The sequence below is a fragment of the Triturus cristatus genome, chromosome 2_1 (genome assembly GCF_964204655.1).
Source record: "Triturus cristatus chromosome 2_1, aTriCri1.1, whole genome shotgun sequence".
NCBI lineage: Eukaryota > Metazoa > Chordata > Amphibia > Caudata > Salamandridae > Triturus > Triturus cristatus.
In genome coordinates, this window is record NC_140581.1 from 1,037,293,653 (window position 1) to 1,037,437,831 (window position 144,179).

Consider the following 144,179-nt stretch of genomic DNA (forward strand, 5'->3'; position numbering starts at 1 on the left):
CTATTTCTAGACTGTACAAAGTCTGACTATTATCACAAACAGTTGTCACAGTACATGCCTTTTTATATTTAAACAGGCGCGCTCGTGCACATCGGTCACACACTGCCGAGCACCGGGTGCTGCTGTGTGTGCTGAGGAGCTAGACATTGGTTGACAGGGCGGCCCCCCATTTTTGCTCATATGTGCGGACATTTGCTCACTCGTTGCTCATTTACACTTGCTCAGTCTCTGTCCCCTTTTACGACCTGGTGGGCAAAGCAGGGTCTCCATTTTGTGTGGGCGCTCTGGAAGCATCCTCAGTTCAACTTCCTCAAAACGGCAGCCATAACAATTAAATTGGGAACCCACTCCAATGCAGAGAAAGAGACATAGGACTTCCCTACAAGACACATCTCAAAAACTGAAAGGAAGGACCAACCACTGCACTTCACTCCATGGAAAGGGACAGAGGACTACATCCCAGAGAGCTTAGTTACAGCGAAAGAGCTATAGGACTATACACCAGTTCACTCACTTGCTAAAAAAAAAGTCATCTTGGAACGGCATCCACATCAGCTAATTAACCCACGTTTTTTTGTGGTTTTTTTCTCTCTCTCACCCCCCAATCACCCTAGACTCCCCTACAGTCTCCCTCCACCAATTAGCCTTCCCCGAAGCCCAACATTTCTGGACCAATAACTACCCCTTCCCGACCTTTTCGCCCTACCCATTAGGATTACTATTTGCCTATTTGCCTATTCAAGAACCACCTGTTAAACAAAAATACCCTCACCTCTGTGCACTCTTTCGCGGGGCCCCCTTCGTCTCTAGGACACTCTATCAGAATGATGATCAGTCCCGACCCCTTAGGATACAATGCCCTCACTATCAACTAACCGTCTAACCTCTCCAAAAATGCAGCCAAAAAACACAAACATCGCATACTCAAAGACAGACCGGATACATTATTCTCAGACATCTACTTCTGTACACACAAGCGTAATATAGTTAATGACCTCATCTTATATACCAGAAATCGAGCATGCTGGCAGAATGCGATATATTCCATGCTTCGTAAATCAGGCACTCGGAAAACACCTCATGGTCTCAAATTAACAACATCGACCTCGCTCACCTTTAATGGTAATGCCACTATTACCCTCTACAACAATGGTATCATCCTTATCCAAGCATCTAATGCTAATCTAGCCATGATGGCCAACATCTTCCCTACATTCAAGAAGGTGATCTCGGTTAAATCCAATGACCCCTATCCACAACCTATCACCACCCTGGACCTACCCAGTCCTCCCCCGCCACATCTGGGAGGTCCACACTTGCCCGGAATCATCCCCCACCTTTTGATGATCTCGGAACCTCTCTGCCCCATGTCAGACTGACCCAACACACTAGACCTCTGGTTCATAGGCCGGGCGAGCCTACTGGTTCCCTCCTTTTGCCATTTTCCAGTCCAATGCAGGTTGACTCTCGAGCGCTGAGTCCCCCTCTCACCCTATCACCATCGCACTCATCGAAAGTCCACCCATCACGCATCCCTCCTCTAACACCACCTGCTAGGTCGGAGCCTTGGCAATTGCCCTGCACGGACTGTGCGTCGCCAAACCCACTCAATCCTCACTTGACCGTCCCTGACTCACAGGGCAATGGCCCTCCCACCCTCCTACTCCTACCAACACTGCTATCCCTACATAATGGAACACGGCAAGTCTGCGCGGACCAACTCCTCCCTATGGAACCTCAAAATACTGCCTTAGACCTCTCTGGTACACATCAAGACCCTTCCTCTCGGCCAGAACTCCCCATTCAACATTTACTCCTCTCACAGCATTCAGACTTGATGGCACGCCTGGACGATTTATTTCTCCAGTTGCACCTTCTCACCGTCGAACTTCATGATCTGAAATCCTTCTCGATTGAACACCCCCCCTGATCAGTTCCCTCGTCTCCAATGCAAAGTTGCCCAGAGCACCGGCTAGTGACAGAACTCGCTTTGGTCAGCCTCCCCCGCTCCTTCTCCAAAACCATACCCCTGCCTAACGCTCCCTCCCGCCCCAGAAGAGCTAAGGCCTATCTAGCGGCTAACGATATCAATGACTTACTCATTTCTTACTCACTTACCTCAGACACCAACAAGATTACGGAGGGTCAAATTCAAACTATTCAGGCTAACCCTTACAGAGAACCCCCTCACAACCATAGAGGCTTAAATACTGACAACCTTATGAGAGTGAACATCATACAGTCTCCTCCCCCCATATACTGGTCCAACTTAAATGCGTACTACTCAACTGCAGGTAAGCCAGCAAACACGCCTCTGACATAGTCGACCTCATTCAACACAATGATATAGACATCATCATCCTCACTAAAACTTGGCTCAATCCCACTTCCACTCCCTTCCTAGACCTCTTAGTGTCTCCTACCCATGTCATAATCCGTCTAGACAGAGCTTTGAAGACGGGTGGTGGCCTAGCTTGTATACATCGGAGCTCGCCATCGATCTCCCACTCAGAGTCCTCTACCCCATCCTCATGCAAATACCTTTGTCTCAATATCTTTAGTCACGACCTTCCGGTTTGCAAACTACACACATTTTCCACCCACCTGGGCACAACCTCCCCTTCATCGAGCAATTAATTGAAATCATCTCTGGCAATGTTGATTCCGCTATGGCCCAAATCTTCCTTGGGGACTTCAACCTGCACTGGTCCAACCTCCATGACTAAGCTTTTACATGCCTCAAATTATTATTAAATGATCATGAGCTGATCCAACACTGTGACCAGCCAACCCATGATAAAGGAGAAATTCTGGACCTCATCATCTCCAAAGGTCACACCATCACACTGGACACCATTTCTCCATGCGATTGGTCCGATCATCACAGCATCTTCTTTTTTATCAACTTGGAAGTCTCTCTGAGGAAGGCTCAACCAGTGAAATCGAAGATTTGGAAAGGGGACCTCAGAAATATCAATACAGCCGATCTAGCAACCCACTGTTATCTGCCCTCTCTCCACAATCTGACATGACCGAGGTACATGCACTCACCAACTTCTACAACTCTACTATTACTAGCATCATGGATTCCATTGCTCCACTCCAACCAAAAAAACGCCTCAACTAAAATCTCCAAACCTTGGTTCAATGACAACTTAAACCCGGAGCGCAGCCACCTTAGGGCAGTTGAATGTTCCTGTAAATCGAATCCATCCTCGGACCAACTAATTATCCTCAGAAAGATAAGGAGCTCCCATAACAAACAAATCAAGATCGCTAAGTCCGACTACTTCAGATCCCAACTTAATCAAGCCGCTAATCACCCCAAGAAACTGTTTGAGCTGGTGAAACAACAATCGGTGGAAACACCAAACCGCTCTGTCTCTGAGGTCAACCCACCTTCATGCGATGATCTGGCCCCCTTCTTTACTGAGAAATCCAGACTCATCAATCTTGATCTTGACTCCAGGAAGGCGCTTTTGCTAGCTGGGGGTGTCTGCGCCCCCCTCGACCTTATCAGAGAAGTTCGAACCGACCAGCCTGAGCACAAAGAACAATGCCTCTTCGGGCACCTTCACCCCCCTCAGCGAAAGATACACCAACAAGATTCTTCAGAGTATCAACCCATCTAATCATTTTAGCGACCCGTTACCACCGTCCATCTTCAAAGAACTGAAGGAGGTCATCACCCCCATCTGGACAAAGATTGTCAATGCATCTCTCTCACAAGATACGATACCGGACTGTCTAAAAGCTGCGCAGGTAACATCTATCCTAAAAAAGCCTACAGCAGATAGTTCGGACCTTAACAACTTCCGTCCTATCTCTAACATCCCCACCCTTGCCAAACTCCTAGAAAAATGTGTCCAATCTCAACTCTGTGCTCACATCGAGAATTTCCATCTCCTGGACCAACACCAATCTGGCTTCCAGAGTGGGCACAGCCCCAATTTGGCTCTCACACACGTTATGGATGACATTTTAAAAATGCTCGACCAAAATGAATCATGACTTCTTATACTCCTGGATCTTTCCTCAGCGTTTGACACTGTTAATCACAACAACCTCCTATCCATTTTGAAGCACAGGATGGGCCTTTCTGGTCCGGTGCTTCAATGGTTCTTGTCCTTCCTCCACCACAGATACCAAAGAGTTAAGGCCAACCACTCTCTCTCCCAGCCATCACCAGTATCCATGGGGGTGCCCCAAGGGTCCGCCCTATCCCCCATACTCTTCAATTTATTCTTGGAACCTTTAGCTAATGCTTTAAACTCCGCTGACATTCTTTTCCATATGTATGCGGATGATACGCAACTCTATCTGAAAATCTCCTCCCCGAATAACCTCATAGCACTCAACTCTACCCTAATAAATACTCAAAACTGGTTAACTGAGAACCACCTCTTACTCAACACTCCCAAAACAGAATTCTTTCTCATTTCTCCCCTGAATCACATCCACAAGATAGACCTCTGGAGGAACCAACTCACTGCCTTCAACTGCTCCCCCCTCATTGTTGACTCAGCCAAATCTCTCGGACTCACCCTAGACAAGCATCTGAACATGAAAACTCATATCAGCAATGTGTGTAAGGGAGTGAATCACCTTATGAGTATACTCAGGAATCTCAAACCTTTCCTCCCACAAGCTGACTTCAAGCAAGTGGTCCAAGCGCTTGTTTTGCCGAGGCTGGACTATGGCAGTGCTACACTCTGTGGCCTCCCCAAATATACCTTGAACCCACTAAGGGCTTCACTTAATGTGGCAGCCAGACTAGTCACGGGGACTAACAGAAATGAGCACATCTCCCCAGTCTTAAAATCCCTAAATTGGTTGCCCTATGAAGCAAGAATTCAGCTAAAGATTGCCTGTCTATCCCACAAAGCCCTCCATTACAAAACCTCCAGTTATCTAGCGCAAAAGCTAGAATTATCCGGAGGGGGCAGACCTTCTCGGCGTGCTAAATCTCTCCTCCTGAAACCACAGATCTTTCGCAAAAAGAGAATGTGTCACTGAGCTTTCTCAGGCTCTGCGCCACAGATCTGGAACTCTCTCCCACCGCAAATACGCAGAATCTCCTCCAAGGTTGCCTTCAAATTGGAAGTAAAAAGATTCCTCATGAACAAGTTCCTAACTTAAAAGGATCTATTATCCTCTGCTCTAATGCCTTGGACCTACACCCTAAGTCCTGTGTTTGGTGTTATTCTGCTTTACTAGTCACTGGATCCCCTCCCAGTTCGTTATGTTCCAGTTTTTATCCTACCCTTTATAGTCCCTTTCGTTTGAAACCTTGTTTGATATGCATATGTAATTTGTTTAGGTGATACCCCTTCTGACGATTGTACTGCTACTTTCAGCTTCCTTTCCTTCAAATTGTAAAGCGCTCTGATATCCTTCGGGATCATGTTCGCGCTATATAAAACTTTATAAATAAATAAATAAAAATAAAATAAATAAATATTACAAATGCATGTACTTCTCGCACATATAGACCCAGATATTCAAACATTTTACGTCTGCATCACTTTTGTGGCACAACCCTGGCACAAAATCAATGTTATCATTTACTAAGCTGTGCAAATGTATTTTTGCATTCTTTATTAAATCCAAAGTAATGCAGTGTGACCCATCACATTTTTGCTCTCTCTCTTTTTTTTTCTTGCAGTTTTATACAGCACAAACTCGACCCGAAGGTATTGGAGCGCTTTTACAGGATCACCGGTTAGGTTACACAAGGACACATTCATTTATTATTGTTATTTTTTTAAACACATTCATTCATTTTTATTATTTTTTTTTTTTTTGGTAGGCACAGGGATATTAAGTGATTTGCCCAGAATCACAGGATGTGGATGCGACCCGAGGCTCGAGCCTTGGTTTCCCAGCTCCAAAGTCGGAAATCTAGCCGTCAGACCACATCCTCTCCTCCACCCCACCATCTTTCACGCAATGCGGCACAGAAACTTCCCCTGCTAACCTGCGTTGCGTGAATGAAAAGTAAACGTGCCCATAATGTGAAGATGTTAATGGCCAAGTAGCATTGGGAGAGAAAATATCAGTGGAATCCACTCCAAACAAGGATCACTGAGTGCTTCAAAGTCTTAATTTTGCCCGTTTCAAGTTATTTTCCTGCATAACATGCTGAGGGATACACTAAGTAACCCAACCAGTGCAAAACAGTTTAAAAATAATAATTATAAGGCATCACTATAATACTTAAAAAAAAATATCAAGTGGATGTCACAAACAAATTGAAGGTGAGAATAAGAGGAAACATATTCATACTCCCTCAACTGTAAAATACAATAGTCTTAGCTGTCCAACAGGGGTTAGGGTTATAATGTAAATAGTTTACCTAATGGGCTTGCTAAAGTTTATGGTATTTGGCACTAAAAATTACACTTCAACTGAAATCTTTAAGAGATTAAGGTTCTAGACTGAATGCGACCAAGTTGGCATGTGAAAGTAGTTTGAACCTCCTCCGAAAAGTTATTTTCGTGCTAAATCGGTCAGGTAGGTGGGTGCCAAAAGTCACGGGGATGCCACAGAATTCCTACCATGGTTCCTTGTTCTTAATTGACTCTAAAAGTGCTTGCAGAGATGAATTCTCATCACTAGAACTTCTTAGACTGTTGTGGTTTGGCTTTCTGGAGGCAGTAGGATGCTAACACGTGTGCTGCATGCATCAGTTATGAAAGCTTTGGCTAGAATATCAGACTCTTCACCTGTCACTGGAAGTAAAGATGATGTCACAACATGTCATTGTCTTGTGTTTGATTTGTGGTAGTGGCGATACCCGCTCTTCTCTTTTTCCAAATCAGTGACTGAGTATATTGGTAAATAGTTAGAAGAATGTTGATCAACATCTTTCAATGTGTCCTTTGAACTTTGACAGTTACATTTTAAATCACCATTTGTTGAAAAGGTCTGGAGAACAGCGTTGATCAAACATTGATCCACATAGCTTCTAGGAACAAGGATGGCTGATGACAGATCAGTTTCACAGCTTCAGCAAAGATACACAGGGTTCACACTGTTTACTGTTACCAGTGGCAGTCTTGGCAACATGCCTAAAACATGTGTTCTGCTTTGCGTATAGGTTACTAGGTATCCAAGGTTCTCGACATATGGAAACCCAGGAATGGAAACTGAATCCACATTCAAAGAACTGTTACTCTGCTTTGATTTTTTGAGTTTTCACTGTACTTCTTGTAAATGTCAATTTTCATGTATGTAACTTGTTTTCGAATAAGAGCCCACTCAACAGTTTTAAACTTCTGATAGCCAGATCCCCATGCTGGAAGGATCAGTCACTGGCCTACAAACACATGATGAGGAGTAGGAACAATTTCCTAAATTTGTCTTCTTCACAAACTGAAAATTATATATACATGAAAAGCAACATATACATGAAGTAGAGAGAAAAAAAAAAAACCAAGCAATCCTTGGAATGTGGACCCAGTTTCCCTTAATGGGATTCCACACGTTGAGAACCTTGGACACCTAGTAAACTATACGAGGCTCAAAAAAGATACAAGGTCCTAAAAGCTAACCCCCAACCTAACCGCCATTTTGTGAGGTATCATACTAGATCGTACTGAAGAAGGTGGAGTTTTCTACACACTAGCCACCAAAACAACCATGGACCGGACTATACCAGATTCTGACCCACAAATTACAAGGGCAGGGAAAACTGTCACTTCCCCATTGCTTTACATAAAGATAAAACGTAGTGGTTGGAATAAGCAAAAAATGGCCGAAATGAGGGAATGAATGTGTGTGAGTTTGAGGAATGAGAGTTGCTTGAGTGGTGGTGAAATAGTATTCAAAATATGTGGTTTGAGGTGGTTAAGTTCAGCTCCGATGAGCACAAAATCTCGCTCTTTGCGGACGATGTCCTGCTACCCATCACTGACCCGAAGGTCTCACTGCCGGATTTACAGGCCGAACTCAATCATTTCTAAAGAATAGCGGGATTCAAAGTTACTCTATCTAAATTCTTTCTACTTATCTTGACTCTGCCCCAAGAAATTATGGCAACTGTCAAGGGGACGTCTCCCTTCTGTTGTCTACGCAAAGAAATCACCTACCTGGGCAAACAAATCACCCCCAAACTAACAGTTCTCTATAAAGCTAACTTCCCCCGCTACTGCAGCAGCTCAAGTCTGACTTTAAAAAATGTGGGTCTGAATTTATTTCTGAATAGGCAGAATAAATGCAATCAAGATGAATGTCCCACCCCGCCTCCTTTACCTCTTTCAGGGTCTCCTGATCACAGTAGACAGAGAACTGTTCGCAGAACTAAAGAAGATGACCACCAAATTTGTCTGGCAGGGACAGAGGGCTTGTTTATCTCACCAACTATTAACTAGACCACGCCTGGGTGTGGGCTGTCCCTTCCTGATTTCTCTTTGTACTATAAAGCAGATAAGCTCTGGGCTCTGGCTGAGTGGTCCCTTAAAGCCTCTGATGAACACTGGCTCCATATGGATAGGCAGGTAGTGGGTAGAACCATATGGGACCTGCCATAGAGATAGAGGCAACACAGACCACCTAATGTATACATCAGCACCCCCACAGCCACAACTCTTCAAATATGGGATAATGTCACTAAGACAATGCCCTTAATGACCTTTCCATCTACCTACACCCCCATCCATTTTAATTCGGCCTTCCCCCCTGCACTACTAGAGGGTCCCTTTGATAAATGGAGGGACGGTGGATGCCTCATACTATCTGATCTCTTCAAGCGGGGAGACCTGCTTACCTTTGCGGAATGCGCAGCCCTCTTTAAGCTGCTACCCACGGAAGAATATAATTACTTTCAGTTAAAACATTGGGTGCAACAACCCCAGGAGCGGCTGGCCGCGACAAGGGACTTGCCCCCAATTGAAAAACGTGTGCAATCCTGCACTACGAGTAAGGGATGCATATCATTTCTGTACTGTCTTCTTTTAATGGTGGGTCCCCAGTCGGCTCCATGACACAGACAGTTCTGGGCCGCCCTGCTCCCCATCCCCATAGGGGGGAAACAGTGGGGGTCTTGGTACAAAGATATTGCCAAATACAACTGCTTTATGTTTCTAAGGGAAGCCCACTACAAAAGTATGTACAACTGATATCTACATCCCCAGGAATTACACACCATCTTCCCAAATACATCAGACAGATGTTGGCGGGCTGTGGACTTCTGGGAGACTTCTGCCATATTTGGTGGGACTGCCCCTCCATTCGACCCTTCTGGATACCCAATCCCGGATACTGTATAACACACTCTCATAGGGGTGCGGGACCCTAGTCTGAAGTACCGAACTCAAGGAGATCGCTGCATTATGTGGATATGTTTAGGGGCAACCAAAATACCAATTGCCGCAGCATGGAAGAAACTGGAGGCCCACTTCCTTACCCAATGGCATGCCCGACTATAGGGCTCTGGCCCTTGAACAGATGACATGTTTAGTCGAGGACTCCCGTAAGGGTTTCGAGTACATCTGGAGCCCCTTGGTGGGGTACCTTTCGGAGGGGTTACCCCAGTTTGCTTGTGAACCCAGATTGCGAGCCCTCCATCTCTTCCAGATATAACAGACATGGCTCAGCTATGACCTTCCTGGCAGTGGGGGTCCCCGAGTCCAACGATGCATCCCTCGAGAGTGGCCGCCCTCCTAGGATTGGCACGGGAGACCCTTAGGACCTTCGGGCCCTCAGGTAGGCCCGCCCTATATCATCCCCAGCCTCATTTGGAGCATTAGCACGAGACACCACGGAAATGTTTAATTGTATTTTTTCTTTTTTATGTTTCCTTCACAGTTATGTTTTTTCCTCTTATCTTTTTTCTCTTGTTGGCACTCGAGCACAGACTACAACCGCAACCTGCAAGCTGTATATCTGAAGCATCATAATGATGGGCTAATAATAACTCGGCTCTGTTTTAAAACAAAACTATGCTGAGAACTTGTGGACATGCTGTGTTTTCCTATCTAGATACCTGTACAACTTGGCATTTGAACTGTGCATGGTGGAGCTACAATTGTTCTGTGTTCTTGTAAAAACCAATAAAAAGATTTTGACCCCTCAAAAATATGTGGTTTTCTTTCAAAAAGAGTATATACATGGAAACAGTTTCTTGTGTCACAAAGATTGAGTAAAGTACACTTTGTATATAATTGATCAGTATTGTATATTTTGCTTCTATTCACTTTTATATAGTTTTCTATTGAGTAAAGTTCAATATGAAGAGAAATAAAACGAATAGAAGGAGATATTGTCAATAACTATAAAGGAATTACAATTAAATTGAGAAACAGAAACAAAGATTAATTCATCATTTGGTCAGCTCAGGGAGCCAATCTTGGCCCCATAAGAAGTAATACAGGTCGGCTGGGGCAACTTATTGTGTTATTGTTGGTTCTTCCCCTTTGCCCCAGACCTTACAAAGTAAATTTTTTAGGAGGCACCTTTAGATAGATAGACGTTTCATGGTGGTTCATCCTACATGAAAACCCTGGTGGAGAGGAAAAAAAGGGTCCTTACAGGGCCCCTTTGTGCCTCTGCACCCTGGGGTGCATGCAGGACGGGGGGCACAACATGTGCGCCAATGAATGCATGCAGGCCAGTTCCTGCAAGGCATGGACTTATCAGTCCATGCCGTGCAGGGACTGGTTTTGGTGTTCCCATTGTGGTGCCCATTTTCAGGGAACTGCTAAGGGAACATCAAAAACAAAGTCTGCCAGACAGGAGGAAACTCCTAATCTGGCGGGCGGACGGACCATGGCTTTGGGGGTGTGGTGGGGGGAGGCATACCCGGCACCGCACACCCAAAGTCGTAATCAAGCCCTAGTTCTTTTGTTTTTTGCAGTTTTATATACCACAGACTTGACCCAAAGAGATTGGAGTGCTTCACATGAGCATCAGTTACATTACACAAGGACACATTCATTTTGGTTTTAGGCATGGGGAGATTAAGTGTTTTGCCTAAAATCACAGGATGTCGAGCTGACACCAAAACACAAATCTGGTTCCCCAGTTGCAAAGGTCTGTGGCTCTGGCCGTAACACCACACCCCCACCCTTAAGTGTAACATATATTCAAGTGATCACCTGGATAGCAAATTATTTAAAAGTGCTTTACCGGTATTTGAGCACTCAGAAAATATGTCCTCATTTTAGTAGTTTAGAGCACTCACCATAATTTCTATGAGAATAAGACCTTCTCATGGAGGAGGGTGCAGAGGCAACAAGTTGACCGTGCTGGGCCAGTGGGAGGGGCAAAGGCAGCACAACAGACCATGAAGGGCAGGTGAAAGGGGGCAGGGACAACAAACCAACCATGCAGGACAGGCAAGAGAGCCTGTGTGTTGGACAGGCCACATGAAGGGCTTGCTCCCTCCCCGCATGACACGGCCCAAGCCCCGGCCCTCCAGGTGTGACCCACAGGACCAGCCCGCAACCCGTCTCCAGACGGAACTCCTGCCCCCGGACATCTGTGTATCATGGGGCCGACCCACTCCCGGCTCCCCGTCCGGACCAGCCGCCATCTTGGACACTGCACCACGAGGCCGCGTGGCCTCAGCTCGACCCTAACCCTGGGCCTGGCCAGGCCCCGCCATCCCGGCACCACCATCCACCCAGGAGGTGAACGGACCACTTGGCAGGTCGATGGGAGAAAGGGGTGTCGATGGCTCTCCCCCGCCAGGTGCCGATCGCCCTCCAGCTCCCCCGGGCGCTGGCTCCACCCCCCTGCTGGGTGTCTGGACTCCCTCATCCCGGACCTCCCGACCTCCAAGTGCGAGGGTCCGGACATCAAAGGGCGCCAGACCTATAACTAGGGCAGCTCCAGAACAGGGAGGTAGTTGTATCCTGGAGTCGAGAGACACCGCGAAGAACTCATCCTTGACGGACTACCGGCGCTGCCGTAGCCCTGCCTTGGGAACTACCGTCCTGCCTGCTGGCGCTGCCGCGGCCTTCTTCATCCTCCATCCTCGTCGGGACCTGCTGGCGCTGCCGCGGACCGTGTAACGACCATCTTCATCGGGACCTGCTGGCGCTGCCGCGGACCGTGTAACGACCATCTTCATCGGGACCTGCTGGCGCTGCTGCGGACCGTGTAACGACCATCTTCATCGGGACCTGCTGGCGCTGCCGCGGACCGTGTAATGACCATCTTCATCGGGACCTGCTGGCGCTGCCGCGGACCGTGTAACGACCATCTTCACCGGGACCTGCTGGCGCTGCCGCGGACCGTCCAAGCTAGAACACCAAGCTCGAGGATTGTGAGCTATCCATCATTTCATCTACCAGATTGGTAACCAGACTGTCCCGCTACCCCCTTTCCCAAACCCAGAGACTAAAATCGAGGGGACCCCGGAGTCCAGACCTCCTTGTACCATTTCATCGTACCTCAAGAAACTGCTTATAAAGAGCGTTAAAACCTATCCTTGTGTGGTGTGCATCTGTGGGGGGGAAGTTACTTGTCTGTACGATCGCTGGAGACGGCTCTCCCCGGAGACCTCTCCCCTTGTCCTCGGCCGACCCTCCCGGTCCGTCTAACATTGGGGTGGTGTAGTGGGCAAAAGAACGATGGATTTAACCCAGATCTCTTGACTGGGGGAGAATGTCTGCATTGTCAGCATTCCGTCCATCATTTGTTTGTTGTAACGCTTTTCGCCCTAAGTGGGATGGGTATTCCCAGACGTGGGACCCGTGCTCACTACGCGACTGGAGTCAAGCTATCCTGGCTGATGACGGCTGATAGCCAGAAACCGGTCCTAGGATGCTTGATTCCGGTCCAGCGAAGACATGGCTTGGCAGTTCGGGCTGGACTGTTCCCATGAGGCACAGGGTGAAGACTGATTTGCATATGGCCATGTCTAAACTGGGGTGGTGTAGTGGGCAAAAGAACGATGGATTTAACCCAGATCTCTTGACTGGGGGAGAATGTCTGCATTGTCAGCATTCCGTCCATCATTTGTTTGTTGTAACGCTTTTCGCCCTAAGTGGGATGGGTATTCACAGACGTGGAACCCGTGCTCACTACGCCACTGGAGTCAAGCTATCCTGGCTGATGATGGCTGATAGCCAGAAACCGGTCCTAGGATGCTTGATTCCGGTCCAGCGAAGACATGGCTTGGCAGTTCGGGCTGGACTGTTCCCATGAGGCACAGGGTCAAGACTGATTTGCATATGGCCATGTCTAAACTGTGGTGGTGTAGTGGGCAAAAGAACGATGGATTTAACCCAGATCTCTTGACTGGGGGAGAATGTCTGCATTGTCAGCATTCCGTCCATCATTTGTTTGTTGCAACGCTTTTCGCCCTAAGTGGGATGGGTATTCCCAGACGTGGGACCCGTGCTCACTACGCCACTGGAGTCAAGCTATCCTGGCTGATGACGGCTGATAGCCAGAAACCGGTCCTAGGATGCTTGATTCCGGTCCAGCGAAGACATGGCTTGGCAGTTCGGGCTGGACTGTTCCCATGAGGCACAGGGTCAAGACTGATTTGCATATGGCCATGTCTAAACTGGGGTGGTGTAGTGGGCAAAAGAACGATGGATTTAACCCAGATCTCTTGACTGGGGGAGAATGTCTGCATTGTCAGCATTCCGTCCATCATTTGTTTGTTGTAACGCTTTTCGCCCTAAGTGGGATGGGTATTCCCAGACGTGGGACCCGTGCTCACTACGCCACTGGAGTCAAGCTATCCTGGCTGATGACGGCTGATAGCCAGAAACCGGTCCTAGGATGCTTGATTCCGGTCCAGCGAAGACATGGCTTGGCAGTTCGGGCTGGACTGTTCCCATGAGGCACAGGGTCAAGACTGATTTGCATATGGCCATGTCTAAACTGGGGTGGTGTAGTGGGCAAAAGAACGATGGATTTAACCCAGATCTCTTGACTGGGGGAGAATGTCTGCATTGTCAGCATTCCGTCCATCATTTGTTTGTTGTAACATTGGTGGCCAGCGGCGCGATCCGAATCAACGCGTAATCGTAGAGAGAGTAGCTCACCCCACGACAAAACCACAATGTCAACCAAAGAGAGCGGATCTACCGAGAAATTCCAGATGGATAAATTGGAAGAGTACAGCCATCGTGAATTAAAACAATTCTGCATGGAACTAGGCATTGCTACCACCGGCCTAAGTACCAAAGACGATTTCAAGCACGCCATTGAGTCGTGGGCAGAAACCGGGGTCACCAGATCCCCAGACCGAAACATGGCCACATCAGAGAGGAACGCCACGGCTCCCGAGGAGCGAGGAACGAGCCTCTCGCAGGAAGAGATCCAAGAAAGAGAGAAAAACAGGCTACATGAGTTAGAAATGGCACGGCTCAAAATGGACGGTGAACTAAAATTAGCCGAGCAAAAACTGAACCTGGAACATCTGCGGCTCCGAGAAGAACGGGAAGAAAAACAGAGGCAGAGAGAGCTCGAAGAAAAAAGACTAGCGTACGAACACGAGCGCAAACTGGCAGAAATAGACCTACGGAAGCAGAACAAAGAACCGGAGGTGCCCGAGCGACCGCGCACCCCGGGAGCAACAGAAAAGAAAGTCCACATCCCCAAGGATGTCGTTCGAGAGTATGTCCGGGAGGACGACATACAGCAGTGGTTCAAGGCCTACGAGATCGCCATGACCTCCCACCGGATCGATCGAAGTGACTGGGGAGCCGGCCTATGGGGGAGGTTCGTCAACGAAGGCCGCGATGCCCTGCTACAGCTCCCAGACCATCAGATGTCATCCTATGACCACATGAAGGCTGCCCTCCTCACCCGATATGGGCTCACGCCCGAAATGTACCGCCAGAGGTTTCGAGACTGCACCCGGATCCCGGGTACAACTTGGGTGGAATATGTCAACTATTTCAGCCGAGCCTTCAAGGGTTGGATCAAGGGAAGCCACGTAACGACCTACGAGCAACTTTTTAATCTTATGGTATGGGAACACCTCTCTAACAACTGCTTCGTCGAGCTCAGGCAGCACCTCCTCGACAGTAAATTGACTGACCCCCGGCAACTCGCTGCCGAAGCTGACCGGTGGGAAAGCACCCGAGTGGGCCGGAGAGGGCCACACGAGCAGAACCGGAACCACCAAGGTCAGCACCGTCCCCGAGTAGGAGGAGGAGGCCAGGGGCGAGGGAGAGACACCGTCCCGGCCACTCCCGCTGCCAGCACCCCGCCCCCGGCCGGCCGGGGCAACCCCCCGATGCGCCCGGGGTTCCGAGCCAACGTCACGTGTCACCGATGCCAGCGAGTCGGCCACTACGCCAATGACCCGAACTGCCCGCAGAACCAAACGCCAAAACCCCGCCAGGTAGCTGCCGCCGCCCTGGGGGGAGAACAAATCTCCGAGGAACAAGAAGAATATGAGCAGGCACAACAAGAGTGGGAACCGGCCGCCATGGTTCTAGCGTGCCTAGGGGGAAGAGACATGGTCCCGCGGGCTCCCCTACCCGCCAACACCAGAAAATATAGCCAATGGGTGAACATTAATGGGCGCCGGGCCGAAGCACTACGTGACACAGGGGCCAGTGTGACGGCCGTCCGCTGTCACCTGGTAAAACCAGAGCAGATCCTGCCGAACATTCTCTGCCCCGTCCGTTCGGCCGACAATTCCGAAAGTCTATGTCGGATGGCCTGCGTCCCCTTTGAATGGGGAGGAGTGTCCGGCATGTTGAAGGTGACGGTCCGAGATGATGCCCCCGTGGACTGTCTCCTGGGGAATGATCTTGAGAGTTCCCCGTGGGCCGCCGTCGAAAGGAGAGAGCACTTGGGGATGTTGGGCCTCCCGGACTGGGCGTGCGTAACCACCCATTCCATGGCCGCCCGTACCATCCCCCGACCAGAAGAACCAGAGTGGCCAGCACCTCCTCCCCCGATCGCTCCAGTAGAGGACACCGACTATACCGACCCCCCAGAGCAAACCCCCGAAGGGGTCGCCCAGCCCCAGGACCTTCCCGACCTAGCTCAGTGGCGTCAAGAAGGGGGGCCCACCCAAGAACAGTTCCGTCAAGAGCAAAAGACCTGTCCCTCCCTCGAGGGACTACGCCAGCAAGCCCTCGCCCAAAGCGCAGGGGACACCACCGGAGCCCATTGGATCTATTGGGACAACGACCTACTATACAGTGAACAGAGAATCGCGGAGTTAGGGGCCAGCCGAGTGTTGGTCGTGCCCCTCCGTTTCAGAGACTTCCTGCTAAATTTGGCCCACGATGTCCCTCTGGCGGGACACCTGGGCCAGGACAAAACCTACAGTCGCCTGGTGACACACTTTTTTTGGCCGAAGATGAGAAACGACGTCCTCAACCACTGCCGGTCCTGCCCCACGTGCCAGGCCAGCGGGAAGAGCGGCCGCAAACTCAAAGCACCTCTGCAACCCTTCCCAGTTGTCACCACCCCGTTCGAGAGGGTGGGAATAGACATTGTGGGGCCCGTGGACCCCCGTACAGCACAAGGACATCGGTTCATCCTGGTACTGGTGGACCACGCCACCCGCTACCCCGAGGCTGTGCCCCTGCGAACGGTAACAGACCCGGTGGTCGGCCGGGCCTTAATGGGGATCTTCTCCCGGGTGGGCTTCCCCCGCGAAGTCGTCAGCGACAGAGGCACGAACTTTATCTCGAAATATATGAAGTCCCTCTGGCAACAGTGCGGGGTCACCTACTGATTCACGACCCCCTATCACCCTCAAGGAAACGGACTAGTTGAACGATTCAACCGCACGCTCAAGGGAATGATTGGGGGATTGGAAGAGCCCCTCCGTCGCCAGTGGGATGTACTACTTCCGTGCCTCCTCTTCGCCTATCGGGAAGTTCCCCAGAAGTCCCTCGGCTTTAGCCCGTTCGAACTCTTGTACGGGCACCCTGTGCGAGGGCCCCTCAGCCTAGTCAAAGAAGGTTGGGAGATGGCCCCCCTAAAGACCCCTCGAGACGTCTTCAAGTACCTCCTGACACTACGCAACCAGACTCGGCGGTTCAGGGAGATGGCCAAAGCAAACCTTGAGGCCAGTCAGGAGGACATGAAAAAATGGTACGACCGCAATGCCTCCTCCATCGAATTTGAACCAGGCCAGCAAGTGTGGGTGATGTCCCCCACCGAACCATGTGCCTTGCAGGACAAGTGGACAGGGCCCTTCAAAGTGGTCGAACGCAAAAGTCCCGTCACCTATCTCATCGATATGGAGTCTCCCCGGAACCCCCTCCGGGTCCTCCACGCCAACAGACTCAAGCCCCACTTTGTGCGCTCAGAGCTCAGCCTCCTGATGGCTACAGACAGTGGAGCAGAAGAAGACTCCGAGCCTCTCGCGGATCTCCTGACGACTCAGGAGAAGGATGGTTCCGTGGACGGGGTTCGGCTCTCCGACGCCCTCACCCCAGAACAGCGCCAAGGCTGCCGGGACCTCCTGCTGCAGTTTTCTACCTTGTTTTCCCTTACCCCAGGGGTCACCCCCTGGTGCTTGCACGACGTGGACACTGGGGACAGTCCCCCTGTCAGACACCGGGCCTACCGCGTACCAGATCGGGTGCGGGCCTGCATCCAGGAAGAGGTATCCAAGATGCTCACGCTCGGGGTCATCGAGCCCTCGGATAGCCCCTGGGCCAGCCCGGTCGTGCTGGTCCCCAAGGCTGCTGCCCCCGGCACCACTCCTGAACTCCGATTCTGCGTTGACTATCGGGGCTTGAATGCTGTCACCAGGACCGACGCCCATCCCATCCCCCGAGCGGATGAATTGATCGACCGCATGGGGGCTGCCCGCTACCTCAGCATCTTCGACCTGACAGCGGGCTACTGGCAGATCGGCCTCACACCCCGGGCCCAAGAACGTTCCGCCTTCTCTACCCCCGATGGCCACTACCACTTCAAGGTCATGCCCTTCGGCATGAAGAATGCTCCAGCTACTTTTCAGCGACTAGTGAACCAGGTATTGGCGGGGCTCGAAGAGTTCAGCGCCGCCTACCTGGACAATATCGCTGTGTACAGCCGCCACGGGTCCGACCACCTCCACCACCTCCGAGAGGTCCTGCAGGCCCTCCAGCGGGCCGGCCTCACAATCAAGGCCGGCAAGTGCCAAATTGGTCAGGGATCCGTGACCTACCTCGGACACCAGGTGGGGAGCGGTCTGGTGGCCCCTCTGCAACTCAAAATCGCTGCCATTCAGTCCTGGCAGCCCCCAGTCACTCAGACCGAGGTCCGAGCCTTCTTGGGGCTCACCGGCTACTACCGGCGGTTCGTGAAGGACTATGGCAGCATTGTGGGGCCCCTCACGGGACTCACCTCCAAAAACCAACCGAAGAAGGTTAACTGGACCCCCGACTGTCAAGCGGCCTTCGAGAAGCTGAAAGCCGCCATGTGCACTGCCCCTGTGCTCCTGGCCCCCGATTACAGTCGGGAATTCATTGTGCAAACGGATGCCTCCGACCATGGCATCGGGGCGGTCCTCTCCCAGCTGAACCCCGAGGGGCTGGACCACCCGGTGGCCTTCATTAGCAGACGCCTCCTGGCCCGAGAACAGCGCTGGAGCACAATCGAGAGGGAGGCCTTCGCAGTGGTGTGGGCCCTCAAAAAGCTCCGGCCCTATCTCTTCGGCACCCACTTCCGGGTGCAGACAGATCATCGACCCCTGCAGTGGCTAATGCAGATGCGGGGGGAGAACCCCAAACTATTGCGCTGGTCCATCTCCCTGCAGGGGATGGACTTCACTGTGGAACATCGGCCGGGCCAAGACCACGCCAACGCAGATGGCCTGTCATGCTCTTTCCGCCTCGACGAGGAAAGTCCCCAAGAGGATGGGTGACTCTCCCCGCCTTCAGCTGGGGGGGACGCATGTTGGACAGGCCACATGAAGGGCTTGCTCCCTCCCCGCATGACACGGCCCAAACCCCGGCCCTCCAGGTGTGACCCACAGGACCAGCCCGCAACCCGTCTCCAGACGGAACTCCTGCCCCCGGACATCTGTGTATCATGGGTCCGACCCACTCCCGGCTCCCCCGTCCGGACCAGCCGCCATCTTGGACACTGCACCACGAGGCCGCGTGGCCTCAGCTCGACCCTAACCCTGGGCCTGGCCAGGCCCCGCCATCCCGGCACCACCATCCACCCAGGAGGTGAACGGATCACTTGGCAGGTCGATGGGAGAAAGGAGTGTCGATGGCTCTCCCCCGCCAGGTGCCGATCGCCCTCCAGCTCCCCCGGGCGCTGGCTCCACCCCCTGCTGGGTGTCTGGACTCCCTCATCCCGGACCTCCCGACCTCCAAGTGCGAGGGTCCGGACATCAAAGGGCGCCAGACCTATAACTAGGGCAGCTCCAGAACAGGGAGGTAGTTGTATCCTGGAGTCGAGAGACACCGCGAAGAACTCATCCTTGACGGACTACCGGCGCTGCCGTAGCCCTGCCTTGTGAACTACCGTCCTGCCTGCTGGCGCTGCCGCGGCCTTCTTCATCCTCCATCCTCGTCGGGACCTGCTGGCGCTGCCGCAGACCGTGTAACGACCATCTTCATCGGGACCTGCTGGCGCTGCCGCGGACCGTGTAACGACCATCTTCATCGGGACCTGCTGGCGCTGCCGCGGACCGTGTAACGACCATCTTCATCGGGACCTGCTGGCGCTGCCGCGGACCGTGTAACGACCACCTTCATCGGGACCTGCTGGCGCTGCCGCGGACCGTGTAACGACCATCTTCACCGGGACCTGCTGGCGCTGCCGCGGACCGTCCAAGCTATAACACCAAGCTCGAGGATTGTGAGCTATCCATCATTGCATCTACCAGATTGGTAACCAGACTGTCCCGCTACCCCCTTTCCCAAACCCAGAGACTAAAATCGAGGGGACCCCGGAGTCCAGACCTCCTTGTACCATTTCATCGTACCTTAAGAAACTGCTTATAAAGAGCGTTAAAACCTATCCTTGTGTGGTGTACATCTGTGGGGGGGAAGTTACTTGTCTGTACGATCGCTGGAGACGGCTCTCCCCGGAGACCTCTCCCCTTGTCCTCGGCCGACCCTCCCGGTCCGTCTAACACTGTGGCAATATAAAATACCATTGAGGGAAGATGGATGAGGCAGCTGCAGTGCAACCATACATGCCAACAGACGAAAATTCTGGCAGAAGACTCCCGATGTTTTTAAGCACAAAATGGCTGCCTAAAATTTCCTTTTTCAATGTAAGTCAATGGGGAAATCAATTCCCCAGATTTTCTTTTCAAAATCTCCCTCTTACCCAGCTCAAAAGTTGCAGCATAATGGACCATGAAGGGCTGGAGGGGGAGCATGACAATGGACCAGACAAGGCTGGAGGAAGGGGATAGGGGCCTACACATTGTAAACAGAGGTTAGGGGGCAAAGGGGCATGACAGGAGCAGCAAGCTCACCATGGGCGGAAGGTGGGATGGCCACTGAAAGCACAGCACACCATGAAGGGCAACAGTGAGACTATAATGGCATACGTATATACAATGGAGGGAAGGTGGGAGGTGGTCAAGGGCAGCAAGCTGACCACAGAGGGAAGATTGGAGGGGCTGTGGCAGCACAGAAGACCAAGCATGTCAAGTGGAGGGGTCAGTGGCAGAACAATGGCCATGGTTGGCAAGAGGGAGAGGGCAGTGGTATGCACTAAGGAGAATGGAGGACCGAAGGGAGGGGTAGGGGTGGACACACACAAAAGATGGCAGGGCAAGGGGCTTCACAACAGATCATGGAGGACAGAAGGGAGAGGCAGCAAAATAGACCATGGAGGACAGGATGGTGGGGATAGGGGCATGGAACTTGGACAGGCAGGATAGAGGTGGCAGGGACAGGCGGCAGCCTTCTGACCATGCTAGGCAGGTGGGAGGGGCAGTGGCAGCTCAACAGAACACTCATGAGTAGATAGGTGGGGCAGTGGTAAGTCCATGCAACTTTGTCGGCAAAAAGGAGGGAGCAGGGTCATGCACACAGACATCGAAGGGCAAGGGATAGGAGAGTAGGAGCAGCAACCTAAGCACAGAGGCTAAGCAGGAGGGTAGTGATGGGCATGGAATTGAGCAAAGGAGGGCAGGAGGTGTGGGCAGGGACATCAATCTAAATAAAGGTCAGTGGCAGCACATTGGACCATGAAGGGCAGGAGGGAGGGGGCTGGTGCATGGACTTCAACAATAGCGAGTAGGGAGGAGGTGGATGGGGTAGCAAGTGAACTGTTTAGGGCAGGCGGGTAGGGCAGTGGTAGCACAATTTCCACACATGATGTTAATGAGGGAAGAGGGGCATAGACTTGGACATTGGATGGCAAGGAGGAAGGGGACAGGAGCAGCAAGCTTAGGTAGGGGCAGCACAATGTCAGGCCAGGCCCTGTGTCCAACCCCCCCACTATGCATTGCGATTGGCATCCTATTTGCCCTTCAAATAAACCTTGATATTCACAAAACAAAACACAGGTTACAGGACCGTTATAGTTAGGAAATAGAATTGAAAACATCTCAGAAAATCGATGAAAAAAAAGAAAGGTTACTGGGCCAGTTAGGCGCAGATTTCACTTATACAACCAGTAAAATTCAGCAGTTATAGTTACCTGAGCTAACTATAACGTATGTGCCCGCAATGCACTACGTATGACCTCACATATTACATCACTCCTCATGACATGGTCAGTGACATCACTCGTGACATCACTGTTGACATCTCAAATGACATCACTGATTACATTATCCACAGAACTACTCACACACCCACTCACACCTCTGTACATCTCATACGCCCACTCACACACCCATACAAACCAATTACATATCCATTCACAGAACTATACAAGTACTTACACACCACTCACTTATCCATAGATCCACTCACACACCCAGTCACTCACGCTTAGACCCTCATCATACACCCAGTCACTCACTCATACGGCCACTCACACAGCCACACAACCACCCATACAGCTACTGACAAACCCAGTTATATACCTATACAACCACTCACACACCCACTCACTCACATATACAGCCACTCAACAGACCTACTCACTCGCCCATACAATGACTCAGACACTTACTCACACACCCACACAACCACTTACATTCCCATTCACACATCAATACAACCACTCAGCCACTCACTCACCCATACAGCCAATCCAACAGACACTCACTCGTCCATACTGCTACTCACACAACAACTGACTTAATTAAACACTGACTCAAACAGCTACTCACTCACCCATACAGCCACTTACACACCCAGTCACTCACGTATACAGCCATTCAGACACCCACTCACTCACCCATATAGTCACTGACACACCTACTCACCCACCAACCCATACAGCCACTCACTTACCCACGCAAACAGCCACTGACACCCACTCACTCACTCACCAATACAGCCACTCACGTAGTCACTAAGTCAACCACACAGCTACTAAGACACCTATTTATAGGCCCATACAGCCACTCATACACCTGTATATTCACTCAGACACCCACTCACACATAGATACATAAACAAAATCACTCAGTAGTACACAAAGTATACTAAACTCTTGTTGTACCTTAGTATATACATTTAAAACACAAAAACTTTCAGAAAACACTCACAATCACTGGATGATGTCATCAGTAATGTCACTCATGAGTGATGTCATTTGAGATGTTATCACTGCTGCCACTGACCATATCATGAGTGATGTAATATGTGAGGTCATAAGCAGTGCTTTTAGGGGTGTGAGTTATAGTTAGCTCAGTTAAGTATAACTGCTGTATTTCAATGGTTTTGTGCATGTAAAATCTCAGCCTAACTATAACGTCCCTGTAACCTTTGTTTTTTTGGGTAAAAAAAAACAATATATATAAATGTAGTGTGGCCCAAATGCTATTTTAATCTGTGGGACTGAGCCTATGAGGAAGGAGGATTCCAAAACGCGTCAGGCTGCTCCTGCTGCGTGTGTGGTCTGCCGTGCACTGCTGCTGCCCGAGTGCTTCCTCAATTTGTGGGTAAACCTTGGAGCAACATATTTTCACGGCTGCCCAGCCATGAAGGGAGCACCACCGCTAGGGTTGGCAAAGCGGGCTGGGAGCTGGAAATATGCTCAGTTCCAGATGGGGAAAGCGGTGCCAGAAATTCAGACTCTGCACACAGTGGGGCCCATTGAAGGGTTACGCATGAAGGACCCAGAGGACACGGCACCCATTTGGGGGAGATTGCCGCACTACATGTCCCAGAATTCCAGAGGGCCCTGTGAACTAGTCATGTGGTGGCTTATTGAAGTAGCCTATCAGAAGGCAGCTTAGGCAATAAATGTAGTGTGGCCCAAACGCTGTTTTAATCTGTGGGACTGAGCCTATGAGGAAGGAGGTTTCGGAAACGCATCAGGCTGCTCCTGCTGCGTGTGTGGTCTGCTGTGCAATGCTGCTGCCAAAGTGCTTCCTCAATTTGTGGGTAACCCTTGGAGCAACATATTTTCACGGCTTCCCAGCCGTGGAGGGAGCACCACCGCTAGGATTGGTAAAGCGGTCTGGGAGCTGGAAATACGTCCAGTTCCACAAGGGGCAAGCAGCGCCAGGAATTCAGACTGCGCACACAGCAGGACCCATTGGAGGGTTAATCATGAAGGACCCAGAGGACACGGCACCCATTTGGGGGAGATTGCAGCACTACATGTCCCAGAATTCAAGAGGGACCTGTGAACTAATCCTCTTGTGGCTTATTGAAGCAGCATATCAGAAGGCAGTTTAGGCAATAAATATAGTGTGGCCCAAACGCTATTATCAACCTAGGTAGCGCTTAGGCCAAAGCACTGCCATGAGAGTGCTATGCCCCCTTTTAATTGTGAAAAACTTAGAGAGCTGTTGGGGCTTAAGTGGGTTAACAATCCTGTCCTCCAGGAATAGTTCCAACCGGGGGGCCCTCCGGACGGCCTGAGAAGCTCACGAAGAGTATGTTGTTCCCCCTGGAATGTACCTCATTATCTTCCAGGTACTCCTCCATATGCGTAGCACTACATTTAAGGCCAGTCACAGTAGGCTTAAACAACTTGATCTTCTTCTTGAGTATATCCATATCCTCCTCCACAGCTGTGGTTTGATTGGCAACGTTTTACAGGTCCAGGCCCAAGTGGTTCCTTTCAATGGCCATTGAGTCCATCTGGCCCTCCAGTGCAAATCACAGATATTTTATTATTGCTAAATACGTTTTGTCTCGTTCTCTCAAAAGTTAGAATCCTTCACTCTTTGACTTAAAGATCTAAAAGCTAAAAAAGGAACTGTGCATAACTCACCTTTCCTAGATCACGTCTCAGGTATTTGCGGTGTCTCTTAGGACTTTTCACCTCCCACATTTTTTTAAAAGAATAATAAAGCCCCGAGGGTGGTGATGGGTTATATGAATTAATACAGTTTGTGTTGGAGAGGAAAGTCCCCCAGATTTGTGCCTTCCTCTGCTGAACGCATTTTTCTGGCCCTGGGACTCTGTGTACTTTACACTTGCCAAACAAAGGTAAAGTGTTTGTGCTCTCTCTTCTACAGAGAGGTATATTGTGATACACCTAATTGGCACATCTGATTTACTTAACAGTCATTAGTATACGGTACTATGTGTACTGAGGGCCTGTAAATTAAATGATACAAGATGGCTGCAGCACTGATTGTGCCACCCATTACAGTAGTACTGTAAAACATACCTCCAAGCCTGTGACTGTAGCCTATGAGTCCAGTTTTAAAATACCATTTAGTCCAGGCAAAACAAAGTTTTTGCCATGCATAAACCTTTTGTTTTAATACTATAAGTCACCCCTCTGGTAGTCCCTAAAAGCCCACAATGTAGGGCACATGATATTTACAATAGTAGGACACGAATAGTTAATGTTTTACATGTCCTTACAGTGAAAAACCTACAAAGTTGTTTTTTCACTGTGGCAAGGCTAGCTCTCCCTTAGGGAAACACTGGGTTACATTATAACATTTTGCAATACTTACCTTCAGGCTTGGATCAGCTAAAACCATTGATTTTATATTACTATTTTAGAAATTATTTTAAGAAAGTTTACATTTCTCTGCTTAAGCAACATGTGCCTTGCAGGACAAGTGGACAGGGCCCTTCAAAGTGGTCGAACGCAAAAGTCCCGTCACCTATCTCATCGATATGGAGTCTCCCCGGAACCCCCTCCGGGTCCTCCACGCCAACAGACTCAAGCCCCACTTTGTGCGCTCAGAGCTCAGCCTCCTGATGGCTACAGACAGTGGAGCAGAAGAAGACTCCGAGCCTCTCGCGGATCTCCTGACGACTCAGGAGAAGGATGGTTCCGTGGACGGGGTTCGGCTCTCCGACGCCCTCACCCCAGAACAGCGCCAAGGCTGCCGGGACCTCCTGCTGCAGTTTTCTACCTTGTTTTCCCTTACCCCAGGGGTCACCCCCTGGTGCTTGCACGACGTGGACACTGGGGACAGTCCCCCTGTCAGACACCGGGCCTACCGCGTACCAGATCGTGTGCGGGCCTGCATCCAGGAAGAGGTATCCAAGATGCTCACGCTCGGGGTCATCGAGCCCTCGGATAGCCCCTGGGCCAGCCCGGTCGTGCTGGTCCCCAAGGCTGCTGCCCCCGGCACCACTCCTGAACTCCGATTCTGCGTTGACTATCGGGGCTTGAATGCTGTCACCAGGACCGACGCCCATCCCATCCCCCGAGCGGATGAATTGATCGACCGCATGGGGGCTGCCCGCTACCTCAGCATCTTCGACCTGACAGCGGGCTACTGGCAGATCGGCCTCACACCCCGGGCCCAAGAACGTTCCGCCTTCTCTACCCCCGATGGCCACTACCACTTCAAGGTCATGCCCTTCGGCATGAAGAATGCTCCAGCTACTTTTCAGCGACTAGTGAACCAGGTATTGGCGGGGCTCGAAGAGTTCAGCGCCGCCTACCTGGACAATATCGCTGTGTACAGCCGCCACTGGTCCGACCACCTCCACCACCTCCGAGAGGTCCTGCAGGCCCTCCAGCGGGCCAGCCTCACAATCAAGGCCGGCAAGTGCCAAATTGGTCAGGGATCCGTGACCTACCTCGGACACCAGGTGGGGAGCGGTCTGGTGGCCCCTCTGCAACTCAAAATCGCTGCCATTCAGTCCTGGCAGCCCCCAGTCACTCAGACCGAGGTCCGAGCCTTCTTGGGGCTCACCGGCTACTACCGGCGGTTCGTGAAGGACTATGGCAGCATTGTGGGGCCCCTCACGGGACTCACCTCCAAAAACCAACCGAAGAAGGTTAACTGGACCCCCGACTGTCAAGCGGCCTTCGAGAAGCTGAAAGCCGCCATGTGCACTGCCCCTGTGCTCCTGGCCCCCGATTACAGTCGGGAATTCATTGTGCAAACGGATGCCTCCGACCATGGCATCGGGGCGGTCCTCTCCCAGCTGAACCCCGAGGGGCTGGACCACCCGGTGGCCTTCATTAGCAGACGCCTCCTGGCCCGAGAACAGCGCTGGAGCACAATCGAGAGGGAGGCCTTCGCAGTGGTGTGGGCCCTCAAAAAGCTCCGGCCCTATCTCTTCGGCACCCACTTCCGGGTGCAGACAGATCATCGACCCCTGCAGTGGCTAATGCAGATGCGGGGGGAGAACCCCAAACTATTGCGCTGGTCCATCTCCCTGCAGGGGATGGACTTCACTGTGGAACATCGGCCGGGCCAAGACCACGCCAACGCAGATGGCCTGTCATGCTCTTTCCGCCTCGACGAGGAAAGTCCCCAAGAGGATGGGTGACTCTCCCCGCCTTCAGCTGGGGGGGACGCATGTTGGACAGGCCACATGAAGGGCTTGCTCCCTCCCCGCATGACACGGCCCAAGCCCCGGCCCTCCAGGTGTGACCCACAGGACCAGCCCGCAACCCGTCTCCAGACGGAACTCCTGCCCCCGGACATCTGTGTATCATGGGTCCGACCCACTCCCGGCTCCCCCGTCCGGACCAGCCGCCATCTTGGACACTGCACCACGAGGCCGCGTGGCCTCAGCTTGACCCTAACCCTGGGCCTGGCCAGGCCCCGCCATCCCGGCACCACCATCCACCCAGGAGGTGAACGGATCACTTGGCAGGTCGATGGGAGAAAGGAGTGTCGATGGCTCTCCCCCGCCAGGTGCTGATCGCCCTCCAGCTCCCCCGGGCGCTGGCTCCACCCCCTGCTGGGTGTCTGGACTCCCTCATCCCGGACCTCCCGACCTCCAAGTGCGAGGGTCCGGACATCAAAGGGCGCCAGACCTATAACTAGGGCAGCTCCAGAACAGGGAGGTAGTTGTATCCTGGAGTCGAGAGACACCGCGAAGAACTCATCCTTGACGGACTACCGGCGCTGCCGTAGCCCTGCCTTGTGAACTACCGTCCTGCCTGCTGGCGCTGCCGCGGCCTTCTTCATCCTCCATCCTCGTCGGGACCTGCTGGCGCTGCCGCAGACCGTGTAACGACCATCTTCATCGGGACCTGCTGGCGCTGCCGCGGACCGTGTAACGACCATCTTCATCGGGACCTGCTGGCGCTGCCGCGGACCGTGTAACGACCATCTTCATCGGGACCTGCTGGCGCTGCCGCGGACCGTGTAACGACCACCTTCATCGGGACCTGCTGGCGCTGCCGCGGACCGTGTAACGACCATCTTCACCGGGACCTGCTGGCGCTGCCGCGGACCGTCCAAGCTAGAACACCAAGCTCGAGGATTGTGAGCTATCCATCATTGCATCTACCAGATTGGTAACCAGACTGTCCCGCTACCCCCTTTCCCAAACCCAGAGACTAAAATCGAGGGGACCCCGGAGTCCAGACCTCCTTGTACCATTTCATCGTACCTTAAGAAACTGCTTATAAAGAGCGTTAAAACCTATCCTTGTGTGGTGTACATCTGTGGGGGGGAAGTTACTTGTCTGTACGATCGCTGGAGACGGCTCTCCCCGGAGACCTCTCCCCTTGTCCTCGGCCGACCCTCCCGGTCCGTCTAACACTGTGGCAATATAAAATACCATTGAGGGAAGATGGATGAGGCAGCTGCAGTGCAACCATACATGCCAACAGACGAAAATTCTGGCAGAAGACTCCCGATGTTTTTAAGCACAAAATGGCTGCCTAAAATTTCCTTTTTCAATGTAAGTCAATGGGGAAATCAATTCCCCAGATTTTCTTTTCAAAATCTCCCTCTTACCCAGCTCAAAAGTTGCAGCATAATGGACCATGAAGGGCTGGAGGGGGAGCATGACAATGGACCAGACAAGGCTGGAGGAAGGGGATAGGGGCCTACACATTGTAAACAGAGGTTAGGGGGCAACGGGGCATGACAGGAGCAGCAAGCTCACCATGGGCGGAAGGTGGGATGGCCACTGAAAGCACAGCACACCATGAAGGGCAACAGTGAGACTATAATGGCATACGTATATACAATGGAGGGAAGGTGGGAGGTGGTCAAGGGCAGCAAGCTGACCACAGAGGGAAGATTGGAGGGGCTGTGGCAGCACAGAAGACCAAGCATGTCAAGTGGAGGGGTCAGTGGCAGAACAATGGCCATGGTTGGCAAGAGGGAGAGGGCAGTGGTATGCACTAAGGAGAATGGAGGACCGAAGGGAGGGGTAGGGGTGGGCACACACAAAAGAGGGCAGGGCAAGGGGCTTCACAACAGATCATGGAGGACAGAAGGGAGAGGCAGCAAAATAGACCATGGAGGACAGGATGGTGGGGATAGGGGCATGGAACTTGGACAGGCAGGATAGAGGTGGCAGGGACAGGCGGCAGCCTTCTGACCATGCTAGGCAGGTGGGAGGGGCAGTGGCAGCTCAACAGACCACTCATGAGTAGATAGGTGGGGCAGTGGTAAGTCCATGCAACTTTGTCGGCAAAAAGGAGGGAGCAGGGTCATGCACACAGACATCGAAGGGCAAGGGATAGGAGAGTAGGAGCAGCAACCTAAGCACAGAGGCTAAGCAGGAGGGTAGTGATGGGCATGGAATTGAGCAAAGGAGGGCAGGAGGTGTGGGCAGGGACATCAATCTAAATAAAGGTCAGTGGCAGCACATTGGACCATGAAGGGCAGGAGGGAGGGGGCTGGTGCATGGACTTCAACAATAGCGAGTAGGGAGGAGGTGGATGGGGTAGCAAGTGAACTGTTTAGGGCAGGCGGGTAGGGCAGTGGTAGCACAATTTCCACACATGATGTTAATGAGGGAAGAGGGGCATAGACTTGGACATTGGATGGCAAGGAGGAAGGGGACAGGAGCAGCAAGCTTAGGTAGGGGCAGCACAATGTCAGGCCAGGCCCTGTGTCCAACCCCCCCACTATGCATTGCGATTGGCATCCTATTTGCCCTTCAAATAAACCTTGATATTCACAAAACAAAACACAGGTTACAGGACCGTTATAGTTAGGAAATAGAATTGAAAACATCTCAGAAAATCGATGAAAAAAAAGAAAGGTTACTGGGCCAGTTAGGCGCAGATTTCACTTATACAACCAGTAAAATTCAGCAGTTATAGTTACCTGAGCTAACTATAACGTATGTGCCCGCAATGCACTACGTATGACCTCACATATTACATCACTCCTCATGACATGGTCAGTGACATCACTCGTGACATCACTGTTGACATCTCAAATGACATCACTGATTACATTATCCACAGAACTACTCACACACCCACTCACACCTCTGTACATCTCATACGCCCACTCACACACCCATACAAACCAATTACATATCCATTCACAGAACTATACAAGTACTTACACACCACTCACTTATCCATAGATCCACTCACACACCCAGTCACTCACGCTTAGACCCTCATCATACACCCAGTCACTCACTCATACGGCCACTCACACAGCCACACAACCACCCATACAGCTACTGACAAACCCAGTTATATACCTATACAACCACTCACACACCCACTCACTCACATATACAGCCACTCAACAGACCTACTCACTCGCCCATACAATGACTCAGACACTTACTCACACACCCACACAACCACTTACATTCCCATTCACACATCAATACAACCACTCAGCCACTCACTCACCCATACAGCCAATCCAACAGACACTCACTCGTCCATACTGCTACTCACACAACAACTGACTTAATTAAACACTGACTCAAACAGCTACTCACTCACCCATACAGCCACTTACACACCCAGTCACTCACGTATACAGCCATTCAGACACCCACTCACTCACCCATATAGTCACTGACACACCTACTCACCCACCAACCCATACAGCCACTCACTTACCCACGCAAACAGCCACTGACACCCACTCACTCACCAATACAGCCACTCACGTAGTCACTAAGTCAACCACACAGCTACTAAGACACCTATTTATAGGCCCATACAGCCACTCATACACCTGTATATTCACTCAGACACCCACTCACACATAGATACATAAACAAAATCACTCAGTAGTACACAAAGTATACTAAACTCTTGTTGTACCTTAGTATATACATTTAAAACACAAAAACTTTCAGAAAACACTCACAATCACTGGATGATGCCATCAGTAATGTCACTCATGAGTGATGTCATTTGAGATGTTATCACTGCTGCCACTGACCATATCATGAGTGATGTAATATGTGAGGTCATAAGCAGTGCTTTTAGGGGTGTGAGTTATAGTTAGCTCAGTTAAGTATAACTGCTGTATTTCAATGGTTTTGTGCATGTAAAATCTCAGCCTAACTATAACGTCCCTGTAACCTTTGTTTTTTTGGGTAAAAAAAACCAATATATATAAATGTAGTATGGCCCAAATGCTATTTTAATCTGTGGGACTGAGCCTATGAGGAAGGAGGATTCCAAAACGCGTCAGGCTGCTCCTGCTGCGTGTGTGGTCTGCCGTGCACTGCTGCTGCCCGAGTGCTTCCTCAATTTGTGGGTAAACCTTGGAGCAACATATTTTCACGGCTGCCCAGCCATGAAGGGAGCACCACCGCTAGGGTTGGCAAAGCGGGCTGGGAGCTGGAAATATGCTCAGTTCCAGATGGGGAAAGCGGTGCCAGAAATTCAGACTCTGCACACAGTGGGGCCCATTGAAGGGTTACGCATGAAGGACCCAGAGGACACGGCACCCATTTGGGGGAGATTGCCGCACTACATGTCCCAGAATTCCAGAGGGCCCTGTGAACTAGTCATGTGGTGGCTTATTGAAGTAGCCTATCAGAAGGCAGCTTAGGCAATAAATGTAGTGTGGCCCAAACGCTGTTTTAATCTGTGGGACTGAGCCTATGAGGAAGGAGGTTTCGGAAACGCATCAGGCTGCTCCTGCTGCGTGTGTGGTCTGCTGTGCAATGCTGCTGCCAAAGTGCTTCCTCAATTTGTGGGTAACCCTTGGAGCAACATATTTTCACGGCTTCCCAGCCGTGGAGGGAGCACCACCGCTAGGATTGGTAAAGCGGTCTGGGAGCTGGAAATACGTCCAGTTCCACAAGGGGCAAGCAGCGCCAGGAATTCAGACTGCGCACACAGCAGGACCCATTGGAGGGTTAATCATGAAGGACCCAGAGGACACGGCACCCATTTGGGGGAGATTGCAGCACTACATGTCCCAGAATTCAAGAGGGACCTGTGAACTAATCCTCTTGTGGCTTATTGAAGCAGCATATCAGAAGGCAGTTTAGGCAATAAATATAGTGTGGCCCAAACGCTATTATCAACCTAGGTAGCGCTTAGGCCAAAGCACTGCCATGAGAGTGCTATGCCCCCTTTTAATTGTGAAAAACTTAGAGAGCTGTTGGGGCTTAAGTGGGTTAACAATCCTGTCCTCCAGGAATAGTTCCAACCGGGGGGCCCTCCGGACGGCCTGAGAAGCTCACGAAGAGTATGTTGTTCCCCCTGGAATGTACCTCATTATCTTCCAGGTACTCCTCCATATGCGTAGCACTACATTTAAGGCCAGTCACAGTAGGCTTAAACAACTTGATCTTCTTCTTGAGTATATCCATATCCTCCTCCACAGCTGTGGTTTGATTGGCAACGTTTTACAGGTCCAGGCCCAAGTGGTTCCTTTCAATGGCCATTGAGTCCATCTGGCCCTCCAGTGCAAATCACAGATATTTTATTATTGCTAAATACGTTTTGTCTCGTTCTCTCAAAAGTTAGAATCCTTCACTCTTTGACTTAAAGATCTAAAAGCTAAAAAAGGAACTGTGCATAACTCACCTTTCCTAGATCACGTCTCAGGTATTTGCGGTGTCTCTTAGGACTTTTCACCTCCCACATTTTTTTAAAAGAATAATAAAGCCCCGAGGGTGGTGATGGGTTATATGAATTAATACAGTTTGTGTTGGAGAGGAAAGTCCCCCAGATTTGTGCCTTCCTCTGCTGAACGCATTTTTCTGGCCCTGGGACTCTGTGTACTTTACACTTGCCAAACAAAGGTAAAGTGTTTGTGCTCTCTCTTCTACAGAGAGGTATATTGTGATACACCTAATTGGCACATCTGATTTACTTAACAGTCATTAGTATACGGTACTATGTGTACTGAGGGCCTGTAAATTAAATGATACAAGATGGCTGCAGCACTGATTGTGCCACCCATTACAGTAGTACTGTAAAACATACCTCCAAGCCTGTGACTGTAGCCTATGAGTCCAGTTTTAAAATACCATTTAGTCCAGGCAAAACAAAGTTTTTGCCATGCATAAACCTTTTGTTTTAATACTATAAGTCACCCCTCTGGTAGTCCCTAAAAGCCCACAATGTAGGGCACATGATATTTACAATAGTAGGACACGAATAGTTAATGTTTTACATGTCCTTACAGTGAAAAACCTACAAAGTTGTTTTTTCACTGTGGCAAGGCTAGCTCTCCCTTAGGGAAACACTGGGTTACATTATAACATTTTGCAATACTTACCTTCAGGCTTGGATCAGCTAAAACCATTGATTTTATATTACTATTTTAGAAATTATTTTAAGAAAGTTTACATTTCTCTGCTTAAGCAACATGTGCCTTGCAGGACAAGTGGACAGGGCCCTTCAAAGTGGTCGAACGCAAAAGTCCCGTCACCTATCTCATCGATATGGAGTCTCCCCGGAACCCCCTCCGGGTCCTCCACGCCAACAGACTCAAGCCCCACTTTGTGCGCTCAGAGCTCAGCCTCCTGATGGCTACAGACAGTGGAGCAGAAGAAGACTCCGAGCCTCTCGCGGATCTCCTGACGACTCAGGAGAAGGATGGTTCCGTGGACGGGGTTCGGCTCTCCGACGCCCTCACCCCAGAACAGCGCCAAGGCTGCCGGGACCTCCTGCTGCAGTTTTCTACCTTGTTTTCCCTTACCCCAGGGGTCACCCCCTGGTGCTTGCACGACGTGGACACTGGGGACAGTCCCCCTGTCAGACACCGGGCCTACCGCGTACCAGATCGGGTGCGGGCCTGCATCCAGGAAGAGGTATCCAAGATGCTCACGCTCGGGGTCATCGAGCCCTCGGATAGCCCCTGGGCCAGCCCGGTCGTGCTGGTCCCCAAGGCTGCTGCCCCCGGCACCACTCCTGAACTCCGATTCTGCGTTGACTATCGGGGCTTGAATGCTGTCACCAGGACCGACGCCCATCCCATCCCCCGAGCGGATGAATTGATCGACCGCATGGGGGCTGCCCGCTACCTCAGCATCTTCGACCTGACAGCGGGCTACTGGCAGATCGGCCTCACACCCCGGGCCCAAGAACGTTCCGCCTTCTCTACCCCCGATGGCCACTACCACTTCAAGGTCATGCCCTTCGGCATGAAGAATGCTCCAGCTACTTTTCAGCGACTAGTGAACCAGGTATTGGCGGGGCTCGAAGAGTTCAGCGCCGCCTACCTGGACAATATCGCTGTGTACAGCCGCCACTGGTCCGACCACCTCCACCACCTCCGAGAGGTCCTGCAGGCCCTCCAGCGGGCCAGCCTCACAATCAAGGCCGGCAAGTGCCAAATTGGTCAGGGATCCGTGACCTACCTCGGACACCAGGTGGGGAGCGGTCTGGTGGCCCCTCTGCAACTCAAAATCGCTGCCATTCAGTCCTGGCAGCCCCCAGTCACTCAGACCGAGGTCCGAGCCTTCTTGGGGCTCACCGGCTACTACCGGCGGTTCGTGAAGGACTATGGCAGCATTGTGGGGCCCCTCACGGGACTCACCTCCAAAAACCAACCGAAGAAGGTTAACTGGACCCCCGACTGTCAAGCGGCCTTCGAGAAGCTGAAAGCCGCCATGTGCACTGCCCCTGTGCTCCTGGCCCCCGATTACAGTCGGGAATTCATTGTGCAAACGGATGCCTCCGACCATGGCATCGGGGCGGTCCTCTCCCAGCTGAACCCCGAGGGGCTGGACCACCCGGTGGCCTTCATTAGCAGACGCCTCCTGGCCCGAGAACAGCGCTGGAGCACAATCGAGAGGGAGGCCTTCGCAGTGGTGTGGGCCCTCAAAAAGCTCCGGCCCTATCTCTTCGGCACCCACTTCCGGGTGCAGACAGATCATCGACCCCTGCAGTGGCTAATGCAGATGCGGGGGGAGAACCCCAAACTATTGCGCTGGTCCATCTCCCTGCAGGGGATGGACTTCACTGTGGAACATCGGCCGGGCCAAGACCACGCCAACGCAGATGGCCTGTCATGCTCTTTCCGCCTCGACGAGGAAAGTCCCCAAGAGGATGGGTGACTCTCCCCGCCTTCAGCTGGGGGGGACGCATGTTGGACAGGCCACATGAAGGGCTTGCTCCCTCCCCGCATGACACGGCCCAAGCCCCGGCCCTCCAGGTGTGACCCACAGGACCAGCCCGCAACCCGTCTCCAGACGGAACTCCTGCCCCCGGACATCTGTGTATCATGGGTCCGACCCACTCCCGGCTCCCCCGTCCGGACCAGCCGCCATCTTGGACACTGCACCACGAGGCCGCGTGGCCTCAGCTCGACCCTAACCCTGGGCCTGGCCAGGCCCCGCCATCCCGGCACCACCATCCACCCAGGAGGTGAACGGATCACTTGGCAGGTCGATGGGAGAAAGGAGTGTCGATGGCTCTCCCCCGCCAGGTGCCGATCGCCCTCCAGCTCCCCCGGGCGCTGGCTCCACCCCCTGCTGGGTGTCTGGACTCCCTCATCCCGGACCTCCCGACCTCCAAGTGCGAGGGTCCGGACATCAAAGGGCGCCAGACCTATAACTAGGGCAGCTCCAGAACAGGGAGGTAGTTGTATCCTGGAGTCGAGAGACACCGCGAAGAACTCATCCTTGACGGACTACCGGCGCTGCCGTAGCCCTGCCTTGTGAACTACCGTCCTGCCTGCTGGCGCTGCCGCGGCCTTCTTCATCCTCCATCCTCGTCGGGACCTGCTGGCGCTGCCGCAGACCGTGTAACGACCATCTTCATCGGGACCTGCTGGCGCTGCCGCGGACCGTGTAACGACCATCTTCATCGGGACCTGCTGGCGCTGCCGCGGACCGTGTAACGACCATCTTCATCGGGACCTGCTGGCGCTGCCGCGGACCGTGTAACGACCACCTTCATCGGGACCTGCTGGCGCTGCCGCGGACCGTGTAACGACCATCTTCACCGGGACCTGCTGGCGCTGCCGCGGACCGTCCAAGCTAGAACACCAAGCTCGAGGATTGTGAGCTATCCATCATTGCATCTACCAGATTGGTAACCAGACTGTCCCGCTACCCCCTTTCCCAAACCCAGAGACTAAAATCGAGGGGACCCCGGAGTCCAGACCTCCTTGTACCATTTCATCGTACCTTAAGAAACTGCTTATAAAGAGCGTTAAAACCTATCCTTGTGTGGTGTACATCTGTGGGGGGGAAGTTACTTGTCTGTACGATCGCTGGAGACGGCTCTCCCCGGAGACCTCTCCCCTTGTCCTCGGCCGACCCTCCCGGTCCGTCTAACACTGTGGCAATATAAAATACCATTGAGGGAAGATGGATGAGGCAGCTGCAGTGCAACCATACATGCCAACAGACGAAAATTCTGGCAGAAGACTCCCGATGTTTTTAAGCACAAAATGGCTGCCTAAAATTTCCTTTTTCAATGTAAGTCAATGGGGAAATCAATTCCCCAGATTTTCTTTTCAAAATCTCCCTCTTACCCAGCTCAAAAGTTGCAGCATAATGGACCATGAAGGGCTGGAGGGGGAGCATGACAATGGACCAGACAAGGCTGGAGGAAGGGGATAGGGGCCTACACATTGTAAACAGAGGTTAGGGGGCAACGGGGCATGACAGGAGCAGCAAGCTCACCATGGGCGGAAGGTGGGATGGCCACTGAAAGCACAGCACACCATGAAGGGCAACAGTGAGACTATAATGGCATACGTATATACAATGGAGGGAAGGTGGGAGGTGGTCAAGGGCAGCAAGCTGACCACAGAGGGAAGATTGGAGGGGCTGTGGCAGCACAGAAGACCAAGCATGTCAAGTGGAGGGGTCAGTGGCAGAACAATGGCCATGGTTGGCAAGAGGGAGAGGGCAGTGGTATGCACTAAGGAGAATGGAGGACCGAAGGGAGGGGTAGGGGTGGGCACACACAAAAGAGGGCAGGGCAAGGGGCTTCACAACAGATCATGGAGGACAGAAGGGAGAGGCAGCAAAATAGACCATGGAGGACAGGATGGTGGGGATAGGGGCATGGAACTTGGACAGGCAGGATAGAGGTGGCAGGGACAGGCGGCAGCCTTCTGACCATGCTAGGCAGGTGGGAGGGGCAGTGGCAGCTCAACAGACCACTCATGAGTAGATAGGTGGGGCAGTGGTAAGTCCATGCAACTTTGTCGGCAAAAAGGAGGGAGCAGGGTCATGCACACAGACATCGAAGGGCAAGGGATAGGAGAGTAGGAGCAGCAACCTAAGCACAGAGGCTAAGCAGGAGGGTAGTGATGGGCATGGAATTGAGCAAAGGAGGGCAGGAGGTGTGGGCAGGGACATCAATCTAAATAAAGGTCAGTGGCAGCACATTGGACCATGAAGGGCAGGAGGGAGGGGGCTGGTGCATGGACTTCAACAATAGCGAGTAGGGAGGAGGTGGATGGGGTAGCAAGTGAACTGTTTAGGGCAGGCGGGTAGGGCAGTGGTAGCACAATTTCCACACATGATGTTAATGAGGGAAGAGGGGCATAGACTTGGACATTGGATGGCAAGGAGGAAGGGGACAGGAGCAGCAAGCTTAGGTAGGGGCAGCACAATGTCAGGCCAGGCCCTGTGTCCAACCCCCCCACTATGCATTGCGATTGGCATCCTATTTGCCCTTCAAATAAACCTTGATATTCACAAAACAAAACACAGGTTACAGGACCGTTATAGTTAGGAAATAGAATTGAAAACATCTCAGAAAATCGATGAAAAAAAAGAAAGGTTACTGGGCCAGTTAGGCGCAGATTTCACTTATACAACCAGTAAAATTCAGCAGTTATAGTTACCTGAGCTAACTATAACGTATGTGCCCGCAATGCACTACGTATGACCTCACATATTACATCACTCCTCATGACATGGTCAGTGACATCACTCGTGACATCACTGTTGACATCTCAAATGACATCACTGATTACATTATCCACAGAACTACTCACACACCCACTCACACCTCTGTACATCTCATACGCCCACTCACACACCCATACAAACCAATTACATATCCATTCACAGAACTATACAAGTACTTACACACCACTCACTTATCCATAGATCCACTCACACACCCAGTCACTCACGCTTAGACCCTCATCATACACCCAGTCACTCACTCATACGGCCACTCACACAGCCACACAACCACCCATACAGCTACTGACAAACCCAGTTATATACCTATACAACCACTCACACACCCACTCACTCACATATACAGCCACTCAACAGACCTACTCACTCGCCCATACAATGACTCAGACACTTACTCACACACCCACACAACCACTTACATTCCCATTCACACATCAATACAACCACTCAGCCACTCACTCACCCATACAGCCAATCCAACAGACACTCACTCGTCCATACTGCTACTCACACAACAACTGACTTAATTAAACACTGACTCAAACAGCTACTCACTCACCCATACAGCCACTTACACACCCAGTCACTCACGTATACAGCCATTCAGACACCCACTCACTCACCCATATAGTCACTGACACACCTACTCACCCACCAACCCATACAGCCACTCACTTACCCACGCAAACAGCCACTGACACCCACTCACTCACCAATACAGCCACTCACGTAGTCACTAAGTCAACCACACAGCTACTAAGACACCTATTTATAGGCCCATACAGCCACTCATACACCTGTATATTCACTCAGACACCCACTCACACATAGATACATAAACAAAATCACTCAGTAGTACACAAAGTATACTAAACTCTTGTTGTACCTTAGTATATACATTTAAAACACAAAAACTTTCAGAAAACACTCACAATCACTGGATGATGCCATCAGTAATGTCACTCATGAGTGATGTCATTTGAGATGTTATCACTGCTGCCACTGACCATATCATGAGTGATGTAATATGTGAGGTCATAAGCAGTGCTTTTAGGGGTGTGAGTTATAGTTAGCTCAGTTAAGTATAACTGCTGTATTTCAATGGTTTTGTGCATGTAAAATCTCAGCCTAACTATAACGTCCCTGTAACCTTTGTTTTTTTGGGTAAAAAAAACCAATATATATAAATGTAGTATGGCCCAAATGCTATTTTAATCTGTGGGACTGAGCCTATGAGGAAGGAGGATTCCAAAACGCGTCAGGCTGCTCCTGCTGCGTGTGTGGTCTGCCGTGCACTGCTGCTGCCCGAGTGCTTCCTCAATTTGTGGGTAAACCTTGGAGCAACATATTTTCACGGCTGCCCAGCCATGAAGGGAGCACCACCGCTAGGGTTGGCAAAGCGGGCTGGGAGCTGGAAATATGCTCAGTTCCAGATGGGGAAAGCGGTGCCAGAAATTCAGACTCTGCACACAGCGGGGCCCATTGAAGGGTTACGCATGAAGGACCCAGAGGACACGGCACCCATTTGGGGGAGATTGCCGCACTACATGTCCCAGAATTCCAGAGGGCCCTGTGAACTAGTCATGTGGTGGCTTATTGAAGTAGCCTATCAGAAGGCAGCTTAGGCAATAAATGTAGTGTGGCCCAAACGCTGTTTTAATCTGTGGGACTGAGCCTATGAGGAAGGAGGTTTCGGAAACGCATCAGGCTGCTCCTGCTGCGTGTGTGGTCTGCTGTGCAATGCTGCTGCCAAAGTGCTTCCTCAATTTGTGGGTAACCCTTGGAGCAACATATTTTCACGGCTTCCCAGCCGTGGAGGGAGCACCACCGCTAGGATTGGTAAAGCGGTCTGGGAGCTGGAAATACGTCCAGTTCCACAAGGGGCAAGCAGCGCCAGGAATTCAGACTGCGCACACAGCAGGACCCATTGGAGGGTTAATCATGAAGGACCCAGAGGACACGGCACCCATTTGGGGGAGATTGCAGCACTACATGTCCCAGAATTCAAGAGGGACCTGTGAACTAATCCTCTTGGGGCTTATTGAAGCAGCATATCAGAAGGCAGTTTAGGCAATAAATATAGTGTGGCCCAAACGCTATTATCAACCTAGGTAGCGCTTAGGCCAAAGCACTGCCATGAGAGTGCTATGCCCCCTTTTAATTGTGAAAAACTTAGAGAGCTGTTGGGGCTTAAGTGGGTTAACAATCCTGTCCTCCAGGAATAGTTCCAACCGGGGGGCCCTCCGGACGGCCTGAGAAGCTCACGAAGAGTATGTTGTTCCCCCTGGAATGTACCTCATTATCTTCCAGGTACTCCTCCATATGCGTAGCACTACATTTAAGGCCAGTCACAGTAGGCTTAAACAACTTGATCTTCTTCTTGAGTATATCCATATCCTCCTCCACAGCTGTGGTTTGATTGGCAACGTTTTACAGGTCCAGGCCCAAGTGGTTCCTTTCAATGGCCATTGAGTCCATCTGGCCCTCCAGTGCAAATCACAGATATTTTATTATTGCTAAATACGTTTTGTCTCGTTCTCTCAAAAGTTAGAATCCTTCACTCTTTGACTTAAAGATCTAAAAGCTAAAAAAGGAACTGTGCATAACTCACCTTTCCTAGATCAAGTCTCAGGTATTTGCGGTGTCTCTTAGGACTTTTCACCTCCCACATTTTTTTAAAAGAATAATAAAGCCCCGAGGGTGGTGATGGGTTATATGAATTAATACAGTTTGTGTTGGAGAGGAAAGTCCCCCAGATGTGTGCCTTCCTCTGCTGAACGCATTTTTCTGGCCCTGGGACTCTGTGTACTTTACACTTGCCAAACAAAGGTAAAGTGTTTGTGCTCTCTCTTCTACAGAGAGGTATATTGTGATACACCTAATTGGCACATCTGATTTACTTAACAGTCATTAGTATACGGTACTATGTGTACTGAGGGCCTGTAAATTAAATGATACAAGATGGCTGCAGCACTGATTGTGCCACCCATTACAGTAGTACTGTAAAACATACCTCCAAGCCTGTGACTGTAGCCTATGAGTCCAGTTTTAAAATACCATTTAGTCCAGGCAAAACAAAGTTTTTGCCATGCATAAACCTTTTGTTTTAATACTATAAGTCACCCCTCTGGTAGTCCCTAAAAGCCCACAATGTAGGGCACATGATATTTACAATAGTAGGACACGAATAGTTAATGTTTTACATGTCCTTACAGTGAAAAACCTACAAAGTTGTTTTTTCACTGTGGCAAGGCTAGCTCTCCCTTAGGGAAACACTGGGTTACATTATAACATTTTGCAATACTTACCTTCAGGCTTGGATCAGCTAAAACCATTGATTTTATATTACTATTTTAGAAATTATTTTAAGAAAGTTTACATTTCTCTGCTTAAGCAACATGTGCCTTTCTGCCAGTGCCCAGTTTCACCTTACTGCTACTGGCCCTCCCATGGTGTTGTTTCTATTCGTCCCAGACAATGGACAAAAGGCTTCGGTGTGGAGAGGTGTTTTTTGCCCTCAAGCAGAATGGCATCGGGGTTGTGCCAACCCCTTCCTGAGTGTCTAAGAGAATGCTTACCCGGTCATTGATTGATGTAACTCCTCACAAGGCCTACCTCCCTTTCTCTTTCTAGTCCGCTTGGTTTCAATCTTCGTGGGAGGTGGAAGGGATGATGCCACAGACCTGGTTTAGAGTGATCTCAAGGAAGGATTTACTCCTTATCATGGACAGACCTCTGGATTGGCACAGGGAGCGCAGACCAGGAGAAGAAAGGTTCTGCCATTTTGGGTTTAGGTAGAGGAGAGCACTGTGGGATATGTTAAAGTAAAACGCAGTATAAGTGATGCAAAAGTGGGTAGGTTCACCCTTGTAACTTTTACCCTATTGCCTAGGTAGTGGCCAGGAGGTCCCCCAACCCACTGGCTGGCACTGTGCATAAATGTGTCATCCTCGGTACCCTCCAGAGATTCCTCTGGACCTGTGAAAGAACAGAGGATTGGACCTGCTGTCTGAGACTTGAAAAAAGCCTTAAAGACTGGACCTGCTCTCCCTTGTGTACCCAGGTCAAAGAAGCGGATTCCAAGGGTCTTAAAACAGACCTCCTGTTTGGGTTACAGAAACACAACAACATCCAAGAGGCATTTCCTGCATTCCTAGCTGACCAGTTCCAACTGAACCTGCCCAAGATCCTGCTGTTGCCCTCTGATGAAGAGAGACTTGAACCCCAAGTGATGTCCTCAAAGGTTCTGGATCCTTGGCTGGTGTCAAAGACCACGTCTGAAGTTTCCTGAAACCTGGAACTTTGAAAGATTTTGGCTACGTTTTGCTCTGCGAACCGATGGAGGGCCAGGACCAACTGCCAACCCTATTTGATGACTTTGGGGAGAGGATATCCAGCATAGTGGAGCCCTGTTCACCTCAGGTTGGAGCCTTGCTCCACTGGTGGAATCAGATGTCTGAATGTGGTAATCATGACCAGGAGAAAGTGTCAAAAGTATCCGACCACACGGAGAAGCATCTTTGTTTATGAAATTCAAATTGCTCCTGCTCAGTGCTTTCCAGCCAAAAGTCAGTGGCTTTACTGAGACCACGTCCAGTGGTTATACAATGACATAGAACACTCTTGCCTTGCTCCGCTGAGGATTTTTGACTTCTTTTCCAAAATCTAAGTTCAAGGATAAAACTTTTCACCGGGACCAATATGGACCCTATAGCTGACTCATGCTCTATCGCAGTACTGGTCAAGCGCACCCAAATTAAGCTGAGGTTGGCGCTTAACGCTTTTTGGCACTGATTTGTACCTTAAACTGTAAAAGTTCATAACTCCAATTTTACTGATTGGATTTTGACATTTTGGTGTACTATTATTTATTAAAATTAATTCTATTTTTAAATTAGTTTGGGATTTTTCTTGGGTTATGTTTTCACTTTATTACTGGTTGAGTACTTTACACTTTGCCACTAAGTCAAGCCTGACTGCTTTTGTGCCAAGCTGTCAAAGGGTTAAGCACAGATTTATTTGATGACTATTGTGGTTCACTGTGACAAAGATTGGGATTAATATTTGAGGTGGGTTGTCATCCCCTTCAATTAATTCTCTCGTCTGTCACAAAATGCATAAAATGGAATAAACTATTGTTACTCAGAAGGTATCATATACTTTGACTTGCTTGTAGTGAAACCTTCATTCAATTGACTTCACACCACCACCATGTTTTGAAGTAATCCTTTGAGAGAAATTTCAGAGGACAAAATGGGCACACCTCAGCATGCATGCTGTCCTATTACAGCCTTACACTTCTCTTCTTCATAGGATTACACCTAATAATGAGGACTACCACTGACTTCCAGTAATGGTACCCAGTGGTGGCCACTGTATATAAAACATGGTGTGGCACGAATCGCTCGACTCACCATACATTCGGGAGCACGTGACTGGCGCGGTACTTCTCCTAACCTCCTTTCCAGGAGGAGGAAAAGGAAGGACTTCCTTCCTGCTTGTGAAACGCAACTCCAGCCAATCTTGGAGCTGCTCTCATGCTGTGAAAGCAACTCCAGGATTGGTGAGAGCAGGTTCACCCAGGCCTCATTTTGAGGCTGGGGGCCTGTGCCTTTGCTGTAGACCCAGACTCTGGATTGCTGGGTCTACAGTGCATGTCGGGCTGGCCCTGGCAAGACGGCCGGACAATCCGACATGCGCACTGTAGACCAGTGCTGGCATCCTGCATTTGCAGGATTCAGCCCCACCCTCGTGCTGTACACTGCGCGAGCCGTTGTGATGGCAAATAAATAAAATGGCATTGGCATGCCATTTTATTCATTTGTGCTTGCATGCTGCGCTTGCAGTAGGTGGTGCTACGCTCCTCCGCTCCTGAGGAAGAGCCACTCCTTGTGGGCCTGCAGATATTCCAGAGCCTGGCCTGTCCACACTTTGAAAAGAAGTCGCAATGGCGCTGAGGGGAGTATGCCAGCAATTTGTATTTCAGGGTAGTGGAAACGGTGTAGAACAACAGCTAATGTGAAGGGGAGCTCACCTCTGACAGCAGCCAAGTAACGGGATGCCGTCTTTTTGTATCTAGCATGATGCGGTCATGGTGAGTGAAGATAACCCCATAACTCGTACGAGACTGAGGGAAGAAAAGCATCAACAATTAGCGCCAGCCTGTTAGAGTCAGTAAGAAGGCATATACAAGGATTGGTCTAGCTTCTCCATGTCTATGTATTGCAGGTAGGGGTGGACAAAACCATGCCAATATTTACACGAGTAATATATGTATTTCTAAGAATTGCGAGTTTCACATGAATTTCACATGGGTGGTCTAATGAGTGAAAATTGCTCGTGAGGTTTGCTCTGGCAAACAAAAGACATTAAAGATGTTAGCTCAATGTTTTGCCTGTGCTGTTCCTAAAGTCACGGTTAAATTTGCTTGCATACCCCATGTGACCACAGCTCAAATCCAGTTTCACAGTTCCGGCAATAAAATGTCTGTTATACGTACGTATCTCACGGATTAAAAATTGTATTATCAGCATAATCATAAGGAAAACAGCAATTATCATGGTTCATATAGCCTGATAACCATGAACTGCTGAGCAGGTATAAACTACTCACAGGTAAGCTAACTATTCTTTTGGAGCTCTCCTCATGGCAGGCATATTCAGCTTGCATGTACTAAAGAAGAGTGAAAAAATGGCCAGATAAAAGAAGAGGTAAAAATGTTGTGAATAACATGCATGTATTTGGAAAAACAAAAATGCAAAGATAAAAATATCACATTTTGTGACGTGTGTAAATTGTACAAAGACTTACATTAACCTATACCCTAAACATTAACAGTTGTGCTCTCCTTAGGCCAAACTCTAATATTGTGTCTTTGCAACAGATTGCCTTTGCCATTTCAAGGGCTTGGAGAGGATGGATTTTGCCTGTCACCCTTTATGGCCTGCCTTCTCCCACACCTTCTTCACCCGCCATTAGTTACAACTTCTATTACCCTAACGATATTCCTAAACATTACCTTAATCTTTCTACTTTAACCTCATCCATTGCTCCAGTCCTCATGTTGACCTAATTCTTCTCGAAATCCTAACGTTTACATTTTTATTACTCAATGTTTTTTTTAAACCTTTTACTACAAAGTCAGCCCAGCACCACTCTTAACCACAGTTTTATTCATTTTTTAAATATGAATAGCATTTATAATTCCTGAGGAACCCAACATTAATGGCAATAACCTCCATAGTTATTGATCTCTTGGTAAAGTTCACCTGGCAGAAAGTTTCATATTTGCATGCCCAATCTGTGAAAAATCTTCCACTTGCCCCAAGTCTGTTTGTTCTAGGAAGAATAATTAATTATTTTGATACAAATGTATTCTTAGTCTTTTTTTCTTTACACTTTGTCCTTGTGGGGAAATATTTGGGAGGAACATGAAAAAGTGGTAATACGTGCTTCTGAATTGGGTAAGTGCTGCCTTATAACATAAAAGTAGGAACATATTTTAGTTCTTATTAAAGCTTGGCCAGCTTTGACCCTTCCGATGTATCCACTTCTCGACCTAGTAAAGAAACTTTGCACTCGATCCTCTTCTGTGTCAATAATCTGTGTCAGCTTGAATTCAAGCTATCCAGGCTGGTGAGGGGTGACACCCCGAAGCCTGTCCAAGAATGCTTGTTTCCCAGTCCAAGGAGGACCTGGTCTGGCAGTTCGAGCTGGACTGTTCTCATGGGGAGCAGGGTCAAGACTGATAAACAACGATGGATTTAACCCAGATCTGTGACTGGGGGTAAATGCTTGACAATGTTCAGCATTCTGTTTATCATCTATTTGTGTTGCTAGTGGTAAAGGACTGTAAGGATAATTTTAGGGTTTAGGAGTGGGCAATGGTAAAGGGTGTAAGGGTAATTTTACGGTTAAGGGGTGGGCAGTGGCAAGGGTGTTAGGGGCAAAGTTTGGTTTTGGGGTGGGTACCACTAAAGGGTGGTACGGGTAAATATAGGTTTTAAGACTGGGGGTGGTAAAGATGGGGTAATTTTAGAGCTTAGAGTTGGGTAGTGGTAATGGACGGTCAGGAGTAAATAAAAAAGGAAAATAACAGGTGTTTGAGAGAGTCTCTCCCCGTAAAAGAAAATAGATGATACACGCACACACACATATTTATAGATGATACACACACACACACACACATCTATCTATCTATCTATCTATCTATCTATCTATCTATCTATCTATCTATCTATTGGTCTGTCTGTCTGTCTGTCTATCAGATATATATATATATATATATATTCACTGAAAAAACCATGGGTTTCACACACGTTATAGTTAGGAATTAGCATTTAAAAAACCTTTGAAATTCACTGAAAAAACCATGGGTTTCACACACGTTATAGTTAGGAATTAACATTTAAAAAACCTTAGAAATTCAATGAAAAAACCAAAGGTTTCACACATGTTATAGTTAGCTGGACATTTCACTCGTAAAAAAACAATGAAATTCCCCCGTTATAGTTAGTTAAGCTAACTATAACTCGCGCACCCGCAATCCACTGCTGATGACGTAACATATTACATCACTCATGACATGGTCAGTGACATCACTCATGACATCACTGATGACATCTCAAATGACATCACTGATGACATCATCCAGTGAATGTGTGTTTTTCTGAAAATTAAATATGTTTTATATATGTATATCTAAAGGTCGATGGAAGAATAAATGGGTATATAAGTGTCTAAAAGGATGATTTGTTTTTGAAAAATTGACTGATTAAGTGTATCTTAGTGAATACATGGCTTAGTGAGTAATGTTTAAATATGTAATTATCTGTATCAGTCTCTCACTTTGTGTATAAGTGTCTGCATGGGTTGGTGAGTAGCTACATGGGTGTTTATATAGGATATTAGGTTGTTTTTTGAGTATCAGTCTGAGTGTCTGCATGGTTCGGTGGGGGGTATTACGTAGTGCATAGGTGCATGAATGATTGACTCTCTGGTTGTATGTGTTGAAGACAGCATGTGTGCATGACTGTATGGTTGGATGAGTGTGTGTATGGGTGTGTTAGTGAGTGAATGACTGTCTCAATAGTGTCTTTATGAGTAACTACATATGTTTTAAACTAGTATATGTGACTATTGGTGTATATAAGTGAGTATATGTGAGAGTGAGAGATTGAAAGAGTTCCTGTATGAATAAGTATGTGTTTTTATATGTGATTATTTAAAAGAGTAAGTATGTGTAAGTTTCTGTAGAAGTAAGTGTGGTGGTGTGTGTATAACTGTATATGCAAGTAAATGTATGTTTGATTCTTTATTAGCATGAGTGACTATGTGTGTGAGTATCTCTATGGATGAGTGGCATTGTGTAACAGGATGTATAGGTGTATGAGTACATATGATGAGTGAGTACATGTATGAGTGACTGTGTAGGACTGTTGGTGAATGAGTGGATGTGTATGTGGATCTTAGAATTACTGAAGAGGTTGTTGTAACTGGTATTGGTATGTCCATTTTTTTGAAAATTTCAGTCTCTATTTTTGAATGTTTGTATCAAAGGTTATATTAGGGTGAGAGGAGGTCTACCACTCTGTCACAAGGATGATGTCATCAGTGATGTCATTTGAGATGTCATCAGTGATGTCATGAGTGATGTCACTGACCATGTCATGAGTGATGTAATATGTTACGTCATCAGCAGTGGATTGCGGGTGCGCGAGTTATAGTTAGCTTAACTAACTATAACGGGGGAATTTCATTGGTTTTTTACGAGTGAAATGTCCAGCTAACTATAACATGTGTGAAACCTTTGGTTTTTTCATTGAATTTCTAAGGTTTTTTAAATGCTAATTCCTAACTATAACGTGTGTGAAACCCATGTTTTTTTCAGTGAATTTCAAAGGTTTTTTTAAATGCTAATTCCTAACTATAACGTGTGTGAAACCCATGGTTTTTTCAGTGAATTTCAAAGGTTTTTTAAATGCTAATTCCTAACTATAACGTGTGTGAAACCCATGGTTTTTTCAGTGAATTTGCAAGGTTTTTTAAATGCTAATTTTTTTTTTTTTCTTCTATTTTTTTTACATATTTTTATTTTAATTTTCTATCCTTTTTTAAAGACTATGGTTAAATTTTTAAAATTCTATAATATGTTTTTTTTAATATATTTCATAAAATAAACATGTAAAATTTATTAGCAATAAATTTGTTCCTTTTTTTTATTTTTTTTTTAGTACGCGTACCGTAAGCTTACGGTAAGCGTACGGTTTACGCAACGTCCGTAATTTATCTACGCTGTTTGCGTATAGTTACGCAATTTGCGTAGCCGCGCGTACTCCGCGTGGGACGCGTACGCGTGTACGCTACACGCGCACGTTACGCGGAAGTGTCGGGGAGTGACTGTTAAACGCATGCGCGCAAGCGCGTGTCTTTTTACACGCATGCGTACTTTTGCCGTAAGCGCACCGTAAGCGTACCGTAAGCGTACGGTAGGTCATGTGATCATGAAACACAACTTTTGATTGGTTGAAACTACTTTCAGTTCTAGAACTCTCCTACACCACACCCATTCCCCTCATTTCTGCTTGTGATCCCTTAGGAGAAGGAGCTGGGTTGTCTTTGTGATACGATGGCAGAACAGCAGAGCTCTTCTGAGAGTGAGGCTAGCAGCACTACCTTGAGGCAGAGAGCGAGGAAACAAAAGACCTCTTACGTATGGGATTATTTTACTTTTCCAGAAGGCCAGCAAAAGGTAAATGCACCCTTAGTGACTTGCAAGCTGTGTAAGCGTGTACTTTCAAGAGGTAATCCTGACAGGAAGTATTCCTTTGGGAATCACACCATGATGAGACACCTTAAGGATGTACACAGAAGGACACATGCTCGACTTACTGAAGGTAACCCTTCAGTAAATCAACCAAGCACATCCACAGCAGCTCAGCCTGGACCATCATCTGCAGAGCCGAGTCCTTCTTCTGCAGGTCAGGTGAGCCCTTCATCTGTGGGGGGAGCATCTCCTTTTTCTGGTCCTCTGGAAATTAACCCTCGGTTTGCGAGGGTTGAAGTACGGTGCGCCCATTGTCACGATCTAATTACTTATAGGGAGACCAGTGTTTCCCTAGTGAACAGTAAAATAGATCAGCACACTTGTCGTACCGTCTAATATTCCCAATCTTTCTTTCCTCTGTCCCTGCATGAACACAACGGCTCTTTTAAGAGCCAACCTTACCTTTCATCTATTTTTTATATATTTTTTAAAAAACGTTTTTTATTTTTTTTTTACCGTACGCGTACGGTACGCGTAATTTTTTTTTTTTTTTTTTAAAAAACACTAAAAATCAATTATCACATTACAAGGTCCTTGAGAGACTACAATTAAAAACTGCAAATGTGATTGTAGAGAAGTGGAAAAAAGGGACCATGATATTATTGACTTACCATACCCACTCAAAAAAAGATTTATTCATTTAATTTATTTTTAATTGCTTTTTAAATGGTTATAGTTTTCGAAAATTTTCTATCTCAATCTGAAAAAAAAGAAAAAAGTATTAATATTTAATAAAACATTTAATAATACAGTACACATATTTACATATTTTTCAAAAAATATTTTTGCCTTTTTTTTGCTGTTTTCAGAAAATATTGCATTTCACTATAAATTGTGAAAGCAATTGCATTCATCATTTAACAGCAGGCAAAAAAAAATTAACAATCTCAAAGATTGTTTTTAAAAAAGCCCAGAATCTCTTTTTTCATAAACATAACTTTAAAGAAATGCATAATATTCTAAAAAAATATCATCTAATATCTATACTTATTTCTTTAAAATACCGTCTGATATTTTTGTTTCAGAAGTATAATCACAATAATATATGTCAAATAACTCCACAATACATCTGGTTCCATTTCCTTTAGGCCAAATAGTAATTTTAAAATTCTTTTTTTGTTTAATTTCCAATGGTAATCCAATAAAAAACAAAAGTTTAAATTGTACAGATGTCACCGTTTCTCTGTAACATTTTGGTTTCCGAAAGATTAATTAATAATTAAATAAGTCCACAATAGAATTGTTTACTTTTCCGCATGGCCAAATAGTAATTTTAAAAATCTTTTTTGAAAAAATTTCCAATGGCAATCCAATAACATTCCAAAATTTAAATTGTGCAGATGTTACCGATTTTTTCTAAATTTTTGGTTTTCCAAAGTTTCCTTAAAAAATGGAAAAATTCCACATTACAATTGGTTACCTTTCCATTAGGCCAAATGATAATTTGTTAAATCTTTTTATTTGTAAATTCCAAATGGTAATCTGATAAAATGGTAAAATTGTTTTCTCCAGATGTTGTCAAATCTCTCTAAAATTTAGGTTTCAGGAAGATTAGATAGGAATTTGCTAAATCAAAAGGCAAACGTTGCTTAAAAATCAATTGGGAATCATTACACAGTGTCCAGCCTTTTTCACATTTAAGATAAACTGTGTAATGACCAGAAGTTACAGTAGGTCCATCATGGAAAATTATTGCAACTGTTACAAAAGTTTTTCCTGAAATTGATAATTGCTGTCCTGTAAACTTCTTTATTAAAGTATCCAATTTTGAACCATCAGCTCTACATCGTTGCATCATTAAAATTACATACTGTCTGTATTCCTTTAAAATTAATGTTGAAAACATGTCAGATTTACACTCACTGCATTGCATGCTATGATTAGCATCTTTAACTAATTTAGCAAAAGTGACTGTTTTACTCTCTGGCAATGTTAAATAAATAAACCTTTCAGAATCAACATTAGAGCCACATATATTATAACAGTTTTCACAACTATGTTCCCATTTATAAGAGAGACCAAACATATTTTGTATTTGTACCCCTTCCTCTTCCAGTACCTGAAGAAAATACATCAAGAATTCCTGTGCATCTTGCTGTACATTTTGAGAAAACTGTGTTCGTCCTGAACATACATCTAAAACTTTTCTAATTTCAGTAGCACTTTCTATTTGAGTTTTATCATTACTCAGCTTTTCAAAAAGGAGACTCAGCACAGTACAGAATCTTTTTCCCTGATTTACTATTATCTGCTCTTGCAAACTTTCCAGATAAAATGCAACATTCAGCACTACATTAGCGTAGCAGTTGACACCAGAGCTATTTTCAAAATAACATCCTACAACCAGTTCTTCATTTTCCTTATTCTTTTTGCTTGCAATTACATCACTCCTCTTTTTTTTCCTCCTCTCTACATCTTCATTACAGATATTCTCATTTCTCCTTTTACGAGAAACTACACGTTTCTCCAACACAGGATACTGACCTAAATGAGGAGCATAGCTTCTTCTTAATCTATTATACTCCTTTACACAGTTTGTATCAGCACTAACTTTTGAATCATCAAAGTCTATCATGAATAAACCTGATAATGTTTTCACTCGTGACAAAGCAACATATGCCATACCTTCTTTGAACACAGTTGAACCAATGTTCACAAATGCACAATCTACAGTCAATCCTTGAGACTTGTGAATAGTTACAGCATATGCTAGAGAAAACGGAAACTGCTTCCTACGTACATATAAGTCTTTCACAAGCATGAAACGAACTGTACAACGACAAATATCTTTAACTTCTTCTATCTGATCAAATTTTATTTTTAAACATTCAATTCCATCTTTTTTCTGATAATTAATAAAACCCACAACTCTTCCCATAGCTCCATTAACTAAACCTTTTTCAACATCCAAATTTCTCCTTAAAAATACTCTACAGTTCATGCAAACATATAGATTTTTTTCTAATCCAGCTGTTTTGGAAATCTTCTTCTCTAGTGAATCCAATTTATTTTTCAGTGTGCCTGTTAATGTGACAGTAATTCTTCCATCCTCAATTTTGTCCACTGCTTCCAATTTCCTGATATCTTCCTTTTCCAATTTCAAAAGCTCCTCATTAAATATTGAGCATTCACGTAGAGTTGGCATTAAGCAGATGACACTTTTGTTTTCTGCAATGTTCTTGTATATCTTCTCTGCAACTATTTCTTCCTTTGGAAATAAATTATGTAGCAGCCGAGTCTGTAATGCTTTTTTGCCAGCTTCTGTGAGTAGTCCAATCCTGATATCTTTCAGAATACTTCCATATTCTTCATTGTTTGCTTGCCTCATATTAGTTGTAAGTTCCTTGTACTCAAAGAAGGACCAAATATTTGCATTACCGATGCTTCCCAATGACTTCTTCGTGTCTTCATGTGTCACAGTATTAAACACTGGTTGTCCTTTAACTGGAGTAAGTTGCAAAAGATCTCCAAAAACTATGACGTGTTTTCCTCCAAATAACACGTCATAGTCTGACTTCAGAATTTGCTGCATTCTTAAATGCACAAAGGCAAGCATTAAGTTCGATACCATACTCACCTCATCAATAATGAGAACTTGCATCTTCTTCAATACTCTTGAAACTTCCAAGCATGCTTCTCCAGTTAGCTTGTTGTATTGTATTTTGTTCTCATGCTCCACTGGTAACATTAGCAAACGATGTAAAGTGATTCCTTTTATGTTATATGCTGCTAACCCAGTTGGAGCAGTAACCACACAAGACAAAGTAGAATCAGTTTTTTGCTGTAGGTAGCTTCTGATGACTTTTATAAGGAAACTTTTTCCAGTTCCAGCTTGTCCGCTTACATACATCCTGATTGGATGAAATGATGTGCATGAGCACTCTTTTTTTTCATGTAGAAATCCGTGATCAATTTTGTTTCTGATCTCTTCATAAATTTGTTGCTGCTCTTGATTCAGTTGTCTTTCCAAATTTTGTAAGTCTATAAATTCTTCTTGAGCTTGATTCATAGCTGTTTCCACTTCATTCATGGCTATTGATACTTCATTTTCAACGATTGGTTGTCCTAGGGGATCTTGACTGAGTGTTCCTGAACTTTGGCAGTCCTGAGAACTGTCTCTAGCTATTTCTGCTGCAATTGTAGTTTCCTGTTCAATTTCTTCATTTAACATTTGCAGATAAGTTGTGAATGTTCTGCATTGTATGCTGTCTTTGCAAGCATTAAATGAATCTTCATAGCTTTGAAATTCTCCCAGTAGTTCATCCTCTGTACGCCATGGTTTAAACAGCTGTAAAAGAGCCAAGTAGTAAAATTCCTTTTTGTCAGTAGTGTCGCAACTCAGCTTCCGGTGATTTATCAAACTTCCTTTTGTTTGCTTCACCAAACATCCTTCCTCACCAATAACTTTATATTTTCCATTGTTGATGTCTTCTGCGGCTTTCCGTGAATAAATGTAGTTCTGCAGCACTTCATAGAGACACATGTTCTCCAGATGATGACTTCTCTTTGGGTAATATGTATCCAACATGTTTGATTTCAAAATATCTGTACTTTCTGGGTCATTCTCGGCCAAATATTCAATTTCTCCAACAGATTTCAGTACCCGATTTCTCATTGCTGCAAGGCCTAAACTTGCCCAAATTATTCTTCTTGATTTCGAGTAGAGACTTGCAGAAGATAACCTATCTGAACATTCGTAGGATCCAATTTCTCGATGCGATAACATCTTCAAACTGAAACTGTACAGCTTCTTACTGACAGTTTTCTCGTGAGAAATCTCTTCCCACATTTCCTTCAATTCTGTTTTTTCTGATTTCGTAATGTAAGACGTTACATATCGAGCAACAGCAATGGAATTGTCAGCTACATACTGTATATCCATGTTAGCGTTCCACATGGATAAAATCACTGGGTTGTAGTCATTTATATTTTTTGATTCTTCTTTTCTTTTAAGGTTGTAGGTATTCTTAGGTGATTTTCTTGTGATAGTATGTCTCACAGCTGACATAAAACTGTTAACTCTTCCTTTTGAAAGAACAGGTCTAGGAAATCCAAATCGACATTTAGTGTAGTATTTATCTTTGCTCTTGTATTTCCGTCGACAGTATTTTCCACACCGATGACTTTGGAAACGTAAAACTTGCTCCTTTAACTTTTTCTCTTCTGTGCTTTTTGGTATAGCACATGTTGCATATTCTTCAATGTAAGATAACACTGCTTCATCAGTATCTGTTCCAAACTTTGGGGCATCCTTGATCCACAACAGCATATGAATATGAGGAGCACCTCTTGCCTGGTACTCTTTTCTCCAAAAGAAATCCACTACTTCTCCTAGAGGTGGATTTTTTTTATTGCAGATGAAGGACATCATAGCCTCAAATCTATGATTGAAATATCTGCAAACATTAACCGGATCCAATGAGCACAGTTCTCCTGCTGTTTTGTATTCGATGTTTTTAATGTTTGAATTTGCCTCTCGTAGAAAATCCAGTAAATCATCCCAAGCGTACTCAGCACAGCTTAGGGTAAGGAACCATGTTGGTGTTCCTAAATTCCGTAACATGCATTTTAATTCACCATGGCGTCGGTACCAATATTCATTTGTCCCACGCTGACAAGCCATCAGATTGATCAGTTGTGTTTCCAAATGATCATCTCGGTGCTGCACTTTCTCCATAAAATCCTTAGCAGACACATTTTGTAAATGTACTCCACTTTTTAAAATGTGATTTACTGCATAAGACAGTGCAGACAAGTCGCTTTCAAATAAAAGATGGAACAAATAAGGAATACTTTGTCGAAATCTGGGATCTTCAGCATATAGTCTTGTAGTCCGATACTCAGAAGCTGGAATCTGTTCCGGACGTTCATCGTATCGTCCTCCTTTTCCTTTAGGAAACAGCTGGGGAAAACATCGAGCTTCCAAGCTCTCCTCCCATACACTCACGGGAGTTCCTTTTGCTTTCTTCATCTGAAATAGATCAATATTGTCTCCCATAACTTCTTTTGAATGAAGAGGATGTATGCTAAAATGTTCATAAATTTCTTCTTCCTTTGACTTGTCCACTTTTTCAATTTGTCCAGTTGGTGTTTCTGTGTCTTCTTATAAATCTTCTTCTTCTATATAAATTGATTCATACCATTTGTTATTCCTTTTCAAATACAAATTTGCTCTTTGTACTTTCCGTACATCTACCAGCTCCTGCCAAATCTTCTTATTCTTTGTAGGTACACCATTAACCAGAATAATTAATGGTTCAGTTTCCAAAGTATCCGCATCAATAGTTTCCATATTTTTTTTCAAATCCAAGGGCAAATACACCACTCTACCTTTTAAACCTCTCAGTAAATCTGAAGGAGGTAATTTACCAGTTTTGGGCTCCATACGTACTATGGTCTGGAACGGATGAACACATTGAATGAGTATAGACTCATATGTATTTAATTCAGAAAGTTCAGCAGGAATAGCATCCAATTCTAAATTATTATGTACAGCTCTGGTCGGCATTCTATTTTCCTCTAACTTGTTGTAACAGTATTTATAAATACGCTGAACTTCACCCAATTCAAAACAATTTTCAAGAAATATATAGGTGGCAAAATCCTTCCACTTATAATTATCTTCATTTTCACTCTTTCTGTAGAGATCAACATACCTGGTTTGTTTTCTATAATGAGTTCTGCGGCAACAAATACAAGTTATATTTGGTCTTTCATTAGAGATTTTTTCAAATTTTGTTATGTGATCATTAAATGTCTTACTTACAGAGGGTTCTACATTTTCTTCCACTTCTTCCTCATTTACTGTGTCCTTCTCTGCACTGTTTTGTTCAGGACCAAAGTAACAAAACTGAATTTCATCAACAACCTTCTCTACATCTGATACCGTTCCACGGAACAGAGCCCTATTCAATTCATCTAACTTTATTGCTGGACTTTTAGCAAAATACAACCATCTCACAAACTTTCTCATTTCAGTATGATGAACAGCCAGCATCCTAAAATGATGGAAAACACTATTACACACTTTTCTAGATAGACAAGCCAGAGAATGACCCTGCAAACCAGTATTCTCTCTCACTCTGCATGGATCTAGACTTTGAAGCACCTTAATCTTCTGTTTCACACTTTTTTTGCTATATTCTCTTAGAAACTCACGAAATTTATCAATAGATTCCTGATGCACAGTGCAAATACTACTACAATTCCAAGTGTACACTGGGGCTTTAGGACGTCTCCCCATAGCCTCATCCGCCATCACTTGTACCTCATCTCTTGGAACCATTATCTCCTTCTCCATTATGCAACCATTTTTCGTTTCATAAGCACGACCTCTGGTGTCAACTGCATGCAGCAAACTATTACTTTGAAAATAACTCTCTTCATTAAAAAAAGGTTCACTACTTGAACTATGCATCCATTTTCCTAAAAACACTTTACAAAAGTTTGTTCTGTTCACTACTCTTTTCCTTTTGCTATGTGATTTCAGTACATTAACCATTTTGTCTAATGTACGCATCCTATTCAAAATTAAAATGAATAGTTTCCTTTTTAATTCTAATGCCTTAGCTGCAATGGCTTCAATTTCTTTTTTTCTCTTAAAAAACTTTGCCTTTTGCTTATATTTCTTCACATCCTTTATCAAATTGGACATAACTCTCCTCTGAAACATTTTTCTACGTATCTCTTTAAACGCTGTTTTTCTGTTTAAGTTTATCTTTTTAGTTGCAGAAGGTATATTTGCATTAACTAAATTCTCAATTTTTTCCTGTCCTTTTCGATTCAAATCATTCTTTCCAGTACAGACATTTTGTACATTTTTCCTTTTTTTGAATATGTTCCTTAGAAAATCTTTTTTTTGCTTACCAGAAGATTTTTTCTTCTTCCCAACATGAGCATCTTCAACTAACTTAGGTCCTCCAGTTGTCTTCAAATATAGGTTTTTTTCTGCTCTTTTTTTTACTCTGGATTTTGTAGGCATCTTAAATTTTGTTCACTGCTCTTCAGCAATACCTGAAAAAAACTAAAAAAAAAATCCTTTATTTTATTTAAATATATTACTACATTTGTTTTCACATTAGTCACAAAACGAAATTTCTTTGCCAATTTGAAAGCACACTTACTGCTCTTTTTTTTGGCAAGTGATAAACACTTTTACAGACTGACACATTATGAATCCACTTTTCAGATTTTTTACAAAGCACATGTCCAAACTGCTTTTTCAGACCAGCATCATTTGTAACCTGGGTGTCTGCCTACACTCCAGCAAGGGCAACCAGCCTTAGTGATGCTGAATGTATTTGCATTACTGACTGAAACCTCAAACCCCACTCGCTTGTGAATACTGTGCATGATTCCACATGGTAAGCAGCTACCTGTGTGCTAAGAGTCAGCTTCTGCACCAAAAAAAGGCTCCCCCTTTCCTTCTAATGCAACTGTGAAATCACCAGAGCAATACGCAATAAATCTCTGCCTGTAATTCCTATTTGCACACAGAGTCATGTTTTCACATTAGTCACAAAACGAAATTTCTTTGCCAATTTGAAAGCACACTTACTGCTCTTTTTTTTGGCAAGTGATAAACACTTTTACAGACTGACACATTATGAATCCACTTTTCAGATTTTTTACAAAGCACATGTCCAAACTGCTTTTTCAGACCAGCATCATTTGTAACCTGGGTGTCTGCCTACACTCCAGCAAGGGCAACCAGCCTTAGTGATGCTGAATGTATTTGCATTACTGACTGAAACCTCAAACCCCACTCGCTTGTGAATACTGTGCATGATTCCACATGGTAAGCAGCTACCTGTGTGCTAAGAGTCAGCTTCTGCACCAAAAAAAGGCTCCCCCTTTCCTTCTAATGCAACTGTGAAATCACCAGAGCAATACGCAATAAATCTCTGCCTGTAATTCCTATTTGCACACAGAGTCATGTTTTCACATTAGTCACAAAACGAAATTTCTTTGCCAATTTGAAAGCACACTTACTGCTCTTTTTTTGGGCAAGTAATAAACACTTTTACAGACTGACACATTATGAATCCACTTTTCAGATTTTTTACAAAGCACATGTCCAAACTGCTTTTTCAGACCAGCATCATTTGTAACCTGGGTGTCTGCCTACACTCCAGCAAGGGCAACCAGCCTTAGTGATGCTGAATGTATTTGCATTACTGACTGAAACCTCAAACCCCACTCGCTTGTGAATACTGTGCATGATTCCACATGGTAAGCAGCTACCTGTGTGCTAAGAGTCAGCTTCTGCACCAAAAAAAGGCTCCCCCTTTCCTTCTAATGCAACTGTGAAATCACCAGAGCAATACGCAATAAATCTCTGCCTGTAATTCCTATTTGCACACAGAGTCATGTTTTCACATTAGTCACAAAACGAAATTTCTTTGCCAATTTGAAAGCACACTTACTGCTCTTTTTTTTGGCAAGTGATAAACACTTTTACAGACTGACACATTATGAATCCACTTTTCAGATTTTTTACAAAGCACATGTCCAAACTGCTTTTTCAGACCAGCATCATTTGTAACCTGGGTGTCTGCCTACACTCCAGCAAGGGCAACCAGCCTTAGTGATGCTGAATGTATTTGCATTACTGACTGAAACCTCAAACCCCACTCGCTTGTGAATACTGTGCATGATTCCACATGGTAAGCAGCTACCTGTGTGCTAAGAGTCTGCTTCTGCACCAAAAAATGTCTCCCCCTTTCCATCTAATGCAACTGTGAAATCACCAGAGAAATACGCAATAAATCTCTGCCTGTAATTCCTATTTGCACACAGAGTCATGTTTTCACATTAGTCACAAAACGAAATTTCTTTGCCAATTTGAAAGCACACTTACTGCTCTTTTTTTTGGCAAGTGATAAACACTTTTACAGACTGACACATTATGAATCCACTTTTCAGATTTTTTACAAAGCACATGTCCAAACTGCTTTTTCAGACCAGCATCATTTGTAACCTGGGTGTCTGCCTACACTCCAGCAAGGGCAACCAGCCTTAGTGATGCTGAATGTATTTGCATTACTGACTGAAACCTCAAACCCGACTCGCTTGTGAATACTGTGCATGATTCCACATGGTAAGCAGCTACCTGTGTGCTAAGAGTCAGCTTCTGCACCAAAAAAAGGCTCCCCCTTTCCTTCTAATGCAACTGTGAAATCACCAGAGCAATACGCAATAAATCTCTGCCTGTAATTCCTATTTGCACACAGAGTCATGTTTTCACATTAGTCACAAAACGAAATTTCTTTGCCAATTTGAAAGTACACTTACTGCTCTTTTTTTTGGCAAGTAATAAACACTTTTACAGACTGACACATTATGAATCAACTTTTCAGATTTTTTACAAAGCACATGTCCAAACTGCTTTTTCAGACCAGCATCATTTGTAACCTGGGTGTCTGCCTACACTCCAGCAAGGGCAACCAGCCTTAGTGATGCTGAATGTATTTGCATTACTGACTGAAACCTCAAACCCCACTCGCTTGTGAATACTGTGCATGATTCCACATGGTAAGCAGCTACCTGTGTGCTAAGAGTCTGCTTCTGCACCAAAAAATGTCTCCCCCTTTCCATCTAATGCAACTGTGAAATCACCAGAGCAATACGCAATAAATCTCTGCCTGTAATTCTTCTTTGCACACAGAGTCATGTTTTCACATTAGTCACAAAACGAAATTTCTTTGCCAATTTGAAAGCACACTTACTGCTCTTTTTTTTGGCAAGTGATAAACACTTTTACAGACTGACATATTATGAATCCACTTTTCAGATTTTTTACAAAGCACATGTCCAAACTGCTTTTTCAGACCAGCATCATTTGTAACCTGGGTGTCTGCCTACACTCCAGCAAGGGCAACCAGCCTTAGTGATGCTGAATGTATTTGCATTACTGACTGAAACCTCAAACCCCACTCGCTTGTGAATACTGTGCATGATTCCACATGGTAAGCAGCTACCTGTGTGCTAAGAGTCTGCTTCTGCACCAAAAAATGTCTCCCCCTTTCCATCTAATGCAACTGTGAAATCACCAGAGCAATACGCAATAAATCTCTGCCTGTAATTCCTATTTGCACACAGAGTCATGTTTTCACATTAGTCACAAAACGAAATTTCTTTGCCAATTTGAAAGCACACTTACTGCTCTTTTTTTTGGCAAGTGATAAACACTTTTACAGACTGACACATTATGAATCCACTTTTCAGATTTTTTACAAAGCACATGTCCAAACTGCTTTTTCAGACCAGCATCATTTGTAACCTGGGTGTCTGCCTACACTCCAGCAAGGGCAACCAGCCTTAGTGATGCTGAATGTATTTGCATTACTGACTGAAACCTCAAACCCCACTCGCTTGTGAATACTGTGCATGATTCCACATGGTAAGCAGCTACCTGTGTGCTAAGAGTCTGCTTCTGCACCAAAAAATGTCTCCCCCTTTCCATCTAATGCAACTGTGAAATCACCAGAGAAATACGCAATAAATCTCTGCCTGTAATTCCTATTTGCACACAGAGTCATGTTTTCACATTAGTCACAAAACGAAATTTCTTTGCCAATTTGAAAGCACACTTACTGCTCTTTTTTTTGGCAAGTGATAAACACTTTTACAGACTGACACATTATGAATCCACTTTTCAGATTTTTTACAAAGCACATGTCCAAACTGCTTTTTCAGACCAGCATCATTTGTAACCTGGGTGTCTGCCTACACTCCAGCAAGGGCAACCAGCCTTAGTGATGCTGAATGTATTTGCATTACTGACTGAAACCTCAAACCCGACTCGCTTGTGAATACTGTGCATGATTCCACATGGTAAGCAGCTACCTGTGTGCTAAGAGTCAGCTTCTGCACCAAAAAAAGGCTCCCCCTTTCCTTCTAATGCAACTGTGAAATCACCAGAGCAATACGCAATAAATCTCTGCCTGTAATTCCTATTTGCACACAGAGTCATGTTTTCACATTAGTCACAAAACGAAATTTCTTTGCCAATTTGAAAGTACACGTACTGCTCTTTTTTTTGGCAAGTAATAAACACTTTTACAGACTGACACATTATGAATCAACTTTTCAGATTTTTTACAAAGCACATGTCCAAACTGCTTTTTCAGACCAGCATCATTTGTAACCTGGGTGTCTGCCTACACTCCAGCAAGGGCAACCAGCCTTAGTGATGCTGAATGTATTTGCATTACTGACTGAAACCTCAAACCCCACTCGCTTGTGAATACTGTGCATGATTCCACATGGTAAGCAGCTACCTGTGTGCTAAGAGTCTGCTTCTGCACCAAAAAATGTCTCCCCCTTTCCATCTAATGCAACTGTGAAATCACCAGAGCAATACGCAATAAATCTCTGCCTGTAATTCTTCTTTGCACACAGAGTCATGTTTTCACATTAGTCACAAAACGAAATTTCTTTGCCAATTTGAAAGCACACTTACTGCTCTTTTTTTTGGCAAGTGATAAACACTTTTACAGACTGACATATTATGAATCCACTTTTCAGATTTTTTACAAAGCACATGTCCAAACTGCTTTTTCAGACCAGCATCATTTGTAACCTGGGTGTCTGCCTACACTCCAGCAAGGGCAACCAGCCTTAGTGATGCTGAATGTATTTGCATTACTGACTGAAACCTCAAACCCCACTCGCTTGTGAATACTGTGCATGATTCCACATGGTAAGCAGCTACCTGTGTGCTAAGAGTCTGCTTCTGCACCAAAAAATGTCTCCCCCTTTCCATCTAATGCAACTGTGAAATCACCAGAGCAATACGCAATAAATCTCTGCCTGTAATTCCTATTTGCACACAGAGTCATGTTTTCACATTAGTCACAAAACGAAATTTCTTTGCCAATTTGAAAGCACACTTACTGCTCTTTTTTTTGGCAAGTGATAAACACTTTTACAGACTGACACATTATGAATCCACTTTTCAGATTTTTTACAAAGCACATGTCCAAACTGCTTTTTCAGACCAGCATCATTTGTAACCTGGGTGTCTGCCTACACTCCAGCAAGGGCAACCAGCCTTAGTGATGCTGAATGTATTTGCATTACTGAGTCCAACCTCAAACCCTTAAACTATTCTTTTATTATACCAGTACACCTTAATTTATTGTGAAAACATAGTCCATATTATTTTACATGTTCCTCACATTTAAATTTCTCCCAAAACAGAAAATAATAAACACAACTTCAACAAAAAGAATTGCATTTCTATTATTCATTTCTTAATTTACCATATACATCCCCTCTCAGACTCTAAACTCACCTTTAAAATTAGTTAGTTTTGAAAGAAATGTGGCACTCAAACAGCAGATTATCAGAGCCAGGATCTCTGTTCTCTACACCTCTCTCCTCTCAGCAGAACCAGATAATGGCAAACTTTCCCTCTCTTTTTCCACACATATACATGTTAGTTTCAAATCTCAGTGCTTGCCCCTTTTTTTCAAATGTAATCACACATTTCTATTGGTTGAAAACCAACCCTTTTCCAAAAGTACCCTTCCCCCAACTTGACTTCTGCCTAGTACCCTTCCCCCAACTTGACTTCTGCCTGCTACCATAGCAACAGCTCATGGAACACTGCTGTATGGAGTCAGGTCAGAAGTTCGCCAAACAATGTTTCAATTCCAAAGAGCAAGAGTGCTTGACTTTTCAAACCTAACAGCAAATCCATAGTACTGTTCTTTGGTAACACATTTTTCTGTACCAATACAAAACATGCTTCTATTAATTTACACATACAGCCTAGTTTTTATTCTAGAATGGTATGAAACAGCCAATCAGTTCTTTTTTTAAAAAATAAATATGTATGCCTCCATTTCCAAACTGTCTTTCTTTTCATATTGCCATTCTACTGAAAGACACCTCCTGAGTGCATCCAGTTCTCCTTTGAAGATGTTCACAGTGTGGATTGTAGGGCACAGCTATGTCTTCTGGAGTGAAAAGTATGCAGAGAAAACAGATATGGTGAGAGACCTTGCTTTGCCAAATGTAGACATTAAATGGATTGGTCAGAGAGGGTTAAAGTGGCACCAATTGATGCCATTGGTGAAATCCTTCATGCACATCCAACACCCTGACCTCATAATAGTGCACTGTGGTGGCAATGACCTAGGCACTTTGACTGGGGTAGGTCTGGAAATGCTTATGAAGGAGACCTTTGCACAACTGTTTTCACTTTTCCCTAAAACTGCCTTTGTGTTTTCTAACATATGCCAAAGGCAAAAATGGAACTGGTCCAATCATTTCTGTCCGCAGATTGACAAAGCAAGAAAACACGTCAACAAATCTGTTTCTGCTTTCCTCCGTGACTATGGTATGGGTTCCATTTACCACAACAACTTGCGTTATGACATGCAAGACATTTATAGAGGAGATGGTGTGCACTTCAATGATGAAGGGAACAGAGTCTTCCTCTTGAACCTTAGACTCTGCATCGGTACTTACTTGTAGGTACCACAAAAAAATCACTTCATAAACACAACGGCTCTTTTTAGAGCCCCCTAATATCTAAACACTTAAATCTGCATTTAATTTCATTTTTAATTTTTATTTTACCGTACGCGTACGGTAAGCTTACCGTACGCGTACCCCGCGATTTTTTTTAAAATCAATAAATGTTTTCTTTGTACTTTTCTGTCCTTCTTTGACCCCCTTACAAATGTTAGGGCGTCTGTAACTCTCCTCCTTGCCCCCTTTTCTTGTTATCACTCTTTTTTTTCTGAGTGAAACACACGAAATGGCGGCCGCCGCTTCCTGGTTTCGACCGATTCGAATGTTTACTAAGATCTAAGAGCCAATCAGAATCGCGCTCGCGCACGCCACCGTACGCATACGGTAAGCGTACCGTAAGCGCACCGTAAGCTGGCTCAGATATATATATTGATTCAAAGGCTATTTTCTCAGAATCTACTGAACAGATTTTCACCAAACCTACAAAAGGCACTTCCTTGACCTGAGGACTACCTCTCTGCCAAATTTCTAGTAATTCTGTTCAGCCGTTCGGGCTGTAGCTGTGTCTAAAGGTCCTATGGAAAAATGCATGGGAAAAACGCGTTTTGGGACCCCCCTTTTATCTCAGCCCCCGCTTGACGAATCCCCCCGAGACTTTCAGGGAAGGAGCGGAGCGTAGCGCCCCACCTATTTTGAAGAATTTGCGAGGATTCGTCGACCGGCGCCAAAGTTATTCAAAATAGAATGTTGCGGATTTCCTATGGAAACGTGGTCCTAACTATAACTACATACTGGCGACCGCCAGTAGGTAATATATATATATATATATATATATATATATATATATATATATATATATATATATATATATATATATATATATATCAGTAGAAAAATTTCCCGAACACGTCAGCTCCACTCCTGTCGGGGCCGGTGCGAGTTCCCGGGTTCGGGTCCCGGTATATATTAATGGAAGCTCCTCAAGGCTGTGTCCTACAAAGGAATACTCGCACTCCAAGGCTCGGTCATTCAAAAAAAAAAAAAAAAGGATTTATTGGCAACGCGTTTCGAGCAGACGCTCTTCGTCACTAGCCACCATTGAAAATCACTCTTCCACCATTTCTGGTGTTTACAAAAACATCAAAAGAGGACTGAATGTTGCTCGTAACCCGAGCACAGCAATAGAAACAAGACTTTACAAACCTCTCACAGTGAGAAAGAAAAAACATATAGTTCTTTTTACATAAATTGCAAGTGCACAGTTTTTAATTAGATAAAATAAGAGAGTTTTCACTCATTACTGTGAAAAGTCAAACAATCGACATTATTGTTGCCCAGTGGCATAAACTAATACCAATTCATTATTTTCACAAAAAGAGAAATACTCTCAAGGATCAGGTCAAGTGACCTTAAGACTGTCCTATATTGGAAAAATCAGAGTGAAAAAAACATATTAAATTAAGTATTTACACAAAGTTCTGAACACAGCTTCAAAGGAGGTAGGGGAAACCAAATAGCAGATACAAAATTTGATAATAACAATTACTCATTGTTAATTACACAAAAATATATAATAATGTTCCAGCTACATTTATGAAACATCATATATGAACAAAAAGCTCCTCATCCTCATTGAGGCCAAAAGGGTTCTTGGACTCAAGCAAAATGATATATTGTGACTCCAGAATTCTCAAACGTTTCTCACGATCTCCCCCTCTGGGGTTTGCTGGCACCCTGTCAATTCCAAAAAATGAAAAACAATTAACATCCTTGTTATGATACCTCAGCCAGTGCCTAGCAGTTGAGTAATTCAAGTCCACATTCTTAATCGCTCTAAGGTGTTCAAGAATTCGCTTTTTCACAGGAAAAATTGTGCTCCCAACATATAATTTTGCACATGGGCATTTGATGGCGTACACGCAAAAATCAGAATTACAATTCATAAATTTGTTAATCATGCCAGTTTTCCCTGTTGGTAAGGGGTAAGATTTCACATTCTTGCTGGTGCTACACGCCTTACATTTCCCACACTTAAAAAAACCATTCTGCTGTTGTATCCATGTCAACTTTTTACTTGTTCCTAAGTAACTTCTCACAAGCATGTCCCGTAAGGAACGTGCTTTGCGATAAGTTATCTGAGGATATGCATTGACACTTGTACCCACAATTGGGTCACCTTTGACCAAATGCCAGTGTTTGTTCAGCGTGTCACTAACAGCCTTTGCTGCCACATTGTAGGTAGTGATCATCCTGATGTTGTTCACCCCTTTATCAGGGAAAGGTCTTTTAATTAATAGTGTAGCTCTACTCTTTTTGGATACTTTATCCTTGGCACTCAAAAGAACATCTTCCGGGTAACCCCTCTCTCGGAACCTTTGTAACATAGTCTCCTGTTCTTTTACAAAACTACTCATGGAGCTGCAATTTCGTCTAGCCCTTAGTAGTTCCCCGTAGGGAATACTCCACTTGAGTTTGGGGGGATGGTGGCTCCTGGCATGTAGAATGCTGTTCCCAGCTGAGGACTTCCTGTATAGGCTAGTAGTTATAGCCCCATCCTCAATCCTAACTCGGACATCTAGAAAATCCATCTCATCCTGCGCAACTTTATGTGTGAAACGAAGATTAACATGATTGCTATTAAAAACCTGAAATAACATATCAAGGTTTGATCTAGATCCCCCCCAGATTAAAAAAATATCATCAATGAATCTGGTGTAGAAAACAATATCTTTTGTTAAATGTTCATTAGCATCCGTCCACACAAGTTGCTCCTCCCACCACCCCATCATCATGCAAGCGTAGCTCGGCGCAAAACAACTTCCCATCGCCGTGCCAATCTCTTGCTTAAACCATTGATCTTCAAACAGGAAAAAGTTGTTATTCAAACAGAACATCAGCATGTCTAGAAGCATATTCGTTTGAGTGATTTTCAATGGTGGCTAGTGACGAAGAGCGTCTGCTCGAAACGCGTTGCCAATAAATCCTTTATTTTTTTAATGACCGAGCCTTGGAGTGCGAGTATTCCTTTCTAGGACACAGCCTTGAGGAGCTTCCATTAATATATATATATATATACATATTCACTCAAAATGTGCCCTAATTTTTCTTTCTGCAGCCCTAATCATACTTTCTATGGCAAAATGAACCCCCTCATTGTGCTCCTTTTTAAATAAATGTTTTAATGTTTTAAGAGTTACCACTTTATTCCAATCAAGATGGCTTCAGGTGTGCAATATGTTTGTCATAAGTAGGACTGTTAGCGCTCTAGTTGTTCTTTAGAACCCTCTGGGAAGCTGCAGTAGAACACAAAGGAATCAACTGACAGTCTCTGCCCTTCTTGGATGTACATGTTTTACTGAGAATGTCAGACTTCATTCTCACATGACTGAGAAAGATAATGTGAATTTACAGAAAATATGCTCTCAGTTTAGCTTATAGATCACCTTCCAAACCTCTGTGGGAAAAGCATGAGAAAATAATTTTCTCTCAAACATGATTCATGATATCACAGCAGAAGGCTTTTTCACATGGTAAAATCACCTTAGAACACACCACAATTCCTAAAATGAGTATGGTACCATCAACAAATGATTTATATTGTAACTAAAGTCTTAAAACCTTCTATTAACTGCAATGCTTTTTAATGAGGTTCTATCATGTATATTGGCCCCAAGATGGCTGCTAACACTTCTTGGATGAAGTGCTGACAGCCAATCAGATCTCACGATGAGATGTGTGAGTAGTAGAGAGTGAGTAGTAGAGAGTAGTAGAGAGTGAGTAGTAGAGAGTAGTAGAGAGTGAATAGTAGAGAGTAGTAGAGAGTGAGTAGTAGAGAGTGATTAGCAGAGAGAGAGTAGTAGAGAGTGAGTAGTAGAGTGAGTAGTAGTACCTTGCAATTATAGTTCTTTCTTTAACCAGATAAGGTAGTTCTGATAACTTTTTGGGTGTTATTTTCAAAAAATTAACAAAAAAGAACGAATAAAACGAAACTTTTGGAATTACTTATCATTCCAAAATCAAAAAAAAAAATTAACAACGATGGTTGCCTTGCGCAGCACAAACTACATCCACCGACTTCTCACCGAAGCATATGTTTCTTACACTTCACGCAGTGTTGCTTGAGAAAGGCAAATTCTGGCCTAATGTCCATTGCAGGTGTTCCTGAGGATGCTCCAGACGTACTTGCCAAAGCAGGTGAAGGGTTCAAAGCAGATCGCCTCAGTTCTTCCCGAGCAAGATTGAGAGGATGTGTGGTCCGGAGATGCTTGTACATAGAAGCCGTGCCACAAGAGTATTTTTTTTCACTGCCTCTTGACAGGACTCGGTCACAAATTTTGCACGTCACCTTTCTCGCATTTACTTTCTTCTCTCCAGGTGGAAAAGTGAAGAGTTTACACACAACAGATTCCGGCCTCTGTGGACGTGGTTCCTCCTGCAATAATTCTTCTTCAGAAGATACTTCCTCCTGCTGCTGTTCAGATGCCATTTTGTTTGATATCTTTTGAAAAACACCAAAAAAACCAATCAAAAAGGGTTCTTGTAGGAAAAGAGATGTCTCTCTAAAGATGCTCCAACAAGAATGATTAAAATGGGTGGGGTCCTTTAATAGTTACAGTGAGAAATGTTATGAACCAATGAAATCTTTTTTTTTAGGTCACATGGGACCCGTGCACTCTGCGCTCACAATGCACGCATCCGACTTCGCGAAAATATATTTAAAAATAATATTATTATAAGTACAAATATATTATTTTTATGAATATCTTAAATATTCTCTTGCCCTAATCTGTATATTAAAGACATATACATATAATTTTAGAGCATACATTTTTTTGCAGGAGCCACGCACCCAGCGCGCCCCAGCACGTATATGACGTCACGCGGGACCCGCCACCGCACAAGTGTCTCGTACCATAATGCACATGTGTCGTGAATGCACGGGAGCAGGAGTCACGGACTGGTCGCATACCAATCGCGCACATTACATAATATTAAATGTATATGATGTAAGTGAAAAACATGCAGCCGTCGCACACCGTACGTGGATCCTTCACGACTTTTCTAAAATGGCGGCTAGAATCCAAGCACCCACCGTGATGTGTATGCTTCGGGTGCGCAACTCCGAAAAAAAATTGGATTTAAAAAAAAAAAAATAATAATATCAATATATTAAAATAAAAAATTAAAACAAAAAAATTAATCAATATTTCAGTTTGAATTGTTTTTTAATTTTTTTTTTGCAATTTTCAGAACAATATATACTGTTATTAAATGAATAAAATATTTATAAATAAACAGTTAAAAAACTGTAGAAAATCAGTACAAAAAGGTATAACTACTATCACACTAAAAAATTAGCATTTAAAAAACCTTATAGTTAGAAATTAGCATTTAAAAAAGCTTTGAAATTCACTGAAAAAACATAGGTTTCAGAGACGTTATAGTTAGAAATGAGCATTTAAAAAACCTTTGAAATTCACAGAAAAAAACATAGGTTTTCAGGGGTGTTATAGTTAGCTGGCCATTTCACTCGTACAAAACCATAGAAATTCCTCCGTTATAGTTAGTTCTGCTAACTATAACTCTCGCACCCGCAATGCACTGCTGATGATGTCACATATTGTATCATTCATGACATGGTCAGTGACATCACTGATGACATCACTGATGACATCTCAAATGAGATACTGATGACATCACTGATGACATCATCCACGTGACAATCTGATATACCTCATCATACACTAGTATAACTTTCATCACTCACTGTAAAATACTGAGTACCATATTTGAAACCATTGACACACCAATACCAGTTACTACATACCCACTCACTGATTCCTAAGTCTAAACACACAACTCCCCATTCAACAACAGAATCATTTATACATGCAGTCACTAATTACTAGAACACTATCAAATGCACTTATACACATATATAGACATTTACACATCAGCAGTCATCTTAGTTGGTTATGCTCATGAAAAAAATTAATCATACTTACATTTACTCACTTTCACAATTATCCAACAACACCTCATTTATAAAAATACTTATAGTTAAAAATCTCCATAAGAATTATACACTCATTCATATAGTTACTCTCACAATCACTGACTCTTACACATACTTATTTATATACACCAACTCTCACATACAATGCCTTTTATTTTTTTACTTTGTTGAAGATGTACAACTAAAACATATATTCACTCACCAACACACAAATAAATCCACTCAGTCACCCAAACAACTGTTTCCACATGCACTCTTAAACCTATATACCTAGTCAATCAACCATTCACACATCTATGCATAGAGTTATACACACCCCATCCAACCACACACAAACTCAGTGTCCAATACAAATACTCACCCAACTAATCAATAACTAATATACACACTCATGTAGTTAGTGACCAACTGATGCAGCATGTTATACAACAACAGACAGTGATGCACACATTCACATAGTTTAGTTACTAATCCATGTATTAAGTGAGACACTTTTAATTACTCACTTAAACAGACAGTCAGACAGCTACTAAATCCTCCATCCAGACAGTTATATATCCACTCAATCTTCAATACAGATAGGCATATATATAATACATATTTAAATTTCAAACTAAACCACATTCACTGTATGATGTCATGAGTGATGTCATCAGTGATGTCATTTGAGATGTCATCAGTGATGTCACTGACCATGTCATGAATGATGCAATATGTGTCATCATCAGCAGTGCATTGCGGGCGCGTGAGTTATAGTTAGCAGAACTAACTATAACGGAGGAATTTCTATGGTTTTGTACAAGTGAAATGGCCAGCTAACTATAACACCCCTGAAACCTATGTTTTTTTCTGTGAATTTCTAAGGTTTTTTTAAATGCTAATTTCTAACTATAACGTCTCTGATCGCCAGTAGATAGTTATAGTTATAGTTAAGACCGAGTTTCCATAGGAAATCTCAAAATTCTATTATGAATAACTTTGGCGCCGGTTGACAAATCCTCGCGAAATTTTCAAAACTAATGGGGCGCTCCGCTCAGCTCCTACCCTGAAAGTCTCGGGGTGATTCGTCAAGCGGGGGCTGAGAAAAAAGGGGGGTCCCAAAACCTGCTGAACAGAATTAGTTGAAATTTGGCAAAGAGGTAGTCCTCAGGTCAGGCATGTGCCTTTTGCATATATGGTGTCAATCTGTTCAGTAGTTCCTGAGAAAATTGCAGTTAAAAGTACATAAATATCTATAGCCGCGCACGAGCGTAATTCTGATTGGTGGTTACATGTCAGTCAACATTCGAATCGGTCAAAATCAGGAAGTGTCGGCCGCCATTTTGTGTGTTGTGTGTGTGACAGGGAAAAAGAAAGGTGGAGAACGTGAAAATGGGGCAGGGTAGAGAGTTCCTGACCCCCTAGCCTTTGTCAGGGGGTCCCTGAAATCGCGGGGTGCGCGCACGGTGCGCGCTCGGCAGAAAAAATCATAAAAAAAATAGAATTAAAAATCAAGTGCAAGTGTTTAGATGTTGGTTGGCTCTAGAAAGAGCCGTTGTGTTAATTGAGGAACAGAGGAACAGAAAAAAAAAAATTATGGGGTGGGGCATGTGTGCTGCTGTATCTTGGTCTCTATTAGGTTAATGCTGGTGTCACCATAAGAGAGAACAGCATTGCACATATTGCACCGTATATGAACCCTCTGGAACAGAGGGTGGATATCCAGAGGTCGAGAAGAAGGTGAAGCTGCGGCCGCAGATGAAGTGCTCGGCTGAGTTGCTGGCTGAGCTGCTGGAGGGTTGTCTCTTGCAGCTTGAGTACACTCCCGAGCATAAGCCACAGGATGTACTCCGCTAAAGTGCCTTAACATAGAGAGGATACTAAAAGAATATTTTTTTTAGGATCTCCTCTTGATAAGACCACTCCACAAACAGTGCAGGTGACTTTAGTAGCATTCACCTTCTTCTGGCCCTCTGGAAAAGTAAAATATTTCCAAATAAATTAGTCTTTTTGTTTCCTCTGTCTTGGTGGGACAAAGGTCTCCTCCTCACTCCCAGAAGATGACTGCTGCTCTGCCATTTTCAAGTACTGGAGTACTGGAAAAGCTGTTCAGCTCCTTCTCCCAGGGAATCAGAAGAAATAATGAGGGGAGTGGGTGTGGTGTTGGAAGATTCTGGAACTGAAACTATTATGAACCAATGAAAAGTGTTATTTCGTAATCACATGACTTGCCGTGCGCGCACCGTGCGTGCACCGTGCGCGCATGGAGCACGCACGCATGCGCGTACGGAGCACGTGTGCATGCGCGTATGGAGCACGCGCGCATTCGCGTAAGCGCATACGGAGCACGCACGCATGCGCGTACGGAGCACGTGCGCAGGGAGCACGTACGACGTACGTTTGCGCACATGGAGCATGTACGCATGCGCACACGGAGCACCGTGCGCGCACCGTCAAAAACCCTAAAAAAAAAATGTAAACTGTTTATAAGTTTATAGAAGATATTAACTATGCTGTTCAACTTTATCCAAATTCAAAAAAAAAAACAGCTGAGCCATTCCATATTACAGGATACAGTCAATCTATAACTATATACATTGGTAGCTTATTGTAAAATAAATATTTAAAAAATATAATAATACATTCATAAATTAGCATTTAAAAAGCCTTCGAAATTCACTGAAAAAACCATAGGTTTCACACATGTTATAGTTAGAAATTCGCATTTAAAAAACCTTGCAAATTCACTTAAAAAACCATAGGTTTCACACACGTTATAGTTAGGAATTAGCATTTAAAAAACCTTGCAAGTTCACTGAAAAAACCATAGGTTTCACACACGTTATAGTTAGGAATTAGCATTTAAAAAACCTTTGAAATTCACTGAAAAAACCATAGGTTTCACACACGTTATAGTTAGGACTTAGCATTTAAAAAACCTTGCAAATTCACTGAAAAAACCATAGGTTTCACACATGTTATAGTTAGCTGGACATTTCACTCGTACAAAACCACTGAAATTCCCCCGTTATAGTTAGTTCAGCTAACTATAACTCGCGCGACCGCAATCTCCTCTTGATAAGACCACTCCACAAACAGTGCAGGTGACTTTAGGAGCATTCACCTTCTTCTGGCCCTCTGGAAAAGTAAAATATTTCCAAATAAATTAGTCTTTTTGTTTCCTCTGTCTTGGTGGGACAGAGGTCTCCTCCTCACTCCCAGAAGATGACTGCTGCTCTGCCATTTTCAAGTACTGGAGTACTGGAAAAGCTGCTCAGCTCCTTCTCCCAGGGAATCAGAAGAAATAATGAGGGGAGTGGGTGTGGTGTTGGAAGATTCTGGAACTGAAACTATTATGAACTAATGAAAAGTGTTATTTCGTAATCACATGACTTGCCGTGCGCGCACCGTGCGCGCACGGAGCACGCACACATGCGCGTACGGAGAACACGCAAATGCGCGTACGGAGCACGTGCGCATTCACGTACGCGCATACGGAGCACGCACGCATGTGCGTACGGAGCACGCACGCATGCGCGTACGGAGCACGGGCGCACGGAGCACGTACGACATACGCATGCGCACACGGAGCATGTACGCATGCGCACACGGAGCAACCGTGCGCGCACCGTCAAAAACCCTAAAAAAAACAATTTAAACTGTTTATAAGTTTATAGAAGATATTAACTATGCTGTTCAACTTTATCCAAATTCAAAAAAAAAAGAGCTGAGCCATTCCATTTTACAGGATACAGTCAATCTATAACTATATACATAGGTAGCTTATTGTAAAATAAATATTTAAAAAATATAATAATACATTCATAAATTAGCATTTAAAAAGCCCTTGAAATTCACTGAAAAAACCATAGGTTTCACACACGTTATAGTTAGAAATTAGCATTTATAAAACCTTGCAAATTCACTTAAAAAACCATAGGTTTCACACACGTTATAGTTAGGAATTAGCATTTAAAAAACCTTGCAAATTCACTGAAAAAAACATAGGTTTCACACACGTTATAGTTAGGAATTAGCATTTAAAAAACCTTGCAAATTCACTTAAAAAACCATAGGTTTCACACACGTTATAGTTAGGAATTAGCATTTAAAAAACCTTGCAAATTCACTGAAAAAACCATAGGTTTCACACACGTTGTAGTTAGGAATTAGCATTTAAAAAACCTTTGAAATTCACTGAAAAAACCATAGGTTTCACACACGTTATAGTTAGGAATTAGCATTTGAAAAACCTTGCAAATTCACTGAAAAAACCATAGGTTTCACACATGTTATAGTTAGCTGGACATTTCACTCGTACAAAACCATTGAAATTCCCCCGTTATAGTTAGTTCAGCTAACTATAACTCGCGCAACCGCAATCCACTGCTGATGACGTCACATATTACATCACTCATGACATGCTCAGTGACATCACTCATGACATCACTGGTGGCATCTCAAATGACATCACTGATGACATCACTGATGACATCATCCTTGTGTAAGAGTGGCAGACCTCCTCTTATCCTAATATAAACTTTGATACACACATTGAAAAATACAAACTAAAGTTTTGAAAACTATAGAGATACCAATACCAGTTAGAACAACCTATTCAGTGATTCCAAAATCTACATACGCATCCACTCATTCATCAACACTTCTATATAGTCACTCATACATGTACTCACTTATAGAAACATATACTTATTTATACAGGAACTCTTCCAATCTCTCACTCTCATATATCCTCACTTATATACATCAACACTCACATATACTAGTTTAAAACATATGGACTTACTCATAAAGACACTATTGAGACAGCCATTCACTCTCTTACTCACCCATACACACACTCATCCACCCATACTGTCCTGCTCACATACTGTCTTCAAAACACATGCAAACATTGAGTCACTCATTCATGCATCTATACGCTAAGTAACATCCCCCACTGAACCATACAGACACTCATACTGATACTCTAAAAACGAACTAATAACCCATATACACACTCATGTAGCTACTCACCAACCCATGCAGCCACTTATACACAAAGTGAGACACTGATACAGATATTTAACAACAAATGCAAATGCAAAAACAACAATTGATGGACAGAATGCAGAACAATGTCATACATTCACCCCAGTACAGAGATCTGGGCCTTTAAACATTACTCACTAATACTTGTATTCACTAAGATACTGTTAAAAAGTCAGTTATACAATTAATTTTACAAAAATAAAACATCCATTTAGACACTTATTTACCCATTTATTCTTCCATTAACCTTTAGATATACATATAAAAAAAATATTTATTTTTCAGAAAGACACATATTCACTGGGTGATGTCATCAGGGATGTCATCAGTGATGTCATTTGAGATGTCATCAGGGATGTCATGAGTGATGTCACTGAGCATGTCATGAGTGATGTAATATGTGACGTCATCAGCAGTGGATTGCGGTCGCACAAGTTATAGTTAGCTGAACTAACTATAACGGGGGAATTTCAATGGTTTTGTACGAGTGAAATGTCCAGCTAACTATAACATGTGTGAAACCTATGGTTTTTTCAGTGAATATATATATATATAACCAATCCCGTCACATACAAAACAAACAGGCACCAACTCCGTGAGGATTAAACAAGAAAATTTATTTATTAACAAAAAGAGGGCCACACCGCGTTTCGACGGCAAGCCCCTTTTGTCACACCGCCGGGCTTATCTCCCATCAATCATTAAGTACACGAGTCGCTTGAATGGTTGTCACAGCTTCCGCGCTTGTAGTAGACATGAAAGTGATCACCCAGAACAATGTTATGAGTAAACGATAAATTGCAAAACGTGTAAAAAAAAGATGTCACAAGCACAACATATTGACAAAACATGTCTTAGAAACAATTAAAAAACAAGAGAAACATTCAAGAAAAAGAAAACAGCTGCTGTTGAACAATAGATCTAGGCAACAGACTATAAATATCACAGTTCTCTTGTGCATTTATCAAAAACAAATTCGTAAATGAATTTGGCAACACCCTAGATATCATTATTCTTAGCGAGTGCTCCATGTGCAACAGTGAGAACAATTTGAGTCAGTTGTAATCTAGATGAAATAGTTGTAGCACTTACATGTATTTTAACTAGCTGCCCAAGAATGTAGGATACGGATACCTCAATAGTGTTTCAATAATAACACATTACGTTAGGAGACTCCAGCCTCAGTGGGCCTAGGGAATCCAAATGAAAAGTAAGCATACAGCCCAAGTTGGCCAACTGTAAACCAAACAAGATACTACGCAAAAAGGGGCACTCAGATATTAAAAAAGAGAGCAAAAAGAGAGCAGGGCTTGGAGTGTGCAGTCAAAAGCAACCACTAAATAAATACAAAAAAAGGAAAAAGGAAATCCTGCGGTAGAACAGAGGGCTGGGCGGGGAGCAGGACAAACAGTGGGAATTCATAAATGTGTGGAAAGAGCTTCGTCCGCATTCATTCCCAAAGGGATCTTAGAATTAAGGAGAATGATATAACTGGATTCAAGTCTCTAGAGTGCTAGCAGTCTATTCCCCCCTCTGGGGTTCTTAGGAACAGTGTCAATCACAAAATAGGAAGGATCACTAGCATTTCCTCCATGGCACGTGTTTATATGTTGGGCAACTGGGTACTTGTGATCATCATTGCTGATGGCCCTCAGATGTTGTAGAATGCGGACATGCACAGGGTGTATAGTGCTGCCCAAGTATTGCTTCTTGCAAGTGCATTGTAAAACATATACTGCAAATTCGCTCTTGCACGTGTAAGCACCTCTGATAGCAAAAGGAGATTGTCTAAGAGGTATATTAATCTCTTTGGTGCTAATCCCGTACTGGCAGGCTTTAAATTTGGAACACTTTAGAAAGCCCCTGTGGGTCCTAAGCCAATTAGTACCTTTGTCACAACTGGGCGCATTGCGAACAAGTTCTTGACGCATGGATTTAGCGCGCCTGAAAGAGATGGGGGGTACTCTCGGTATTTTAGACCCAAGCACTGGGTCACCATGCACAATTTGCCAATGTTTGTAAAGCATCTTACATAGAGTCGCATGATAGGTATTATATCCTGTTATGAGTCTGGGAGTACCTGACTCTATTTTCTTCTTTTCTTTTAAATTGCTCCCTTCAGCCGAAGGGAACAGGAGATTTTGTCTTTCTATTTTCTTGGTTTTTGTATTGGCTATCGCAAATGTGGTGGAACTGTATCCACAAGATTTAAGTCTTTCAAAGAGATTACTAGTAGCTATGGTTAAACTGGTTTTGGAGCTGCAGTTTCGCTTCAACCAAAGACATTCTGTGTAAGGGATATTCTCCTTCAGTTTAGTAGGATGAAAGCTACTAGAATGGAAAATAGAATTGCCTGACGTTGGTTTCCTATATGTTTTAGATTGAATTTTACCTTCCTCAATAAAGATTTCAAGATTTAGAAAATGAATCTTTTGAGTGTTGATATTACATTTAAAGGTTAAATTCAGACAGTTCTTTTTAATCTCATGTGCAAAAGTTAGTGCTGATTCCTCAGTGCCCTGCCACAAAATAAATAAATCATCAATATAGCGGACATAAATCAAAACATTGTTAGTCATGGCTTCTTTGAGCGAAGTCATGAGTACCTGCCCCTCCCACCAGCCCATATGCAAATTAGCATAGCTGGTGGCCAAGCAGGTACCCATGGTGGTGCCACAAAGTTGTTTATAAAACAACTTAGCAAAAATGAAAATATTGTTATCCAAACACCACTCGGCCATTTCTAGCAACATAGTTGTGTGTAGGTAGTAATACACAGGTCTTTTCCCCAGATAGTATTTGAGAGCATTTAGTCCATCTTTAAGTCTGATGCTCATGTATAACGAGTTGACATCTAAGGTCATCAGAACATAGTTATCTTTCCATTGGATATCATAGATCATAGTAAGGAAATCTCCTGTATCTTTTATAAAAGATGGGAGTTTGCACACATATTGCTGCAGAAAGAAATCTATGTATTTGGATGTATTTTCAAACAATCCCCCTATAGCTGTAATTATATGTCTTCCAGGGGGATCAGTGGCGTTTTCATGAATTTTGGGTATTAAGTACAACAGGGGTGTGTCTGGGTAATCAGTTTTTAGAAATTCTAGTTCATGTTTTGATAAAAGTCCTTTAGATCTCCACTCATAGAGGGCTTTGTGGAATTTCTCTTTTACACTGATGATGGTAGTCGGGCTTATTCTGCAATAACATTCTTTGCCGTGGAGTTGTTTAAGTGCTTCGGTATTATATTTTTCAAGTGGCCATAGTACCACATCTCCGCCCTTGTCGGACCATCTTACAACAATGTCTTAACGTTCCTTGATTTTAGACATTGGATTTTCATATTTTGTCCTTTTGTTATGATTGGTGCGGATGAAGTCTTTGCTCACTTTTATAGCCAGATCTTTAAGATCTTTGATCAGATTGTCTGAAAAAATGTCGAGTCCATCTCCGGGCACATTAGGTAGGAACACATATAGGGAGTATGAATGCTGCCATAGATATCCAATCCAGACGCAGATGCAAGCATATCTGAAGATGTTATAAGTGATTCTTCCCCAGATTCTATTTCTGCCAAGTCGTGTAAAAGTGTCATATCATCCATATTTAAATTCATGAATTGTTCATTTGCATTCATAGTGGATTCTTGGTTCGGTGCATTGTTGGAAACATTCATAAAATATTTTTGTAATTTAAGTTTACGCACAAAATGAAAAATGTCTATTCGTGTTTGAACATAATCAAAGATTGTGGGTGCGCACCACGTGAGGCCAAGTGCGAGAACGTTCTCTTCTTCCGTAGATAATGCCATGTCGGTAAGGTTTATTACTATGTTGTCAGTATTATCCCTTACTATTGCCTACTTTTTGTACGTCTGTTGTTCTGTTTTGTTGATGTACTTGCGCTGTCTGCCCCATCGCCTGTTTTTGCGCCTCCTACTCTTTGTCCACGTCCCTTGTTTGGTAGATCTTGTTTTGGGGGTCGGGGTTGCAGGTGCATGGTACGTTCTAGTCGTAAAAAAACAAGTTCTTGAATTACAGAAGGTGTCCGGCCTGATCTCTTCTAAGTCAGATTCCACCTCGGAGCTAAGTTCTAAGCCTGGTGGTCTACAGATGTTGTAGGTACATTGGCCACTGTGGATAATTGCTGCCTGCGGATATTCTCAAACTTTTTAGAAAAAGCATATATTTAGCCATTCTGATAATCCCACTTATCTCTTTGAAATTTTGTTGCTTTTCTTTCCTTTATCGACTGCTCATGTTTTGCTAGACGTTTTTTCATTTCCGTTTCCAATTTAGCAACTTCCTCTTTATTTGCGAATTTTTCCAATTCTTTTTGTAGAGCTGTGATTTTTAACAGAGTAGCTTCCCGATCGCTGATAGCATACTTTATGAGAATTTGCAACATGGGTTTTAGATGACTATCTATATATATAGACGAACTCCGCCACATAAATCCAATTACGCTGAAAGGACGGATATGGACCCAAATCTTAATGCAAAGTCTTTATTTGCTCATAAACCCAGCACTGCCGCCATGACCCGTTTCGGCCTCAGAGAGGCCTCGATCACATGACGCCATGAGGTGTGATAATTTTTTTCAAGTGAAAGTGTTGTGTCACGTGACAGACAAATACAATGGACATAGAAGAGGTATGTATTCCAAACTTATGGTAACATTCCAGCAGCAATATATCATGTATTATGTGCAACTATGCCAATAAATACTTTAAAAATTTATATTAATTCATAAACACTGCTTAACAATTTCCATGAAACTAAAACCAATTTCGTATATGGGCACAGAAAAACATTAAATACAATTGTCCATATCTAGCGAATAAAGTTTTTGTTTTGCAAACCAATGATACCCAAGTAGGTATTCAAGACCTATTAGATGCATATGTAACATTAACCAATTAGTAATAAGCCTGTTTAAAAATTTAAAATTTTTAAAATGTACATTGAATTCATGAACATTTAAAATTAATCAATTAATAATATGTATGTGTGTCGCCAATTACTGAGCTTGTGTATTAATACCACAGATACTTTATAATGTGACTCAAGTGAGTACCAATAAAGACAAAATACCGGGCAGTTGGTCAGCCTAATATCCTATAGCACTATAAATAATTAAAACATTTATTTGACCTTAAATATTAAAATTCATCATTTGTGCAAATAGACAAATAGTTTGGAGAGAATCAATAAACTGTCCAATGGCTACTAAATAGCTGCAACCTTGGGATGTTACCAGCTGACCTGACTGAGTGTGATATACTCACAAGTTGGAAACTTCCAGCTGCTTAAATGATGAATAGGGTTTCATATCTAACTCAAGTTACATTAGAAAATAGAAAAACAAGCCCTGGTAGGTTACAGCTGCGGCTCTATATCAATCCAAGAGAAAAAGTGCAAGTGCCTGTAAATGTGCTCACATAAAATTATAAAAGAGTGGTAAACTAGATATATTAAAATATATATGATAAAATGATTGTCATGAGGGGTTTTGTGCGAAATGCTTCAAGAGTGACATTCTAATTCTTACAGATGATTGGAGACATTTATAAACAGGTGTATAGGTCATCACTGGAGTTGAGCCCGTTGGGTGACTTAGTGTCCAGCTCCAGAATGTACCTAGTTTCCAATCTCCTCAGAGGGGCCTCACGGTTACCACCGCGTCTGAGTGGTGGAATGGTGTCCACCACAAAGTAGCTAAGGTGATCCAGGCAGTTGCCATGGACCTCCCTAAAATGTCTGGCAACTGGGTAAGCCACGTCATTGTTGCTGGAGTATCCTCTGGTGAACCTGCAACTTGGTGCTACCCACATATTGCAGGCCACAGGAACACTCCAGCACATACACAGGAAACTCCGTTTTGCAAGTGAGCCTCTTTGATATGGTGATAGGAACATCCTGAAACGGATTCCTCTTAACTGTTCTACTTTAGCCATATTTGCATGCTTTGCATGTTGGACATCTTACAAAACCCTTGGCAGTTTGTAGCCACGATTTAGAAGTAACAATTGCTGAGCTGCTCTTAACCAGCATATAGCTCATTGAGCGAGCTTTTCTAAATACTACACTGGGTGACTCTTCAAGTGTACCGCCTATTATCGGGTCATTGCGCATTACAACCCAATTTTTGTTGACTATTTTGCCCAAAGCTCGGTGTTGACGGTTGTAGGTTAGAATTAATCTAGGCGGATCAGTATTCGAAGGCAATCTTGCTTGCTGCTCCCCTGTCATTTTAGGGATCAATGCCGTGGATCTGGGTATTAGGCTGGTGTTCCTAATGGCCTTGTCTAGAATGTCTACTGAGTAGCCACTATATATATATATATAGTCCCGGAATAGATGGCTGTTCCCAAGCCTCTTAATTACGGCGGGCACACGGCAGGGGTAGCCACCCCCAATAATCACAATAGATCCACTGCGTCTTACTTTCCAGGTGCTGGACGTAAGAACGAACACTGGAGCCGTGGCCACAATATAGAAGTGTGTTTATTTAAACACTAGGTCCGACGCGTTTCAGAGTTTACTGGCACTCCTTTTTCACGGCCCGTGAAAAAGGAGTGCCAGTAAACTCCGACACGCGTCGGACCTAGTGTTTAAATAAACACACTTCTATATTGTGGCCACGGCTCCAGTGTTCGTTCTTTCGTCCAGCACCTGGAAAGTAAGACGCAGTGGATCTATTGTGATCTATATATATACATATATATATATATATATATATTACCTACTGGCGGTCGCCAGTAGGTAGTTATAGTTAGGACCCCTTTTCCATAGGAAAACCTCAACATTCTATTTTGAATAACTTTGGCGCCGGTCGACGAATCCTCGCGAATTTCTCAAAATAGGTGGGGCGCTACGCTCCGCTCCTACCCTGAAAGTCTCGGGGGGATTCGTCAAGCGGGGGCTGAGATAAAAGGGGGGTCCCAAAACGCGTTTTTCCCATGCATTTTTCCATAGGACCTTTAGACAGGGCTACAGCCCGAACGGCTGAACAGAATTACTAGAAATTTGGCAGATAGGTAGTCCTCAGGTCAAGGAAGTGCCTTTTGTAGGTTTGGTGTAAATCTGTTCAGTAGATCCTGAGAAAATAGCCTTTAAATCAATATATATATCTGTGGCAGCTTACGGTGCGCTTACCGTGCGCTTACGGTAAGCTTACGGTACGCGTACGGTGCCGTGCGCGAGCGTGATTCTGCTTGGCTGTTAGATCATAGTAAACATTCGAATCGGTCGAAACCAGGAAGCGGCGGCCGCCATTTTCTCTCTCGAACTGTCAGGGGGGTGAATAAAAAAGGTGGATAATGTGAAAAGGGGGCAGGCTCGACAGTTCCTGACCCCCTAGCCTTGGTCAGGGGGTCCCAGAAGGACCCTCAAGGGCAAAAATAAAAAAATAAAAATTTTCGAAAAATCGCCGTATGCGCGTAGCGTACGCGCACGGTGACCTGCGGAATTCCACGAAATTCGCGGAATTACACGTACCGTGCGCGCACGGTAAAAAAAATTTGCAAAAAGGAAAGCTTAAAAAAAAATAAAAAAAATTGTGAGGTAAGGTTGGCTCTTATAAGAACCGTTGGGTTCATACAGGGATGGAGGAAAGAAAGAATGGGAGTATTATAAGCGTCTACAAACATGCTGGTCTATCTTATTGTTAATAAGGGGAAGACTGACCTCCCCAAAAACAATAAGACCACCACATTTTGTACACCTCATTTCAAAACTCGCAAATCGAGGGTTGATGTCCAAAGGAAAAGAAGAAGGTGATGCTCCAACAACAGAGGAAGGGCTCAGCTGAGCTGCCGATGATGTACTCGGCTGAGCATCTGAGGCTGGGCTCTGGTGACTTACTGAAGAGTTTTCTCCAGTATGTCGAGCAAAGGTCCTTGGGTGTTTGTCCTGAAGGTGTCTCGTCATAGAGTGATTTCCAAAGGAATATTTCTTCCTTGGATTTCCTCTTGATAAAACACGATCACAAAGTATGCAAGTGACCAATTGAGCATTCACCTTTTTCTCCCCCTCTGGAAAAGTGAAATACTCCCATACAAAAGAAGTCTTTTGTTTCCTCCTTCTCTGGATCATGGTGGTGCTGCTGGCCTCACTCTCAGAAGAGCCCTGCTGTTCTGCCATTGTATCCCAATGTCAATCCAGCTCCTGCTCCTAGAGAATCACAAGCAGAAATGAGGGGAATGGGTGTGGTGTGGGAAGAATCTGGAACTGAAAGTAGTTTCAACCAATGAAAAGTGTTCTTTCAAGCAGTAATGAGGGGAATGGGTGTGGTGTGGGAAGTTTCTGGAAGTGAAAGTAATTTCAACCAATAAAAAGTGTTCTTTGTAAGTCACATGACCTACCGTGCGCGCACGTGAGGCTTACGGTGCGCTTACGCAGCGCTTACGTCACTTTCGCGCATGCGCATTACACGCCCCTGCGTAACCGCGACGTTGCTTCCGGGTGTACGCGTACGGCACGCACGTATCACGTATCGCGCATGCGCATTACACGCCCCTGCGTAACCGCGACGTTGCTTCCGGGTATACGCGTACGGCACGCACGTATCACGTAGGCGCGCTGCACTAATTACGTCCAGAGCGCGTAGCGTCAGCTTACCGTACGCGTATTCTACAAGCGCGTAGCGTCAGCTTACCGTACGCGCACGGAAAAAAATGCATAAAAAAAAAACCTTTCCATAATGCAGGATATAGTACATAAATTATTAAAAAAAGGCTTACAAAAAATGACATAAAAAAATTTGCATTAAATTATAATTAAATTATAAAATCGAAATAAAAAAAACACTATCCACATTGACCCCACCCCCTGTGCTTTTGGTGGCCGAAGGCCACCAAATGTACAGGGCTTATTATAGTTGATAAAAACCGTGCACGGAACGAACTGCGTTAAGTGGGCGTGCACGCCACGAATGGCGTAAAGTAACTTAGCATTTAAAAAACCGTACAAATTCACTGAAAAAACCATAGGTTTCACACACGTTATAGTTAGGAATTAGCATTAAAAAAACCTTGCAAATTCAGTGAAAAAACCATAGGTTTCATACATGTTATAGTTAGCTGGACATTTTACTGATAAAAAACCAATGAAATTCCCCCGTTATAGTTAGTGCAGGCAACTATAACTCACGCGACCGCAATCTTCTGCTGATGACATATGTGTCTTTATGAAAAAAAAATATTTGTAATATATGTATAGCTAAAAATTTATGGAAGAAGACATGGGCAAATAAGTGTCTAAATACAGTATTAGCATCAGCAGAAGATTGCGGTCGCGTGAGTTATAGTTGCCTGCACTAACTATAACGGGGGAATTTCATTGGTTTTTTATCAGTAAAATGTCCAGCTAACTATAACATGTATGAAACCTATGGTTTTTTCACTGAATATATATATATATATATATATATATACACACATATATGTATATATATATTTATATATATTCACTGTAAAAACCACAGGTTTCAGGGATGTTATAGTTAGTCTGACATTTCACTTGTACAAAACCAGAGATATTCAGCTGTTATAGTTAGCTGAGCTAACTATAACTCATGCCCCCGCAATGCACCGCTGATTATGTAACATATTACATCACTCATGACATAGTCAGTGACATCACTGATGACATCTCAAATGACATCACTGATGACATTGTCCACTTAATCTCTGATGCACATACTCGAACCCTAATATAACCTTTCCTACACCCACTTTAAAATACAGACTACCATTCTCGAAACCGTAGACTCACCAATACCAGTTAGTACATAGCCACTCACTGATTTATAGGTCTACACACACATCCACTTACTCACCTATACAGTCACTCATACATGCAGTCACTCATCAATACAGCTACTATTATATGCACTCATACACCCATAGAGACACTAACACACCACCACTCACCCATAGAGTTACTCAGTCACCCAAAGAGTCAATCACAATGCCATTTACTCACCTATACAGTTATACACATACCACCTCATTTATGCATACAGATACTAACACATACTTACTCTCTCATACAATCACTGACACAAGCACACACTCATCCATACATCCACTTTAACAATAAGTCACTCTCACATTTAGTCACTTATATACTCCAACACTCACATATACTGCCATTCAAATATGCAGTTACTTACACATATACTGACCTGCTCCCTGCTGACGAGAGGCAACTACCTCGAAACACGTGTCCAGGGATGGCTAACGCATACACATACTGTTCTATTGACTTTTTGTGGCATAGGCGTACCCGCCGTCGCCACTACATTTCCCACAGTCCTTTGGGGCAACTTGCTGGTGTGACGAGCGGTGTGCGACCTACTTTCTCTCAATTTAAACGGCTTCGGCCGGCGGGCTGACGAGCCTTGAGTCTGCACCTGCGCGCCAGGAGAGGTACTTGACCTGCTTTTAATTACATTTGGCAGTCCACGCGGCACCCCTTTACACTGACCTGCTCCCTGCTGACGAGAGGCAACTACCTCGAAACACGTGTCCAGGGATGGCTAACGCATACACATACTGTTCTATTGACTTTTTGTGGCATAGGCGTACCCGCCGTCGCCACTACATTTCCCACAGTCCTTTGGGGCAACTTGCTGGTGTGACGAGCGGTGTGCGACCTACTTTCTCTCAATTTAAACGGCTTCGGCCGGCGGGCTGACGAGCCTTGAGTCTGCACCTGCGCGCCAGGAGAGGTACTTGACCTGCTTTTAATTACATTTGGCAGTCCACGCGGCACCCCTTTACACTGACCTGCTCCCTGCTGACGAGAGGCAACTACCTCGAAACACGTGTCCAGGGATGGCTAACGCATACACATACTGTTCTATTGACTTTTTGTGGCATAGGCGTACCCGCCGTCGCCACTACATTTCCCACAGTCCTTTGGGGCAACTTGCTGGTGTGACGAGCGGTGTGCGACCTACTTTCTCTCAATTTAAACGGCTTCGGCCGGCGGGCTGACGAGCCTTGAGTCTGCACCTGCGCGCCAGGAGAGGTACTTGACCTGCTTTTAATTACATTTGGCAGTCCACGCGGCACCCCTTTACACTGACCTGCTCCCTGCTGACGAGAGGCAACTACCTCGAAACACGTGTCCAGGGATGGCTAACGCATACACATACTGTTCTATTGACTTTTTGTGGCATAGGCGTACCCGCCGTCGCCACTACATTTCCCACAGTCCTTTGGGGCAACTTGCTGGTGTGACGAGCGGTGTGCGACCTACTTTCTCTCAATTTAAACGGCTTCGGCCGGCGGGCTGACGAGCCTTGAGTCTGCACCTGCGCGCCAGGAGAGGTACTTGACCTGCTTTTAATTACATTTGGCAGTCCACGCGGCACCCCTTTACACTGACCTGCTCCCTGCTGACGAGAGGCAACTACCTCGAAACACGTGTCCAGGGATGGCTAACGCATACACATACTGTTCTATTGACTTTTTGTTGCATAGGCGTACCCGCCGTCGCCACTACATTTCCCACAGTCCTTTGGGGCAACTTGCTGGTGTGACGAGCGGTGTGCGACCTACTTTCTCTCAATTTAAACGGCTTCGGCCGGCGGGCTGACGAGCCTTGAGTCTGCACCTGCGCGCCAGGAGAGGTACTTGACCTGCTTTTAATTACATTTGGCAGTCCACGCGGCACCCCTTTACACTGACCTGCTCCCTGCTGACGAGAGGCAACTACCTCGAAACACGTGTCCAGGGATGGCTAACGCATACACATACTGTTCTATTGACTTTTTGTGGCATAGGCGTACCCGCCGTCGCCACTACATTTCCCACAGTCCTTTGGGGCAACTTGCTGGTGTGACGAGCGGTGTGCGACCTACTTTCTCTCAATTTAAACGGCTTCGGCCGGCGGGCTGACGAGCCTTGAGTCTGCACCTGCGCGCCAGGAGAGGTACTTGACCTGCTTTTAATTACATTTGGCAGTCCACGCGGCACCCCTTTACACTGACCTGCTCCCTGCTGACGAGAGGCAACTACCTCGAAACACGTGTCCAGGGATGGCTAACGCATACACATACTGTTCTATTGACTTTTTGTGGCATAGGCGTACCCGCCGTCGCCACTACATTTCCCACAGTCCTTTGGGGCAACTTGCTGGTGTGACGAGCGGTGTGCGACCTACTTTCTCTCAATTTAAACGGCTTCGGCCGGCGGGCTGACGAGCCTTGAGTCTGCACCTGCGCGCCAGGAGAGGTACTTGACCTGCTTTTAATTACATTTGGCAGTCCACGCGGCACCCCTTTACACTGACCTGCTCCCTGCTGACGAGAGGCAACTACCTCGAAACACGTGTCCAGGGATGGCTAACGCATACACATACTGTTCTATTGACTTTTTGTGGCATAGGCGTACCCGCCGTCGCCACTACATTTCCCACAGTCCTTTGGGGCAACTTGCTGGTGTGACGAGCGGTGTGCGACCTACTTTCTCTCAATTTAAACGGCTTCGGCCGGCGGGCTGACGAGCCTTGAGTCTGCACCTGCGCGCCAGGAGAGGTACTTGACCTGCTTTTAATTACATTTGGCAGTCCACGCGGCACCCCTTTACACTGACCTGCTCCCTGCTGACGAGAGGCAACTACCTCGAAACACGTGTCCAGGGATGGCTAACGCATACACATACTGTTCTATTGACTTTTTGTGGCATAGGCGTACCCGCCGTCGCCACTACATTTCCCACAGTCCTTTGGGGCAACTTGCTGGTGTGACGAGCGGTGTGCGGCCTACTTTCTCTCAATTTAAACGGCTTCGGCCGGCGGGCTGACGAGCCTTGAGTCTGCACCTGCGCGCCAGGAGAGGTACTTGACCTGCTTTTAATTACATTTGGCAGTCCACGCGGCACCCCTTTACACTGACCTGCTCCCTGCTGACGAGAGGCAACTACCTCGAAACACGTGTCCAGGGATGGCTAACGCATACACATACTGTTCTATTGACTTTTTGTGGCATAGGCGTACCCGCCGTCGCCACTACATTTCCCACAGTCCTTTGCGGCAACTTGCTGGTGTGACGAGCGGTGTGCGACCTACTTTCTCTCAATTTAAACGGCTTCGGCCGGCGGGCTGACGAGCCTTGAGTCTGCACCTGCGCGCCAGGAGAGGTACTTGACCTGCTTTTAATTACATTTGGCAGTCCACGCGGCACCCCTTTACACTGACCTGCTCCCTGCTGACGAGAGGCAACTACCTCGAAACACGTGTCCAGGGATGGCTAACGCATACACATACTGTTCTATTGACTTTTTGTGGCATAGGCGCACCCGCCGTCGCCACTACATTTCCCACAGTCCTTTGGGGCAACTTGCTGGTGTGACGAGCGGTGTGCGACCTACTTTCTCTCAATTTAAACGGCTTCGGCCGGCGGGCTGACGAGCCTTGAGTCTGCACCTGCGCGCCAGGAGAGGTACTTGACCTGCTTTTAATTACATTTGGCAGTCCACGCGGCACCCCTTTACACTGACCTGCTCCCTGCTGACGAGAGGCAACTACCTCGAAACACGTGTCCAGGGATGGCTAACGCATACACATACTGTTCTATTGACTTTTTGTGGCATAGGCGTACCCGCCGTCGCCACTACATTTCCCACAGTCCTTTGGGGCAACTTGCTGGTGTGACGAGCGGTGTGCGACCTACTTTCTCTCAATTTAAACGGCTTCGGCCGGCGGGCTGACGAGCCTTGAGTCTGCACCTGCGCGCCAGGAGAGGTACTTGACCTGCTTTTAATTACATTTGGCAGTCCACGCGGCACCCCTTTACACTGACCTGCTCCCTGCTGACGAGAGGCAACTACCTCGAAACACGTGTCCAGGGATGGCTAACGCATACACATACTGTTCTATTGACTTTTTGTGGCATAGGCGTACCCGCCGTCGCCACTACATTTCCCACAGTCCTTTGGGGCAACTTGCTGGTGTGACGAGCGGTGTGCGACCTACTTTCTCTCAATTTAAACGGCTTCGGCCGGCGGGCTGACGAGCCTTGAGTCTGCACCTGCGCGCCAGGAGAGGTACTTGACCTGCTTTTAATTACATTTGGCAGTCCACGCGGCACCCCTTTACACTGACCTGCTCCCTGCTGACGAGAGGCAACTACCTCGAAACACGTGTCCAGGGATGGCTAACGCATACACATACTGTTCTATTGACTTTTTGTGGCATAGGCGTACCCGCCGTCGCCACTACATTTCCCACAGTCCTTTGGGGCAACTTGCTGGTGTGACGAGCGGTGTGCGACCTACTTTCTCTCAATTTAAACGGCTTCGGCCGGCGGGCTGACGAGCCTTGAGTCTGCACCTGCGCGCCAGGAGAGGTACTTGACCTGCTTTTAATTACATTTGGCAGTCCACGCGGCACCCCTTTACACTGACCTGCTCCCTGCTGACGAGAGGCAACTACCTCGAAACACGTGTCCAGGGATGGCTAACGCATACACATACTGTTCTATTGACTTTTTGTGGCATAGGCGTACCCGCCGTCGCCACTACATTTCCCACAGTCCTTTGGGGCAACTTGCTGGTGTGACGAGCGGTGTGCGACCTACTTTCTCTCACTTACACATATACCACTGAGACATTCATTCACTCACCAACATAGCCATATGCACTGTCACTCTCCCAAACAGCCCCTTGCAGATGCACTCATGAACCCATACACCCAGTGAATCACCAACTCACACATCCATGCAGGTAGTCTCACAACACACCGAAACTCAGGCACCCATACAGGTACACAGACAACCAATCAATAACCCATATAGACACCCATCAACTGACAAACTGATACAGACATTCACACAGATTAGTCACTCACCCATACATTCACCGAGACACGTATAATCACTCACTTATACAGTCAGTCACACACTGACTGAATCATAATATAAATATCACATTCTTAAACGTTATAAAAACACTCACAGTCACAGGATGATGTCATCAGTGATATCATTTGAGATGTCAGCAGTGATGTCATCAGTGATGTCACTGACCAAGTAATGAGTGATCTAATATGTGACATCATCAGCAGTGCATTGCGGAGATGTGAGTTATAGTTAGCTCAGCTAACTATAACAGCTGAATTTCTCTGGTTTTGTACGAGTGAAAAGTCAGACTAACTCTACGTCCCTGAAACCTGTGGTTTTTCCAGTGAATATCTAAGGTTTTTTTAATGCTAATTTCTAACTTTAAATTCCCTGAAACCTGTTGTTTTTTTTCAGTGAATTTTAAATATATGTATTCAATCTCGTCTCACTCTTACAAGGAAAGAATCAGCACTCAGGTTGTAGTTTGGAAGTATTTAATCTGCAAAGGACCCGATCCACGTGTTTCGGCTCGTCCAAACCTTCATAACGATACAAGACGTCATTGTAGATTCCTTATTTAAATGTACAAATGCCTCCAGTTGCCAACATTACCAAAGGACTACATATTACATTAATCCAAAAAGCTGGCGGCCATATTAGCCTGAACACAATGCGAAAATTCAGATATTCATACAATAAAGAAAAGAAAACAAGTGTTAATATTCACACAAAGTAATTTCAGCATATTTTGCCCGGTGACCACTGTACCTGTATTTTCATCAACGGGACTTGTTCATAATAAACATACTTACGATTGAAAACATCAACACAAACAATGAACTACACATTACTTTAGAGTGAAAGGCTATTGGCCATATTGATCTGGGCACATTGCATATTATAATGGTTCTTACACAAAAGAAAAGAAAAAAGTAGGTGTTAATATACACACACTATCCCTAAATAAAGTTCTAGCGATTATAGTTCCATTTAATTCACAGCTAATTTGAGATGTCATGTGTGATGTCACTGACCATGTCATGAATGATGTAATGTCTGAGGTCAAGAGCAGTGCATTGCGGGGCCGTAAGTCATAGTTAGCTCAGGTAACAATAATTGCTGAATTTCACTGGTTGTGTACGAGTGAAATCTGAGTCTAACTATAACGTCTCTGTAATCTTTGTTGTTTTCAGCCAATTTCTAGGCTTTTTTTTACTTTAAGTAAGATTCCTATCACAATGGATGGTGGGGGGTTGGAAACAGGGACTGGCCTGGCATTGTGCTGCCCCACCCAAGCTTGCTGCTCCTGCCTCCCCCCTCCTTGCCATCCATTGTCCAAGTCCATTCCCCTGCTCCATTATTACATCCTTGTGTGGCCATTGTTTTGCCACTGGCCTTCTCTGAAGAGTTAGCTTGCTGCCTCCTCCACTTCCTCCCTATCCTCTGTTTTCTGAATCCATGCACTAGCCTCCTCCCTCCAGCCATGCATGGTTTGGTGTGCTGCCAATGCCCTCCATTTAGCATGATGTTACAGTCCACACTTCCTGCCCTCCATTGCCCAATTCTATGCCCCATCATTTCACCTGCTTAGCCTCTGTGCTTAGCTTGCTGCCCCTACTCTCCTTTCCCTGCCCTCAGATATTTGAGTGCATGCCTCTGCTCCATCTTTTTGCCCACCATGTTCCATGGACCTGACTTTCCTATCTACTCCGAGTGTTCTGTTGAGCTGCCACTCCCCTCCCACCTGCCTAGCATTGTCAGATGACTGTAACCTGTCCCTACCATCTCCACCCTGCCTGTCCACAATCCATGCCCCTATTCCCTTCCTCCTGTCCTCAATGGTCCATTATACTGCCACACCCTTCTGCCCTCCATGGTCTTTTGTGCTGCAACTGCCCCTCCTGCCTGCCTGCCCTGCAGGGTCTGTTTTGAGGCACCTTCCCCTGAACTCTCTTGTCTGTGCCTGTGCCTAACTCCTACCCCTCCCTTCTATCCTCCAGGGTCCTTTCTGCATGCCCCTGCCCCCTCCTTCTTGCCCATCATGGCCATTGTGCTGCGCCTGCCACTAACCCTCCAGATTGCCATGCATAGTCTTCTCTGCTGCCACGGCCCCTCCCACTTTCCCGGTATGGTCAGCTAGCTGCCAGCGACCCCCTCCCACCTTCCCTCTATGGTTGTATGTATGCCATTATAGTCTCACTGTGCCCTCCATGGTGTGTTATGCTTCTAGTGTCCATCCTGCCTGACCTACATGGTCAGCTTGCTGCTCCTGCCCCCTGTTTTCCATGTGCAGACCCCTATTCCCTCCCTCCTGGCTTGTCTGTTCCATGTCAATGCCCCTGATCCCTCCCTCCTGCCCTTCATGGTCCGTAATGCTGTAGATTTCACTCCTGTCTGTCCATTATGGCCAGCTTGCTGCCATTGCCTCTTTCCCCTCTGTTCTCTGTTGTCCATGTGCATGGTCCTGTCCCCTCCCCATTGCTTTCCATGGATTCTTGTGCTGCACTTCCGTCCTGTGCTGTTGCAAACCCTGATGCATGCCCTGCAAGGTCAGTTTGTTGCACCTGTCCTTTTTAAAAAAAAAATGTTTTTATTATTTTAGTGCTTGACAATAATACACGCAAAGAAAACAGAAGGAAGAGTTGTGACAGAGATGGTTAACATAAATATGATATCACACAAATGTTCAATAGTAAGAAGAAACTGTATCTTCCACAACATATACAATAAAAACAAAGTATAAACCAAACTTAGAGTTGGGGATACACCCATTCATTATATAACTCAACTCAGAGAGAAGAAGAAAAAAAAAAAGAAAGGAACATTGATCTATAACTCAAGCCACTCCTAAACAGGAGCCCAAATCTTATGGCCCAGCTCAGAGCTCCTTCTACCACGCCTCACATAGACTGCAGATTCAAGATTATAAAGAGCTAGAATCCGGGATCTCCAATTAAAGAAAGTTGGGGCTTCTGGACTAAGCCATTGTGACGTGATGCATTGCCGAATTAAAGACATTGTTATAAATAAAAAAGCTGAAAGATGTCTTGTCCTTTCAGCTGAATCACATCCGCGCATCACCAACACTGGAGAGATATTAAGGGGAATGCCAAGCGTAGAGTTTATAAAATGCTCCACATCGGATAAGAAGCCCACTAACTTTGGACAAAGATAGAACATATGGAAATCGTTAGCAGCCTGCAACCCACATCTAGCACAGGAATTACCCTTGCAGCCTCCCCATTTTGCAATTTTTGCCGGTGTATAATACAGATCAAATAGTGCCATATAACTTTGAGTACGGAGGCTCCCAGGAATTAGAGCATAGCTTGCTAGCTCCAGTGACATACTAACATCCACTCCGACTTTGCCTAATTCACCTGTTCATGTCCCTGCTGTCCTCCGTTATCCGAGTCCTTGTCCCTACCCCAATTTCTCCTGCCTTCCATGATCCAATGTACCATACTTGATAACATTTTGTACTTGGTAAGAGGGAGATTTTAAAGAAAAAAACTGGGGAATTGATTTACCCCATTGACTTACACTGAAAAAGAGGAGATTGTAGACAGGAGACAAATAAAACAAAGGCCATATGAGATTAAAAACATTGTCTGTTTCCTGGCACAATCTGGTCTGTTGGCACGCATGGTTGTACTACCACTGCCTTTTCCTTCTTCCCACAATGATCTATTATATTGCCACAGCTACTCTTGCTTGTCCTGTATTGTTGGTTTGTTGCCCCTGCCCCCTTTCCTCTGCCCTCCATAGTCTGTTGTGCTGCCACTGCCCTTCCTGCCTGCCCAGTGTGGTCAAATTGTTGCCTTTGCACCCTCCTACCTGCCTTCATTTTTCCGAGTCTGTGCCCCTGACCTCTGCCTCTCGACAGTATCCTAATGAAAAACTAGATTGCTAACATTCTATATTTATTACAAAAGTGTAGTATGTGTGACTTCATCTTGATGTAATTAAAACTGTAATACTTAAAGCGTTTTCTTTAAGAAATTATAGAAATGAGAGGGTCTTATTTGCATCGAAACTATGGTAAGTACTCTAAATAACTAAAATGAGGACATATTTTCTGAGTTTTCAAATAGCGACAAAGCACTTTTAAATTATTTGTTATCTTTATGTTTTTTTATCCAGTTGACCATATGATTAAATGTTGCACTTAGGGGAGAGGATGTGGTGTTACTTCTAGAGCTGCAGACTTTGCAACTGGGGAACCAGTTTGAAGTTTCGGTTTCAGCTCGGCATTCTGTGAATCTGGTCAAATCACTTAATTTCCCCATGCATACAACCAAAATGAGTTTGTCCTTGTGTGATGTAACCAATTCTCATGTAAAGTACTCCAATACCTGATCAGTCTGCACTATAAAAAACTGCAAAAAAACAAAAAATAAAAAGTGTTTTCCACACTTCTGTCATTGGGATATACGTGGGCTACATCTGGTGATATTTGTGCTACATTTGGGCTCCTTTTTCTCTGGTGTTCATCTTGGGAGACTTCAATTCAATTCAATAAACTTTATTCGATCTGATTTAGAAACATAGATCATGAAAGTGTACAAAAAAACTGTAAATCCTCTTTCTTAATACAACATAATGAGAATTATTTAAAACTAGTAGGTATAAACAGGTGTTACAAAGCCCGGCTCAGAGCAATTTCAGTTTAATAGAATAGTAAAGTTCAATGTTTCACAACATCAATCTCAAGTACTTCGTGCAAAATACGCAATAAGGGGTGCAAGTAAGATGCAACGATCCAATACCAGACCAGTCTGCACTATATAAAACTGCTAAAAAAACAAAGAATAAAAAGTGTTTTGAACACTTCTGTCATTGGGCTATACATGGGCTACATCTGGGTGATATTCGGGCTCTTTTTTTCCCTGGTGGCCATCTTGGGAGGCTTATTTGTTATGAAGTTTCCTAATTTATTCATTTACTGCAGTCTCCTCAGTAGGAAATGCTTTCAGTTTGTTACTTTGATTCCATCAAGAAGGCCTTCAGATGTGTCACACATTTGCCATAAATCCAGAATTTTAGCACTCTAGTTTCTCATTAGATCACTGTAGTAAAGCTACTGGTCACCAGGAAGTTAACAGGAAGTCTGCTGCTGGTATTAAAAGGGTATGTTTCAGTCTGCATGTCAGGATTTTTAATGAAATAGAGAGGATTTGCGAAGTCACTCAAAATGTGCCCTAATTATTCTTTCTGCAGCACTAATCATAATTTCTATGGCAAAATGAACCCCCTCATTGTGTTCCTTTTTAAATTAAATGTTTTCAGTGTTACCAGTTTATTCCAATCTAGATGGTGTCAGGCGTGCCATACTTTTGTCATAAGACAGACTGTTAGTGCTCTAGTTGGTCTTTAGAACACAAAGGACCGGACACGACTAGTGAGATGTCCATGTGGCGCAAAGATGAGACATGCGGCAGACACCACATCCGAGTGACGAACCTGGTCCGAAAAGGAGAAGAGCATGGCATGACGCCTATCCATGAATTAGGAAAGGAAACTGGCACAACGCCACAGGGCAAACAACCACCACAGGTGTGCAAGAGAGAAAATGAGAGGAGCGACAGGACAGATGACTCATGCCAGCACTGGAGAATGTGCTCATTAGCACAAGCCAGCCACCGGGGTGCAGGGACGTCACTGGAGACAGCTTCACTGGAGGACCAACTGTAAGTCACTAGCAAGCGCGATCTGCATCCATGCCCCACGCTTCACAGTGCAACCGTCCACTCACCTGTCACCGGATGCTTGACAACGATGGTACCACATCTAGCGAGTGCACCTGCCAGAAGACAACCATAAGTGGGCACGAAGTCCCTCCAATCCTCCTCACTCCCCAAGGTCACCGAAAGCAAAAGGTCGCCACCTGTTGTACAACCGAAAGAAAGTTATTGTATGCGTCAGACAAGTGTATCATCACCAAGAACATCTGTGGAGCATCGCACCACCAGATTGGATCCAAACACCTGAGACATCCGGAGTTCAACGAGGCTTGCCACCCAGGAACCTCCTGTGTCCCCCCATAAACCTGAAGCCTGCCGAAGAAGAGCATACCCGACCATTGGACTATCCACCCATGGGGTTACACAAGACTTGGCAGCGACCCGTCAGCTCGGCCTACGAAAGGCCCGCACAAGCCACGCAGTCAATAGGAAATCCAGGGGAAAGGACCTCAACGGAATTCCTGTGAGAGAGGAATCCAGATTGGAGAGGTGTTGGCAGCAGCTCCACAACAGGCATCAGGAAGCATGGAGGTCAGAGATGGAGACCATCTGAGGAAGGCATTGAACCGGAGTCCTGACGGCGAGAGCACACAGACTGAGACACCACTCTCTGTGGCTACATTAGCGATCTGGCTGTGGTCCTGTTAGCAGTTCCTCAGCGACGCCTTCGTGTGGCCTACACAAAGCCCGCACAGTCCCATGGCAGCCCGGCAGGAAGGCCCTCCGGAAAACTTCTGTGAGAGGGGAGTCCAGGTAGGAGAGGCAAGTCTGAAGTTGCCCGGCTATCGGGAACTGGAAAACATCATCGCCTCCAGGGAAAGCCCTCAACCACCAAGGTCATCCTCCGTGTTTGCAGGTTGGCTGTCCACCGGAGCCTGAGTGCCTGCAAGAAGATCTCTAAAGTGGACTCCATCACCGCTCCAGATGCACCGCTATTTTGAACTTTGTAAATAGACTCCTACACTGCGAGACCAGGTCAGTCTGAACTTCATCACCAAGGCAGACCAAGACTTCCTGACCGTGTGGTCCAGCACTCCAGCACCGCCCAGCAGACGGCCTGAAGAGACTCATTGGTGCTATGTTTTAATCTTTGTTTTCTTCATAGGTTGGACTTTTGTTTATTTTTTGTTCATTAAAGTTTGGTAGGGATGTAGTGTCCTGCTGGACACGCTCTAGTGTTCCATCTCTGTTGCACCCCACACTGCACACCCACCCATCAAGGCTTCACTGGTCAGGTGACCCTGCTAATAAAAGAGGCCGGGCGCACGTGCCCTGGGCCAGTTGCAGCACCTAACAATTGTGTCTGTGTGGTCCTTGATCAGCAGGTGGGCCTAGTGGCCAAGACACCACATTAACCTCCTTTGCACGAGCAGGAAAAGGAAGCACTTCCTGCCTGCTTGTGAAACGGAACTCCAGCCAAACATGAAGCTGCTCTCATGCTGTGAAAGCAGCTCCAGGATTGGTGAGTGCAGGTTCACCCAGGCCTCATTTTAAGGCTGGGGCCTGTGCCTGGGCTGTGGACCCAGCCTTTGGATGGCTGGGTCTACAGTGCATGTTGGGCTGGCCCTCGCAAAATGGCCGGACAATCCAACATGTGTCCTGTAGCCCAGTGCTGTACAAAAGGGGGTGGTGATGGACGGAGAATCAGAACCAATCAAACACTCACACCCAGTCAACAGATCTGGGTTTGATCCATCACCGTTCTTTAGCCCACTCTGCCACCCCAGTTCAGACATGGCCATATGCAAATCAGTCTGACCCTGTGCCTCATGGGAACAGTCCAGCCCAACCTGCCAAGCCATACCTTCCCTGGACCGGAAACAAGCTTCCTAGGACCGGTTTCTGGCATTTCAGCCGTCTTCAGCCAAGCTTGCTTGAATCCAGTGGCAAAGTGAGCAAGGGACTCACGTCTGAGCATACCCTGCCAACTTATGGCGAACAAAGTGGTACAAAAGGGGGTGGTGATAGACGGAGCATCAGAACCAATCAAACACTCACAACCAGTCAACAGATCTGGGTTTGATCCATCACCGTTCTTTAGCCCACTCTGCCACCCCAGTTCAGACATGGCCATATGCAAATCAGTCTGACCCTGTGCCTCATGGGAACAGTCCAGCCCGAACTGCCAAGCCTACTCTGCCACCCCAGTTTAGACATGGCCATATGCAAATCAGTCTGACCCTGTGCCTCATGGGAACAGTCCAGCAAGGAACTGCCAAGCCATGCCTTCCCTGGACCGGAAACAAGCTTCCTAGGACCGGTTTCTGGCATTTCAGCCGTCTTCAGCCAGGCTTGCTTGAATCCAGTGGCAAAGTGAGCAAGGGACTCACGTCTGAGCATACCCTGCCAACTTATGGGGAACAAAGCGGTACAAAAGGGGGTGGTGATGGACGCAGCATCAGAACCAATCAAACACTCACACCCAGTCAACAGATCTGTGTTTGATCCATCACCGTTCTTTAGCCCACTCTGCCACCCCAGTTCAGACATGGCCATATATAAATCAGTCTGACCCTGTGCCACATGGGAACAGTCCAGCCCGAACTGCCAAGCCATGCCTTTCCTGGACCGGAAACAAGCTTCCTAGAACCGGTTTCTGCCATTTCAGCCGTCTTCAGCCAGGCTTGCTTGAATCCAGTGGCAAAGTGAGCAAGGGACTCACGTCTGAGCACATCCTGCCAACTTATGGCGAACAAAGCGGTACAAAAGGGGGTGGTGATGGACGGAGCATCAGAACCAATCAAACACTCACACCCAGTCAACAGATCTGGGCCATATGCAAATCAGTCACTTTGCCACTGGATTCAAGCAAGCCTGGCTGAAGACGGCTGAAATGCCAGAAACCGGTCCTAGGAAGCTTGTTTCCGGTCCAGGGAAGGCATTGCTTGGCAGTTCGGGCTGGACTGTTCCCATGAGGCACAGGGTCAGACTGATTTGCATATGGCCATGTCTGAACTGGGGTGGCAGAGTGGGCTAAAGAACGGTGATGGATCAAACCCAGATCTGTTGACTGGGTGTGAGTGTTTGATTGGTTCTGATGCTCCGTCCATTACCACCCCCTTTTGTACCGCTCTGTAGCCCAGTGCTGGCATCCTGCATTTGCAGGATTCACCCCCACCCTCGTGCTGTACACTGCATGAGCCGGCGTGATAGCAAATAAATAAAATGGCATTGACATGCCATTTTATTCATTTGTGTTTGCATGCTGCGCTCGCAGTAGGTGGTGCTACGCTCCTCCCCTCTTGAGGAAGGGCCATCCCTGGTGTGTCTGCAGTTATTCCAGAGCCTGGCCTGTCCACACTTTGAAAAGAAGTCACAATGGCGCTAAGGGGAGTATGTAAGCAATTTGTATTTCAGGCTAGTGGAAACAGTGTAGAACAACAGCTCATGTGAAGGGGTTCTCACCTCTGACAGCAGCCAATTAACGGGATGTCGTCTTTTTGTATCAAACAAAAAAGTCTAATAGGAATACCTACTAGGTACCGTGCACTGTTCACAGGTTTGCATAAAACAAACACAATTGAAATCAATAATCAAAACTGAATGAATAAGTGTATTAACACTTAGGGTAATTTGTAGTGGAATACAACATAACATATAAGGATAATCAAAATCCAATGATAACACTTCGTTTTTTACAATCCTTACAATGCATTACATAAATCCTACATGATTTGGCAAACAAACTTAAAGACAAATGCCCCGATTTACAAGCCCCTTGCGCCTCATTTATGCCGCCGTTGCGTCACTTTCGTGACGTAGCGGTGGCGCAAATCCTGCGCCATGGTGCGGGGTACTTACAATGTGATGCATCTGGGAGATGCGTCACGTTGTAAAGCCCTGCGCCACATGTAGGCGTTCCAGCACGGGGGGGGGGGGCGTTCCGGCGCAGGAACACCTCCTAAAAGTGGCTGAGTGAAATCTACAAGACTTCACTCAGTCACTTTTAGGCCCATGCTGCGTCAAAATCCTGCGCCTGCATGAAGCAGGCGTAAGGATTGACGCAGCATTAACAAGATAGGGCCCCCCAGATCATTGCTGGAGCTGCGTCGCGCTTGCGACGTAACTCCAGCAATGCGCCACTTTTACAGCACAGATGCGTCATGCATCTGTGCCGTTTTTGCCCCATGGTGCGCCGCATTGTAAATGCAGCACATCCATGGTGGCGGAGCTGTGGCGCACAATAACTGGCGCATCCCTGCTGATATGCAGGGATGCGCCAGTTATTGTAAATATGCCCCAAAATCTTTAGAAGAATGATGAGCAATGCAATTCTTTTTCCACATTTTAGCGAGCAGCCCAATGCATTTCGGGACAGAAAGGTCCCTTCGTTAGGGGCAATGACATAACTGGAAGTGCTAGTTATACACTAGCTCATCATGTTAAAAATTGGCCCTTAGTGCGATAGGAGGTAAGGGAAAAAACTTGTGCATTGTAAAATAGAACAAGGTCGAGGGTAATATAGTGTCAATTTTAGGGGTTAAACGTATCCAAACATTTGAAGACGCGTAACGCGAATGCGGTGACAGCCGTCTTTTTGCATCTAGCATGATGCGGTCATGGTGAGTGAAGATAACCCCATAACTGGTAGGAGACTGAAGGAAGTAAAGCATCAACAATTAGCACCAGCACGTAAGTGTCAATATGAAGATAGATACAAGGATAGGTCTAGCTTCTACATGTCTGTGTATTGAAGGTAGAGGTGGACCAATGGTGCCAATATTTACACAAGTGATATATGTATTCTAAGAATGGAGAGTTTCACATGAGTTTCACATGGGTGGTCGTCTGAGTGAAAATTGCTCGTGAGGTTTGCTCTGGCAAACAAAAGACATTTAAGATGTTAGCTCAATGTTTTGCCTGCGCTGTTCCTAAAGTAAAGGTTAAATTTGCTTGCATACCCCATGTGACCACAGCTCAAATCCAGTTTCACAGTTCTGGCAATAAAATGTCTGTTATACGTACGTATCTCACGGATTAATAATCCAATCATCAGCATAACCATAAGGAAAACAGAAATTATCATGGTTAGTATAGCCTGATAACCATGAACTACTAAGCAGGTATAAACTACTCAAAGGTTAGCTAGCTATTCTTCTGGGGCTGTCCTCATGCCGGGGCATATTCAGCTTGCATGTACTAAAGAAGAGTGAAAAAATGGCCAGATAAAAAGTAGAGGTAAACATGTTGTGAATAACATGCATGTATTTAGAAAAAACAAAAATGCGGATATAAAAATATCACATTTTGCGACATTTGTATATTGTACAAAGACTTAAATTAACCTATACCCTAAACATTAACAGTTGTCCTCTCCTTAGGCCAAATTCTAAAATTGTGTCTTTGCAACAGATTGCCTTTGCCATTTCAAGGGCTTGGAGAGGATGGATGTTGCCTGTCACCCTTTATGGTCTACCTTCTCCCACACCTTCTTCACCCGCCATTAGTTACAACTTCCATTACCCTAACTATATTCCTAAACATATCCTTAATCTATCTAGTTTAACCTCATCCATTACTCCAGTCTTCATGTTGACCTAATTCTTCTCGAAATCCTAACTTTTAACCCCTTAATAGTACATAACACGACCCTAACCAGAATCCCAACTTGTACACTGTACTTTGACACACGCCTCACAACATAACTGACTAATCTCCTAAATGTAGGACAAACCTCTCAAAATAGTTTAAATCTAACACAAAACTTCTTCTTGGCTCCACCCCAAACACATTAATTTTTCACGAATTTTACTTTTTTCCATAGTCTTAATTTTCATGCATCCCAACTTCTTTTTTATTCCTTTTACTGCAAACTTGTTTACAAGTCAGCCCAGCACCACTTTTAACTACCGTTTTATTCATTTAAATAAATAAATATGAATAGCATTTGTAATTCCTGAGGAATCGAACATTAATGGCACAACTATCATAGATGTTGATCTCTTGGTAAAGTTCACCTGGTAGAAAGTTTCTTATTTGCATGCCCTATCTATGAAAAATAATCTTCTACTTGCCCCAAATCTGTTTGTTCTTGGAATAATATTTAATAATTCTGAGACAAATATATTCTTAGTCTTTTTTTCTTTACACTCTGTCCTTGTGTGGAAATATTTGAGAGGAACATGAAAACGTGGGAACGTGTACTTCTGAATTGGTTAAGTGCTGCCTTATAACATAAAAGTAGGAACACATTTTAGTTCTTATTAAAGCTTGGCCAGCTTTGACCCTTCCGATGTATCCACTTCTCGACCTAGTAAAGAACTTTTGCACTTGATCATCTTCTGCTTCAATGATATGTGTCAGTTTGAATTCAAGCCAGCCCGGCTGGTGAAGAGTGATACCCCGAAACCTGTCCCAGAATGCTTGTTTTCCAGTCCAGGGAGGACCTGGCCTGGCAGTTCGGGCTGGATTGTTTTCAAGGGGAGCAAGGTCAAGACCGATTTGAATATGGCTGGGTTCAAGCTGGAATTACATGGGGAGCAAAACACGATGTATTTAACCCAGATCTGTGACTGGGAGTGAATGTTTGACAATGTTCAGCATTTTGTTCATCATCTGTTTGTGCTGCTAATGGTAAAGGACTGTAAGGATAACCTTAGGGTTTAGGAGTGGGCAATGGTAAAGGGTAATTTTAGGGTTATGGGGTGGGCAGTGGCAAAGGTGGTATGGGCACATTTTTGTTTTGGGGTTGGTACCACTAAAGGGTGGTAAGGGTAATTTTAGGTTTTAAAAGTGGAGTTGGTAATGATGGGGTACTTTTAGAACTCAGAGTTGGGTAGTGGTATTGGGTGTTTAGGAGTAAATAAGAAAAGGAAAATAAGAGATGTTTGAGAGAGTCTCTCCCCATAAAAGAAAATAGATGATACACACAAACACATATCTATAGATGATACACACACACAGACATCTATCTATCTAGCGATCGATCGATCGATCGATCTGTCTGACTGTCTATCTATCTATCTATCTATCTATCTATCTATCTATCTATCTATCTATCTATCTATCTATCTATCTATCTATCTATCTATCTATCTATCTATCTATCTAATATATATATTTGATTTACAAGTGTTTATTTTTCACCACAGCATACAGTCATTACGTGTTTAGGTCAACGAGTGACCTTGATCAATATACATATATTCACTGAAAAAAAACACAGGTTTCAGGGACGTTATAGTTAGTCTGACATTTCACTCGTACAAAACCAGAGAAATTAAGCAGTTATAGTTACCTGAGCTAACTATAACTCACGCCCCGCAGTGCACTGCTGATGACATCACAGATTACATCACTCATGACATGGTCAGTGACATCACTGATGACATCATCCACTTGATCTCTGATGCACCTACTCATACCCTAATATAACCTTTCTCACACCAACTCTAAAATACAGACTACCATTCTCAAAAGCGTAGACTCACCAATACCAGTTGGTACATACCCACTCACTGATTCATAGGTCTACACACACATACACTCACTCACCCATAGGCACTCATACATGCAGTCACTCACCAATACAGCCACTATTATATGCACTCATACAGACACTCACACACCCCCACTCACCCATAGAGTTACACACACAACTAGTCAGTCACCCAAAGAGTCAATCACAATGCCATTTACTCACCTATACAATTATATCCACACCACCTCACTTATTCATACAGATACTAACACATACTTATTCTCTTATACAATCACTGGCACAATCACACACTCATCCATACATCCACGCTCACAATCACTCACTCACATATAGTCACTTGTATACCTGAACACTCACATATACTGCCTTTCACATATGTAGTTACTCACACATGTACCACTGAGAAATCCATTCACTCACCAACACAGCATAAACACACTCACTCACCCATATAGCCCCTCACAGATGCACTCTTAAACCCATACACCCAGTGAATCACATCCATACAGGGAGTCACACACACCCCACCCACCCACACAGACACTCAGGCACTCATTCAGGTACTCAGCCAACCAATCAAAAACCCATATAGACACTCATGTAGCTACTCACCAACCCAAGCAGCCACTTACACACCAACTGACAGACTGATACAGACATTCATACAGATTAGTAGTCACTCATGTATTAGTAAGACACGTTTAATCACTCACTTATACAGTCAGTCATGCACCTATTAAATCATCAATTCAGACACTCATACACCCACTCATTCTTCAATACACCTTGGTATATATATATTTTTTCAAACTTGTCCCACAAACTGAGACCGGACTCCGCAGCAGGTGAGTACAAACCCATTTTATTCAAAACGTGCAGCTTCCAGTCCCCTTGTACTGTCCTGGCCTGACGCGTTTCGAAGCTTAGGCTACTCTTCAGAGGCCCATGTCAGCAGCACATTCAAATTCGGTTATAACCAGCATCCCCTGCATGATTTAAACATACATGGCTTCCGGTGGGCCTTCACATTGAGCCTTTCAATTAAACGGTGCACGCTGGGTTCCGTAGTGTAACCTTTTATTTTTATACACCCTCCTGTGGGTTTGTTTCTGGGACGTGATTTTGGACACAATCTGTAACCCTTCAGTGGGCTTCAGGACTAGACGCTGTATGTTTACAATCATGAATATATATATAAAACATATTTAAACTTTTTAGAAACACTCAGTAACTGGATGATGTAATCAGTGATGTCATTTGAGATGTCATCAGTGAAGTAATTTGAGATGTCATCAGTGATGTCACCGACCATGTCATGAGTGATGCAATATGTAATCTCATCAGCAGTGCATTGCAGGGGCGCGAGTTATAGTTAGCTCAACTAACTATAACCGACAAATTTTTCTGGTTTTGTACGAGTGAAATGTCCAACTAACTAAAACGTACCTGAAACCTGTTGTTTTTCGGTAACTATATATATATATATATATATATATATATATATATATATATATATATATATATTCCGCTCCAATGTCCACCTGGGCGCTCGCAGCATTCTTGTGACGGGTGCAGAAAAATGGAGGTGGGTCCATTTAAAATATCAAGCTCAAGTCTTCATAAGAAAACGCTGCACTCACGGGGTAAATTGCACTCTTTAATTTAGCGAGGACGCGTTTCGGTGTTCTGCCTTCTTCTGCTCGCTTCAGTCAAACAGTAAACAGCATATGCATGATTGTTCTTTAAACTAGTAGATAGAATCCCATTGGGCGCAGCAGGTGAAAGGAGAGAAGGGATAGGTCCATCCTCCACCTATCACATTCCCCCTCCGTTGTTCATTCAGGAGACCTCTTGTAAATTGCTCCGGGAGTGAAAATGTCAGTAATCAAACAGTCTGAATGACAGATACCGTTGTTACAGATTGTACCACGACATGGGTAATCCCAAAGCAACCAATCTACTCCTCCATTCACTGCCGCCAAATCAGTTTGAAGAGCCTCATGCTACTGCCAAGGTGATGATATCAAGCATCCCTCGTCAGCCACATGTTTCCGTGATGCACAGCGCAGAGGTCGGTGAATATTTAAATACCCCACAAACCTGTATGGTTGGCGACAAATATATATATATATATATATATCAGCTTCAGGTTCACTAAAACAGTGCATTCGCGGGCGGGTGTTTCTAGTTGTGGGGGTGCTCCCGCATACGTAATCCAGCTCCAAAGTTTCAGGGATATTCGTACCCAGAAAAGAAACACGGTACTCATGGGGGCGAGTTTTCCGTAATTTATTCTCGCGGACTCCGGCCAAACAGACACGTTTCGGCTGACGCCTTCCTCGATGTTTGTCAGACGCGTCTTGGCTACCATTTTTTATGTTTTTTTAACACACATATGGTGCATTTCCTGGTAGGCAACACAAACGAGGGACTAACATGGAAATCACAAATATAAATACTAATAATACCGCCATTTTAACATTGGTGTAAATGCTAGAGTCCCCCTTCATTATTGACTTACGATAACCTCATTCCAATATCACATGTAATTCATGGTGACAGTTCATACCATAAATCCCATAAATGGCATATATCTAATAATTATGTGCGCAAATTTAATTCATATTCCCATTTAATGTCTATGATGACAATCAATTATACAATATCTCACCTTGAATGGGTAACATCCCCACGTCTTGCATATGGTGTGTTATCTGTCACAATAGCTTTTATATTTATCCCGCCCTGAATGGGCTTAACCTCATAAATTGCCTAACTTGTTCTATTCCTATTCTCTAACGCATCGTTGGGTGGCCAACCGATGCGGAGTTCTGAGCATGTATATTTATCTTTTCAATCCAAATATCGGGATGTCAATCAATCTGAAATTAGGAGAACTGGAAATCTAAACCTCACCTGTTTCTCCCCTTCTCTTCTTCCCCTTCGGTAAATTCTCTCCTCCTTCTTGAAATTCCCTTTTTAGATTTCTTGTTCTCCTAATTTTAGATTGATTGAAATTCCTATATTTCGATTGAAAAGATAAATAAACATTCTCAAAACTCCGCATCGGTTGGCTATATATATATATATACGGCTCGGTTGTCACTGCTATTTTAGCGTGTGGTCAGCTGTTTGCCGTCTGTTTACCGTAATCCATTGTGAGTGCACCATGGCCGCCCACGCTGTGAGAAGCCGTGAGGAGGCGGCAGCTCAGATGTTTGATGATGCTCCAGTCACCGAAGTATTGAACACGGTGTCTATGGATGCTGCCAAGTCTGGGGGTACTGAATTCAAAGACATTTTTAGACAATTGGAGAAAGCTATGCGTACGGAGCAATCCAAATGGTGGGAGCACAAGTCTCTCTCACGTTATTTGAGGGGGGGTTGTATTCCGCGTGGCCTCCGTATCATGTTGGCTCCAAGCTACGAGAACCCCGACCCTAACATGCTATCTGAATGGGCCGAGTGTAATCTTGATTCTTCTTGTAGACTAGTGAGAATATTAGTCAAATATGCGGAGAGCGATATGATTGCTGCACAAATCAAAATTGCAGGGCTGAATGAGCAAATTTTGAAGATGGGAGATTTGGAACTAGAAAAGAAACTTCGTGAAGAGATGCATATACGTTTGGCCAAGGAAGAGGACATTATTAAAAAGCGCAAAGCGTCTAAATTTCAGAGAGATAAGTTGGACTATCAAAACGGACAGGTTTTTACACTCGCCAAGAAATTTGATTCATTCAAAAAGACCAACATATCGGCACAATTGCAGTCAGTGCCACAGAATGCAAACCCTATAGTCCAGTCAGCATCTTCTCTATCAGATTTAAGCTCTGTACCTGCCAGCAAATCTGAGAACGAACAAGCTACCACCAGTTCACGATTGGGGTTTACAAAATTTTCCCTGGGCCAAGAGGTGGACTGTCTGCGCCAGGATCGCAGACAGACTCTCAGACCTCGGGTGTCGAACAGAAAAACAGACAAAGAGCAAACATCAAACGCCGTGAGCGCAGAGAATGCCGCAAGATCAGACAGCGGCGGCAAATCAAATTTCAAGAAGTCACAGAGGAAGTGGAATTGGAAATGAGTCCTCTGTTTAATGACTCTCTTTCCATTATCAATCTATCTGATATGCACCTCACTACCTCTGAAAATAAAATCCTATCATTAGGATTATCTTTCTGTCCACCCAACGTCTTTAATTACACACAGACCCGAATTGATCTGTACAAGTACATTCGCAAATTGAAACTGAGGAAATTCCACCTGTTGAATACACCAAAACGTGCAACTCCAGACACAACCACAGTTGCTAATTTGAGTCCATCTTGCACAACAGTAGGTGAATATGAGTTACTTTGTGACTTACAGGACTTACACAGGGATGGTGCATTAGATGAAACACCCATTGAGTACAATTTACAGCCAAGACTGGATATGCCTGGATGTTCCGGTTTTAAACCCAAGTCTAAATTCAATCCTATCATGGTACATGATAACATTGACATCTACAATGATTTGGTAATTACCCAACTTAAGAAACTGCATATTTCGACCTTGCAGGCTCAACAGAAATGTCAGAGACAGAACAACTGCTTTGGTAGTTTAATGAAAAAATTGCAAAGCAATGACAATGTGGTAATTCGACAATCAGACAAGGGGGGCAATATTGTCCTCTGGCCCAGATCGATGTACATGGTAGAGGCTCTCCACCATTTAAATGATATAGACGGGGTATGCAATATGTGACATCATCAGCAGTGCATTGCGGGTACGCGAGTTATAGTTAGCAGAACTAACTATAACAGAGGTATTTCTATGGTTTTGTGCGAGTGAAATGGCCAGCTAACTATAACACCCCTGAAACCTATGTTTTTTTCTGTGAATTTCTAAGGTTTTTTAAATGCTAATTTCTAACTATAATGTCTCTGAAACCTATGGTTTTTTCAGTGAATTTCAAAGCTTTTTTAAATGCTAATTTTTAAGTGTGATAGTAGTTATACCTATTTTTTTGTACTGATTTTCTACAGTATTTTAACTGTTCATTTATAAATATTTTATTCATTAAATAACATTATATATTTTTCTGAAAATTGCAAAAAAAAGCGTACACATCACGGTGGGTGCACGGATTCTAGCCGCTATTTTAGAAAAGTCGTGAAGGATCCACGTATGGTGGGTGACGGCTGCGTGTTTTTCAGTTGCATCATATACATTTAATATTACGTGATGTGCGCGATTGGTATGCGACCAGTCCATGACTCCTGCTCCCGCGCATTCGCGACACATGCGCATTACGGTACGAGATGCTTGTGCGGTGGCGGGTCCCGCGTGATGTCATATACATGCTGGGGCGCGCTGGGTGCGCAACTCCCGCAAAAAAATGTGTTGTTCCAAAATGATATGTATGTGTCTTTAATATACATATTAGGGCAAGAGATTGTCTAAGATAGTCATAAAAATAACATATTTGTGCTTATAATAAACTTATGTTATTTTTAAATATATTTTCGCGAAGTCAGTTGTGTGCATCGTGAGTGCAGAGAACCAGGTCAGCAGAGCCATTGTAGAGCCAGAAAACCAGGTCAGCAGAGCTGTTCTAGAGCCTAAGAAGCAGGTCAGCAGAGCTGCTCTTGAACCAGAGACCCAGGTCAGCAGAGCTGCTCTAGAGGCCGAGAACCAGGTCAGCAGAGCTGCTGTAGAGACAGAAAACCAGGACAGCAGAGCTGTTCCAGAGCCAGAGACCCAGATCAGCAGTGCTGCTCTAGAGGCCGAGAACCAGGTCAGCAGAGCTGCTGTAGAGCCAGAGAAACCAAGTCAGCAGAGCTGCTTTAGAGGGAGAGAACCAGGTCAGCAGAACTGCTTTAGAGCCAGAGAACCAGGTCAGCAGAGCTGCTCTAGAGCCAGAGAACCAGGTCAGCAGAGCTGCTTTAGAGCCATAGAACCAGGTCAGCAGAGCTGCTCTAGAGGCAGAAAACCGGGTCAGCAGAACTGCTTTAGAGCCAGAGAACCAGGTCAGCAGAGATCTTTAGAGGGAGAGAACCAGGCCAGCAGAGCTGCTTTAGAGCCAGAGAGCCAGGTCAGCAGAGCTGCTCTAGAGCCAGAGAACCAGGAAGCAGAGCTGCTTTAGAGCCATAGAACCAGGTCAGCAGAGCTGCTTTAGAGCCAGAGAACCAGGTCAGCAGAGCTTCTCTAGAGGCAGAGAACCAGGTCAGCAGAGCTGCTCCAGAACCAGAGAACCAGGTCAGCAGAGCTGCTCTAGAGGCAGAGAACCAGGTCAGCAGAGCTGCTCTAGAGCCAGAGAACCAGGTCAGCAGAGCTGATTTAGAGGGAGAGAACCAGGTCAGCAGAGCTGCTTTAGAGCCAGAGAACCAGGTCAGCAGAGCTGCTCTAGAGCCAGAGAACAGGTCAGCAGAGCTGCTTTAGAGCCAGAGACCCAGGTCAGCAGAGCTGCTCTAGAGGCCGAGAACCAGGTCAGCAGAGCGGCTGTAGAGCCAGAGAAACCCGGTCAGCAGAGCTGCTCTAGATCCAGAGAACCAGGTCAGCAGCGCTGCTGTAGAGCCAGAGAAACCAAGTCAGTAGAGCTGCTTGAGAGCGAGAGAACCAGGTCAGCAGAGCTGTTGTAGAGCCAGAGAACCAGGTCAGCACAGCTGCTATACACCCTAAGACCTAGGTCAGCAGAGCTGCTCTAGAGCCAGCGAACCAGGTCAGCAGAGCTGCTGTAGAGCCAGAGAAACCAGGTCAGCAGAGCTGCTTTAGAGGGAGAGAACCAGGTCAGCAGAGCTGCTTTGCAGCCAGAGAACTAGGACTAGGCCAGCAGAGCTGCTTTAGAGCCAGATAACTAGGTCAGCAGAGCTGCTTTAGAGCCAGAGAACCAGGTCAGCAGAGCTGCTCTAGAGCCAGAGCACCAAGTAAGCAGAGCTGCTTTGGAGCCATAGAACCAGGTCAGCAGAGCTGCTTTAGAGCCAGAGAACAAGGTCAGCAGACCTGCTCTAGAGCCTAAAAACCAGGTCAGCAGAGCTGCTCTAGTGCCAGAGAACCAGGTCAGCAGAGCCACTGTAGAGCCAGAGAAACCAGGTCAGTAGAGCTGCTTTGGAGGGAGAGAACCAGGTCAGCAGAGCTGCTCCACAGGGAGAGAACCAGGTCAGCAGAGCTGCTCTAGAGCCAGAGAACCATGTCAGAAGAACTGCTTTAGAGCCATATAACTGGGTCAGCAGATCTGCTTTAGAGCCAAAGAACCAGGTCAGCAGAGCTGTTGTAGAGCCAGAGAACCAGATCAGCAGACCTGCTCTGTAGCCTAAGAACTAGGTCAGCAGAGCTGCTCTAGAGCCAGAGAACCAGGTCAGCAGACCAGCTGTAGAGCCAGAGAAACCAGGTCAGCAGAGGTGCTTTAGAGGGAGAGAACAAGGTCAGCAGAGCTGCTTTAGAGCCAGAGAACCAGGTCAGCAGAGCTGCTCTAGCTGACACTGACTGACTGACTGACACTGACTGACTGACTGACTGACACTGACAGATTGACACTGACTGACACTGATTGACTGACACTGACTGACACTGACACTGACTGACACTGATTGACTGACACTGACTGACACTGATTGACTGACACTGACTGATTGACAATGACTGACACTGATTGACTGACACTGACTGACTGACACTGACTGACTAAAACTGACTGACACTGACTGACTACTCTCTACTACTCTACGACTTACTCTCTACTACTACTCACTCTCTACTACTCACTCTCTACTACTCTACTACTCTCTACTACTCAATCTCTACTACTCACTCTCTACTACTCTCTCCTACTCACTCTCTACTACTCTCTACTATTACTTTCTACTACTCACTCTCTAATACTCTCTACTACTCACTCTACTACTCTCTACCACTCACTCTCTACTACTCTACTACTCACTCTCTACTACTCTCTACTACTCTCACTCTACTACTCACTTTCTACTATTCACTCTACTACTCTCTACTACTCACTCTCTACTACTCACTCTCAACTACTCTCTCTCTACTACTCACTCTCTACTACTCAATCTACTACTCTCTACTACTCACTCTCTACTACTCACTCTCTACTATTCACTCTCTACTACTCACTCTCTACTACTCGTTCTCTTCTACTCTCTACTACTCACTCTCTACTACTCACTCTCTACTACTCTCTACTACTCACTCTCTACCACTCACTCTCTACTACTCTCTACTACTCTCTCTACTACTCACTCTCTACTACTCTCTACTACTCACTCTAATCTATTACTCTTTACCACTCATTCTCTACTACTCTACCACTCCCTCTCTACTACTCTCTCTCTACTACTCACTGTCTACTACTTAGTCTACTACTCTCTACTATTCAATCTCTACTACTCTCTCTCTACTACTCACTACTACTCACTCTACTACTCACTCTCTACTACTTGCTCTCTACTACTCGCTCTCTACTACTCACTCTACTACTCTATACTACTCACTCTACTACACACTCTCTACTACTCTCTACTAATCACTCTCTACTACTCCACTACTCTCTACTACTCACTCTCTACTACTCTACAACTCTCTACTACTCTCTCTACGTCTCACTCTCTACTACTCTCTCTACTACTCACTCTCTACTACTCTCTGCTACACACTCTCTACTACTTGCTCTCTACTACTCGCTCTCTACTACTTTCTACTACTCACTCTACTACTCTCTAATACTCACTCTACTACTCACTCTCTACTACTCTCTACTACTCACTCTCTACTAATCCACTACTCTCTACTACTCACTCTCTACTACTCACTCTCTACTACTCTACTACTCTCTACTCCTCTCTCTCTACTACTCACTCTCTACTACTCTCTACTACTCACACTCTCTCTCTACTACTTACTCTCTACTACTCACTCTCTACTACTCTCACTACTACTACTCTCTACTATTCTCTACTACTCACTCTCTACTACTCACTATACTACTCACTCTACTACTCACTCTCTACTACTCCCTCTCTACTACTCTCTACTACTCACTCTACTACTCACTCTCTACTATTCTCTACTACTCACTCTCTACTACTCTCACTACTACTACTCTCTACTATTCTCTAGTACTCACTCTCTACTACTCACTATACTACTCACTCTACTACTCACTCTCTACTACTCCCTCTCTACTACTCACTCTACTACTCACTCTCTACTACTCTCTACTACCCACTCTCTACTACTCACTCTCTAATACTCACTCTACTACTCACTCTATGCTACTCTTTCTACTACTCTCTACTACTCTCTACTACTCACTCTCTACTCTCTATTACTCACTCTCCACTCTCTACCTCTCTACCTCACTCTACCTCTCTCTACTACTCTCTACCTCTCTACCTCTACCTCTCTACATCTCTACCTCTACACCTCTACCTCTACACCTCTACCTCTCTACCTCTCTCTACCTCTCTCTACACGCACACATATGTTCATATATATATGCATATGCATTTATATATATGTATGTGTATATACATATACATACATATATAAACATATATACATATAGATAATCTGCATATCTATATAAATACAAATAGAAATGCATGGCGCCGGGAAACCCTTTTTGGGTAGCTGTTGCGCCTTACATATGCATGTTATGTACATGAAAGTTTGAAAAACACTAATACAAGCAAAGCTAAAAAGCCACCTAATTTGAATAAATCAATTTTCGTAGTACAGAAATCCCCAAATGCTTCAGGACAAAATCCTAAACCTTTCTTCAGTAGAGAAATCGTAGAATCTGTAAGTATACGGTCTGACTATAACAGTGGAAGGGTATTCACCTTTTCAAGTAAATACGACTATCTGATTCAAACTGATAAAGATAAACAAATATCTAAACCATCTTCTATCAGCTCTAGTAGTACTTCGTTGAGTACAATACCGACGAGTGATAGTGATTTAGAAGGGGGACCCACAACATCAATGGGACAAACAAACCCTTTAGGCAACTCTTCCTTTATGCAAGAGGTAAATCGAATCAAGAGGGGAAATCGAGATCAACCCCAGAAAATGGAAAACATAAAAAAAACAGGCGTGGGAAGAAGGGTGGGAATCGAAGGAGACAATTTGAGAATGAAAACACGCTCATGGGACAAGAAACAATAACTCCGGAGGGAGAAAAAGAAGTGGGAGTGGTGAACCTATCAGACCGTATACTTACAGATTCTATGATTTCTCTACTGAAGAAAGGTTAGGGATTTTGTCCTGAAGCATTTGGGGATTTCTGTACTACGAAAATTGATTTATTCAAATTCATCAGGCGTTTAAAAATTAAAAAATATTTTGCCTTAAATCCTCAGTGCAATAAAGTTTCAACACATGTATCAACGGATACAATGTCTAATTCTTTAACTATTGAGAACATTCAAGACACTGTCAACTTACTTTCAATTACAGAGTTAGAAGAAGACCCAGTCCCTATTAGTAAAGTCTTACAAGATCTAGACATTAGACCTGATCTATCCATATCAAGTGGCCTTAAATTAAAATCTAGGTGGTCCCCTAATATGACTAGTGGTAATAATATTGAAATTTTCCACAAACTTGTTATTGATGATTTGGATGATCGTTATAGGAGAGGGTCGATTAGGGGGTCCCCATAGAGACAACCTCTCTTCACAAGAAAGACAAGCAATGAAGATACTAATGGATGATTCTGAACTTACTATTAGAAGAGCGGACAAACGGGGGAACATAGTGGTAATGAACACTATAGATTATGAGAATGAAATCTTTTCACAATTAAGTAACACTGACTGTTATGAAAAATAGCCCAGAATCCTATCTTCTCTCTAATAGCTAGTATAAAAGGATATCTTTCTGAATGCCATGAAAGTGGACTGCTTGATGACGATGAATTTCAATATCTTAAAGTCGTAGGAAACAAATTAAATGTAATATCTGACGTCATCAGCAGAGGATTGCGGTCGCGTGAGTTATAGTTGCCTGCACTAACTATAACGGGGGAATTTCATTGGTTTTTACGAGGGAAATGTCCAGCTAACTATAACATGTGTGAAACCTATGGTTTTTGAAGTGAATTTGTACGGTTTTTTAAATGCTAAGTTATGTATTTATTAATATTTTTTTTTTTCAGGTTCGCCAGTAGATAGTTATAGTTAGGACCGAGTTCCCATAGGAAATCTGAAAATTCTATTTTGAATAACTTTGGCGCCGGTTGACTTATCTTCGTGAAATTTTCAAAACTAATGGGGCGCTCCGCTCAGCTCCTACCCTGAAAGTCTCGGGGTGATTCGTCATGCGGGGGCTGAGAAAAACGGGGGGTCCCAAAACACGTTTTCCCCATGCATTTTCCCATAGGACCTTTAGTCGAAGGTACAGCCCGAACGGCTGAACAGAATTACTTGAAATTTGGCAAAGAGGTAGTCCTCAGGTCAGGCATGTGACTTTTGCATATATGGTGTCAATCTGTTCAGTAGTTCCTGAGAAAATCAAAAGTAAATTCATATATATATCTGGGCGGAGCCTAACCACACATCTCACCGTGAGATCTGATTGGCTGTCAGCACTTCATCCAAGAAGTGTTGGCAGCCATCTTGGGACCAATATACATGAGAGTACCTCATTAAAAAGCATTGCAGTTAATAGAAGGTTTTAAGACTTTAGTTACATTATAAATCATTTGTTGATGGTACCATACTCATTTTAGGAATTGTGGTGTGTTCTATGGTGATTTTACCATGTGAAAAAGCCTTCTGCTGTGATATCATGAATCATGTTTGAGAGAAAACTATTTTCTCATGCGTTCCCACAGAGGTTTGGAAGGTGATCTATAAGCTAAACTAAGAGCACATTTTCTGTAAATTCACATTATCTTTCTCAGTCATGTGAGAATGAAGTCTGACATTCACAGTAAAACATGTACATCCAACAAGGGCAGAGACTGTCAGTTGATTCCTTTGTGTTCTACTGCAGCTTCCCCGAGTGTTCTAAAGAACAACTAGAGCGCTAACAGTCCTACTTATGACAAACGTATGGCACACCTGAAGCCATCTTGGTTGGAATAAAGTGGTAACTCTTAAAACATTTAATTTAAAAAGGAACAAAACGAGGGGGTTCATTTTGCCATAGAAAGTATGATTAGTGATGCAGAAAGAAAAATTAGGGCACATTTTGAGTGACTTCTCAAATCCTCTTCTATTTCATTAAAAAATTCTGACATGCAGACTGAAACATGCACTTTCAATACCAGCAGCAGACTTCCCTGGTGAGCAGTAGCTTTACTACGGTGATCTAATGAGCAACTAGAGTGCTAACATTCTGAATTTATGGCAAATGTGTGACACATCTGAATGCCTTCTTGATGAAACCAAAGTAAAAAACTGAAAGTATTTCCTACTGAGGAGAATGCAGGAAATTAGGAAACTTCATAACAAATAAATCTCCCAAGATGGCCACCAGAGACAAAAGAGCCCAAATGTAGCCCAAATATCACCCAGATGTAGCCCAAGTATAGCCCAATGACAGAATGTCCCAGAGTGTTCTAGCGAACAACTAGAGCGCTAACAGTCTTACTTATGACAAAAGAATGGCACACCTGAAGCCATCTTGATTGGAATAAAGTGGTAACACTTAAAACATTTAATTTACAAAGGAACAAAATGAGGGGGTTCATTTTGCCATAGAAATTATGATTAGTTCTGCAGAAAGAAAAATTAGGGCACATTTTGACTTCTCAAATCCTCTTCTATTTCATAAAACAATTCTGACATGCAGACTGAAACATGCACTTTGCATACCAGCAGCAGCCTTCCCTGGTGAGCAGTAGTTTTACTACAGTGATCTAATGTGCAACTAGATTGCTAACATTCAGAATTTATGGCAAATGTGTGACACATCTGAATGCCTTCTTGATGGAACCAAAATAAAAAACTGAAAGTATTCCCACTGAGGAGACTGCAGTAAATGAGTAAATTAGGAAACTTCATAACAAATAAATCTCCCAAGATGGCCACCAGAGACAAAAGAGCCCAAATGCAGCACAAATATCACCCAGATGTAGCCCACATGTAGCCCAATGACAGAAGTGTGCAAAACACTTATTTCTTGTGTATTTGCAGTTTTATATAGTGCAGACTTGTCAGGTATTGGAGTGCTTTACATGAGCATTGGTTACATCACACAAGATCACATTCATTTTGGTTGTAGACATGGGGAGATTAAATGATTTGACCAGAATCACAGAATGTTGAGCTGAAGCAGAAACTCCAACTTGGTTCCCCAGTTGCAAAGTCTGCAGCTCTGGAAGTAACACCACATCCTCTCCCCTAGGTGCAACATTTAATCAAGTGGTCAACTGGATAAAAAAACATAAAGATTACAAATAATTTAAAAGTTCTTTGTTGTTATTTGAAAACTCAGAAAATATGTCCTCATTTTAGTTTTTTAGAGCACTAACCATAATTTTGATGCAAATAAGACCCTCTCATATATGTAATTTCTAAAGGAAATACTCTAGGTATTACAGTTTTGATTACATCAAGATGACGTCAGGCGTTCCACACTTTTGTAATAAATATAGAATGTTAGCAATCTAGTTGTTCATTGGGATACTGTTGAGAGGCAGAGACCAGGGGCACGGACTCTGAAAATTGAACGCAGGTAGGAGAGTGCAGATGCAACAATTTGACCACACTGGGCAGGCAGGAAGGGCAGTGGCAGCACAACAGACTATGGAGGGCAGTGGAAAGGGGGGCAGGGGCAACAAACCAACAATACAAGACTGGCAAGAGAGGCTGTGGCAATATAATAGACCATTGTGGGCAGAAGGAAGAGGCAGTGGTAGTACAACCATACATGCCAACAGACCCGTTTCAGCCAGGAAACGTCCAATGTTTTTAAGCTCAAATGGTCTTTATTTGATCTGTCTCCTGTCTACAATCTCCTCTTTTTCAATGTAACTCAAAGGGGAAAATCAATACCCCATTTCTTTTTTCAAAATCTCCCTCTTACCAAGTTCAAAATGTTCGCAAGTATGGTACATTGGATCATGGTAGGCAGGAGGAATTGGGATAGGGACATGGACTCGGATAACAGAGGACAGGAGGGACATGGAGAGGTGCACCAAACTGACCCTACAGGGCAGGCATCAGGGTTTGCAGCAGCACAATACACCACACAGCGCATGCGGGACGGGAGTGCAGCACAACAATCCATAGAAAGCAATAGAGAGGGGACAGGACCATGCACATGGACAACAGAGAACAGAGGGGAAAGAGGCAATGGTAGCTAGCTGACCATAATGGACAGACAGGAGAGAAAGCTGCAGCATAACAGACCATAAAGGGCAAGAGGGACGGATCAGGGGCATTACAATGGAACAGACAAGCCAGGAGGGAGGGAATAGGGGTCTGCACATGGAAACAGAGGGCTGGGGGTAAGGGGGCAGGGCAGGAGCAGCAAGATGACCATGGAGGTCAGGCAGGTTGGGCACTAGAAACAAAACACACCATGGAGAGCAACAATGAGACTATGATGGCATACACACAGACCATGGAGGGAAGGTGGGAGGGGGTCAGGGGCAGCTAGCTGACCACACAGGAAAGGTGGGAGGGGCCATGGCAGCACAGAAGACCATGCATGGCAAGCGGGAGGGTTAGTAGCAGCACAATGGCTATGATGGGCAAGAAGGAGGGTGCAGGGGCATGCATAAAGGACCATGGAGGATAGAAGGGAGGGTCAGGACCTGGGCACAAACAAGAGAGTTCAGGGGAAGGGGCCTCACAACAGACCGCACGGGGCAGGCAGGAGGAGCAGTTGCAGCACAACAGACCAGGGAGGACAGAAGGGTGTGGCAGTAAAATGAACCATGGAGGACAGGAGAAAGGGGATAGGGGCATGGCATGTGGACAGGCAGGGTGGAGGTGGCAGGGACAGGTTAAGAAGAAATTAGATGAAAATAACAAAGTAGTAAATGAATACAAAGAATATCTCACTCAAGCCAAAATCACTAAATTTCAAAAAGATTTAAAAAATTCAAGTTTGAGAATGTATTTCCATACTCGAAAGAGGATTATACACCAACTGAAAAGGACAAATCAGATTTTTCTGACACAGACAGTACAGGCTCCAGGAATTACTCCAGTGATTCATCATCTGATGGCCAGAAAGGCAACTATAGACGAAGAGGTAACCGTTCAAGAAGGGACAGAGGAATATACCAACAATTTGGCATACATCAACAACCACCATTTGGATGGAACCCCTTCATGCAAGCACCTTTTCAACCACCACAATTTGGATACCAATGGCAACCCTATCAACAGCCTTTTTTAGGGAGAGGCCGAACACGAGGAGGAGGAAATCGGAGAGGGCCCCGGGTGCAGTGGGAAACGAACAGAGAAGACCCAATAGAACAGGAACCCAGACCGAGCACGAGCAAGAACACTTGGGAATATTAAATCTGAGCACCAGAGTCCTTTCTAGACCACAAGAAGAAGTTCTAAAGAAAGGACTTGGCTTTGTTCCGATGAATAGGTCAAATCTTTTTGACCTAAGAATTGAACTTGCCGAATTTTTCCGTAGACTTCGACTATCTGTGTTCTTTATGGAAACAGAGGGACCAGAGGAATTGGTCGACACCACAGACAAAAACACTGGCCTTAGGAAGAAATCTAAATTCATCCCTCCAAACCATACTATGCCACCAGCATTACTAGCCTTTGAAAAGGCAGTAACATTGGAAGTTGATCAACTAAAAGGCAAGAACAACAAAACGTTCAATAATTTTACATCTATTGAACGGCGTACATTGGCTGAATTTGAGAAGATGCAGGACGTCATAATCAAACCAGCAGATAAGGGAGGAGCAACAGTGATCCTACCTATCGAAATGTATAAGAACGAATGCCTGAAACTACTCAATGACCCTCGGAATTATTCACAACTGCAAAGAGATCCAACTGGGAACTTGAAACTAGAAATACACGAGATGGTATCGAAAGCAGTAGAAGAAGGATGGATCACCACTGCAGAGGAGAATTTTCTAAAAGAAAAGGATCCGAAGACACCATACTTTTATATTCTCCCTAAAGTACACAAGAATATGCATCCACCACCAGGTAGACCGATCGTATCAGGCATCGGTTCGGCACTAGAATCCCTCTCAAAATTTGCCGACCATTTCCTAAGACCAATGGTACAAAAAATGCCGTCTTATTTAAAAGACACACAAGATATTCTGTTGAAACTCCAACCACTGAGTTTTGATCCAACCACTGACTACTTGATGACTCTAGATGTGGAGGCACTGTACACTAGTATCCCCCAAGAAGCCTCCCTTACAGTGATAGAAAAACTGTTAAGATTGGAGAATTGGACATCAATAACACCAATAAAATTTGTTGTCCAGTGTGTACGACTAGCCCTAACCAGAAACTATTTTGAATTCGAAGGGGAGTACTTCCTACAAACCCATGGTACTTCTATGGGCATGACCTGCGCACCGAGCGTAGCATGCCTCTACGTTCATGACTTTGAAACGTGCTTCATCTATAACGAGACAAACCCGTACCAATCCAACTTGGGGGTATGGAAGCGCTTTATAGACGACATCTTTATTATCTGGAAAGGAGATGCCGATACAGCACAAGAGTTCCTGACTTGGTTGAATACCAGGGATGAATACCTGAAGTTCACTATGACTTTAGAGAGAGATTCGATTACCTTCTTGGATCTAAAAATTTGGCCAGCTGAAGGGACACTAAAAACAGAAGTGTTCTATAAACCCACTGATGCCAACAATTTACTCAGGTACGACAGCTTCCACCCCAAAGCCTTAAGAGACAACTTGCCAGTCGGCCAATTCCTAAGATTGAGAAGGAATTGTACTGACAAGGCAAAATACGAAATTCATGCTGAGAAGCTAACACAAAAATTGAAGACCAAATCCTACCCGACAAAATTGATAAAACAAGCATATAAAAGGGCTAAGAATAGCAATCGAGAAGGACTGTTGGAAACCACAAAGAAACCTGAGAACAAAAGAATGGTCTGCGTCACTACCTACGGAACAGATTCCAATAAAGTAAAAAGTATTGTTTTACGACATTGGAGAACATTAAATTCAGGCGGTTTGAGACTGGAAAAACCGTTGTTCGCATTTAAGAGAGGAAAATCAATCAAGGACTCCGTCGTCCACACTCGTCCTAAAAAGAAACATGGCAAAACAGGCCAACAAAACACACTATGGAATCTACCAGAGGTAGTCGGACACTTCCCATGTGGATCGTGCAGTGTATGCAGATTAACGACACCTAGCAAAGTGATCGAAGTGGGATTGAGAACCCCTTGGGAACAACGATCCTTTAGCAACTGCAATAGCCACAATGTAGTCTATCTAATAACATGTATCTGCAAGAAGATATACATTGGCATGACCACACGAAAAGTGAAGACTAGAATCAATGAACATCGTAGCACATTTAGGTGTGGAAAAACAATTACCAAAATGATGCGGCACTTTCAAACGCAGAAACACAATGAGAACGACTTCACTTGGACGGTGATTGAAAAACTACCGGATAGTTGTAATGAAAGACAACTATTAAAACTAGAGCAGAGATGGATTTATCGGCTGTCAAGTACCACGTTAGGTCTCAAAGAAGAAATCCCGTGGTATTCCATGACCTAACCTGAATACAACAAGATTTACCCCCATACTCGAGCCAGTGCAAATATAAAATCCTGAAAACACGGAGTTTATCAAATATACACTAACATTGAGCTCAAGCCAACTCTAAAATGCCATCTGAATACCAGTCTCTCACAACTAAAGAAATGGAAAGTGTGGTAGACGATAACAGGCTGACCAAATTAGGATGCTGAAAAACTATGAGTTGTGTACGAACGCACCCGCTACTAATAACAGAACGCATACAGTTCACGAGTATGGGTTCTTATATACAGTAGCTCTGACAACAGACCTAATGGTTTTAGATGGTAGCCAACAGATGACTAGTATTGAGAGTCGTTTAAAATATGCACAGTCAGGAGAGATTGAAGTAAAATTGTTTTTTTGTATACTCTGGTCGTGCAAACAGGACTCCGTGTATACGACTCTCTAGTACAGATGAATAGATCGCGAAAAAAAGCGAACCTACCGCCCATATTTTACATTGGGATACTACTAGTCACTGGCTTAACCTGCACGAGTGTTAGGGTATAAGATTGACAAATTCGGGCGCGAGTGAAAAATTTAATAAAAAAGTAAACGAACACGAGGGGACAAGAACACCCATAACAGTATTGAACTGAACTACACTACCCAGAAATCCTATGCCTCAACCTCACACACGTCATTAGACTACCCAGCATCCCTTTCTCTAATCATAGAGAACACACGTAATGGGATAGAGCAACCCATTAACGAGAAGGAAATGCCCTACTTAAGAGAGACGGCAATTCCACAAACATCTCCGACAGCAGACGATGTGTTCGATGAGGGGTAACGGCGGTGCGGTATCCTTGATGAAGTAAGTTGAATGAGGGCTTCGCTCACCACGCAGGATGAGAGAGAACGAGATTAGACACTCCGCATGCAGCGTAGACATAGACGAATGCCCTGATTGCGATAGATCACACAATGCGTTTCTTTTGCTTTTTGTTTTACCCACAGTAGAGTAACAAGCTTGAGGAGTACTCGAGCACACAAGGGTTTCCGCTGTATAACTGCGACTTTGAGGCAGTGGTTTCTGCAGCAAATAACGCACCCAGGAGGGACTTGATTCGGAGTATTAAGGGATAGTACTAACCGTTATTTGTGAAATACAGCAGACTAACATACAGGGTTAAGAGTGTGAAGCATATGTCTTGGGCTATGTGCTATGGGATATAGACAGAGCACAAATCAAGTATCACCATGTATGTTTGAATAGAAGGTGCTACACGTATATAAATTACGGCAGAAAGAGTTCCCTGATACAGTTGTTGGTGCTGAACGAACACTACATTTTTGTCTTTAGTGTTTGACTACAGGACAGCACCCTAACACATGAGAGCTGCATGATGCTAGTAGGCATCAATCAGTAGGTGAGCTTCTGTAGGATTTCTTTGGATTAATTAAAAAAACCCTTCCCACACCAAAAAAAAAAAAAAAAACCTTTCCCACAACAAAAAATAACACGCTTAGGAAATGGCCTTGGATAATATAGACTGCTATGATGGGTGGCTTACACAAATATATAGGCACGGCCTTTTCACTTACAGACAACGTCTCTTTGAGTGTGATCACGTCATGTGGTGACTTTTTTGCAGTGTAATGGCATTTTTTAAAGATGGATTGATTAGTGTAGTCCACTAAGCCCTAATTAGTGAGCACATAGTCAGGTGGTGCACCAACACTCCAACCGTAGTTCAGCGAATATGAGCACGAGATGGGCCACAGACAGTATCATTCTTGTATATATAGGAAATATATTAAATTGTCTTTCCCCTTTCCCATTAGAAAATCTACTGAAGTTGGAGCAAAAATACGGACAGGTGAGTGCATTAGGCCTCACGGTTTGGGTTGCATGTAGTACATGCACTGTTACACGGCCGGGACCTTAAGAATAAGGCACAGAAACATAACGCCCTGACGAAGGCCCACAGACCCGACCGGGCTACCTATATGGGCCGAAACATGTTAACAATCAATTGAGGGTACATTTGAACATAATTACGTTCAAGACAACCCCAAAATACAGTTTTTATTGATACCATGAGTACCCTAGAATAAAGGATTCAGGAGGGGTATACTCATAGGTATTTTTAACTTAGTCTGGTTCCCTGCTTAACCAGTCATTCATTTATCTAAGCACTCCCATAACATCTTTGGTTGAGTCCGCCCAGAGAGTACCATCTTCTCTGGGTGTGGAGTATCTGCCTATGATGAAGCATGTCACTATTATGTGAGTGAGGCTTTTACTTCAATATCTTTGATATTCCACCTGATAAGTAGGTAGCTGAATAATATCCTAATACATCCTTAGAGCGGGTTGTTCTACCAGTCTAACAGTAGTTGCTGATTGTGAAAAAAAGGGACAGGTTACAGTCATCTGACAATGCTAGGCAGGTGGGAGGGGAGTGCAGCTCAACAGAACACTCAAGTAGATAGGAGTGGCAGGTCCATGGAACATGGTGGGCAAAAAGGATGGAGCAGGGGCATGCACAAAGAGGGCAGGGGGAAGGAGAATAGGGGCAGCAAGCTAAGCACAGAGGCTAAGCAGGAGGTCAATGATGGGCCATAGAATTGGGCAATGGAGGGCAGGAGGAGTGGACTGGTACATCATTCTAAATGGAGGGCAGTGGCAGCACATCAGACCATACATGGCAGGAGGGAGGAGGCTAGTCCGTGGATTCAGACAACAGAGGATAGGGAGGAGGTGGATGGGACAGCAAGCTAACTGTTCAGAGAAGGTGGGTATTAGGAACTTTATTGTTTTTAAAATGTGTGTCTGTGCGAACTACTTAAAATATGAACAAGTATGCCGCATAATCTCACTTTTATTCAGGAAGAAGAGGACGTTTGTGACTGTGACTCCGGGCTCACTTGGCAGACACACCCCCTGACCCTCCACCCCCATCGCAAAATGTAATGCCCGTGAAAAGGGTAGGTGGACGCAGTGTTATATAGAACATAGTCCTGGGAGCACGATTGAAAATGAAAACTAGATATAGTATATGGTATAAACTATGCACCAAAAAGTGTGATATAAGATGAACCGGGGCGTGAAGTATAATATGCAATACATTGTGCGCAATGACAGATTCATTGGAGAGCGCGAGATAGCACAGGCACTAGCGTGTGCTATGCGATATGCACCTTGGAGTGTAATATGCACAGGGCAGTGTTGTGTAACCTAACTAGTCTCTAAAGTTGTAATATAAAATATGTGCTGGGGAGTGTAACGTTGCATATGCACTGTGACAAAGATATGGATCCCAGATTGTAATATGTATAGCATAGCACTGTGCGTTATAACATAGGCATCGAGGAAGGCACGTTAGATGGGGCAATATAACCCGCGTGAAGGCAAGTGTGGCATGACATATTCACGGGTGGTGTTACAGTGCACATGGGCTAGAGAGTGTCATAGCATACGCACTAGCTGGTGAAATACAACACAGAGGTGTGAGGCACTCAGCGGGCACTGGTGGGTGTAACACAGCATTGGGCTCAGCCAGGAGCACGCTGTGACTCTCAAGTGAGGTTCGTCTCCTTTCCAGAGAGTAAAATAAAAAGTATTACACATCCGGCGGTGGATGTGTGTTTTATTAACCGTGAGGGTGGTTTCTTGCATAGTTTGGACGAATTTTTGTCGAATCCCCTTTGAATGGCTTGGTGTGCATGTATATTAAATGTGCCCGTCAATAGCTACACATGTTTGTATAAATAAACGCCAAGGGTGTCTACTTGAGAGTACCCACCGGCGGGGGCACCGGGATTAGGCACGGTAGGGCATCAGACACGTCAGAGCTTCACTAGCGGTGTAAATACATTCCATGTGGATTCATTCTATGCATAGTCGCCTTTTAATGAATATCACGCAAATCGTCATGGTGATAGGTACATAGGGTTTGTCCAGCATGTCCTAGGTGTTTCTTTAAATATATATTTTTTTAAAATAATAAAAAACAAAGGCCGGCCCCGGGGGATGGGGTCCCCGGGCCATAAGTGGCCTGAGGAGGGGGGCAACGCAGCCCCCTCCTAAAGAATTAAAATTTAAAAAAAGGCCATGACCCGGGGGTTGGGGTCCCCGGGGCCGATTAAGGCCTTGGGAGGGCCAAATTAATTTTTTTCAACAATAAAAGTTAGGGTGCAGGCCCTGGGGGATGGGGTCTCCAGGGCCAGTAAATTAGAAAAAGAAGGGGGGCCACACAGCCCTCCTTCTTAACAAAATTTAATAAATAAAAGACAGGCATCGCGCCGGAGGCCACGCCCCCTCCTTGCAGCACTCTGCAAACGCGCCCCCTTGCCAGTTGTAAGTTGGGGAATTAATTCCCCTTCAATACTGAGGGTCCCTGAGGGCCAACTAGCCCAACAGGTATCTCCAGTATGCGCCAGGGAGCTGCGTTGCAGACAGGTGTTCTGAGGCCACGCCCCTTTTTTCACCTCTATGCAACGCAGCTCTGTGGCGCTTACTGGAGGTACCTAGTGGGCTAGTTTGACCCTAGGGACCCTTAGGATTCAAGGGGACTTAATCTTTCAACTTAGAACGGCCACAGGGCGCGTTTACACAGTGGTGAAGGGAGGGGACGGGGCCTGAGGTGACGTGTGCAAACACGCCCTGTGGTGCATTTTAAGTTGGGGAAATAATTCCCTTTCAATCCTGAGGGACCCTGGGGGCTAACTAGCCCACCAGGTGCTTCCAGTAAGCGCCACTGCTCTGCGTTGCAGAGAGGTGGTGCAGGCTGTGCCCCTTTTTACACCTCACTGCAATGGCGCTTACTGGACGTACCTAGTGGGCTATTTTGCCCCTAGGGATCCTCAGGATTCAAGGGGACTTAATCTCCCAACTTAAAAAACGGCCACAGGGCGTGTTTACACAGTGGGGAAGTGAGGGGATGGGGCCTGAGGTGACGTGTGCAAACACACCCTGTGGCGCGTTTTAAGAGGTAGTTTTAATCCCCTTCCCTATTATATACTAGGGGCTTACAGAGGAGGTCATGCTGATCACAGGGGGACCCCAACGCATAGTGTTCCCTAGTGTATGTAGGTGTTTTCACTGTATTCTGAGTGTCTTTTAACATAGCACTGGCTCTAGGACTGGTTAGTCAGACTCAGTTACCACCAGTATCCGTCTGAAAAAGTTGAGGGTACAGGATGATTTTGCAACAAGGCTTCTTTCTGCTCTTCTGTTTGTTCTTTCTGCACGTTATCCTTCTTCCTGCACTTTTCTTCGTCTTTGAGGACTTCTGTTGCTTCTTTCTGCATTTCTTTTTTTTCTTTCTGTGCGTTTTTTCTTCTTTCTTCACATGTCCTATCTCTGTAGGCATAGTTAGAAATTAGCATTTAAAAAACCTTTGAAATTCACTGAAAAAACCATAGGTTTCAGGCACGTTATAGTTAGGAATTAGCATTTAAAAAACCTTAGAAATTCACTGAAAAAACCATAGGTTTCAGGGGCGTTATAGTTAGCTGGACTTTTCACTCGTACAAAACCATTGAAATTCCCCCGTTATAGTTAGTTCAGCTAACTGTAACTTGCGCGCCCACAATGCACTGCTGATGACGTCACATATTACATCACTCATGACATGGTCAGTGACATCACTCATGACATCACTGATGACATCTCAATTATCACTGCACTACCAGGACCAAGAGGCCATTGGGTTGGCCCCGCCCACTGAGGCAGCCAGGTGAATATAAGAGTGCCGTGATCTGGTTTGGTGTATGCGGAACGGCTGCCATTGAAGAAGGGAACCGTTGTTCCCGAAACGCGTCTGGTTAAGCTGTGCACTGTGTTTGGACTTTCCAGCCCTTCATCTGTTTGCAAGTTGTCACCATTAAAATCCGAAGATCGTAAAGCAACTGTTGGCGTCTCTCATTGGGGCTAACTCATAGATGTGGATTCGTAGCGGCTTTGCACAGCCGCGAGAGATGCTCACCGGAAGACTCGGGCCTGTGGTGAAGCCGTGATCGGTTTCATCGATATAACGGGAGTTGCAATCGGGGTGACAATCAACGATTGACAAGTGAAGGCAGCTTGTTGTCCAACAACCCACTGAGGAATATGATGTTTTATGACTGCAAAACTGAACCAACTCACTGTAGTTTAATTATCACTGCACTACCAGGACCAAGAGGCCATTGGGTTGGCCCCGCCCACTGAGGCAGCCAGGTGAATATAAGAGTGCCGTGATCTGGTTTGGTGTATGCGGAACGGCTGCCATTGAAGAAGGGAACCGTTGTTCCCGAAACGCGTCTGGTTAAGCTGTTCACTGTGTTTGGACTTTCCAGCCCTTCATCTGTTTGCAAGTTGTCACCATTAAAATCTGAAGATCGTAAAGCAACTGTTGGCGTCTCTCATTGGGGCTAACTCATAGATGTGGATTCGTAGCAGCTTTGCTCAGCCGCGAGAGATGCTCACCGGAAGACTCGGGCCTGTGGTCAAGCCGTGATCGGTTTCATCGATGTAACGGGAGTTGCAATCGGCGTCTCTCATTGGGGCTAACTCATAGATGTGGAGATATATATATATATATATATAAATATATATATATATATATATATATATATATATATCGAACCACGCCTACTCCCACAAGGAAAGCAGGCACGGCACACTCCGGATCTTGGAAGATTATTTAATGGTGACAAAATGCACGGTGCACGGGGGCTTATTGCATGGCATCTCACTTGAGCAATACTGGGCACTACGTCTACCATCAGGCCACGAGAAGAGGCCACGCCCACTGGGGCGGAGACTTTGAATTAAGTGGTGCTTCAAAAACTGCTGTGCTGTCGCCTCGTCAGTTTCCTTTGCCTTTGAAGAAGTGATGCAGATCACGAAACGCGTCAGGCTGGACAATCTTTTGGTGGGGCATGGCTGTTGTTTTCCTCGCTGCAACCCCCTCAATAAAGAAGTTTGGGCTATTGAACATCCTGTTGTGAGGCTCCTCCATTGCAGGCAAACTTTGTTGTTTGGTGGATTTTAGGCGGCATGCCTGAGCCGCGGAGTGAGTCCCGGTGCTCGTTGAGCACTCCTGTAACGACGCCATCGGCGCCACTGCGTGTGGGGCAGGAGCCGGTTATTGAAGGAAGACCGTGTCAGCGGGGACCCAGGCCATTCCCCTCCGCCCACTGTGGTGTTTTATTGAACTTTATTTGGGGGCTTATTGCATGGCATCTCACTTGAGCAATACTGGGCACTACGTCTACCATCAGGCCACGAGAAGAGGCCACGCCCACTGGGGCGGAGACTTTGAATTAAGTGGTGCTTCAAAAACTGCTGTGCTGTCGCCTCGTCAGTTTCCTTTGCCTTTGAAGAAGTGATGCAGATCACGAAACGCGTCAGGCTGGACAATCTTTTGGTGGGGCATGGCTGTTGTTTTCCTCGCTGCAACCCCCTCAATAAAGAAGTTTGGGCTATTGAACATCCTGTTGTGAGGCTCCTCCATTGCAGGCAAACTTTGTTGTTTGGTGGATTTTAGGCGGCATGCCTGAGCCGCGGAGTGAGTCCCGGTGCTCGTTGAGCACTCCTGTAACGACGCCATCGGCGCCGCTGCGTGTGGGGCAGGAGCCGGTTATTGAAGGAAGATCGTGTCAGCGGGGACCCAGGCCATTCCCCTCCGCCCACTGTGGTGTTTTATTGAACTTTATTTGGGGGCTTATTGCATGGCATCTCACTTTAGCAATACTGGGCACTACGTCTACCATCAGGCCACGAGAAGAGGCCACGCCCACTGGGGCGGAGACTTTGAATTAAGTGGTGCTTCAAAAACTGCTGTGCTGTCGCCTCGTCAGTTTCCTTTGCCTTTGAAGAAGTGATGCAGATCACGAAACGCGTCAGGCTGGACAATCTTTTGGTGGGGCATGGCTGTTGTTTTCCTCGCTGCAACCCCCTCAATAAAGAAGTTTGGGCTATTGAACATCCTGTTGTGAGGCTCCTCCATTGCAGGCAAACTTTGTTGTTTGGTGGATTTTAGGCGGCATGCCTGAGCCGCGGAGTGAGTCCTGGTGCTCGTTGAGCACTCCTGTAACGACGCCATCGGCGCCGCTGCGTGTGGGGCAGGAGCCGGTTATTGAAGGAAGATCGTGTCAGCGGGGACCCAGGCCATTCCCCTCCGCCCACTGTGGTGTTTTATTGAACTTTATTTGGGGGCTTATTGCATGGCATCTCACTTGAGCAATACTGGGCACTACGTCTACCATCAGGCCACGAGAAGAGGCCACGCCCACTGGGGCGGAGACTTTGAATTAAGTGGTGCTTCAAAAACTGCTGTGCTGTCGCCTCGTCAGTTTCCTTTGCCTTTGAAGAAGTGATGCAGATCACGATACGCGTCAGGCTGGACAATCTTTTGGTGGGGCATGGCTGTTGTTTTCCTCGCTGCAACCCCCTCAATAAAGAAGTTTGGGCTATTGAACATCCTGTTGTGAGGCTCCTCCATTGCAGGCAAACTTTGTTGTTTGGTGGATTTTAGGCGGCATGCCTGAGCCGCGGAGTGAGTCCCGGTGCTCGTTGAGCACTCCTGTAACGACGCCATCCGCGCCGCTGCATGTGGGGCAGGAGCCGGTTATTGAAGGAAGATCGTGTCAGCGGGGACCCAGGCCATTCCCCTCCGCCCACTGTGGTGTTTTATTGAACTTTATTTGGGGGCTTATTGCATGGCATCTCACTTGAGCAATACTGGGCACTACGTCTACCATCAGGCCACGAGAAGAGGCCACGCCCACTGGGGCGGAGACTTTGAATTAAGTGGTGCTTCAAAAACTGCTGTGCTGTCGCCTCGTCAGTTTCCTTTGCCTTTGAAGAAGTGATGCAGATCACGAAACGCGTCAGGCTGGACAATCTTTTGGTGGGGCATGGCTGTTGTTTTCCTCGCTGCAACCCCCTCAATAAAGAAGTTTGGGCTATTGAACATCCTGTTGTGAGGCTCCTCCATTGCAGGCAAACTTTGTTGTTTGGTGGATATATATATATATCAAACCACGCCTACTCCCACAAGGAAAGCAGGCACGGCACACTCCGGATCTTGGAAGGTTATTTAATGGTGACAAAATGCACGGTGCTGGCAGTCCATGAAACGCAGTGGCATACGCGTTTCAGCCTTCATTGGCCTTCGTCAGTGCTGGTTCCACGGGTTCCACGCTGCTACAGGGGGTCAGACAGGGTACAGCTGATGAGAGTCCCGTCCCTGCTTAAATGTTGTTACGCCCCTCCTCCTAATAAAGGTACACCAGCTTCACGCTCTTACTCCCACGAGCAGGTGCATTCTGGTAATTGTAGTCCGGGTGGGCGACTGTACAGTGACAGAAACGCTCCAAACATCTAGTGATATCCCCAATTGGTGGACACGGGCCACACACCAGCTCAAGTGCCCGGGGGAATGGATCAAAAAGTCCTTCGTTAATTCATTAATCAGGCAAGCAATGTTGCCTCCTCTCTCCCCGTTGCAGTAAATATATATATTAATTTCAGGAATTTGTAACTAGCCTTCCAACATATATTCGTGACACCACCGATTTTCTGCAAACATCATCAACAGACATGGTCCAGTGGTTTTCTATTTCTAACTATGGATATCACTGCCTTGTACACCATTATTGCACAACCAGATGGACTCAAGGCTGTAGAGTACTATCTTGGCAAACGACCTATTGAAATGTATAGTCATAACCGTATGATTCTTGATATGATACATTGGTGTCTACATAATACCGTCTTCATGTTTGACAACATCATCTTCCAACAACTGAGAGGTGTGGCAATGGGGACATGCTTCTTCTCTAACTATGGATTTTTACATGTAGGCTGGTGGGAGAAGCATGTCCTCAAGGTGGTACATAAAAAGGACTGTAGGAGAGTAGGATCTGCTTCACATGGGTACCCCCACTTTTTGCTGGTGTTTCACTGTTTTTCGACCTTAGTCTGGCTGTGGCCCTGCCTATCAGGACCCCAGCCTAGCTGCTTCCTCTCTAAAATGGTTTCCATGTACATTAGGTACATTTCTAATTGGATTCTGGAGTGCCTTATAAGCCCCTAGTATATGGTATACTGTGTACCTAGGGCATAGGTACCTCAGAGGCCTACCAGGGGCTGAAGCATGTATTATGCCACCCCTGGGAAGCACTCTAAAATTACACCACAGGTCTGCTACTGCAGCCTGGGTAAGGTGGTGCTTGCACCCTTTACAGTGGTATAGGCTACCCATATCACTACCATTGCACACACATATAACACCTATAAGTCACTCCTATGGCAGGCCTTAACAATCCTGAAGGCAGAGTGCTTGGATTTTATGTGAGAGGGTGCCCCTGCATGAGCAGAGCCCCTCTGCAGCGTTCGGAGTACCTCCTCTGATGCTGTTTGTGGTGCAGCCTGACCATATACTCTTAAGTTCATTATAACCTCGTGGTAAATGCTAACTTTGGGATGGTTGCACAGAAACATGTCGTGTTTGGTGACAAACGCTTTGGAATACTACCCCCCTGCCAGTTCTGGTGGTGGGGGTAGCATTCCACCCTTCTAGAGGGAGAGACATGTTCACACTGGTCTAACCTGGTAGGACTTCCTAAGCCCGGGCATCACAAAATGGATGCCTATGCCACAGGCACAGGTCTGGCCTCCTGCTGCTGACCAAAACTCCGGCAGGGGAGGCCTGGACAATAGGTTTACTGTCCCAGGGAGGTGTAACCACCTCCCCAGACAGGCAGATGTGTATTGGGGCTGGGCGGGAGCACTCTCTGGTGCTTTGAAGTCCAGCACTGGGGGCACACTTGGTGTCCCTGTGCATAGTCCAGTTCAAACCGGTTGCAGGGGCTACCTGCCCCTGCTCTGGCGCGAAACTGAACAAAGGAAATGGGTGTAACCACCCCTCTTTCCAAACCCTCCCATAGGTGGGACCCTAGAGTATGTCCAACCCCCAAACTTAATATAAGTATGGGAACCCAGTCCTTGTGACCTTAGATTACCCTGGACAAAACTCTGCAATATATATCCTGGAACTTCGACATTCTACTTTGCTTAGAAGACTGAAGAAATCTCCCTTGGGGTCAAGGAGTGACTCCCCTGCTTGGCAGGCACCAAAGAAGCAACTGACCGGTCTGCATCGCTGAAGCTCCCACCGGACGCTGAAGTCTTTGCATCACCAGAGGTGGATTTCCAGACTTCCCCAAGGCTACCCGTAGTCCACAGCAAAGCTGAGGCCCGTGGCTATAGTGAGTGACGTGGAACCATGACCCCTGGACACCGTGAACTTTTGCAGCTCCATCATCTTCCTGGTCTTCCTCGAAGTTGTGCTTTGGGCTCCGAGTAGCCCCAGCCTTGCGCACCTTCTGCACCGAAGATTTCTGGCCTCCACTCCACGAGTGACCCGTGGGCCAGTTTCCAGTGCGACCGCTTGAGGCTCCTTCACAATCGCTAGCCTGTTGGCTAGTAGGTCCCCACGAAGGCAACTCCTCTTCTGATTGGGCTTTCCTGGATGCTCCAGACGTGCCCTGACTTACCCTTGCTGGGTGAGTCCCCCCAGACCTTGCTGGTTTGCACCGCCGTCTTTTCTCTGATTCCAAGTGACTTGCTGTTGCCAAGGCTTGTTGGGTCCAATCTGGTCGTCGACACCGCAGCACTCGGCAGACTTTGTGGGACAGCTCAAATCCAGCTCCTAGTTGTTATCGGCACCTCCTGAACCTCGTGGCTGACGAGTCAAGACACCCATCAACTCACCTGAAGCACCCGACATCTGTGGGCATTGGTCAATCGTGCCCTTGGTCACTGGTAAGTGACCCAGACTCTATCCCTTCTGCTTTCAGGTTCCTTCCATCCTAGGCTTGGATCACCTCAGACACTTCTCCTCTTCACGGCAGTAGCACTTCTTCGCCAGCTTCCATTGAAATTGATGACGCGAACCGACACCAAAATACACCTATGCACCCGGCTTCCCTGGGTGAGGTAACACGACTACTCTGGTGCTCCCATGGGTGCTAGCCCTAGAACTTCCTAAGTCCAAAAGGGTTTGGTCCTGCCTCATTTCCAAGTGTCCCTAATCTTTAAATTTCCCCTGTGTCACTACCTTGGGTGGTTCCTTGGGGTCCCAGCGATTCTACAGGCTCTAGGCCTTGTGTCTAGTTCAGTCGTGGTTCTTATACCACTTTATTGGTATATGGTTTGGTATGCCCCTAGGGCCCAAACGTGTATTTGTGCTATTACTGTTGATTTCTAACTTGTAAATTAAGTACTTCAAACTCCAGTCTCATAAAGAGACTAGAGGGGTGTGTTTTATCTTAAGTACATATATTTTAAAAATATACCTGGTGTGGTTGTCCTTTCATTTGGTCATTCAAGAGATTATAGACTGGTAAAACAAGCTGCTTTACATTCCTTCAAGACTTAGCCTGAAGGCTGCTCTCCATAGCTACCACTAGGATAGCTTTCAATAAAGGTTGTCTTTAACCTATTCACCATAAGGGGTTGTTTGGACTGATACAAGGTGCCCACTATACGTAGTGGACAGCAGATATCAGGCCAGCTTCTCACAATGACTGGATATCACATGTGGTACAATGGTGGAGATACATTGATGATATTTTTGTTATATGGAAATGGACAGCATTACAGCCAGAGCTATTTGTAAAGAAAATCAATGTCAATAATTTGAATTTGCAGTTCATAGCGTATATTGATGACAAAACAACCAATTTTATGGATGTAAGAGTATATATAGAGCAAGACAGAATTGAAACCTGTTTATTTAGAAAACCTACTGCCAGAAATTCATTGTTGCACGCACACACCTTTCACCCACACCATACTATCATGAGTATTCCATATGGAGAATTTCTCCGTATACGCAGGGCATGTAGTACAGAGAAGGACCTAGTCCAACACCAGTTAGAAGCTAAACATAGGTTTATGGAAAGAGGTTAGAAGCCTAATAAACTGGATATCGCTTTAAAGAAAGCCAAAAGTGAGGACAGGAACACTCTACTAAACCCAGGCAGAGAGATGGAGGCTTTGGTAGGACCATCTGGCATCACTACACCAGAGATGAAAAAATCACAAATCAGACTTGTCACTACATACAGCAAACAGGCTACCAACATTAAGGCAATAATCAATCACCAATGGCCTATCATCCTCACTGATTACACTCTTAGATAAGTGCTCCCAGAGAGGCCTACTTTTACATTTCGTAAAGCATTTTCCATGCATAATGATTTGGTCAAAACAAGTCCCGAAATATTGAATAAAACTTTTTGGCTGTCACCGAAGCGTTTTAAAAAAGAAATGTAACACATGTTGTGTATGTAAATTTGGTATTAACACCACCTCTTACAGTACAGCCTTCTCTACTGAAAGTATTGAGCTGAAAGATCACTACATGTGCAGAATAGACCACCTTGTAAATGTGCTACAATTCAACTGTGGCCTACGTTACGTAGTCACTACCAAGTTGCAAGTGTATGTTAGGATCTTACAGCACCTACGTGCAATAGTCAACTCGGACCTATCATACCCGGTAGTGAGGCACTTCAAGTCTGCACATAACAATGATTTGAGTTGTATTCAATACTTTGTAATCAATGCTGTGAAGACAAATAAAAGAGGAGGTTATCGTGAAAAATACTCCACCAATTGGAATCTAAATACATTATGGAATTAGATACCATTGGGTTTGAATATAGGTGAGGATCTTTACAACTATTTATGATAATTGTACTATTGTTTTATGATCCGTCTTTGACATGAGGCATCAATTGCGGAGTCTTTTTCCGTGTTTCCTTGCCATTAAATATTTTGATCTATGCATGATGACACAACATGGCTTTGTCGATTGATAATACAGGGTTCCCCCAATTAGGTTCATTGTGGATTATGTCTACAATAGGTTTTCCTTAGCTGCTTAACCTTTCTAGAATTAGAAGTTTTAACCTACTGGATCTCACTTTTGTGAAATCTCAGTGTTACACTACAGAAAGCACTTTAATGATTGTATTTTGCACAATTGCACTTTAGTACCAGAGGCACTTTAACATGGATTATTATCACTGTACTGTAGATGAGATTATGTGCACTATGAATCCTAGAAATAGTATGTTGGTTATTGTTATTTGCACACTTACTGTCCAAACAATGGTTTCTTGGAATTACTAGATGTATTTGAACATTTTATTTGCATATGACTTGATCTTTTTACATGGATTACTATCATTGTACTGCAGATGAGATTATCGGAAATAAGAGACCTAGAAATATGATGTTGGTTATTGTTAGTTGCATAAAACTTTTGTCCAAATAAGGTTATCTTTAAAATACAATACGTATTTGTACATTTTATTTCTATATTTCTTGATTTATTCTATTATGATACATACGTGTGTGGTCCATCTTTACCTATCAAAACCGCAAAACCTAAAAATGAATATAAATGTGGGTACAATAAATGGTTTTAATCTATAGGCTTTAAATATATCGTGTTAATACATATAAACATTGTATTGATACAGTTTTAAACATCAAGTATGTACATGCAATATTAACTGCCTTGAGCAAAAATAAATGTACTATTATGGAAAGGTACAATAAGTTACGTGCGATGTGAGTCTTTTTTCTATGACTACTGGTGCTGTCATTTGTCACATGGTGTATGTTTCACTCTTTAAAAGACTGTGCAATCGTAGCATGGTCATGTGTTCAGGGCCACAGGACGTGGCTGAAACGCGTTATGGGCAGCACAAGCTAAAATAAACATTAAAATGAGCACCAGGAAATTTTGGAGTCCGTACCTGTTCTGTGCACGATAGGCACTTGGACTGTTGTTTGTTTCGAGATATATATATATATATCTATATATCGTGAAGTCGGGTGCGTGCATCGTGAGCGCAGAGAACCAGGTCAGCAGAGCTGCTGTAGAGCCAGAGAAACCAGGTCAGCAGAGCTGTTGTAGAGCCAGAGATCCAGGTCAGCAGAGGATGCTCTAGAGGCCGAGAACCAGGTCAGCAGAGCTGCTGCAGAGCCAGAGAAACCAGCAGAGCTGCTCTAGAGGCCGAGAACCAGGTCAGCAGAGCTGCTGCAGAGCCAGAGAAACCAGGTCAGCAGAGCTGCTTTAGAGGGAGAGAACCAGGTCAGAAGAGCTGCTGCAGAGCCAGAGAAACCAGGTCAGCAGAGCTGCTTTAGAGGGAGAGAACCAGGTCAGCAGAGCTGCTTTAGAGCCATAGAACCAGGTCAGCAGAGCTGCTCTAGAGGCAGAGAACCAGGTCAGCAGAACTGCTTTGGAGCCAGAGAACCAGGTCAGCAGAGCTCTTTAGAGGCAGGTAACCAGGTCAGCAGAGCTGCTTTAGAGCCAGAGAACCAGGTCTGCAGAGCTCCTCTAGAGCCAGAGAACCAGGTCAGCAGAGGTGCTTTAGAGCAATAGAACCAGGCCAGCAGAGCTGCTTTATAGCCAGAGAACCCGTCAGCAGAGCTGTTCTAGAGGCAGAGAACCATGTCAGCAGAGCTGCTCTAGAGCCAGAGAAACCAGGTCAGCAGAGCTGCTTTAGAGGGAGAGAACCAGGTCAGCAGAGCTGCTTTAAAGCCAAAGAACCAGGTCAGCAGAGCTGCTTTACAGACATAGAACCAGGTCAGCAGAGCTGCTCTAGAGGCAGAGAACCAGGTCAGCAGAGCTGATTTAGAGGGAGAGAACCAGGTCAGCAGAGCTGCTTTAGAGCCAGAGAACCAGGTCAGCAGAGCTGCTCTAGAGCCAGAGAACCAGCTCAGCAGAACTGCTTTAGAGCCATAGAACCAGGTCAGCAGAGCTGCTTTAGAGCCAGAGAACCAGGTCAGCAAAGCTGCTGTAGAGCCAGAGAAACCAGGTCAGTAGAGCTGCTTTAGAGCCATAGAACCAGGTCAGCAGAGCTGCTCTAGAGCCAGAGAACCAGGTCCACAGAGCTGCTGTAGAGCCAACAAAACCAGGCCAGTAGAGCTGCTTTGGAGGGAGAGAACCAGGTCAGCAGAGCTGCTTTAGAGCGAGACAACAAGGTCAGCAGAGTTGCTTTAGAGCCAGAGAAACCAGGTCAGCAGAGCTGCTTTAGAGGGAGAGAACCAGGTCAGCAGAGCTGCTTTAGAGCTAGAGAACTAGGCCAGCAGAGCTGCTTTAGAGCCAGAGAACCATGTCAGCACAGCTGCTCTGGAGCCAGAGAACCAAGTCAGCAGAGCTGCTTTCAAGCCAGAGAACCAAGTCAGCAGAGCTGCTTTAGAGCCATAGAACCAGGTCAGCAGAGCTGCTTTAGAGCCAGAGAACCAGGTCAGCAGAGCTGCTCTAGACCCTAAGAACCAGGTCAGCACAGCTGCTCTAGAGCCAGAGAACCAGGTCCGCAGAGCTGCTGTAGAGCCAATGAAACCAGGCCAGTAGAGCTGCTTTGGAGGGAGAGAACCAGGTCAGCAGAGCTGCTCTAGAGGGAGAGAACCAGGTCAGCAGAGCTGCTCTAGAGCCAGAAAACCATGTCAGCAGAACTGCTTTAAAGCCATAGAACCGGGTCAGCAGAGCTGCTTTAGAGCCAGAGAACCAGATCAGCAGAGCTGCTCTGTATCCTAAGAACTAGGTCAGCAGAGCTGCTCTAGAGCCAGAGAACCAGGTCAGCAGACCTGCTGTAGAGCCAGAGAAACCAGGCCAGCAGAGCTGCTTTAGAGGGAGAGAACCAGGTCAGCAGTGTTGCTTTAGAGCCAGTGAACCAGGTCTGTAGAGCTGCTCTAGCTGACACTGACTGACTGATACTGACTGACTGACACTGACACTGACTGACTGACACTGACTGATTGACACTGACTGACACTGACACTGACTGACACTGATTGACAGACACTGACTGACTGACACTGACTGACTGATTGACTGACACTGACTGACTGACTGACACTGATTGACTGACACTGACTGACACTGACTGACTGATTGACTGACACTGACTGACTGACACTGACTGACTGACACTTACTGACTACTCTCTACTACTCTACTACTCACTCTACTACTCTCTACTACTCACGCTCTACTACTCTACTACTCTCTAGTACTCACTCTCTACTACTCTCTACTAATAACTCTCTTCTACTCTCTACTATTCACTCTCTACTACTCACTCTCTACTACTCTCTCTCTACTACTCACTCGCTACTACTCTCTACTACTCACTCTCTACTACTCTCTACTACTACTCTCTACTACTCACTCTCTACTACTCACTCTCTACTACTCTCTACTACTCACTCTACTACTCTCTACCACTCACTCTCTACTACTCTACTACACACTCTCTACTACTCTCTACTACTCTCTCTCTACTACTCTCTCCTTACTACTCACTCTACTACTCTCTACTACTATGGTTTTAATCTATAGGCTTTAAATATATCGTGTTAATACATATAAACATTGTATTGATACAGTTTTAAACATCAAGTATGTACATGCAATATTAACTGCCTTGAGCAAAAATAAATGTACTATTATGGAAAGGTACAATAATTTACATGCAATGTGAGTCTTTTTTCTATGACTACTGGTGCTGTCATTTGTCACATGGTGTATGTTTCACTCTTTAAAAGACTGTGCAATCGTAGCATGGTCATGTGTTCAGGGCCACAGGACGTGGCCGAAACGCGTTATGGGCAGCACAAGCTAAAATAAACATTAAAATGAGCACCAGGAAATTTTGGAGTCCGTACCTGTTCTGTGCACGATAGGCACTTGGACTGCTGTTTGTTTCGAGATATATATATATATATCTATATATCGTGAAGTCGGGTGCGTGCAACGTGAGCGCAGAGAACCAGGTCAGCAGAGCTGCTGTAGAGCCAGAGAAACCAGGTCAGCAGAGCTGTTGTAGAGCCAGAGATCCAGGTCAGCAGAGCTGCTCTAGAGGCCGAGAACCAGGTCAGCAGAGCTGCTGCAGAGCCAGAGAAACCAGCAGAGCTGCTCTAGAGGCCGAGAACCAGGTCAGCAGAGCTGCTGCAGAGCCAGAGAAACCAGGTCAGCAGAGCTGCTGCAGAGGGAGAGAACCAGGTCAGCAGAGCTGCTGCAGAGCCAGAGAAACCAGGTCAGCAGAGCTGCTTTAGAGGGAGAGAACCAGGTCAGCAGAGCTGCTTTAGAGCCATAGAACCAGGTCAGCAGAGCTGCTCTAGAGGCAGAGAACCAGGTCAGTAGAACTGCTTTGGAGCCAGAGAACCAGGTCAGCAGAGCTCTTTAGAGGCAGGTAACCAGGTCAGCAGAGCTGCTTTAGAGCCAGAGAACCAGGTCTGCAGAGCTCCTCTAGAGCCAGAGAACCAGGTCAGCAGAGGTGCTTTAGAGCAATAGAACCAGGCCAGCAGAGCTGCTTTAGAGCCAGAGAACCAGGTCAGCAGAGCTGCTCTAGAGGCAGAGAACCATGTCAGCAGAGCTGCTCTAGAGCCAGAGAAACCAGGTCAGCAGAGCTGCTTTAGAGGGAGAGAACCAGGTCAGCAGAGCTGCTTTAGAGCCAAAGAACCAGGTCATCAGAGCTGCTTTACAGACATAGAACCAGGTCAGCAGAGCTGCTCTAGAGGCAGAGAACCAGGTCAGCAGGGTCAGCAGAGCTGATTTAGAGGGAGAGAACCAGGTCAGCAGAGCTGCTTTAGAGCCAGAGAACCAGGTCAGCAGAGCTGCTCTAGAGCCAGAGAACCAGGTCAGCAGAACTGCTTTAGAGCCATAGAACCAGGTCAGCAGAGCTGCTTTAGAGCCAGAGAACCAGGTCAGCAAAGCTGCTGTAGAGCCAGAGAAACCAGGTCAGTAGAGCTGCTTTAGAGCCATAGAACCAGGTCAGCAGAGCTGCTCTAGAGCCAGAGAACCAGGTCCACAGAGCTGCTGTAGAGCCAACAAAACCAGGCCAGTAGAGCTGCTTTGGAGGGAGAGAACCAGGTCAGCAGAGCTGCTTTAGAGCGAGACAACAAGGTCAGCAGAGCTGCTTTAGAGCCAGAGAAACCAGGTCAGCAGAGCTGCTTTAGAGGGAGAGAACCATGTCAGCAGAGCTGCTTTAGAGCTAGAGAACTAGGCCAGCAGAGCTGCTTTAGAGCCAGAGAACCATGTCAGCACAGCTGCTCTGGAGCCAGAGAACCAAGTCAGCAGAGCTGCTTTCAAGCCAGAGAACCAAGTCAGCAGAGCTGCTTTAGAGCCATAGAACCAGGTCAGCAGAGCTGCTTTAGAGCCAGAGAACCAGGTCAGCAGAGCTGCTCTAGACCCTAAGAACCAGGTCAGCAGAGCTGCTCTAGAGCCAGAGAACCAGGTCCGCAGAGCTGCTGTAGAGCCAACGAAACCAGGCCAGTAGAGCTGCTTTGGAGGGAGAGAACCAGGTCAGCAGAGCTGCTCTAGAGGGAGAGAACCAGGTCAGCAGAGCTGCTCTAGAGCCAGAAAACCATGTCAGCAGAACTGCTTTAAAGCCATAGAACCGGGTCAGCAGAGCTGCTTTAGAGCCAGAGAACCAGATCAGCAGAGCTGCTCTGTATCCTAAGAACTAGGTCAACAGAGCTGCTCTAGAGCCAGAGAACCAGGTCAGCAGACCTGCTGTAGAGCCAGAGAAACCAGGCCAGCAGAGCTGCTTTAGAGGGAGAGAACCAGGTCAGCAGTGTTGCTTTAGAGCCAGTGAACCAGGTCAACAGAGCTGCTTTAGAGCCAGAGAACCAGGTCTGCAGAGCTGCTCTAGCTGACACTGACTGACTGATACTGACTGACTGACACTGACACTGACTGACTGACACTGACTGATTGACACTGACTGACACTGATTGACAGACACTGACTGGCTGACACTGACTGACACTGACTGACTGATTGACTGACACTGACTGACTGACTGACACTGATTGACCGACACTGACTGACACTGACTGACTGATTGACTGACACTGACTGACTGACACTGACTGACTGACACTGACTGACTACTCTCTACTACTCTACTACTCACTCTACTACTCTCTACTACTCACGCTCTACTACTCTACTACTCTCTAGTACTCACTCTCTACTACTCTCTACTACTCACTCTCTTCTACTCTCTACTATTCACTCTCTACTACTCACTCTCTACTACTCTCTCTCTACTACTCACTCGCTACTAATCTCTACTACTCACTCTCTACTACTCTCTACTACTACTCTCTACTACTCACTCTCTACTACTCACTCTCTACTACTCTCTACTACTCACTCTACTACTCTCTACCACTCACTCTCTACTACTCTACTACACACTCTCTACTACTCTCTACTACTCTCTCTCTACTACTCTCTCCTTACTACTCACTCTACTACTCTCTACTACTATGGTTTTAATCTATAGGCTTTAAATATATCGTGTTAATACATATAAACATTGTATTGATACAGTTTTAAACATCAAGTATGTACATGCAATATTAACTGCCTTGAGCAAAAATAAATGTACTATTATGGAAAGGTACAATAAGTTACGTGCAATGTGAGTCTTTTTTCTATGACTACTGGTGCTGTCATTTGTCACATGGTGTATGTTTCACTCTTTAAAAGACTGTGCAATCGTAGCATGGTCATGTGTTCAGGGCCACAGGACGTGGCCGAAACGCGTTATGGGCAGCACAAGCTAAAATAAACATTAAAATGAGCACCAGGAAATTTTGGAGTCCGTACCTGTTCTGTGCACGATAGGCACTTGGACTGTTGTTTGTTTCGAGATATATATATATATATCTATATATCGTGAAGTCGGGTGCGTGCAACGTGAGCGCAGAGAACCAGGTCAGCAGAGCTGCTGTAGAGCCAGAGAAACCAGGTCAGCAGAGCTGTTGTAGAGCCAGAGATCCAGGTCAGCAGAGCTGCTCTAGAGGCCGAGAACCAGGTCAGCAGAGCTGCTGCAGAGCCAGAGAAACCAGCAGAGCTGCTCTAGAGGCCGAGAACCAGGTCAGCAGAGCTGCTGCAGAGCCAGAGAAACCAGGTCAGCAGAGCTGCTTTAGAGGGAGAGAACCAGGTCAGCAGAGCTGCTGCAGAGCCAGAGAAACCAGGTCAGCAGAGCTGCTTTAGAGGGAGAGAACCAGGTCAGCAGAGCTGCTTTAGAGCCATAGAACCAGGTCAGCAGAGCTGCTCTAGAGGCAGAGAACCAGGTCAGCAGAACTGCTTTGGAGCCAGAGAACCAGGTCAGCAGAGCTCTTTAGAGGCAGGTAACCAGGTCAGCAGAGCTGCTTTAGAGCCAGAGAACCAGGTCTGCAGAGCTCCTCTAGAGCCAGAGAACCAGGTCAGCAGATGTGCTTTAGAGCAATAGAACCAGGCCAGCAGAGCTGCTTTAGAGCCAGAGAACCAGGTCAGCAGAGCTGCTCTAGAGGCAGAGAACCAGGTCAGCAGAGCTGCTCTAGAGCCAGAGAAACCAGATCAGCAGAGCTGCTTTAGAGGGAGAGAACCAGGTCAGCAGAGCTGCTTTAGAGCCAAAGAACCAGGTCAGCAGAGCTGCTTTACAGACATAGAACCAGGTCAGCAGAGCTGCTCTAGAGGCAGAGAACCAGGTCAGCAGAGCTGATTTAGAGGGAGAGAACCAGGTCAGCAGAGCTGCTTTAGAGCCAGAGAACCAGGTCAGCAGAGCTGCTCTAGAGCCAGAGAACCAGGTCAGCAGAACTGCTTTCGAGCCATAGAACCAGGTCAGCAGAGCTGCTTTAGAGCCAGAGAACCAGGTCAGCAAAGCTGCTGTAGAGCCGGAGAAACCAGGTCAGTAGAGCTGCTTTAGAGCCATAGAACCAGGTGAACAGAGCTGCTCTAGAGCCAGAGAACCAGGTCCACAGAGCTGCTGTAAAGCCAACGAAACCAGGCCAGTAGAGCTGCTTTGGAGGGAGAGAACCAGGTCAGCAGAGCTGCTTTAGAGCGAGACAACAAGGTCAGCAGAGCTGCTTCAGAGCCAGAGAAACCAGGTCAGCAGAGCTGCTTTAGAGGGAGAGAACCAGGTCAGCAGAGCTGCTTTAGAGCCAGAGAACCATGTCAGCACAGCTGCTCTAGAGCCAGAGAACCAAGTCAGCAGAGCTGCTTTCAAGCCAGAGAACCAAGTCAGCAGAGCGGCTTTAGAGCCATAGAACCAGGTCAGCAGAGCTGCTTTAGAGCCAGAGAACCAGGTCAGCAGAGCTGCTCTAGACCCTAAGAACCAGGTCAGCAGAGCTGCTCTAGAGCCAGAGAACCAGGTCCGCAGAGCTGCTGTAGAGCCAACGAAACCAGGCCAGTAGAGCTGCTTTGGAGGGAGAGAACCAGGTCAGCAGAGCTGCTCTAGAGGGAGAGAACCAGGTCAGCAGAGCTGCTCTAGAGCCAGAAAACCATGGCAGCAGAACTGCTTTAAAGCCATAGAACCGGGTCAGCAGAGCTGCTTTAGAGCCAGAGAACCAGATCAGCAGAACTGCTTTAAAGCCATAGAACCGGGTCAGCAGAGCTGCTTTAGAGCCAGAGAACCAGATCAGCAGAGCTGCTCTGTATCCTAAGAACTAGGTCAGCAGAGCTGCTCTGGAGCCAGAGAACCAGGTCAGCAGACCTGCTGTAAAGCCAGAGAAAGCAGGCCAGCAGAGCTGCTTTAGAGGGAGAGAACCAGGTCAGCAGTGTTGCTTTAGAGCCAGTGAACCAGGTCAACGGAGCTGCTTTAGAGCCAGAGAACCAGGTCTGCAGAGCTGCTCTAGCTGACACTGACTGACTGATACTGACTGACTGACACTGACACTGACTGACTGACACTGACTGATTGACACTGACTGACACTGACACTGACTGACACTGATTGACAGACACTGACTGGCTGACACTGACTGCCACTAATTGACTGACACTGACTGACTGACACTGATTGACTGACACTGACTGACTGATTGACTGACACTGACTGACTGACACTGACTGACTGACACTGACTGACTACTCTCTACTACTCTACTACTCACTCTACTACTCTCTACTACTCACGCTCTACTACTCTACTACTCTCTAGTACTCACTCTCTACTACTCTCTACTACTCACTCTCTTCTACTCTCTACTATTCACTCTCTACTACTCTCTCTCTACTACTCACTCACTACTACTCTCTACTACTCACTCTCTACTACTCTCTACTACTACTCTCTACTACTCACTCTCTACTACTCTCTACTACTCACTCTACTACTCTCTACCACTCACTCTCTACTACTCTACTACACACTCTCTACTACTCTCTCTCTACTACTCTCTCTCTACTACTCACTCTACTACTCTCTACTACTCACTCTCTACTACTCTCTCTCTACTACTCACTCTTTACTACTCACTCTCTACTACTCACTCTCTATTACTCTCTACTACTCACTCTCCACTACTCACTCTCTACTACTCGCTCTCTACTACTCTCTACTACTCACTCTCTACTACTCACTCTCTACTACTCTACTACTCACTACTACTCTCTCTACTACTCACTCTCTACTACTCTCTCTCTACTACTATACTACTCTCTCTACTACTCACTCTCTACTACTCTCTACTACTCACACTACTACTCTATACTTCTCTCTACCACTCACTCTCTACTACTGCCCTACCCCTATCTACTACTCACTCTACTACTCTCTACTACTCACCCTCTACTACTCACTCTCTACTAATCTCTATTACTCACTCTCTACTACTTGCTCTCTACTACTCACTCTCTGCTACTCTCTACTACTCACACTACTACTCTCTACCACCCACTCTCTACTACTCTACTACTCACTCTCTACTACTCTCTCCCTACTACTCACTCTCTACTACTGACTCTACTACTCTCTACTACTCACTCTCTACTACTCTCTCTCTACTACTCACTCTCTACTACTCTCTATTACTCACTCTCTACTACTCACTCTCTACTACTCACTCTCTACTACTCACTCTCCACTACTCACTCTCTACTACTCGCTCTCAACTACTCTCTACTACTCACTCTACTACTCACGCTCTACTACTCTACTACTCTCTACTACTCTCTCTACTTCTCACTCTCTTCTACTCTCTCTACTACTCACTCTCTACTACTCTCTACTACTCACTCTCTACTACACACTCTCTACTACTTGCTCTCTACTACTCACTCTCTACTACTCTCTACTACTCACTCTACTACTAACTCTCTACTACTCTCTACTACTCACTCTACTACTCACTCTCCTCTACTCTCTACTACTCACTCTCTACTACTCTCTACTACTCTCTACTACTCACTCTCTACTACTCTCTCTACTACTCACTCTACTACTCACTCTCTACTACTTACTCTCTACTACTCTCTACTACTCACTCTCTACTACTCTCTCTCTACTACTCTCTACTACTCACTCTACTACTCACTCTCTACTACTCACTCTACTACTACTCTCTACTATGCACTCTCTGCTACTCTCTGTACTACTCTCTACTACTCAATCTCTACTCTCTACCTCTCTACCGCTCTCTACCTCTCTTTACTACTCTCTATCTCTCTACCTCTCTACATCTACCTCTCTACCTCTCTACCTCTACACCTTTACCTCTACACCTTTACCTCTCTACCTCTCTCTACATGCACACATATGTAC